The following is a 141,225-nucleotide window of genomic DNA, read 5'->3' on the forward strand; positions in this document are numbered from 1 at the left end:
CTCAATAGAAAGTCAGAGGAGCAGAATTGACCAAGTAGAAGCCAGAATTTCTGAACTCGAAGATGAATCACTTGGAACTAATGTATTTTAAGAAAAACCAGATAAAAGAATTAAAAAAAAATGAGAAACCTTAAGAATCATGTGGGACTCTATCAAGAGAAATAACCTACGAATGATTGGAGTACCAGAATAGGGAGGGATAACAGAAAATACCGAGAGAATTGTTGAAGATTTGTTGGCAGAAAACTTCCTGGATATCGTGAAAGATGAGAAGATATCTATCCAACATTCTCATCCAACTCCACATAAGGTAGATCTGAAAAGAAAGTCACCAAGACATATTATAATCAAACTTGCCAAAACCAAAGATTAGAGAGAATTTTAAGAGCAGCTAGGGATAACGGAAAAGTCACCTACAAAGGGGAGCCAATAAGAATAAGCTCGGACTACTCCGCAGAAACCATGCAGGCAAGAAGGCAATGGGATGACTTATTTTAAAAATTGAAGGAATAAAAATGCCAGCCAAGAATCATGTATCCAGCAAAACTGTTTTTTAAATATGTAGGTGAAATCAGGATATTTCCAGATAAGCAGAAGTTTAGGGAATTCATAAAAACCAAACCAAAACTACAACAAATACTAAAGGGAGTTTTTTGGTTAGAAAATCAATAATATCAGGTATTAACCCAGGACTAGAACACTGGGCAGAGCAATCAGAAGTCAACCCAGACAGGGAAATCAAAAAAAAAAAGCAAGATTAAAAACAAAAACAAAAAAAAGTCAAAACAGTGTAACAGTGATGTTATTATATAAGACAACATTAAAGCAATAAAGAGGGACTAAGAAATGTAATCATAGATCTTCCATATGGAGAGGAGGATACAGCAATACAAAGAAATAAAATTTAAGTTTAAATTTAGGAAAAATAGAGGTAAATAATAAGGTAACCACAAAGGAGACAAATTATCGTACACATCAAAATAAAATACAAGAAAAAAAATAGAGACTCAGCAGAAACAAAATCAACAGCAACGAATATGAGGAAAGGACAATATATAAAGATAATCTACTCAGCATATAAAAGTAAGTGGGAGAAAGAAACAGTCAACAGCACACACAAAAAGACATCAAGATGATAGCACTAAATTCATACCTATCCATAATTACACTGAATGTAAATGGGCTGAATGGACCAATAAAGAGACAGAGAGTGGCAGAATGGATTAAAAAACACGATCCATCTATAGGCTGCCTACAAGAGACACACAAACAAACTAAAACTCAAAGGATGGAAAAAAATATACCAAGCAAACAACAATCAAAAAAGAGCAGGAGTGGCAATATTAATTTCTGACAAAATAGACTTTAATGTTAAATCCATCATAAAGGAGAAGGAAGGACAGTATATAATGATTAAAGAGACAATATACCAAGAAGATATAACCACATTAAATATTTATGCACCCAATGACAGGGCTCAAAGATACATAAAACAAACTCTATCAGCACTTAGTATAGTAGGAGACTTCAACACACCACTTTCGGTGAAGGACAGGACATCCAGAAAGAAGCTCAATAAAGACAAGGAAGCTCTAAATGCCACAATCAACCAACTTGACCTCATAGACATATACAGAACACTCCACCCAACAGCAACCAAGTATACTTTTCTAGCGCACATGGAACATTCTCTAGAATAGACCACATCCACCAAAAAAAACCCCAATGCTGTTGAGAATAGACCACATATTAGGTCAGAAAGCAAGCCTTAGCAGGATGCAAAACATTGAAATATTACAAAGCATCTTCTTTGACCCTAAGCCCACAAAAGTGGAAATCATTAACAGAAAAAGCAGGGAAAAGAAAGCAAACACTTGGAAACTGAACAATACCTTGGTCAAAAAATGCTGCATTATAGAAGACATTAAGGATGGAATAAAGAAATTCATAGAATCCAGTGAGAATGAAAACAGTTCCTATCAATGTTTCAGCTTGAAAAGTTAGTAAAGGATCTCATAGCTTATTTGGTTGGGTCACTGAAGCATGGAATAAGCAGTGGGCTATGCTAAATCAAGTTGAAGTACCAGACTTGCCTAGGTATACTGCAAAAGAAAGTATCCAAAATCTTAGGGAAATTGGCATATTAGAATGCATTTATCAGGTTGGACCCACAGACTCACACATGGAGTGCCAGGAGGACACACCTTTCATCACATAAGTGAGGAACAAATTTGTGAAGGGAGCCCCAGCATCCTTGAAGACTGCTGTGATTGTTAGTTTATGTAAGTCAGATTTGACAGTGAGAACTGCCCTAACAGGATTAAGACACCTAATTAGGTGCCAAATGGCAGCACTCAATCAACAAAGACAAGGTGGGCATGGTTACTGTAGTAGACAGCAGAGTCAAAGCAGTAATCAGAATAGCCTGACTCGTACAGAATTATGGTGTTGCCTACTTAGTCATGGTGTCCCTAGGAGTGAAATAGATGGGAAATATACTAAATACGTACTTAATCTGTATGTGCAGAATTCTAGGTCAAATGAATGGCTGTTTAACTTGAATTGCCAGAATAGAGTGTCATGGCCCCTCAACCAATTACCAGGCTTTAACTAGCTTACAAACCCACAACCCCTTGAATGAAGAGGAGGGCAGGTCCCTTCGAGGAAGGACCCCACTAAAATGCCCGAAATTTATACTTTAGTCTTTCTCCCAGCCTTCCCCAAAGGAGGTCTGCAGCCTTTTGCAACAGTGACTGTTCTCTGCGGAAAAGGAGATAATCAGACTCTCCAGGGATTGCTGGACCCTGACTCTGAACTGACACTAATTCCAGGAGACTCAAAATGTCACTGTGGCCCACCAGTCAGAGTAGAGGTTTATAGAGGTAATAGAGTCTTAGCTCAGGTCCGTCTTACAGTGGGTCCAGTGGGTCCCCAAACAATCCTGTGGTGACTTTCCCAGTCCTAGAACACGTAATTGGAATAGACATATTCAGCAACTGACCGAACCCCCACATTGGATCTCTGACATGTGGAATAAGGACCATTATGGTAGGAAAAGCCAAGTGGAAGCCATTAGAACTGCCCCTACCTAGGAAAATAATAAACCAAAAGCAATACCGCATTCCTGGAGGGATTGCAGAGATTACTGCCACCATCAAGGACTTCAAGGATGCAGGAGTGGTGATTCCTACCACATCCCCATTCAACTTGCCTATTTGGCCTGTACGAAAAAGAGATGGATCTTGGAGAGTGACAGTGCATTGTCATAAATTTAACCAGGTGGTGACGCCAATTGCAGCTGCAGTTCCAGATGTGGTTTCATTGCTTCAGCGAATTAATACATCTCCTGGTGCTCAGTATGTAGCTATTGATCTCATTAATACCTTTTTCTCCATACTTGTTTCAAAGGACCATCAGAAGCAGTTTGCCTTCAGCTGGAAAGGCTTGCAATACACTTTCAGTTGTCTACCTCAGAGCTACATCAACTCTCCAGCCCTTTGTCATAATTTAGTCCACAGGGAGCTTATTGCCTTTCCCTTCTGCAAGACATCATATTGGTCCATTACATTGATGACATCATGCTGATTGGACCTAGTAAGGAAGAAGTATCAATGGCTCTATATTATTGGTAAGACATTTGCATGCTAGAGGGTGGGAAATTAACCCAACAAAAACTCAGGCTCCTTCTACCTCAGTGAAATTTCTAGGAGTGCAGTGGTGTGGGACATGTCAAGATATTCTTTCTAAAGTGAAGGATAAGTTGTTGCACCTGGTCCCTCCTACAACTAAAAAGGAGGCACAATGCCTGGTGTGCCTCTTTGGATTTTGGAGGCAACATATTCCTCACTTGGCTATGCTACTCTGGCTTATTTATCAAGTTACTTGAAAAGCTGCTAGTTTTGAGTAAGGCCCAGAACAAGAGAAAACTCTGTAACAGGTTCAGGCTGCCATGCAAGCAACCCTGCCATTTGGGCTATATGATCCAGCCGATCCAGTGGTGCTTGAAGTGTCCGTGGCAGAGAGAGATGTCGTTTGGAGCCTTTGGCAGGCCCCTATTGGTGAATCACGGTGTAGACCCTCAGGATTTTGGAGCAAATCCCTGTCATCCTCTGTAGATAACTACTCTCCTTTTGAGAAACAGCTTGGCTTGTTACTGAGTCTTAGTAGAGGCTGAGTGCTCAACCATGGGTCACTAAGTCACCATGTGGCCTGAGCTGCCACATGAACTGAGTGTGTGTGACCCACAGAGTTATAAAGTCAGGCATGCACAGCAGCAATCCATCATTAAATGGAAGTGGTATATACGAGATCCAGCCTGGCAAGGACCTGAAGGCAAAAGCAAGTTGCATGAGGAAGTGGCTTAAATGCCTACGTCTCCACTCCTCTCATGGGGCATTCCTTATGATCAGTTGACTGAAGAAGAGAAAACTCATGCCTGGTTTACAGATGGTTCTGCGCAATATGCAGGCACCACCCGAAAGGGAACAGTGGCAACAAACACTGTAGCCCCTCTCTGGGACCTCCCTGAAGGACAATGGTGAAAGACGTCTTCCCAAAGGGAAGAACTTTGAGAAGTGTACCTGGTTGTTCATTTTGCTTGGAAGGAGAAATGGCCAGGTGTGCAGTTGTGTACTGACTCATGGGCTGTGGCCATGGTTTGACTGGATGGTCAGGGACTTAGAAGGAACATGATTGGAAAACTGGAGACAAGGAGGCATATAAAAAAGGTATGTAGATAGACCTCTCTGAATGGGCCAAATAAGTGACAATATTTTTGTCTTATGTGAATGCTCACCAGAAGATGACCTTGGCAGAGAAGGATTTTAACAGTCAAGTGGATAAGATGACGTGTTCTGTGGAAACCAGTCATTCTCTTTCCACAGGCACTCCTCTCATTGCCCAATGAACTCATAAACAAAGTGGCCAAGGTGGCAGGGATGGAGGTATATGCCTGGATTCAACAATATGGATGTCCATTCACCAACACCGATTTGGCTACAGCCACTGCTGAGTACTCAATCTGCCAGCAGCAGAGATAGACACTGAGTCCCTGATATGGCACCATTCCCCAGGACAACCAGCCTGAAACCTGGTGGCAGGTTGATTACATTTGACTGCTTCCATCATGGAAAGGACAGCACTTTTTTCTTAGTGGGATAGACACTTACTGTGTGTCTCAGGCTGGGTTCTCTAGAGAAGCAAAGCCAGTAACGTGTATAAATATATAAAGATTTATATCAAGGAAACAGCTCACATGATTGTAGCGGTTGGAATGACCCAAGTCCTTGGATCAGGGTAGAGGTCTTTCCCAATTCACAAAGCCATAGAAGCTGGTGAACAGACCAGAGGGCAGGACTACTGCTCACAGGCTGCTAAGTCTGAGGAATCCCAAGGTTGGCAGGGAAGACATCAGGGTTTCTCCTGAGTCATGTAGCTGCAGGGGTTGGCGAACCCAAGATAGGCAGGTCAGAGAGCAGTGCTCTTCTTTGCAGGCCATGAAGATTGACGAATCCCAAGATAGACAGGTAAGCTGCTAGCTCAAGTTCCAAGAACCAGAGGTCAGACTAGAGACAGCTGCTGGATCCAGAACAAGCCAACAACATTTGCAAGGTGAGCAGGAAGGATGTAGGTGGTAGAAGGTGGACAGATGAAGGTTGAGGGGGTGGTGAGCCACCACAGGCCCCACCCCCGCCAGTACCACTCAGCAGATTCCATCATGAGGGTGATCACATATCAAATTTCAACAGGTAAGTGATCCCAACATTATACAACTGCCAAAACTTTGAGAATCATGGCCCAGCCAAATAGATACACAACCTTAACCATCACACCCTGGATATGAATTTGCCTTCCCTGCGTGCAATGCTCCTGCCAAAACTACCACCTGTGGACTTACAGAATGCCTTATCCACTGTCGTGATATCCCACACAGCATTTCCTCGGATCAAGGGACACATTTCACAGCAAATGAAATGTGGCGATGGGCCCATGCTCATGGAAATCACTGGTCTTACCATGTTTCACATCATCCTGAAGCAGCTGGCTTGAAAGAACAATGGAATGGCCTTCTAAAGACACAATTATGGCACCAGCTAGGTGGCAATACCTTGCAGGGTTGGAGCAATGTTCTCTAGGAGGCTGTATATGCTCTAGACCAGCACCCAATATATGCTGCTATTTCTCCCATAACAAGGAATCAAGGGGTGGAAAGAGGAATGGCACCGCTCACCGTTACCCCCAGTGATCCACTTGCAAAATTTTTGCTTCTTGTCCTTATGATCCCATGTTCTGTGGGTCTAGTCATCTTAGATCCAAAGGGAAGAATGTTCCCATCTAGAGAGACAACACTGATTCTATTGAACTAGAAGGCCACTTTGTGCTCCTCATGCCTTTGGATCAACAGGCAAAGAAGGGAGTTATCGTATTGGCTATTGTGATTGATCCTGATTATCAAGGCAGAACTAGATTTATATTACATAACGAAAGTAAAGAAGGCTATGTCTGGAATACAGGAAATCCTTTAGGGCATCTCTTAGTACTGCCATGCCCTGTGATTAAACTTTTTGGAAAACTACAGCAACCCAGTTCCGGTATGACTGCTAATGGCCCAAACCCTTTCTGGAATGAAGGTTTGGTTTACCCCGCCAGGCTAAGAACCATAACCAGCTGAGTTGCTTGGTGAGGTCAAAGGGAATACAGGATGGGTGGTGGAAGAAGGTAGTTCTAAATACCAGCTATAACCACGTGACTGGTTGCAGAAATGAAACCTGTAATTGTTTCGAGTATTTCTTCCTTATTTTGTTATATGTATTTTTATATGTATCCACAGGTTCTGCATCTGCAGATTCAATTGAAAACATTCGGAAAAAAAGAAAGTTTCTGAAAGCAAAACTTGCATCTGCCATGAGCTGAGCACTATGCTGAATCCACATGAATGAAATGATGTGTAGGCATACCCTGCAATAAAAAAAAAAAAAAAAAAAACTAGTGCCAATAGCCTCCACTATTTCACACATCCTCAGTCTATGTCTAGCACTAGTTGCTTTTCTCTTGTTCACCTCATGTCTTGTCATTATTCCCTAAACAATACAGTATTTCAACTATTTACATAGAATTTACATTGTATTCCTATTTCAACTATTTACATAGAATTTACATTGTATTAGGTATTATAAATAATCTAGAGATGATTTAAAGTATACAGGAAGCTATGTGTAGGTTATATATAAATACTATGCCATTTTATATAAAGGACTCGAGTATCTGCAGATTTCTGTATCTGCTGGGGACCCTGGAAAACCAGTCTCTATATATGGCAAATATTTTTGTTTTCTTCCCTCCCTTATGCCATTACTTATAAAATACCAGCTGTAAACAGGGCTGGTGTGTTTTTGGTTGTACACATGTTAGTTGTATCATATTAGGTACAAGTATGACTTTACAATTGTCTTTATTCAGAGATTATGTATAGTTTAAGGAGATGTGTGTAGGTGCCAAAGTGACAACAGGTGAACTGTGATGGTTAATGTTACGTGTCAACTTGGCTGGGCCATGCATTCCCAAAAAATATCTGTCAACTTGGCTAGGCCATGATTTCCAGTATTGTGTGACTGTTCACCATTTTGTCGTCTAATGTGATTTTCCTGTGTTGTAAATACTATCTCTGTGATGTTAATGAGATAGGATTAGTGACAGTTATGTTAATGAGGCAGGACTCAATCTACAAGATTAGGTTGCATCTTAAGCCAATCTGTTTTGAGATATAAAAGAGATAAGCAAGCAGAGAGACATGGGGGCATCATATCACCAAGAAACAAAAGCCAGGAGAATAGGGCTTCCTTTGGGGTCCCTCAGCTGAAAAGCTCCTCAACCAGGGAAGATTGATAACAAAGACCTTCCCCAACAGCTGACAGAAAAACAAAGGCTTCCCCTGGAGCTAACATCCTGAATTCAGACTTCTAGCCTCCTAGACTCTGAGACAAAAAAATTTCTCTTTGTTAAAGTCATACACTTGTGGTTATTTCTGTTGTAGCAGCACTAGATGACTAAGACAGGGGTGTAGTCTGTGTCCAACATATATGGATGTTCTGGCAAAGCTCTCTCTCTCTCTTTCTCTCAATCCTGCAACCAACTTGTCATCATCTGATCCCTGGTTCTTGGGACATGAGCCAGCAGCCTGCCACCTGACCTGCAGATTTTGGGATTCACCAGCTTCTGCAGCCCCGTGGGCCAGCATCCTGCCATCTGAATTGCCAGTTGGGGGTTTGTCAGCCACTGCAACTACATGAGCAGGAGAAGCCTGCAGCCTGACGGCTGACCCACAGATCTGGGACTTGCCAGCTTCTACAACTGCGTGAGCTATTTCCTTAAAATAAATCTCTCTCTCTCTCTCTCCATGTATATATATGTATGTATATATGAACCCAGACTAAGACATAAGGTTCTTGGGATATTTGGAATATAAGGTTCTTGGAATGAGAGAAAGATTTGTTGTGACAAGGAATGGTTTGCCCATTCTCAAAGACTTTCCTTCTAAAGTACTGAAAGTATACACAAGAGCCCTCAAATACCAGCAGAAGAGGTTTCTTCTTGAAAATTCCCCATGGTCTGCTCCGAGTGACTTGAGTTTAGATCATTATGAGAGTCCACTTTCATTTGCTGGAGTTATTTAAATCTGAAGAGTCACCATGGAAAAATTATTACTCCTCAGATTCCCCTCAGGGAGAATACCTCGGACATGGTTCACTTTTTTTGAGGGAACATTTCTTAATAAATGGATTTTTGTCCCCCCCCACCTCAAGAATCTACTGTTCCGAAATTGTTAGAGCTTTCTCAGTATTTTGTTTGAAGTCCTGTGTCAAATCCTGGAATGGAAATAAATTTTCGTGTCATGGGTAATCTATGGTCAGATGAGTGAGACATATTAGCTGCTTGGAAACAATGAGTTTTTGAAAAATATATATTTTAAAAATCACAATGTAAAATTATAAAATACATATTTTTGGTATATATGTATATATTTGCATATATATATTGTTTTTTTTTAATATATTGTTAGTTGCTGCCGAGTTGATTTTGACTCATGGCGACCCCATGCGTGCACAGTAGAACCACTCCATAGGATTTTCAAGGCTGTCACCTTTCAGAAGTTAATCAGCAGGATTATCTTTTGAGGCACCTCTGGGTGGGTTTGAACTGCCAACCTTTCAGCTAGTAGTTGAACGCTCAATTGTTCGCATCACCCAGGGATTCCGTGTGTGTGTGTGTGTGTGTGTGTGTGTGTGTGTGTAGGTATATGTACAGTAAAACCTGAAAAAGCTGGAAACTGTGTAAGGTGGAAGTCTGTCAGAGAAGGAAACCCCAAATATTTTCCTATAAAACAAGTGATAGAAAAGTGGTAAGACTGCACCCTATCAAAGGTGGAAAACTTAGGTGACCTGGAAAAACAAGACAGTCCTGCCAAGTTCCAGCTCTCACAGGTTTCACAAGTGTATATAAGTATATATGTGTGTGTGTATATATACATATAATATATATACTATACATCGATAAATTATCTGTAGCATGTACAAATATTTTTTTCAAAAAATGTCCTGTAAAGTGTTAGGGGTTTGGAGTTGCACCATCCTATTCCATCCCCAATGCTGCATACACATAAGGATTATAAGCCAAATGAGGGCTCCCTAAGGGCTAAATAACCTCCACAAGGGGAGGCCAAGATGGCAGAATAGACAGACACTTCAGCAAGCCCTCTTACAACAAAGACCCCCCCCCAAAAAAAAACCAGTGAAAAGAGTGTATTTATGACAAGGTAGGAGCCCTGAACATCAAAACCAAGCTTAGAAAACAAACTGAGGGACACGGGGAGGAAGAGACGGTTCAGAGGCGGAGAGGAATTACTGAACTTGAATCACAGAGAGCCCTCAGGCACCATTCCTGGAGCAGTGGGGGCAGCCTAGTACTAGTTTCCTCAGGGAGAAGCAGACAACCACACAGTCTACTCACACCTCCAGAACCAGAGAAGAATGGCACTCTCAGAAAAAGCTAAGTACTTGTGTATATTTTACCACGACCTCCCCCTGCAAAAAAAAAAAACAAACTTTTTTTTCCCCCTGCAACCCCGCTTCTACGCTGGCTTCAGCAGCTGAATTCTCTGGGCCTGAGATAGGCCCTATTGAACACCTAGAGCTATACTCCCAGCCTTGGAGAAGGAATAAATTTGCAACTGGGAGAAAAGATAATTTGCCAGCTCCACCAGCTGGGGGAGCTCAGAACAGAAGCAGCTCCCGACCAGGCAAAAATGGTCAGTTAACTTTCAGTACTTTTCCCCTCTGCATGGACCTGTGTGGGCCTATTTCAGGAGAATAGGCCCTTGTTGGCAGACTCCAACTGTTTCAGCTGTGTGGTGAAGTGTTTGATGTTTGACATCTCTTTGCCTATTAAACAGGGTCCTCATCTACCCATATCAGGGGCCTGAGGACTGGTGGCTCCACTAAGGTCACCCAGCCACCTGCAACAGGGGTCCATGGACAACTGGTACCTCCCAGTCCTTACAACCAAAAACATTGGGTGTTCATGGTCCATCTGCAGAACCCACCCACCTGTACGCTCTAGGAAACAGGGACACGCTTTCCTCAGAGACACATGGGGGACAATTCTCAGCCCCCTGCCTTGTTCAGAGTGGGATCCCCTGTTGCAACCAGATACTGGTTCTGACATCAATCACCCCTGCCCCTCTAAGACTGAAGGATAGAGCCTGGACCACACACTTGAAGATCAGCTACCTGAGCTGAACTCATACAAGAAAAGTGAATGGACTCCTAGACTGATACACCTGATAACAGCTCTAGTCATCTGGGGACAGGATGTCAGAGCTCCAAAGGTGAAAATAATCAAGCTAGTTCACTCAAGCAACCCATTTGTGCATACTAAAACAAAACAAACCAAGAAGCTACAACACAGTAAGCAAACGTAAAATAAACTAATACAATAACTTATAGATGGCTCGGAGACAACAGTCAATATCAGGGCACATAAAGAAACAGACCATGATCACCTCAACAAGCTCTCAAAACAAAGAATCCAGGGATCTTCTAGATGAAAGTACATTCCTGGAATTACCAGAAGCAGAATACAAAAGACTAATATACAGAACCCTTCGAGACCTCAGGAAAGAAAGGAGACAATATGCAGAACAAGCCAAGGACACACAGGTAAAGCAACTGAAGAAATCAAAAAGATTATTCAGGAACATAATGAAAAATTTAATAATCTGGAAAAACCCATAGACAGATGGAAACCAGAAATTCAGAAGATTAACAACAAAGTTATAGAAGTAGACAACTCAATAGAAAGTCAGAGGAGCAGAACTGAGCAAGTGGAAGGCAGAATTTCTGAACGTGGAGATAAAGCACTTGGCACTAGTATATTTGAAGAAAAATCAGATAAAAGAGTTTTAAACAATGAAGAAACGTTAAGAATCATGTGGGACTCTATCAAGAGAAATAACCTACAACTGATTGGAGTACCAGAACAGGGTGAACCCCCAAAAAAAACAAAAAAACAAAAACCAAACCCAGTGCCATTGAGTCAATTCCAACTCATAGTGACCCTATAGGACAGAGTAGAACTGCCCCGTAGAGTTTCCAAGGAGTGCCTGGCAGATTTGAACTGCTAGCCCTTTGGTTAGAAGCCACAGCACTTAACCACTACACCACCAGGGTTTCCAGAACAGGGAGGGATAACAGAAAATACAGAGATAATCATAGAAGATTTCTTGGCAGAAAACTTCCCTGATATCATGAAAAGATGAGAAGGTATCTATACAAGATGCTCATCAAACTCCACATAAGGTAGATTTTAAAAGAAAGTCACCAAGACATAGTATAGTCAAACTTGCCAAAACCGAAGATAAGGAGGGAGTTTTAAGAGCAGCTAGGGATAAAGGAAAAGCCACCTACAAAGGGCAGTCAATAAGAATAAGCTCGGACTACTCCGCAGAAACCATGCAGGCAAGAAGGCAATGGGATGATATATAAAAAAATGAAAGGAAAAAAATTGCCAGCCAAGAATCATATGTCCAGCAAAACTGTCTCTCAAATATGAACGTGAAATTAGGACATTTCCAGATAAACAGGGGTTTAGGGAATTTGTACAAGAAATACTAAAGTGAGTTTTTTGGTTAGAAAATCAATAATATCAGGTATCAACTCAAGACTAGAATACTGGGCAGAGCAATCAGAAGTCATTGCAGGCAGGGAAATCACAAAAATAAACCAAGGTATAAAAACACTCAAAACAGGTAAACAGCAGTGTTATTACATAAAAGAAGACAACATGAAAACAATAAAGGGGGACTAAGAAATGTCCTATATCTTCCATATGAAGAGGAAAGTACAGCAATATGAAGAAATAAAATTTAGGTTTAAATTTAGAAAAATAGGGGTAAATAATAAGGTAACCACAAAGGAGACAAACTATCCTACTCATCAAAATAAAAGAAAATAAGAGAGACCCAGCAGAAACAAAATCAACAACAACGAATATGAGGAAAGGACAATACATAAAGATAATCTACTCAACACATAAAATTAAGTGGGAAAAAGAAACAATCAACAACACACAAAAAAAGACATCAAAACGATAGCACTAAATTCATACCTATCCATAATTACACTGAATGGACTCAATGCACCAATAAAGAGACAGAGAGTGGCAGAATGGATTAAAAAACACGATCCGTCTATATGCTCCCTACAAGAGACACACCTTAGACATAGAGACACAAACAAACTAAAACTCAAAGGATGGGAAAAAAATATACCAAGCAAACAACAATCAAAAAAGAGCAGGAGTGGCAATATTAATTTCTGACAAAACAGACTTTAAAGTTAAATCCATCATAAAGAATAAGGAAGGACACTACGTAACGGTTAAAGAGACAACATACCAAGAAGATATAACCATATTAAATATTTATACTCCCAATGACAGGGCTGCAAGATACATAAAACAAAGACTGTCAGTACTGAAAAGTGAGATAGTGCCACAATAGTAGTAGGAAACTTCAACACACCACTTTCGGTGAAGGGCAGAACATCCAGAAAGAAGCTCAATAAAGACACAGAAGATCTAAATGCCACAATCAACCAACTTGACCTCATGGATACGTACAGAATACTCCACCCAGCAGCAGCAAAGTATACTTTCTTTTCTGGTGCACATGGAATATTCTCTAGAATAGACCACATATTAGGTCATAAAGCAAGCGTAGGCAGGATGCAAAACATTGAAATATTACAAAGCATCTTTTCTGACCATAAGGCCACAAAAGTGGAAATCAATAACAGAAAAAGCAGGGAAAAGAAAGCAAACACTTGGAAACTGAACAATACCCTGCTCAAAAAAGGCTGCATTATAGGAGACATAAGGATAGAATAAAGAAATTCATAGAACCCAATGAGAATGAAAACACTTCCTATCAGAACTTTTGGGACACAGCAAAAGCAGTGCTCAGAGCTCATTTTATATCAATACACATACATAAAAAGAAGAAAGGGCCAAAACCAAAGAATTAACCCTACAACTTGAACAAATAGAAAGAGAGTAACAGAAGAAACCCTCAGGCACCAGAACAAAACAAATAATAAAAATTAGAGCAGAATTAAATGAAATAGAAAACAGAAAAACAATCAAAAGAGTTAACAAGACCAAAAGCTGGTTCTTTGAAAAAAATCAACAAAATTGATAAACCATTGGCCAAACTGACAAAAGAAAAACAGGAGAGGCAGCAAATAACCCAAATAAGAAATGAGATGGGTGATATTACAACAGACTTTACTGAAATTAAAAGAATCATATCAGATTACTATGAAAAGTTGTACTCTAACAAATTAGAAAACCTAGAAGAAATGGATGAATTCCTAGAAACACACTACCTACCTAAACTAACACAAACAGAAGTAGAACAACTAAGTAGACCCATAACAAAAGAAGAGATTGAAAAGGTAATCAAAAAACTCCCCAAAACAACAAAAAAAGCCTTGGCCCAGAGGGCTTCACTGCAGAGTTTGCCAAACTTTCAGAAAAGAATTAACACCACTACTACTAAAGGTATTTCAGAGCATAGAAAAGGACAGAATATTCCCAAACTCATTCTATGAAGCCAGCATATCCCTGATACCAAAACCAGATAAAGACACCACAAAAAAAGAAATGACAGACCTATATCTCTCATGAGCTTAGTTGCTAAAATTCTCAACAAAATTCTAGCCAATAGAATTCAACAACATATCAAAAAAATAATTCACCATGACCAAGTGGGATTCATACCAGGTATGCAGGAATGGTTCAACATTAGAAAAGTAATCCATCATATAAATAAAACAAAAGACAAGAATCACATGATTTTATCAATTGATGCAGAAAAGGCATTTGACAAAGGTCAACACCCATTCATGACAAAAACTCTCAGCAAAATGGAAGTAGAAGGCACTTCCTCAGCGTAATAAAGGGCATTTATACAAAGCCAATACCCAACATCATCCTAAATGGAAAGAGTCTGAAAGCATTCCTCTTGAGATCAGGAACTAGACAAGGATGCCCTTTATCACTACTCTTATTCAACACTGCGTTGGAGGTCCTAGCCAGAGTAATTCGGCAAGATAAAGAAAAAAAGGGCATCCAGATTGGCAAGGAAGAAGTAAAAGTTTCTCTATTTGCAGACAACATAAACGTATACACAGAAAACCCCAAGGAATCCTCAAGAAAACTACTGAAACTAATAGAAGAGTTCAGCAGAGGATCAGGATACAAGATAAATATACAAAAATCAGTTGGATTCCTCTACACCAACAAAAAGAACATCGAAGGGGAAACCACCAAATTAATACCATTTACAGGAGCCCCCCAAGAAGATAAAATACTTAAGAATGAATCTTGCCAGAGATGTAAAAGACGTATACAAATAAAACTACAAAACGCTTCTGCAAGAAACCAAAAGAGACCTACATAAGTGGAAAAACATACCTGGCTCATGGACAGGAAGACTTAACATTATGAATGCCTATTCTACCAAAAGTGATCTATAGATTTAATGCAATTCTGATCCAAATTCCAATGACATTTTTTAATGAGATGGAGAAACAAATCACCAACATCACATGGAAGTGAAAGAGGCCCCGGATAAGTAAAGCATTACTGAAAAAGAACAAAGTGACAGGCCTCACTCTACCTGATTTTAGAACCTATTATGCCGCCATAGTAGTCAAAACAGCCTGTTACTGGTACAGCAACAGATACACAGACCAATGGAACAAAATTGAGAATCCACACATAAATCCATTCACGTATGAGCAGCTGATATTTGACAAAGTCCCCAAAGCAGTTAAATGGGGGTAAAGACAGCCTTTTAAACAAATGGTGCTGGCATAACTGAATATCCATCTGCAAAAAAATGAAACAAGACCCATACCTCACTCCATGCACATAAACAAACTCAAAATGGATCAAAGACCTAAATATAAAATCTAAAACGATAAAGATCATGGAAGAAAAAATAGGGACAATGCTAAGAGTCCTAATACATGACATAAACAGTATACAAAACATTACTAACAATGCAGAAGAAAAACTAGATAACCGGGAGCTCCTAAAAATCAAACTGCTATGCTTATCCAAAGATTTCACCAAAACAGTAAAAAGATTACCTACGGACTGGAAAAAAGTTTTTAGCTATGACATTTCCAATCAGCATCTGATCTCTAAAATCTACATGATACTGCAAATCTCAACGATAAAAAGACAAATAACCCAATTAAAAAATGGGCAAAAGATAGGAACAGACACTTCAGTAAAGAAGACATTCAGGTAGCTAACAGATACATGAGGAAATGCTCATGATCATTAGCCATTACAGAAATGCAAACCAAAACTACAGTGAGATTCCACCTCACTCCAACAAGGCTGCCATTAATCCAAAAAACACAAAATAATAAATGTTGGAGAGGTTGTGGAGAGACTGGAACACTTCTACACTGCTGGTGGGAATGTACAACGGTACAACCACTTTGGAAATCGATGTGGGGCTTCCTTAAAAAGCTAGAAATAGAACTACCATACGATCCAGCAATTCCATTCCCTGGAATATATCCTACAGAAATAAGAGCCTTCACACAAACAGATATATGCACACCCATGTTCATTGCAGCACTGTTTACAATAGCAAAAAGATGGAAGCAACCAAGGTGCCCATCAATAGAAGAATGGATGAATAGATTATGGTATATTCACACAATGGAATACTATGCATCAATAAAGAACAGTGATGAATCTGTGAAACATTTCATAACATGGAGGAATCTGGAAGACATTATGCTAAGTGAAATTAGTCAGTTGCAAAAGCAAAAATATTGCATAAAACCACTATTACAAGAACTTGAGAAATAGTTTAAACAGAGAAGAAAATACTCTTTGATGGTTACGAGAGGGGTGAGGGAGGGATGGTGGGAGAGGAGTATTCACTAATTAAATAGTAGATAAGAACTACTTTAGGTGATGGGAAAGAGAACACACAATATAGGAGAGGTCAGCACAATTGGACTAAGCTAAAAGGGAAGAAGTTTCCTGAATAAACTGAATGCTTCAAAGGCCAGCGTAGTAGCACTGGGGTTTTGGGGACATTGGTTTCAGGGGACATCTAAATCAATTGACATAATAAAATCTATTAAGAAAACATTCTGCATCCACTTTGGAGAGTGGCATCTGGGGTCTTAAATGCTAGCAAGCGGCCATCTAAGGTGCATCAAGTGGTTTCAACCCACCTGGACCAAGGGAGAATGAAGAACACCAAGGATACAGGGTACTTACGAGTCCAAGAGACAGAAAGGGCCACATAAACCAGAGACTACCTCAGCCTGAGACCAGACTAGATGGTGCCCAGCTACAACCAATGACAGCCCTGACAGAGAGCACAACAGAGAACTCCTGAGGGAACAAGAAAGCAGTGGGATGCAGAGCTCAAATTCTCGTAAAAAGACCAGACTTAATGGTGTGACTGAGACTAGAAGGACCGCGGCGGTCATGGCCCCCAGACCTTCTGTTGGCCCAGGACAGGAACCATTTCCGAAGCCAATTCTTCAGACAGGGATTGGACTGGACAACTGGATGGAGAGGGATGCTGGTGAGGAGTGAGCTTCTTGGGTCATGTGGACGCTTGAGACTGTGTTGGCATCTCCCACCTCGAGGGGAGATGGGAAGGTAGAAGGGTTAGGTTAGAGGCTAGTGGAGTGGACACGAAGGGAGAAAGTGGAGTGAGGGAGCGGGGTGTCTCATTGGGGGAAGAGCAATTGGGAGTATGTAGCAAGGTGTATGTGGGTTTTTATGTGAGAGACTGACTTGATTAGTGGGCTTTCACTTAGAAAAAAAAATCTAAAAAAGAAAAAAATAGTGATAGTTTCTCTCTAATTTATGGTATGGTAATTTGTGACTTCCCTCTGTTTTTCTTAATTAGCCTGTCTAGAATTTTCTCAATTTTATTGATTTTTTTTCACAGAATTAGATTTTGATTTTGTTGATCTTATCTATTGTTTTCTTGTTTTCAATTCCATTGATTTCTGCTCTGATTTTTATAATTTCTTAATTGTTTTCTTCAGGCTTAAGTTTCTCTTCTGTGTTTACTTTTCTAAGGTGGAAACTTTGGTTATTGGTTTTAGATCCTCCTTTTCTACATGTGCATCTAATGCTATAAACTTATCTCAGCATTGCTTTTGCTACATCTCAAAAAATAAGTTGTATTATCATTTTATTTTAGCTTAAAATATTTTGAAATTTTCCCTCAAGCTTCTTTGATACATGTCATTTTTAGAAGTGTGTTGTTTGATTTCCAAATATTTGAGGATTTTCAGCAATTTTTCTTTTATAGATCTCTAGTTTAATTCCATGTAATCTGAGAACATATTTTTTATGATTTCTATTCTTTTAGTTTGTTTTGGTGTGTTTAATGACCCGCAGTATACTCTCTCTTGATTAATGTCCATGTGAGCTTGAGAAGAATGTGTATCCTGCTATTGTTGGGTGGATTATTCTAAAAATACTCATTAGATCAAGTTGATTGATGGCGCTGTCCAAATCAATGTACACCTACTGACTTTCTACCTGCTTAACCTATCAGTCAATAAAAAATTGGGCGTTAAGGTCTCCAATGCAAAAAATAAATAACCCCCAAATGTGGGTTTTCTGGTAATCATGTTAGATAACGCAGCCTTAGCTTGAGCTGAAGTGCACGGGCATGACTGTCCAAGTGTGTTTTCCACTTGGGAGAAGGAAGCACAAAAGTGCTCACCATCCCTGAGAAGAGGAAAGGAAAGATGACCACAGTGGCGCCAGGAGGAGACTGCATGGTGCGTGAGCTTGCACTTTTACAGCGTGAAATGTGACACAGTGAACTGCAGACTGGCTGCTCTGACTAGTTATCCATTCACGTTTGTGCAGAGAAGACTGAAGAGATAGAGACAGATGGGGAAGCAAAAATACCCTGTTCTATGAAACTCAGAGAGGAAGGGGGAAGGCACCGTGCCCAATGCCAGGTATTTTTCTTGAAATTATCTAGTAACCTCTGGCATCAATGTAGAAGGTGAATTATTAGGGACCAACACTCGAGGTAGGAGAGAAAAAGGTATTGGAATAACCCAGGGAAGGGATGAAAAGCACTAACTACGGCAGTGACACAGAAGTAGGTTTCTGAAGAGAGAACAAACTGAGTGTAACCAAGGCAATAGACTGGCATGTGGAGGACTCTGGTGCGATTTTCACCTAGCTTCAGTGAAAACAGTTTCCCTGAACCCCTGGATAGGGATACTATGTCTGAGGAGTTCGGCGACAAAAGATAGCTGGAAGGGCTGGCTCTCCAGGGCTTTGTGATGATAGGAGAAAAATCTTTTGGGCTGTAGTAGTGGATACCTGTTCTTGTTGTTGTTATCAGTGGTGGTGGTGGTGGTGGTAGCAGAGGTGGTGGTGTGTGTGCATTTGTGTCTTGTCTGCCCAGCATCCCTTCCCCCAAGTCTTCTATTAACAACACTTCCCTATGTCCTTTGGAGAAATGCTCCTACCCCACTCTGCAGTCCATATGGTTCTCCTGCATTGGCAATCACGGTATCCTACTTCGTGGTCATAAATGGACTCCCTGGCCACAATGATTGGTCTAAAGATAGGCACATGACCCACAGGCATTCTTCAGCATTGTTCTCATGAGTAAGGCCCCTCTTCTCTCTGGTCACAGAAGCTGGAAAACTGTGACTCTCGGAGGGACAGCAGCTATGTTCCTGCCCTGTAGAGGAAGTCTGCCCCCATTGGAAAATACATAGGTGCAAAAAGACAAATAGAGATGAGTGATGAACAGAGAGAGTATCCTGACTACATCAGGACCAGAGCTCTTCTTTTGTCCTGTGAGTTACCCAGTATCCTAATAAACTACCCCATCCCCTCCTTCCCTCCCTCCCTCCTTCTCTCTTCTCCTTTTCTCTCCCTCCTTCTCTCCTTCTCTTCCTTCCTTCAGCTAGCCTTCGTTGGTTTTCTGTTGTTTTCAACCAAAAGATTTTTTACCAGTACAGCTGACAAAGGAAAGAAAATTCAGCTGAAGTGTCAATGGCTGCCTCCTTGGCCTGAAGAAATGAGAAAAGCCAGATGCCCAGAACACACCAGTAACACCAAGAGGCTATTGGAGAGGAAGTGGATGGTCATGTCCATTATAAATGAATTCTATCAGCTGAACAAAGGGTTTTCCTAAGAACAATGCTAAGCAGAAGTTGGCGTATATATCTCTCTCTGACTTTACTCTCCTAGAGACTGAATATTTGGGGGGGGGGGGGCGGGGAATGAGCCAGGAAGAATACACTGGAGTTAGGCTGCTGCACAAGCTATTTAAACCAAACTTAAGATTTCCTGAGAGCAAAGACGGTTCAAAAAAAAAAAAAAAACCAAAGTGTTTTAACATAAGAGACTGGAATTTTCCCTTCTTGATGTTTTTAGAAAGTGACTACAAGAACAAGAGGGAGAGACTGATTCATTTGTTGACAGCCACAGGCCAGGGGATGGAGCGTTTAGATCCTTGGGTCGCATGGTTCTAACGGACTTAGATCCTTTGATAGCATGGTTCTATGACGTAGTTTTTGATTGTTAATGAAAGACTGGCTTCATTTGCAATTCTGCAGAATTAGGGTTTGATCTGACTTTAGAACACACTTATAATTCAGTAACGTTAAATACTTTTAAATATAGACAGGTATATGTCTCATTTCCATTTGGTCCCAAACAAGAAACATGAGGTTTTTTCTACATGATACCCACAGAAGTGTATCCTGAAAACATAATATAGCAAGTTCTAAAGTTGCAAAACATACAGAAAAACTCACCACTTCTAAATGATGAACTCCTGAGTGCACTTAATTTGATTTGCCAAAAGTGAATTCATACACAGCTTTAAAAATGTATATATTTCTTAAGTAATGTGAGGCACACCTATACACAATATCTTGAATTCTGCGAGCGCAGTGGTTAAGAGCTCAGCTGCTAACCAAAAGGTTGGCAGTTCGAATCCACCAGCCACTCCTTGGAAATCCTATGGGGCAGTTATACTCTGTCCTATAGGGTTACCACGAGTCAGAATCAACTCAACAGGAACTAAAAAAAATAACAGACTTGGTTTTTCTGTTAGTAACGCAGTAGAGGCATTTCCTGGATATGTGCCACTAGATGGCGTCTCAAGCTAACTCACTCACCTTCTCTAAAAGACTTGATAGCTATCTCCACATCTCTTGCCGTATTTGGTGAGTCATTTCGGGCCACAGGATAATCCTTTGGGAAATGCTTAAAACCAGTTCAGCAGAAAATGTAACTTTCACCTAAATGGTGTGATAAGTATTATTAGAATGTCTCTGGCAAGACTTTAGGAGAACCTGAAATCAGTTGCTTCTTTATTTCTTAAATTGAAAGTATATAAAAAATATGATTTTCATATTTAATAAGTGGGAATTGGTAGGGTGCAAACATAAAATGATTTATCTTCCCCACAATTGCCTAATTCTAATCTGTCATATGGGTCTAGTTCTTCCTTCATCTTGGGTGAAATATCAATCCATAATTTCTTTGATCACTTTTAAATAATAAATGGTCTTCTCACTTTTAGACAAGAATAGTCTTATTTAAGTAATGAAAATATCCATTCTCTTATAATTATCAAACTCTGCACAATATGGAAAGTTAAAGCTTCCTCCCTTCCCCTAACTTAGGCTTGTTTCAGTCTAGAAGTCTGCATTAGAGAGAACAATGTGTGCCTTCTTGATTTTCCCACTCAGCACTTCCACTCCTTCATTCAATCATTCATTCCTTTTGGCTCCTCCAAGATTGGCGTGTATATGTAGAGTATTGTGGCGAGAAGAAGGACAGTTAGGTGCAGAAAAGGTCTTTCTTGACCAGCACCATTGTGATCTGGAGTTCCACCAAACATGAGTTCACAATCGAAAACTGCAAAACACATAAGAAACTAAGAAATCACAAATGAGAGTCAACATGATTAACGAACTTCAAAATTAGACCCACAAAGGCTGCAGATACTGAAATTACGAAATATAAAAAAGTATATTTTGTATTATATTTAATATTAATATAATTTAATGTTTAATACTATATTTAACATGTTCAAAGAAATAAGAAGGAATTGCATACAAGAGTAAGGAGCAAGACACTACCACTATTTGAAAAAGAACCCAATTGAATTTATAGAAATAAAAATACACTAATTAAAACTCAAAGGAAGGAGTTTTAAGAAGAAAACCAAAGAAAAAAATTAGTGAAATGGAAGATAAACTTGAAGAAATTACCCAGGATAGAGCATAGAAAGACAAAGACGTTGAAAATATGAAAGATTAAACAGTATGGGGGATGGAATGTGAAGGTCTAAAAAAAAACTAAACCAAACTCGCTGCCCTCAAGTCTTTAGTGACCCTATAGGACAGAGTAGAACTGCCCAATAGAGTTTCCAAGGAGTGCCTGGCGGATTCAAACTGCCGACCTCTTGGTTAGCAGCTGTAACATTTAACCACTACCACACCAGGGTTTCCGGTGAAGGTCTAACACACATTAATTAAACCAAAGAACCCAGAGACAAAATGAAAATCTTAAAAACAGCCAGATAGACAAGATAGGTTACTTACAAAGGAAGGACAATTAGATTGGCAACTGACTCACAAAAGCAACAATGAATGCCAGAAGAGACTGCAACAAAAATCTTCAACAAAATATCTTTAATGTGGTGAGAGAAAATAACCATTGTTACTGTTTGATGCTGTCCAGTCAGTTCCAACTCATAGCAACCCTATGTACAACAGAATGAAACATTGCCTGGTCCTGCACCATCCTAACCATCGTTGTTATACTTAAGTAGCCACTGTGTCAATCCATGTCATTTAGGGTCTTCTTTCTCAATGACCCTCTACTTTACCAAGCATGATGTTCTTCCCCAGGGACTGGTTCCTCCCGACAACATATCGAAAGTATGTGAGATGTAATCTCACCATCCTTGCTTCTAAGAAGCATTCTGGTTGTACTTTTTCCAAGACAGATTTGTTCGTTCTTCTAGCAGTCCATGGTACATTCAGTAGTCTTCACCAACACCACAATTCAAAGGTGTCAATTCTTCTTCGGTCTTCTTTATTCATTGTCCAGCTTTCACATGCATATGAGATGATTGAAAACACCATGGTCAGGTGCACTGTCAGTCCTTAAAATGACATCTTTGCTTTTTAACACTTTAAAGAGGTCTTTGCAGCAGATTTGCCCAATATCCATCTAGAATAGTATAGCCAGTGACATTACCTTTCAGAAACAAAAATGGACTTTTTGTTTTTAGATAAACAAATATTAATACAGAGTAGGCAGAGCCAAGATGGTGGCTTAGTCATACACACCATAACCTCCCCCTGAACCACCACCAAAAAAAAAAACAAACCCACTGCCGTGGAGTCAATTCCAACTCACAGCGACAGAGTAAAACTGCCCCATAGAGTTTCCAAGGAGTGTCTGGTGGATTCAAACTGCGGACCTTTGGATTATCAGCCATAGCACTTAACCACTATGACACCTGGGTTTCCCCTGTACCAAAGACCCAAAAAACAAAGCTACACAGAAGCAGATAATAATCTGGGAATCCTGAAATAAAAAATAAGGAAGTCTAAGAACTGATCCAAACACCGACTGGAAGGAAAAAGTGCGTGAATGCAGCAAATGAGGAGTACCATGAAATGGAGGAGCTCAGCCAGCTGTCCTGGCCCAATGTGGCCATCTTAGGACAAAGCCAGCAGCGACCCCAGGTGAAGAAAACAGGAAGGCAACCTCATGACTTTCCCAAAAGAGACAGAAAAACTCTATAGACACATATGGAGAGAAGCAGAAGCAAGGAGGGATCTAAGTTCCAGAACTGGAGATATACCCAGGAGCAGCAGCCCCTAGGCCTCAGGGATGAGTGACGCGCACAAGGCTGTGGACCCATGGAGTTTTCGCAAGAGGTCTCCCACCCAACCAGGCCCGAGGATGCCCCCTCCCTGACTTGAGTGGGAAGAGGTCCCACTCACTGGCTGCAGCAGATGCGAGGTGCCCTGGCATGCAGAGGGATGCACTCCCCCTCACCCTATCCTCCTGATCAGAGGCAGCAGAGGGTCCCAGACTCCTACTGCCTGGCCTAACTGGGGATTCATGAGTCTTTCCTCTTCCCCTCTATCCCACCCAACCTCGTCCACTACCTCCCCTTGCCCACATGACAAGTGGAATGAAGAGTGCCCCCATGCACGTGCCCACCAACTGCCTACACCCCAGTGGCCCAGTGGTGGGTAGCAGTGGCGAGACAGCAAGTGAGCCCACCTGTTGCTCACTCTTCCCTCCACCCAGTGAGGGGAGACGAGATGCAACTGTGCATGCACCCCTCCCCGTCACCCCTTCCTCAATCCTCCCACCCAGCATGAGGAGAAGGTGGTGCCACTGCATGCATGTCCATCTGCTGAGTGTTCCTCCCCACCGAGAGAGGCAGAGGTGTCATGACTGCACATGCATCTCCCCACTGCCGCTTCCTCCCTCTCCCCACTCGGTGTGAGGTGGAAGCAATGTGACGGGGAACACATCCACTGAGGGGCAGAGACTTGGCTGTGCATCCTTCCCTCTCCCTCACCAGGCCCTTTGCTCCCTTCCTCTGCCCAGCATGAGATGGAAGCAGGGCGAGTGCCTACGTATTTGCCCGCTGCACCTTCCTCCCTCTCCCCGCCCACAGAGAGGTGGATGCAGGAGCAACTGAAAACACATCCGCCAGCCCTTCCTTCCTACCTCCCCCCACCCAGGAATAGGCAGAAGTAGCATGACTGTGCATGAGTCCATTCACCACCCCCACACTCACACCTCCACCCCAACCATTCCTCCCTCGCCTGCCACACCCACCACACCTGCTGCTCTACTTGCAGAGAGAGCACCACTCTCCACTCCACCACCAAACCAAAGACAGATGGAGGCCAAACACAGAGCAATCCACCCTGAGCTACCCTGCAAGGCTAATAAACAGAGACCTGAGCTCCCACACCTACCCACTGCCCCACTCACCTGGAGACAGGTAGGAAGCACTCCAGCATGGCCAGTTCTGCACCACACCAGCCACTCTTGCTAAAAAACCAAACCAAACCCATTACTGTTTAGTCAATTCTGATTCATGGTGACCCTATAGGACAGAGTAGAACTGCCCCATAGGGTCTCCAAGGAGCAGCTCATGGATTCTAACTGCCAACCTTTTGATTAGCAGCTGAGTTCCTAACCACTATACCACCATGCCTGTTAGCAATCATCAAAACAAAACCAAACAATAAAACAGGACCCAGCAAACAATTATACATTTAAAAAATAAATATAATAACCCCTTAATGTCCTGGAGACAAGAAACAATATCAAACCACCTAAAGAAGCAGGCAAGGTGGCCCCAGCAAGTGACCAAAACAAAGAACCAGAAAACCTCCCTGTGATGGTTAAGATTGTGTGTCCACTTGGCTGGGCTATGATTCTCAGTGGTTTAGCAGATATAATGTAGTTTGGCAGTTGTGTAATGATGTAATCGCCTCCCTGATGAAATCTGATATAATGTAATCACCTCCATGATGAGATCTGCTATGACTAGATGATCAGTTGAAAGGGAGTTACCTTGGGGGTGTGGCCTGCATCCAATATATGTGGACTCTCTGACAAAACTTGCTGGCTCTTGCTCTGCTCTGGATCCTACATTCAGCTCATCAGCATCTGACCTCCAGTTCTTGGGACTTGGGCCAGAAGCCTGCCATTTTACCAGCTGAACTTGGATTTGTCAGCCTTTGCAGCCTTGAGCCACCAGCCTGCTATGTGACTTGTGGATCTTGGGTTCGTCACCCCCTGTAGCTATGTGAGCCAGGAGAAGCCTCCAGCCTCATGCCTGATGCCTGACTCATGGACTTGGGACTTTCCAGCCTCTACAACCATGTGAGCTATTTCCTTGAGATAAATCTCTACCTCTATTATATATATAAACATATATATATATACACCCGTACCCGTTACTGTCGAGTTGATTCCGACTCACAGCAACCCTATAGGACAGACTAGAACTCCCCGATGGGGTTTCCAAGGAGCGCCTGGTAGATTCAAACTTTGGACCTTTTGGTTAGCAGCCTCAGCTCTCAACCACTACGGCATCAGGGTTTCCATATATATATAACCAAACCATATATATCTATATATATGTATGTTGTTCTTGTTAGGTGCCGTCGAGTTGGTTCTGACTCATAGCGACCCTATGCACAACAGAACGAAGCACTGTCTGGTCCTATGCCATCCTTACAATCATTGCCATGCTTGAGCTCATTGTTGCAGCCACTGTGTCAATCCACCTCATTGAGAGTCTTCCTCTTTTCCACTGGCCCTGTACTCTGCCAAGCATGATGTCCTTCTCCAGAGAATGATCCCTGCTGACAACATGTCAAAAGTATGTAAGACGCAGTCTCGCCATCCTTGCCTCTAAGGAGCATTCTGGCCGTACTTCCTCCAAGACAGATTTGTTCCTTCTTTTGGCAGTTCATGGTATATTCAATATTCTTTGCCAACACCACAATTCAAAGGCATCAACTCTTCTTCGGTCTTCCTTATTCATTGTCCAGCTTTCACGTGCATATGATGTGATTGAAAATACCATGGTCTGGGTCAGGTGCACCTTAGTCTTCAGGGTGACATCTTTGCTCTTCAACACTTTGAAGAGATCCTTTGCAGCAGATTTGCCCAATGCAATGCGTCTTTTGATTTCTTGACTGCTGCTTCCATGGCTATTGATTGTGGATCCAAGTAAAATAAAATCCTTGACAACTTCAATCTTTTCTCTGTTTATCATGATGTTGCTCATTGGTCCAGTTGCGAGGATTTTTGTTTTCTTTATGTTGAGGTATAATCCATACTGAAGGCTGTGGTCTTTGATCTTCATTAGTAAGTGCTTCAAGTCCTCTTCACTTTCAGCAAGCAAGTTTGTGTCATCTGCATAACGCGGGTTCTTCATGAGTCTTCCTCCAATCCTGATGCCCCATTCTTCTTCATATAGTCCAGCTTCTCGTATTATTTGTTCAGCATACAGATTGAATAGGTATGGTGAAAGAATACAACCCTGACACACACCTTTCCTGACTTTAAACCAATCAGTATCTCCTTGTTCTGTCCTAACAACTGCCTCTTGATCTATGTAAAAGTTCCTCATGAGCTCAATTAAGTGTTTTGGAATTCCCATTCTTCGCAGTGTTATCCATAGTTTGTTATGATCCACACAGTCGAATGCCTTTACATATCAATGAAACACAGTCAAACATCATTCTGGTATTCTCTGCTTTCAGCCAGGATCCATCTGACATCAGCAATGATATCCCTGGTTCCACATCCTCCTCTGAAACCGGCCTGAATTTCTGGCAGTTCCCTGTCGATATACTACTGGAGCCGTTTTTGAATGATCTTCAGCAAAATTTTGCTTGCGTGCGATATTAATGATATTGTTCTATAATTTCCACATTCGGTTGGATCACCTTTCTTGGGAATAGGCATAAATATGGATCTTTTCCATTCAGTTGGCCAGGAAGCTGTCTTCCATATTTCTTGGCATAGGCGAGTGAGCACCTCCAGCGCTACATCTGTTTGTTGAAGCATCTCAATGGATATTCCATCAATTCCTGGAGCCTTGTTTTTCGCCAATGCCTTCAGAGCAGTTTGGACTTCTTCCTTCAGTACCATCAGTTCCTGACCATATGCCACCTCTGTGAAATGGTTGAATCTCGACTAATTCTTTTTGGTATAATGACTCTGTGTATTCCCTCCATCTTCTTTTGATGCTTCCTGCATCGTTTAATATATTCCCCATGGAATCCTTCACTATTGCAACTCGAGGCTTGAATTTTTTCTTCAGTTCTTTCAGCTGGAGAAACGCCGAGCGTGTACTTCCCTTTTGGTTTTCCATCTCCAGCTCTTTGCACATGTCATTATAATACTTTACTTTGTCTTCTCGAGAGGCCCTTTAGAAATCTTCAGTTCTTTTACTTCATCAATTCTTCTTTTTGCTTTAGCTGCTCGACACTCAAGAGCAAGTTTCAGAGTCTCCTCTGACATCCATCTTGGTCTTTTCTTTCTTTCCTGTCTTTTCAGTGACCTCTTGCTTTCTTCATGGATGATGTCCTTGATGTCATTCCACAACTCATCTGGTCTTTGGTTACTAGCATTCAGTGCATCAAATCTATTCTTGAGATGGTCTCTAAATTCAGGTGGGATATAGTCAAGGTCAGTGGACTTGCTCTGATTTTCTTCAGTTTCAGCTTGAACTTGCATATGAGCAATTGATGGTCTGTTCCACAGTCGGCCCCTGGGCTCGTTCTGACTGATGATATCGAGCTTTTCCATCATCTCTTTCCACAGATGTAGTCAATTTGATTTCTGTGTGTTCCATCTGGCGAGGTCCATGTGTATAGTTGCCGTTTATGTTGGTGAAAGAAGGTATTTGCAATGAAGAAGTTGTTAATCTCGCAAAATTCTATCATTCGATCTCCGGCATTGTTTCTATCACCAAGGCCATATTTTCCTACTACTGTTCCTTCTTTGTTTCCAACTTTTGCTTTCCAATCGCCAGTAATTATCAATGCATCTTGATTGCATGTTCGATCAATTTCAGACTGTAGCAGCTGATAAAAATCTTCTATTTCTTCATCTTTGGCCCTAATGGTTGGTGCATAAATTTGAATAATAGTGGTATTAACTGGTCTTCCTTGTAGGCGTATGGATATTATCCTATCACTGACAGCATTGTACTTCAGGATAGATCTTGAAACATTCTTTTTGATGATGAATGCAACACCATTTCTCTTCAAGTTGTCATTCTCAGCATAGTAGACTATATGATTGTCCAATTCAAAATGGCTGATACCCGTCCGTTTCAGCTCACTAATGCCTAGGTTATCGATGTTTATGCATTCCATTTCATTTTTGATGGTTTCCAATTTTCCTAGATTCATACTTTGTACATTCCAGGTTCCGATTATTAATGGATGTTTGCAGCTGTTTCTTCTCATTTTGAGTCGTGCCACATCAGCAAATGAAGGTCCCGAAAGCTTTACTCCATCCACATTATTGAGGTTGACTCTACTTTGAGGAGGCAGCTCTTCCCCAGTCATCTTTTGAGTGCCTTCCAACCTGGGGGGGCTCATCTTCCAGCACTATATCAGACAACATTCCACTGCTATTCATAAGGATTTCACTGGCTAATGCTTTTCAGAAGTAAACTGCCGGGTCCTTCTTCCTAGTCTGTCTTAGTCTGGAAGCTCAGCTAAAACCTGTCCTTTATGGGTGACCCTGGTGGTATCTGAATACCGGTGGCATAGCTTCCAGCATCACAGCAACACACAAGCCCCCACAGTATGACAAACTGACAAACACGTACATATATGTATGTATATATAAAACCAAACCCATTGCCATTAATTCGATTCAGACTCATAGTGACCCAATAGGATACAGTAAAACTGCCCCATAGGGTTTCCAAGGAATGGTTGGTGGATTTGAACTGCCAGCTTTTTGATTAGCAGATGTAGCTCTTAACTACTGCGTCACCAGGGCCCATACATATGTATATATGTGTGTGTATGTATGTATGTGTATATATATATATATACACACGCTTATATATACACACACACACACGCTTCACTGATTTTGCTCCCTTTGAGAACCCAGCCTAAGACACTCCCTGGGGAAAAAAAAGGTAGTGGAGTTACCTGATAAGGAATTCAGAACACTTATGTGTAGGGTCCTCAAAGGAATCAAGGAAAACACAGACAAAGCCAAGGAAATCACAGACAAAATGCTAGGAGAATTCAGGAAAACAATACAAGAGCAAAATAAATAGACCACTGGAAACCATACAAAAACAGCAACTAGAAATCCAGAAGCTTAACAATAAAATTTCAGAAATAGACAAATCAATGGAAAGTTACAGGAGTAGAATCAAAACAATGGAAGACAGGATCAGTGGAATAGAAGACAAATCCCTTGATTATTATGTGGGACACTATCAAGAGGGATAATTTATGCGTGATCAGAATCCCAGAATGGGGGGAGACAACAAAAAGCACAGACAGAATGGTTGAAGATTTGCTGACTGAAAACTTCTCTAATTTCACAAAAGACAAGAAGATAACCATCCAAGAGGCACGACAAACTCCATACAGGATAGATCCCAAAAGAAGAACACTAAAACATATCATAATCAAACTTTCCAAAACCATAGGCAAAGAAACAATTCTGAAGGCAGCTCAGGAGAAATGAAAGATCACCTACAGAAGGGCACTGATAAGGTTAAGCTCTGATTACTCAGCAGAAACCACACAGGAAAGAAGGCAATGGGATGACATATATAAAACCTAGAAAGAAAAAAGAAAAAAAAACTGCCAACAAAGAATTATACATCCAGCAAAATTATCCCTCAAATATGGTGGTGAAATTAGGACATTTCCAGATAAACAGACATTAAGAGAATTTGTAAAAGCCAGACCAAACTTACAAGAAATGCTACAGGGAGTCCTCTGGACAGAAAACACCAGACAACAATCTGGGATTAAAACACGTGAAAACATCAGCCAGATATCAACCCAGATAAAGAACTCTGAAAAATAAAGCTAAAAAAGGAAAACAGGGAACGAAAGACATCAGTCTATAACTGATGATCACTGCAAAACATAAAGGGGGAATAAAGTGTATAGGTTTAAAACTTCTATATGGAGAGGAACTCAAGGCAACATCAAGAAATAGATGATTGCTTTAAACTTAGGAAGATAAAGGTAAATTTCAGGGTAATCACAAAGAAAGCTAACAAATTTACTCATCAAACGATAAAAGAAGAAAATCATAAAGACTCCATACACACAAAACCAACAATGAAGGAAATGAAAATAAAACCCATAATCAAAAATAGTTCAGCACAGAAAATTAAGTGAAATGAAGAAATCAACACCTCAAAAGAAATCATAACAAAATTATGTCAAAAAACTCATATCTATCGATAATCACACTGAATGTAAATGGCCTAAATGCACTAGTAAAGACTAAGAGTGGCAGAATGGATTAAAAAAAAAATGACCCATAGATAGATACGCTGTCTACTAGAGACATACCTTAGGTACAAAGACATGTTTGTTTTTTTTTTTTAATTTTTATTGTGCTTTAGGTGAAAGTTTACAAATCAAGTCAGTCTCTCATACAAAAATTTATATACACCTTGCTATATATTCCCAGTTGCTCTCTGCCTAATCAGACAGCACAATCCTTCTCTCTACCCTCTATTTCCATGTCCATTTGGCCAGCTTCTGACCCCCTCTGTCTTCTCATCTACCCTCCATACAGGAGCTGCCCACATAGTCTCATGTGTCTACTTGAACCAAGAAGCCCACTCCTCACCAGTATCACTCTCTGTCCAATAGTCCAGTCCAATCCCTGTCTGAGGAGTTGGCTTTGGGAATGGTTCCTATCTTGGGCTGACAGAAGGTCTGGGGACCATGACCTATGGGTCCTTCTAGTCTCAGACCATTAAGTCTGGTCTTTTTACGAGAATTTGAGCTCTGCATCCCACTGCTCTCCTGCTTCCTCAGGGGTTCTCTGTTGTGTTCCCTGTCAGGGCAGTCATCAGTTGTAGCCAGGCACCATCTAGTTCTTTTGGTCTCAGACTGATGTAGTCTCTGGTTAATGTGGCCTTTTCTGTCTCTTGGGCTCGGAATTACCTTGTTTCCTTGGTGTTCTTCATTCTCCTTTGCTCCGGGTGGGTTGAGACCAAATGATGCATCTTACATAGCCACTTGCTAGTGTTTAAGATCCCAGACACCACTCTCCAAAGTGGGATGAGGAATGTTTTCTTAATAGATTTTATTATGCGAATTGTCCCCTGAAACCATGGCCCCCAAACCCCCACCTTGCTACTCTGGCCTTCAAAGCATTTGGTTTATTCAGGAAACTGCTTTTGGTCTAGTCCAGTTGGGCTGACCTCTCCTGTATTGTGTGTTGTCTTTCCCTTCACATAAAATAGTTCTTGTTTACTATCTAATTAGTGAGTACCCCGTCTCTTCTTCCCTCCCTCACCACTCTTGTAACCATCAAAGAATATTTTCTTCTGTTTAAACTATTTCTCGAGTTCTTATAATAATGGTCCCATACAACATTTGTCCTTTTGCAACTGACTAATTTCACTCAACATAATGCCTTCCAGATTCCTCCATGTTACAAAATGTTTCAGGGATTCATCATGGTTCTTTATCGATGCATAGTATTCCATTGTGTGACTATACCACAATTTACTTATCCATTCACCCGTTGATGGACACATTGGTTGCTTCCATCTTTTTGCTGTTATTAACAGTCCTGCAACGAACATGGGTGTGCATATATCTGTTTGTGTAAAGGCTCTTATTTCTCTAGGATATATTCCAAAGAGTGGATTGTATGGTAGTTCTATTTCTAGCTTTTTAAGGAAGTGCCAAATCAATTTCCAAAGGGGTTGTACCATTTTACATTCCCACTAGCAGTATAGAAATATTCCAGTCTTTCCACAACCTCTCCAACATTTATTATTTTGTGTTTTTTGGATTCATGGCATTCTTGTTGGAGTGAGATGGAATCTCATCGTAGTTTTTATTTGCATTTCTCTAATGGCTAATGATCATGAGCATTTCCTCATGTATCTGTTAGCTCCCTGAATGTCTTCTTTAGAGAAGTGTCTGTTCATATCTTTTGCCCATGTTTTAATTGGGTTATTTGTCTTTTCTTAGCTGAGTTTTTGCAGTATCATGTAGATTTTAGAGATTGGATGCTGATTGGAAATGTCATAGCTAAAAACTTCTTCCCAGTCTGTAGGTAATCTGTTTACTCTTTTGGTAAAGTCTTTGGATGAGGATACGTGTTTGATTTTTAGGAGCTCTCAGTTATCTAGCTTCTCTTCTGGTGTTTGTGCATTATTAGTAATGTTTTGTATACTGTTTATGCCATATATTAGGGCTTCTAGTGTTGTCTCTGTTTTTTCTTCCATGATCGTCACCATTTTAGATTTTATACTTAGGTCTTTGATCCATTTTGAGTTCGTTTTTGTGCATGGTGTGAGGTATGGGTCTTGTTTCATTTTTTTGCAGATGGATATCCAGTTATGCCAATACCATCTGTTAAAGAGACTGTCTTTTCCCCATTTAAATGACTTTGGGCCTTTGTCAAATATTGGCTGCTCATAGGTGGATGGATTTATGTGTGGATTCTCAATTCTGTTCCATTGGGCTATGTATCTGTTGTTGTACCAGTACCAGGTTGTTTTGACTACTGTGATGGCATAATACGTTCTAAAATCAGGCAGTGTGAGGCCTCCTACTTTCTTCTTTTTCAGTAATGCTTTGGTTATCTGGGGCCACTTTGCCTTCCATATGAAGTTGGTGATTTGTTTATCCATCTCCTTAAAAAAAAGACGTTGGAATTTGGATTGGAATTGCATTGTATCTATATGGATCACTTTTGGTAGAACAGACATTTTTACAATGTTAAGTCTTCCTATCCATGAGCAAGATATGTTTTCCACTTATGTAGGTCTCTTTTGGTTTCTTGCAGTAGTGTCTTATAGTTTTCTTTGTATAGGTCTTTTACGTCTCTGGTAAGATTTATTCCTAAGTATTTTATCTTCTTGGGGGCTACTGTAAATGGTATTGATTTTGTGATTTCCTCTTCCATGTTCTTTTTGTTAGTGTAGAGGAATCCAACTGATTTTTGTATGAATAAACTAAAATTTAAAGGATGGAAAAAGATATATCAAGCAAACAACCAAAAACAGCAGGAGTGGCAATCGTAATCTCCAGTAAAATAGACTTTAAGGCAAAATCCAGCATAAAAGACAAGGAAGGACATTATATAATGACTAAAGTGTCAATCCACCAAGAGGACATAACCATAATAAATATATACACACCCAGTGACAGAGCTTCAAAATACATAAAACAAACTCTAACAGGGCTGAAAAGTTAAACAGACACTTTCTCAGTGGAGGACAGAACAACTAGGAAGAAACTCAACAAAGACACAGAAAATCTAAATACCACAGTCAATGCACTCAACCTCATAGACATATACAGAACACTTCACCCAACAGTGGCAAAGCACACATTCTTCTCCAACGATCACGGACCATTCTGTAGAACAGACCATATTTTAGGCCACAAAGCAAGCCTCAACAAACTCAAAAACATCAAAATAACACAAAGTATCTTCTCTAATCACAGTGCTATTAAAGCAGAAACCAATAACAGGAAGAACAAAGGGAAAAAAAATCCAATACATGGAAATTGAGTAACACCTGCTTAAAAACCACTAGATAATAGAAGAAATCAAAGATGAAATTAAAAAAAAAAATCCCTAGAATGAAAACACAACTTACCAAAACTTTTGAGACTCAATGAAAGCAGTGCTTAGAGGTCAATTTATAGCAATAAACACCAAAAAAAGGGCAAAAATCTAAACATTAACCCTAAAACTTGAACAACTAGATTAGAAAGAGAGCTCAAAAGAAGACCACAGTTGTCAGAAGAAACAAAATAATAAAAATTAGAGCAGAAATAAACGAAACAGAGAACAGAAAAACAATAGAATCAACACGACTAAAAGCTGGTTCTTTGAAAGGATCAATAAAATTGAAAACCACTATTCAAACTGACAAAAGCAAAGCAGAAGATGCAAATAACTGGAATAAGAAATGAGATAGGTGACATTACAACAGAACTAACTGAAATAAAAAGGGTCATAACAGAATATGATGAAAAATTGTACTCCAACGAATTTGAAAACTTAGTAGAAGTGGACAAATTTCTAGAAACATAGTACCTACCTAAATTAACACAAACTGAGGTAGAAAAATTAAACAGACCCAAAAGAAAAGAGAAAATCGAAGAGGTCATAAAAAACAAAACAAAAAAACTTCCAACAAAAAAAGCCCCAGCCCGAAGAGCTTCACTGAAGAATTCTACCAAACATTCAGAGAAAAGTTGACACCAATTCTACTCAAACTATTCCAGAACATAAGAAGACTCCCAGATTCATTCTATGAAGACAGCATAACCCTGATACCAAAACAGACAAATAAATCACTAAAAAAGGAAAACTACAGACCAATATCCTTCATAAATATAGCCATAAAAAATCTCAACAAAATCCTTGGCAATAGAATTCAATAGCATATCAACAAAATAATACATCCTGATCAAGTGGGATTCAAATCAGACATGCAAAGATGGTTCAACATTAGAAAATCAACCAACATAATCCACAGCATAAATAAAACAAAGGAAAAGAATCACATGATCATTTCAGTCAACTTAGAAAAGGCATCTGATAAGGTCTGACACCCATTCCTGATAAAAAGTCTCAGCAAAATAGGAATAGAAAGGAAATTCCTCCACATAATAAAAGGTATTTATACAAAACCAACAGCCAATATTATCTTCAATGGAGAGAGAAAAGAATACCCATTATCACCACTCTTATTCAACATTGTAAGTCCTAGTTAGAGCAATAAGACAAGAAAAGGAAATAAAGGGCATTCCAAGTGGTAAGGGAGAAGTAAAACTATTCCTATTCACAGATGATATAATCCTGTGCATAGATAATCCCAAAGATGCCACAAGAAAGCTACTGTAACTAATAGCAGGATTCAGCAACGTAGCAGGATACAAGATCAACTTACAAAAATCAGTTGAATTCCTCTACATCAACAAAGAAAACTTTGAAAAGGAAATAGGAAAACAATACCATTTACAATAGCCCCCCCAAAGATAAAATATTTAGGAATAAATCTAACCAAGGACATAAAAGACTTACACAAAGAAAACTGCAAAACACTACTGCAAGAAACAAAAAGAGACCTATATAAATGAAAAAACATACCATGCTCTTGGATAGGAAAACTTAACACTGAAAATGTCAGTCCTACCCAAAGCAATATACAGGTATAATGCAATCCTGATCCAAATACCAACAGCATTCTTCAACAAGATGGAAAAACTAATCACTAACTTTATATGGAACAGAAAGAGGCCCCAAATAAGTAAAGCATTATTAAAAAAGAGCGAAGTAGGAGGCCTCACACCACCTGATCTCAGAACCTACTATACAGCCACAGTAGTCAAAATAGCCTGGTACTGGTACAACGACAGACACATAGACCAATGGAACAGATTTGAGAACCCAGCTGATCTGATGGACAGCTGATCTTCGACAAAGGACCAAAGTCCGTTAAATGGGGAAGAGTCAGCCTCTTCAACAAATGGTGCTGGCAAAATTGGATATCTACCTGTAGAAAAATGAAACAGGACCCACGCCTCACACCATACACAAACACTAACTCAAAATGTATCAAAGACCTAAATATAAACCTAAAACTATAAAGATCATGGATGAAAAAACAGGGACAACACTAGGCACCCTATGGCATAAATAGGATACCAAATATAATTAAAAATGCACATATGGCAGAAAATGAACCAGATAAATGAGACTGCCAAAAAATCACTTATGCTCAACAAAAGACTTCTCCAAGAGAGTAAAAAGAAAACCTAGAGACTGGGAAAAAATTTTGGCCTCAACATACCTAACAAGAGTCTAATCTCTAAAATATATAGAAAACTTCATCACCTCAACAATGAAAAGTCAAATAACCCAATTAAAAAATGGGCAAAGGATATGAACAGACACTTTGCCAAAGAAGACATTCAGGGAGCTAATAATCATATGAAGAAATATATACTCATGATCATTAGCAACTAGAGAAATGCAAATCAAAACTACAATGACATACCATCTCGTCCCAACATTACTGGCACTAATAAAAAAAACAGAAAATAAATGTTGGCGAGGTTGTTGAGAGATTGGAACACTTGTACACTGTTGGTGGGAATGTAAAATGGCACAACCACTATGGAAAACGATACGGCACTTCCTCAAAAAGCTAGAAATAGGAATGCCATAAAAAAAAAAAGACAAAAAACCAAACCCGTTGCTGTCGAGTCAATTCCAACTCATAGTGACCCTATAGAACAAAGTAGAACTGCCCCATAGAGTTTCCAAGGATCACCTGGCAGATCTGAACTGCCAACCTTTTAGTTAGCAGCTGTAGCACTTAATCACTACCCCACCAGCGTTTCCAGAAATGCCATATGATCCAGCCTTCCCACTCCTAGGTATATACCCTAAAGAAATAAGAGCCATGACACAAATAGACATATGCAGACCCATGCTCTTTGCAGTGTTATTCACAACAGCAAAAAGATGGAACCCACCTGAGTGCCCATCAACAGATGAATGGATTAACAAACTGTGTTACATACACACAATGGAATACTATGCAAGGATAATGAATAATGACAGATCTGCCAAGCATCTCATGACATGGTTGAATTTGGAGCACATTACGCTGAGTGAAACAAGTCAATCACAAAACGACAAATTGTGTGAGATCACTATTATAAGGTAACAACAAAAGGTTTACACACAGAAAAACATATTCTTTGATGGTTACTACAGATGGGAACAGGAGGGAGAGAAAATTACCAAACAGGAAAAAAAAAAAAAAAAACGTTAATATTGGTGAAGGGAAAGGCAATACACAATATGGGAGAAGTCAGCACAACATGACCAAGGCAAGAGAGGACCCTGAGAGGAACACAAGAATAAAGAGAAACTCTGATGGCATAGTGGTTAAGAGCTACAGCTGCTAACCAAAAGGTCAGCAGTTTGAATCCACCAGCCGCTCTGTGGAAACCCTGTGGGGCAGTTCTACCCTGTCCTATAGGGTCACTATGAGTCAGAATCCACTTGAAGGCAGTGGGTTTGGTTTTTGGTTTTTCACAGTAACTACTATAGCATAGACAATCCTGCAACAATAGTATTAACAAAGAATAACTTATGAATGGATGCATAGGTAGATAGGTATGCCAAGGGGTGTGGAAGGGTGTAAGAGAAGACACCCACCTGCAGATACAGGCTTGGTGATGGATATTTCTAAATACATGACTGTAGGTGGTTCTCATAGATTAATATAGACAATAGAGCACATAAGGGGCACAGTCAGGGAAACCTCTTAGACATAACCAAATACTCCTGGAATGAAGTTCCTAGGCTTGAAGACAAAAGACCATAGACTTGGGGGACATCTACATCAATTGGTACAACAAAATTCATAAAGACAATGTTCTGCATCCTACTTTAGTGAATAGCATATAGGGTCTTAAAAGTTTTCAAGTGGCCATCTAAGACACAACTATTGCTCTCTTACCATCTGGAGGGAAGGAGAGTAAAGATAACCAAAGACTCAAGGAAGAAATTAGTCCAGAGGACTAATGGCCCACATGAACCACAGCCTACATGACCTCGAGACCAGAAGAATCAGATGGTGCCCAGCTGTCACTACCGACTGCTCTGACTGGGATCACAACAGAGGGTCCTGGACAGAGAGGGAGAAAAATTGTAGAACAAAAAATCAAATTCACAAAAAAAGGCCAGGCTTACTGGTCTGACAGAGACTGGGGGAACCCCCGAGACTATGGCCCTAAGACACCCTTCTGACCTGGTACTGAAGCCATTCCCGGAGACCACCTTCCAGCCAAATAACACAAGCCCATAAAATAAAAAATAGCACCCAAGAGGAACGTGTTCCTTAGAACAATTATATGATATCAAAAGGGCAATGTTTGCCCAAAAGCAGAGATGAGAAGGCAAAAAGGGATAGAAAATCAGAGGAAAGGAAATGGGGAACCCAGGGTGGAAAGGGGGAGAATGCTGACACACTCCGGAGAATGAAACCAAGGCCATGAAATTATGTATAAACTACCAAATACGAATCTAATTTGCTCTGTAAACTTTCACCTAGTGCACAATTGGAGTCCTGGTGGCACAGTGGTTAAGTGCTGGGTTTACTAAGTGAAAGATCAGTGGTTCAAACCTACCAGCTGCTCCTCAGGTGAAGGATATGGCAGTCTGCTACCGTGAAGATACAGCCTTGGAAACCCTATAGAGCAGTTCTACTCTGTCCTACACGGTTGCTGTGAGTCGGGATTGAATTGACGGCAATGGGAATGCAGTTGAAAAAAAGAACAAAGCTTGAAAAACGAACCAAAAAACTAATTAAGAATCCTACCAAAGACAGTCAAAAGAAAACTTAATTCAGAAAGCAGGAAAAAAATATTTCAAAAGGAAGATATGAGATGTAGAAAGAAAAGAGATGAAGAAAAACGTGGGTGATTCTAAAAATCACTTCATAAAAAAATATCTATTTTATAGAGCTGCAAACCAAGATATAACTAAAACAATGGGCAAAAGAGTGGAAAGTCCAGAGGCGGTAATCAGTGAAAATGTTTTGGGGTCTTTCTATCTTTAAATCTACACGGTAACATTTTGAAGTTAACTACCAGAAAAAAAAAAAAAAAAAGACATTCAGCCCAGTACCTTCAAGCAAAGATGTTCATCAGCAGATTTTCCATTCATCCAGAACCCCAAAATCTGACAGTCCCCCAAAGAGGGCCTAGTCATCAAGAGAAGATTAATAGTTCCCTGAAGTACTTACCACTTCTTTGGCTAACAAAGGTTTTAAGTTGCCTTCTCTTAACTATGGTGCTATGGAATTTCTCCAGAACTTAAAATGTACTCCCATGAATAGCCTCCTTCCTTGCTTCTCCAAGTGTAATGCCTAGCAGGCAAATGTTTGTGGCCTTCTTGAAAATGAGCTAGGTACCACCACATCACCCAGCCATCCTTCCTACTCCTCATCTCCTCCTGAATGTGGACAGCAGTGCGGATGGGAACAACATTTATCCAGGCTGAGGCTTATTAAAGCCTGTAGAAACATACACTATGCTGTCAGTACCTGCCTCCCGTATAACCCCACAGCATTTTATTCCTCCATCATAGTACTTAGAACAACCTGAGCAGTGTATGATTCTTTTTCCCACTGAGTTAATGTCAGATCACGATTAGCCACAATTGTATTAAATGAGTTCCTGATAACCAACATAAGTGAAAATGCTTTATTTAGAGAGTTTAAAATATTACAATTCACTTTGTACATCCGACACACACACACAAAAGGCCAAGAATGATACAAAAATTTTAGTTTTGATGCCACAGACAAGGCACAGAAACAACTGGGCAGGTGACTAGCATGAAGCAGACATGTGACACCCTCTTTGTCCCACTGTTTCTTCTATTCTCTTGTTCTTTATTCTCACAAGGAAAATTCTCAAGGTGCAGTGTCTAATACCTGTGTTAATAAAGCAGCTTTTCTGTAAAGCCAAGGTAAGGGAAAAGTTCTTTGTCCCTTTTAACTTTCCCAGAAGAAATGGGTCAGACCACACTTACCTTGTGTCCAGACCCACCAAGAAACTCTAACAAGACTTTTAAACTTCTGAGTTTTTCTCCTTCTCACCCTCCTTGCTCGTCTCTGCCTATATCTGGCCTCTCTTAGTTCTCCCCAACATTCCAAAATGTAGTAAAGATGCCAGGTATTTCACTTCTAAGTAGCTCCTCCCCCTCCCCCCACAAAAAAACGAAGCCCCAATGAATTTGTAATTTAGCTCAAAATTTTCTGTTCAAAAGGAATTCCAAATCTGAAGCATATTTTTTTCAAAGACTTTTTCCTTCACAGTGTTGTCGTTGTGTGCCATCGAGCAGATTCTGACTCACAGCGACCCTACAGGACAGAGTAGGACTGCCCCATAGGGTTTCCAAGGCTGTCATCTTTACGGAAGCAGACTGTCACATCTTTCTCCTTCACGTACAGCTAATGAAAATGAAATTCTCCTTGAGCAAAGCTGACTCCCTCTTGGCATTTGGTGCTCGGATGCGTGAACCAGCAAGAGCATCTGTCTTCTTAGCCTCCTTCCACTGACGAGATATCAGTGAGCATCAAGTCCTAGACAGTTCCCACCAGATCCTGACCTCTGAAGAGAATCACCCAGATCCCAGGCCCATCAATACTGTAGGAATTGGAAAGAACCCTAACAGACACTAAGAAGACCTGGCTCTGTAATTTTAAAAGTCATTTGATTATAGGCAAATCACTCAGTCTTTTTCAACCTCAGTTTTATGTTCTGTATAATGGGACCACAACATCCACCCTATCTATATCACAGTGGTTGTTACGAGGATGAGACAATACATGTGAAAGAGATCTGTAAACAGAAATACATTATAGAAATAATACAAATATTATTATTAACCTTCTTATCACTCTCAGGTAGTGCTAAAATTCAGGCTGCTGTCAAAGTAGCTCAACGTAATCCTTGCTCCACTCCGATGTTAAAAAACCCTTACCCTGAGCTTCATTGATCAGCTTCCCAGGTGGCTAGGAGGTAGGATCCTGGCAGAAAAAAAAAAACAAAACTAGGCACTTTTTTCTCCTAGGATTTTAAATACTTGGACCCCTGTCTTAGTGACTTTGAATTTCTATATATAAACCAATTCCAAACTCCTGAAAGATTCTGGGAGCATTCAAATCTGATTTTGGAAGAATATGTAGTGTAGATTTTGTTATTTTATTACAGATTTTATTATTATGGCCCACCCCACTTTTGGTTTTAAGGTGGAAGTGGGTGTTGAGTAGCCTGGCTGATAATTTGAATGCTTTAAAAAAAAATCATTTATTTTGCCATTTCCCTAAGGGTTTCTTTTCTTTCTATTCATGATCTAAGTTCAGAACCGCATCAAAGGAATGAGAAAATTACCTGTAATTCTTGTTTTCTAATCTGACTGTCGCAACAGATCACTAATGTAGGAATGGAAACATCTAGAACAGGCTCGTGGGGGGTGCTCCTAAATCTCCTTTTTTTCTTACATAGTTCTACCACTGGACCCTGGTGAGCCAGTCACCAGTGTCACAGCCAGGCTTCTGGGTGCCTCACCACTGCCAGCCCCAAGGGAGTGAGACAGGCCTTACCAGGACATCTGAAGAAAAACATTCCAAAGTCCAGGATCAGCTCTTTGGGACACACCAGAGGTATAGTCGGTGCAGCATTTCCCAAATGCATTTGATCACGGGACTTCCCTGAAATGCATATTAAAAGTACAAATCCTGGTCCAGACCCACCCAACCAATCTCCAAGGTAGGTCCCAACAAGACATTGTTAAGAACGGCAGTCAAGCAATTGTTTTGGTTAGGCAAGTCTGCGCATCAACTGATCCAGCAGAAAAGATCTATAGGTTAGGAGTCTAAGACCTAATTAGGCAGTGACTTCACAAATGGCAGTGATGGGTTTCCATCTGTAAAAAAGAGGGGGAGGGGGTTACAATAATAGCTTACTTCAGCCTCTCTCCAAGGCTGCCTAAGGTCTAAGCAGATGACCTATATGAAGTTGTTGCGGACTTTATATAGAAATATTTACAGTTGTTGCTAGGTGTGCTCAGCACGGACTGACTCAGGCTTGAGTGGCAGCACCTTCCAATCCCCAGTGGGCACAGTTCTGCTGCTGGCGCAGAGGGAGGCTCGTGAGAAAGGAGATAAAAGAGAGGCCCACCATCTCCATCATCATCCCCTCACTACCCTAGGTCAGTGAAGGTGGGCAGCAACGCTCAAACTGAAGAATGGAGGCCCTGGAGAAGCAAACACAGAGCTCCCTGGTGAGCATCCTTGGGCAGAACAGCTGACACATACCACCAGGTTCACGGACAACGCCCCCAGCTTTCTAATGAGTCCACTCACAGCCTAAAGAAACAGCTCATCTACCAGGGGACACCTCCTGCCCACATCCAGCCTCCCTCCTCCAGCACGTCCTTGACTCAGCTGTGACTCACAGGCAAACACAGCAGCTCATGCGTCATCCTTTGGGGCCCTCTGCCTCTCAACCCTGCACATCCTAATTCATCTCTTTTAAGTTTAGATTTTCAACTATCGACTTTTCAAATCACTGAGCACCTCTCCAAATGTGATGGATGGACACACACACACACAACACTTAGGTATCAAAATACCGCCATTTAAATTAAAAAACCCTTAGTTCTCTGGGTTTAGTGTACCTTATCTGTAGCACTATTTCATATTATATGAATAAAATCTCCTAATTCTTTCTTGGGCATGTCTTATTTCCCCTATTAAACTACAGGATCCCAGTGGGCAGTGACCATGCCTTATACGAGACTCACTTTATACCCCAATAAAACCTAGGAAAGAAGCTAACATACGTAAACGCTTCCTGTGCAGGACATGTAGGAAAAAGGTAGGGGTGCCAATGATGGCCAGCTTTGCCTTTACTTTTCTGCTTAGCCTGTCTCCTGTCCACTTACCCAGAAATGACTGTTTTCTTTCTCAGTGGTAGGGCTGGAATTCTGAGTGATTTATGCAGCCAGCCCTACAGAGGCCAACCTGGCCAACCCCAGGTTATTCCAGTAGCCTGTATGGTCTTTGTATTTTTTGTTGTCTGTAGTTTTGCTGTCTCTGGAATTGTAGGTTACCAGTTATAGCAACTCTTTCCCATTGCTCCCCTCAACCTTCACCAAAATCATACATGCTCCCTGCTAATAAGAGCAATATTTTTGGTCTCTGCAGCTGGTGCTATGGGGCTCTTTGGTGGTGAGAAGCCTGACACAGTGCTCAATTTAAAGATAATAGCTACTGCAGCTACCCAACATTCTCCAAAATTGCCTGAGCAAGTGGAAATCCAAAGCTGGTGACTAAGAAATGGTGTTTTTTATCATCTTTCCCATCTGAATTGGGGCCCAAACAAACAGACTAGACCTAGGCTTTCAGGAGCCAAAGAGACAATTAAAACTCAGCACCAGGATTATGGCTTGTGTCTTCCAGCCCTTGGGAGTGCCAGCACTGGACTTAACTCTCTTCCTGGTCCCTCTGGGACAGGCCAAAGCCACTGCTAAGTCCTTTGATAGGCCACTCTCCCAGCAATGATACCAACTCATCCCTTCTGATCCTCACCCAGCCTCTTCTTTATTTCACTGCACATGTAGGACCTTTTTGGAAATGCCATGAAGTATAATGTATACTAGTGGAATAGTACTCTGAGAATAGGGCCTATATCCAATCAGGTGGTTCAGGAGAAGACCAAGTATATGCTGAAGAAGAAACTTGCTCCAGAGCTTGTCCATGGATCCACAGATTTGGAATGGACCAATGCTGAGTAGGGGAAAACAAGGTCAAGAATCATTGTCTTCCAGTGATTTAACCCAACCATGTGTCCGTCAAAATAGCGCGGGCAGAAAACTTTAACAAAAGTCTGTTGAAGAAAGTGGAGGCTGTGAGACACCCAGGATTGGATGGAGTCAGGGATTCAGGGCTGACCACTGAGACAAGAAGGGAAAGTCAGTTTTGCCTAGAAGGGAAATGAATACATGAGTGCACCAACTTCTCACGCCTCGAACAGGAGTCAACAAATTGGGCTGGGCTCAGCTAGGCAGTTCTTCTGTTGGTCTTGGCTAAGCTTACTGTGATCATCTGAATTGATAGGCTATCAGTTAGGGTGAAGAGCGTAACTGGGCTTTTTTCTCAAATTATACAGTAGGATAGGCCAGGATTGTTCACCTGGTGGTATGTGCAATGTTCCCAAGAGCAGCAAGACAGGACAAGCCCCATGGCAAGAGCTTTTCACATCTCTGCATATGTGGTATTTGCCATAGTTCCTTTGACCAAATCAAGTCACATGGCCAACCCCACATTCAAAGGGTAGAGAAAAAGACTATCTCTTGACGAGAAGTTCTGGAAGAGTTTGTATAGATTACCATTTTTGCAATCTATACAAATTACAAAGTCCAGAGAGATCTAGCTTGGGGATTTAGGAAAAATCTATTATTTAGGCAAGGGTAGGGGTGGAGAGTGCTCCTTCCTGAGATAGTATCTCTCATGTCTCAAAAGTAGCTAGAGCAGCAACCTGGTCAGACCAAGAGATATAAGCTCCATAACTTTGGTGTCCTGGAGTGGCAGAACTGGAATGGCTGAAACAACCCATGGTAAGTGAAGCACAAAACCAGAGAAGACTGAGTGGTGCTTGTGGGAAAAATGGCCCACATTCAAAATATAATAAGACCATATGTTATTTTCCTCTTAAATTTTCTTTCTTCTCTATCTTGCATTACTGCTTTCTTCTTTTTTTTTTCTCTCCCTCTTCTCTTTCATGTGTATAATTTAGGAATTTATCAAAAGGCACCTGACAACATTCTAATCAGAGTGCAGTGGGAGAGTGGCACCAACCGTAGCAAGTCCAGGAGAGTGGACGAAGAAGAGGAGAGCCCTTAATGGCCAAGACTCGGATGTTGACGTCTACAGCAGAAAGAGAAAAATCAGTTTAGGTTTTCAGAATGAAAAAATAAATACCACTTAGATGGCTTTTCGAAAACTTATGCTTTCTCATTTTGTCCCAGCCACTCTAGAACTGTCATTCAGAACAACAAATCAACGTCATTTCTGTGATTGTCCAGCAGGTCACTGTCACTGAGCTCAACAAAGGTCTTCTGAGTATAGTATAACAAGTCACTGACTGGGAAGTTATGGGTATAAAAGGTATATTTTCCCTTGACATTGTCTTCCATTATCAGCAGAAGGTCTTCCATTATCAGCAGAAGGTCTTCTTCTAATAGTAGTAATAAATTCTTCTGTCTCTGAGCACAGCACAGGAGGTATGGAAAAACATAGTGTAGGCATAAGCAGTCTAATTAGAGGTCCAGATCTAACTCCCTTTTGGAATAGAAAAAAGAATTCTGGTTCAGCTAAGGACAGAGATTGGGCAGGATAAACTCTGTGGGTGAGAAACTGTATGTGGGAATATTCTCACACTTAGGTTGTTTTCTTGATAGATTTCCCAAACTAGTCTGACGGACACTGAGGTTTGGAATCAGCCTCCCTTAAAGGCTGCCTCCCACCCCTTGCCAAAGCAGATGATCAGCAAATCTTCCAGTAGTGGCCAGAGATGGTCCTGGGTCTGCTGGCTCCTGGATTTATGTCTTGTCCTTGTAGTTTTCTTCTGATCTCTAGTCATCCAGAGACATGTCTTGAAAGCAAACATCAGACCACAAGGGACATCCTGGTTGGGAAGTCACTCTGAAGAAGAGCAGAAAGAGCCCAACATTAAACCACACGTCAGTTAAATAAAGCAACCTACACAATAGATGGTTCATTGGACAGAGTCTATAACCTCTTCAGAGCCTACCACATCCCAACACTTAGGAAATCTCATTAGGCTTTTGGTTATTATCAAATGAGCCTCAGTTGGTGCTGAAGCCAACATAAATCTGATAGAACTTGGTTCCATGGCTGGAGAATAACTCCCTGCTTTCTTAGGGATAACAACAACTTTGCAATTCCACAGACAGCAAGTGTGGCTGGCACTCCATAAATCTATTCTCACTCAAATCACCTGAAAATTCCTTTCCTGCTCATAGCACCCTAGTCATGTCAATTTTCTATTTAAGGAACAATGAAAAGCTCTTAATTGCTTTGGAGAAATTAATGATAACAGCAAAACCTTTTTTCTATTCATGTTCCTTCCCTCATATTACACTGAGGAAAATGTCTACCTTGGAATCATGGGAGAAAAAAAAAAGCAGGGGAGGCTGGGTAATTGAGGAGGAGGCAGATGCAGTTGTGATTGGAGAGCAGGCTCCGACACACAGGGGTCAGAGACACTCTGTGGGCAGATGTGACCGTCCCGCAACATTTCTCTGGGGTCCAGAGTTCACATTTGGGGGCAGAGGGATAGAGTGGGCTGCCTTTGGCATTTGGAGAGAAAGCAGTGAAGTTTATATAAGGAGCTTACAAAACAGACAATTAACTGGGCAGGGATCAAAAGGTTTCCTTTACATAAGCAGGGTACAGTACACAGTTCACCTCAATACCAGCATTAAAGGAGGAAAGACGTGAGTAGTCCGTAAGTAGCCGTGGCTCCTAACCTCTGGGTTCTGGACTCCTGGGAATCTGATGCAACTTACAAACTCGCACCCCAGGGGGAAATACACTACAACACACATAGAATATTTTGCACAGACCTCAGAAGCCCAGCTAAAGGCCTTTGGTGGTGACAATACCTAGAATCCCTGATGCCAGGAATCATAAATGCTTTTAAAAGCTGGCCTTTATCTAATACTCTCTGTAAAACCATCTACGCACCTTCCATCTACTTTCTGCCCCCCTTTCAACCCTGCAGGGTCCCATGCTTGCTTACTTCACCTAGCCCTGGATATACCCAGGTTGCAAACAACCTCCACAGGCAAATTCTCCCAAAGCACGCCGCCCAGCCCCCCGAACCTAGCATCTCAGCCCCCACCCCACTCTGCTCTCTGTCCTCACTGCCTCCCCGGCCCCCTGCCCTGCCCGGGGTCCCTAGACCCTGGGTGGCGACCCTGCCTGGCCGTCCCCTCAGCCCACTTGAAGGAGCAGCGCCAGGCAGGGCCTCACAGTTTTCTTGGCGGGCTCCTTTTTCCTCCTCTTCTCCGAGTTGCTGTGGTAGGGGAGGTCGCGGCTCCGGTAGGACGGGCCCCGGCTCAGCTCGCGCTCGCTGTAGGGAGGCAGCGGGTCCTCGGGCGCGTCGTCCTCGTCGTCGGCCTGCGGCGCCCCCACCGCCTCGTAGGTGGCCGGCGGCGACCAGGCGTAGTAGGAGGCGCTGCGCTGGCTGAGCTGTGTGCTCCGCTTGGATGGCGTCTCCAGGCTGCCCCCGCGGCTGGGGCGCTCCAGCACGCTGCTCAGGTACGAGTGGTCGTACTTGGGCGCCACGCTGGGCGTGCGGCTCACCAGGCGCGGCAGGTGCGCGTCGTCGGCCGGCCGCCGGCGCGGGGGGCTGGGGGCCCAGGCGCGCTCGGCGTCCGTCAGGGGCTCGCGGCTGCGGCTCCTCGGCCTGTAGTACTCCTCCAGGGAGCCGTCCTGGTAGAAGGCGCCGCGAGCCCGGGCCTCGGCGCGGTCCAGGCGGCTCCCGCCCCGGGCCTCGTGGCTGTTGCCGTCGGGCCTGCGGGGCCGCTGGCCGTAGGAGTCGGCGAAGGCCGCCAGCTCGTCCATGGACACGGCCGGCACCCCCGTGGCGAAGTTCTTCCGGGACAGCATCTCGGATTTGGAGCGCTGCTGGCTGCGGGCAGAGGAGTCACGGTCAGCCCACCAGTTAGTAGTGGTGTAGGGAACGCGTGCCAGGTGCCAGGCCGGGGGCTGAGGCTGGGGCGTAAGGGGACCCACTGTGTTCTGGGCCTGGGTCGGAAGACCTCGGCTGGAGCCACAGCGCTGCTCCTTGCTGCATGAATAATCTTGGGCAAGTCACCATCTCGCAGGCCCCATAATCTCAGTACAGTGAGGGCAAGTGACTACCTTTTGAGTTTGTGCTAAGGATCAAAATCAGGTTGTGTGGATAAAAACACTTTGTGGTCTATCGCGTGCTGAAACACACCTGGGGCCTTCTGATTATTACTATGTGACCTCCAACTGACAGCGACATGTCTCACTCCACCCTCCCTCAAAGTCAGCATAGGCAGTGTGGCTTGCAATACAAACATGGCCCAAGGAGTCCCTGTAATATTTGCTGACACACAGAGACCTTTTCCTCCCCAAGAGTGAGGGCCAGCTTATCTCTGAGGGCAGCAGGCCAGAAGGCCCCCTGCAGTTTGTAAACTCCAGAGGAGGGATGTCTGCTGTGCTTGCAGATAGGACAGGTGAGCGGGGAAGGTGCCATTCGGTGGGGAAGTGGTCACACAAAACTGGGTGCAAATCTTGGCCTCCCACATTCATTGGCTGTGTGACCCTGGGTGACTTCCTCAGCACCTGTAAGTTCCAGTTCCTTCGACTTAAAATTGAGACGTTAATGGTGCCTTGCTGTCAGCAGCCTTGGCATGATGCTGAACAGGTTTCAGCAGGGTTGACACACTAGGAAGGAAGTCCTGCTGACCTGTTTCAGAAAATCGCCAGTGAGAACCCTATGGATCGCAACAGTCTGATCCTGTTGTGCACACGGGGCTGCCGTGGGTAGGGGGCCACCTTGATTGGCAACTTACAACGCCGACAATAGTGCCTACCTTTTAGAGTTGCTGTAGAATTAAATGCAACAGCATAGAGTGTTTGGCATTTCATCTTTCACATCATAAACGATCAAAAATGTTGGAGATGATGAGTGGCATTTTTTAGAGCCTATCGGATAAACTACGTGGAAAGGGGAGGGAAATGTTAACGAGGTTCTTTAAGGAGTCAGGGGCACTCATTGCCAAGGGCCTTGGATGATTCCTTCTATACACAATGTCACAAGTGTACCCTTGCTTAATAAATGTGAGAAGAGGGTATCAATAGCCCACAGAGAGATGTGGTAGGGTAACCCAGAATGGGAGAGATGCTATCAGATAACAGCTGGTTGAGCCCTGGGGAAACAGCCTCAGATCTGCCCTGCTTTCCCGTTCCTGCCCCACTACTTCCCTGCCACACTCAGCACCAGAGCTGCCCCTCCACGGCCATCTTCACCTGTGCCTGAAGCTCTCCCGCTCCTCCATGGCTGAGGGCCCCCGGCTTGGCCCACTGCTGCCTCCCATGACACCTGACCAGTAGTCAGGATTGCTCTCCAAGTCCCCAGATACAGGGAGCTGCTTGCTTCGCATCTGATGGTAAGACTGGCGGAAATTGCTGTCGTCCTCATGCAGGGAGCTGAGTTCCGAGATGGTGTTGTTATCTGCGGGGACAAAACCAGGCATGACAGAGCTTTCGGCGTGTTAGACAGGAGATGCACTCTGTTAAGGGCTGATCAGAGGCTCTAGGACACTCCTTCCTGAGGGCTTTAACCCTGTCCAGGGTGGGTTGCGTACTTAACTAGCACTGTTTGTGTTGTTAGCTCGGCAGGAACTGGCTCTAGCTAGAGGCCCACATGTCTACAGACAGGGAGGCTTCCTATATGCCCTGTTCTTGGAATGGGAGAGTAATTGATATTGTTGCAGCAAAGGCAGGCTTCCCAGAACCCAGGCTTTCTGCAGCTGGCCTCCTCCTAGGACATCATCATCCTTTTTCAAGTGTTTTTCTTCTTCCTGTCAAATGAGCCATGCTGATCCCAGGCATTTGAGCCAGAAAGGGCAAAAAGAGAAGACACAGATTACAGCATCTTCCCTACCACTCACCCAGTCCCAAGATGGAGGCTTCATAGCCAGTAGCGCCCACGTTTCAGAGGTGCCTCATTCTGGCCTCCTTCAGCTGTGCCCCTCTCCACAGAGCAGGGGTCCATCGGGCCAAAGGGATGTGCTCACCTGGTGCCCGTGCCCTCCACCCTTCTAAACCATGCTCACCCAGGAGTCTGGAATATCCTGCCCAAATGGCACCAAGTCTACTTCCAGGGCCTGGGTAGTCTTCTTCCTCTCCCCAAAGAGTACCCCAGGAGTATGTGGCCTTGGGGGCTCACAGCTGTTTGGGGGGGTGGGATGAAAAGAGGGATGGCCTGCACCTATGGCCTGTGGGTTTCCACTTGTACTCTTGCGCCAGCCCCGACATGTAAGAATGAGGCGTGGTCACAGCTGTCTGATTTCCTAAGGTGGCCTGAGTAGCTTTTTGCAAAAGCAGTTGTGAATAAGGACCAGAATCAAAATCTGGAAAGGAAAAAAAGCTACTTATTTGCAGAACTGTGAAATGGATTAAACTGAATTTTACTTAAAAAACAAATCTAGTAAATCTATTTGCAATGTAACGGAATCCACTTGTTTTCTAAAATCCTTTAGTTAGAACTTCAAAATATTATCAGAAGCAATATTTATGAGGCTTAAGGCCTGGCTGTTGAGTGCAAGGTAAGCAAAAATAAGATGTGGGAAGCACAGATGTGTGTCTCAGGTTTCCTGCTTTTCCCCTCCCTCTCCCCAACAATTCTTGGAGGAGCAGAGAATTTCTCTTGGTTCCTCCCCACAAAGGAGAGGGAACCCCCCCCACCCCCATGGTACAAACACAGGCTTTTAGTCCTGTTTCACCAGGGTGCTGGGTGTACCTTGCGTGTCATTCAGTTTAATCATTGTGATCAGCGGGTTTTGAGTTATAAAACTATATATTTTTGAAGATGCACCTTTTCTTCCTCTTAAGGAGAATGGGCTTTTTATGCTTGCTCTAAAGGAATATAACCCAGATCCACTGATTAATAAAATCTACAACCTTCCCTTTCTCGTGATTCCAGTGAATTCCAATTTCCTAGGAACCATAGAGAGAATTTAAATATGCACAAAGTGAAATGATTGAAAAATAATGTTGTCCGCTCAGAACTTTCCTTGACCTTCAGGAACATGACTTTTCGTTTCTGCAGCCAGTGAGGGCTGTCTCTGTGTCACCATGCGTAATGATGGATTGTCCAGGCTGTACGCTGCACTAAAATTTCCACCAGGCTGAACACAAACAACAGCATCTCCCGCTTCACACATACACCCAACAATGTAGCTCTATGACAAGGGCAAGCAAACTTTTTCTGTAAAGGGCCAGGTGGTAAATATTTAAGGCTTTGCCAACTGTACTGCCACAGCTACTCATAGTATGACAGCAGCCAGAGACAATAAGTGAATGGCCTGGCTATGTTCCCATAAACAGCCATGTTTACATGGCTTCTATTCCCTAATTATTACACTGCAAAGGGTGACTTAGACCATCTCTAAGATACCCTCCAACTGTAAGATTCTATTACCTTATGACCAGCCAGTCCCTGGTGACCATTTTAATCAAGGTAGATAGGCTACATCACCTAAACCCTTTTACAAACAGGAGGTGGGCCAGATTTGGCCAGGGAGTCATAGTTTGTTGACCCCTACTCTAGGACTCCCCAGATTAAAAATATCCCAAGAACAACCCCTTACTCATTTGCAAGGCAAATAAGGATCATAAACCCATTGCTGAAGAGACGCTTCTGACTCATTGTGACCCTATAAAACAGAGGAAAACTGCCCCATAGAATTTCCAAGCTGTAATCTTTACAGAGGCAGACTACCACATCTTGCTCCCACAGAATAGCTAGTGGGTTCAAACCGCCAACCTTTCGGTTAGCAGCTGAGCACTTAACCACTGCACCACCAGGGCTCCTAATGAGGATCATACCCAAACCCAGTGCCGTCTCATACTAGCTAGCAAATTCTTGAGCCTTGGCCCAAGATTCCAAATTTTTGCAGAATCTATTACTCCCCTGCTCAAAGCTGAAGGTGTGAAATCCACTTTATAACGAGACTTTTAAGACTAGCCCACTTCCATGATTCCACCAGAGTTTACTTTGCTCTCTAGGAACAGACTCTGTCAAAGTAAAGTGAACTCTATTCCTACTTCATTCTATCCAGTGACTGTAATGTCACCCTGGAGGTTACAGGAGATTGGGGTTCCCAGTTCTGGTACTGCACTGAGTATTTGTACTGGTTACTTTCCCTCTCTGCCTCAGTTTCCTCCTCTTCAACATAAGGGAAGTGGCTTCAGTGATCTCAGAGTCCCTTGGCTAATATTCTAAAGTTCTACAAGCTCAAAGGTTGTGGTCTCTGAACGGAATTGCTTTGCCAGCCACGGAGCCCTCCACGGTTTGTGTAAAGAGCACAGGACTGAGAGTCAGAAGAGTTGGGCTGTAGTCTTGATTCTGCCACTTCATCTCTCTGGGCATCTGTTCCCTAATTATTACACTGCAAAGGTTGACTGAGACCATCTCTGAGGTCTCCTTCGACTCTAAGATTCCATTACCTTATGACCAGCCAGCCCCTGGTGACCATTTTAATCAAGGTAGACAGGCTACATCATATAAACCAGAATTCATCCTTTAGCTTCAACCCTAGTTTTTAACTTCTCCTCTAAGCCGTGAGACTCTAAGAGTCCCTCTGCATGCCCCTTCCCCCGATCGTTCTCTCTATCCCTGGCCTGTACAGGGATCCATGACAACAGTGTTAAAATTCGCTTGTCAAGTGCAGTGACATCTGCATTCCTGACATTCCAATCTGGAGATGGGCTTTTTATAGTCAGTGCGGTGGGAGGATACCGCAATGGATACAACTCAGACAGGACGGATTTAGAATTGCAAACTGGGTGGAATATGTTGTCCTTAATCTGAATAAAGCTCCTCTAGACTGGAACTGTTTCCCCAACAATTCCATCAAGTCTCTCAGTGGTTCCAAGGCGAGGAGTGTTCAGACAGACACAGAGTGACCTCACTCCCATGCCTGCCAACACCCTCTCATAATTAGCCCTTCCATGTCAGACCTGCCTTGTGCTGCCTCTCGTGATAGATGGTAATTTGGAATCCACCCAGAAGAATCAGCTGTGTCAGCTGCAGTCTCCAAGGGCTATGGGGGACTTAAGGTTTGGGGCCCTGCCACCTACAGACTTAGCCATTGAACGGGTCTTTTGAGAAGAGAGGCAGCCCTCTTGCTTTCCCCTCAGTCTCTGCTACGGGGCAGCTCTGAAGAATAATGTAGGCTTCTTCTGCACCAGATTCATTTGGCAGACTTGATCTTTCACTTTCATCGAGGTCTCCGTGCAACAAATTGACAGGTGAATTGTTCAATGCTAAGGGCCTCCACACTGGAAAGAACTGATAATTAAGCATCCACATATTAATTCAATGGTTTGAATATACTTTAAAGGAGGTAGTAGGGAAGACGATTTTAATAAAATATTTCAAACCCTGGAATTGTATAACCCCAGCAATACTGACTGCCCATGGAGAGACAGAACATAAACCAAGAGAGTGCCTGATTGTTCTTACTTTCAGACCAGAAAATCTTTCTCTTCCCTCTTGCATACTCAGAGCCACCAGCTTCTCCTGCTAATTCTGACTCTGCAAATTCCATCCTGCCCAAGTTTGGTAACCCCAAAATTCCCTGCAGCTTCTAACTACTGCATGATGCACAGATCCCATAAAATGAACAGATGCTCACATCTGCCTCTCAGCCTTCTGGCTGGATCAAACTGAGCCAGCTCCTTCTCGACGTAGTACAGGACCTTCATGGAATCTCTCTCTTTGTCTGCTTGGATCCGGTAGCCTTTGCGAACTGTTGAGAAAAGAACAAGAAGGTGAGCTGAGAAAGGCAAATATCAGGAGAAGAATGCCTCCATTCATTTTATAACATAGGAAACGTGGCTCCCAATTATAACAACTTTTTTTTTTAAATCACCCTGGCATAATACTTTATATATATGACACCATATCTGAGACCCTTTTAGCAGATGGCGCCATTGGAATGGAGGACTAGCAGCAGGTCAACAACAAAATCCCATTACAGTATATTTCTAGTCATTTGTTAACTTCTGCTTCCTTTCGATTTTGTTAACTTCTGCTTCCTATCCTATGACTCCATTTAAAGCTCATCTTCTCAAAGCTTTTCAGTTCCACTGGGGGCGTATACTCACAATGACAAAAAGACCATTTTCTAGATCGAAGACACATGCCACTGTATAGTCTGTGAGGATCACACCTTCACTTGGTGGGAGAATATTTGATTGTGACTTTTAAACAGATGCCCAAACATTAGGCACCTTGACAAAAGTGGCCTGAAAGGCTACATTTGCCTGGGAGATGGTGCAACAAATCCTTAAACTGGGTGATGTATAAGAGCTAATGTCAGATTACAGACCATACACACAGTAGTTCAAAGCAAGATGCAAAACAGGTGATTTCCAATCGTGATTCCATTTTCTTTCATTAGCATTTTTCTTTTAGAAAAGGGAATACCATATTTAGGTCATGATTAATTCAGCCTGCCGTTATGTGGTCACAAGCAGGTGTTTCCAGGGTTTAAAACAGTTAAACTAAAGCACGGAGATAATACCATTTCCTACATCCTCACCCCCCATATTGTCAAGGACAAAGGGGCTCTTTAAGTGCCATAGCAATTAAGTATCAGCTGAATTCAATCCCAGCCCTCAGGGTGATCAGACACAGGCAGGCCCAATGCACAGATAAGAGAGAAAGAAGGAAATGAAGGAGAAGGGGACAGAATATTAATGGTAATAGACAAGATTTACTGAACATGGAAAATGTGCAAGGTCAGGCTAAATGCTTAACATGGACATTTGCTCTTCACACCTAAGGAAGCTACTGTTATCAGCCACATTTTATGGCTGAGAAAACTTTGGCTCAGAGGGGCTTAAGATCTTGTCTAACTTGCCCAGGAATAACTAGCAGTGCTGGGCTGGAACCAGATAGTCTAACTGAAGCTTAATTGCATTGGCCCATCTTGCCCCTTTGGAGTCTAGGATGAGAGGCAGTAAAGAGAGGTAGAAGGGGAAGATGAGAAAGCCAGTTCCAGAGTATGAAATACTCTTATCTATTTTGGGTATCCCATGGGTTGTATGGTCTGCTGTGGAGTCCCTGGGTGGTACACTCAACTTGGCTGTAACCGAAGGGTTGGAGGTTAGAGTTCATCCAGTGGTACCTCAAAAGACAAGCCTGGAACTCTACTTCTAAAAAACAGCCCTTGGAAACCTTGTGGAGCAGTTTTACCCTGACACACATGGGGTTGCCATGAGCTGGAGTCAATTTGACGGCAACTGGTGTGGTCTGCTGCATGGTCCTCTCCTGGTCTGTCAGCACGGTACAGTGAGATGGAAGCAAGCGGTCCAAGCCCAACACTCCCTGTTCCCAAAGTGAGGCACATTCCATAAAGAAACCTTCATGGCTTGGAAAAAACCATGCATTCTACTCTCTGGTCATGTTGCCCACACACACAAACTACACTGAAGATTAAAATATAAAATTCCACAGCACTGTAATCACAGCATAGGCACTGAAGACAGAGAAGGACGCCCACACACCCATTTGCAGGTGCACTGAATTTCTACATGAGAACAGGCCGGGCAGCTCAGATTCATCTCAACTGTGGAATTACTTAAATTAATGAATCTAAGCACAAGATTTTTAGTGGCACCTTCACCAGAGGTTAGATCCATAATCCTTGTGTGGAAGCAATTATTAGCAGAAATGATTTTATTTATCAAGCTACACACTATTCCGTCTCTGCAGAGGCGTTTACAGAGTGGTACAGACAGTTCAATTAAAATGCAATTATCCCACGGAACTGCTATGTCGGTTGTGAGGCAGTTATGTCTGATGGATGGGACACAGAGCTGGGAAATGAGGAAGTGGGTATCTTTTGGCATGCTGCTGCTGGCTTTTTGAGGGACTTCCATTAAGTAATGACCTATCTACAACTCAGTTTTTATGACTATAAAATGCAGCAAATACTATCCACCCATTAAGGAAAAGAGGAAAATGAAGACCAAATCAGTGAGCACTAAGCGTTCTTTGCTAATTATTTGGTGCAGTTCAAATGCCACCTCACCCATAAGGCTTTGTTTGATTCTCATAGCTAGAAAAGTTCTCTCTCTCTCTTTCCCTCCTTCCTTTCTCCTCTAATTTACAAATCATTTACTTTGTACTTTTATTGTGGCTTTTAATACATTCTAGTTTGTTTCAAGTTATTTCTATAAGGGTCTAAACTTCCCTATTAAACACCTAGGAAAAAAACACGCTTAATCAATCTGGATCCCCCATGTGCCTAGCTGAAGAAAAACCCATTGCTGTCAAGTGGATTCCAACTCAGTAGAACTGCCCCACAGGGTTTCCAAGGAGCTCCTGGTGGATTTGAACTTCCAACCTTTTGGTTAGCAGCCAAGCTCTTAACTACTGCACCACCAGGGCTCCCCCATGTGCCTAGGGTGGTGATTTACAGAGTTGGCACTTTCTAAATGTTCACTGAATTGAATTTCTGCCAGCCTGGGGATAGGGGTGGGGCCAGCAGTTTCTTTGGGAAGAATATTTTCAGTAGAGTTTCCCTCTCTAGACCATAAACTTCCTGGGGACCTTCTCTGTTCACCTCTGTGTCCCTAGTACCTAGTATCGTGCCTGGCACATTGCAGACATCAATACATGTGTGTTTGCATGAATGAATGAATGAATGAGGAGAAACCATGAATAGAAACTATATTACAACGGATTACAGAGTATGGCAGATGAGGCCATGTGGGTGGTTTGTTGGAGAATTTTGGCCAGGAAGAGCAGCAAGGTATAGATTAGTTTTTCAGTTATTATTATTGATAATGATTTTTTAAGTTAAGAAAACAAACATGTTTGTAGGAAGTAGGGAGGGGATCTATTCCATCTGCACCTGTGGCTTTATCTAGATGTTCTTACTACTTGAAGCACTGTTCTGGTAATAAACATTCAGTAATACTGAGATGGAGAAACTCATTATCATCAGTCAGGACAAGGCCAGGGGCTGACTGTGGAATAGACTATCAATTGCTCCTATGTAAGTTCAAGCTGAAACTGAAGAAAATTAAAACAAGTCCACAAGAGCCAAAGTACAACCCTGAGTATATCCCACCTGAATTTAGAGACCACCTCACTCATCTATGCCAAGAAATATGGCACACAGCTACCTGGTCAATCAACTAACTGGAAGAGATCCATATTTGTGCTTATTCCAAAGAAAGGTAATCAAACATAATGTGGAAATTATCAAACGATATCATATCTGGTGCAGTAAAATTTTGCTAAAAATAATTCAAAAAAGGTTACAGCAGTACATTGACAGGAAACTTCCAGAAATTCAAACCAGATTCAGAAGAGGATGTGGAACGAGAGATGTCATTGCTAATATCAGATGGATCTTGGCTAAAAGCAGAGAATACCAGAAAGATGTTTACCTGTGTCTTATTGACTATGCAAAGGCATTCAACTATGTGGAACATAACAAATTATGGATAACATTGCAAAGACTAGGAATTCCAGAACACTTAATTGTGTTCATGAATAAACCTGTATATAGACCAAGAGGCAGTCGTTGATACAGAACAAGGAGATACTGAGTGGTTTATTTAAAATTAGGAAAGGTGTATGTCAAGGTTGTATCCTTTATTCAATCTGTATGCTGAGCAAATAATCCAAGAAGCTGGGCTATATGAAGAAAAATGCAGCATCAGGATTGGAGCAAGACTAATTAACAACCTCCAACATGCAAGTAACACAGCCTTGCTTGCTGAAGGTGAAGAGGACTTGAAGCACTTACTGATGAAGATCAAAGACTACAGCCTTCAGTATGGATTACACCTCAATATAAAGAAAACAAAAATCCTCACAACTGGACCAATGAACAACATCATAATAAACGCCGAAAAGATTGAAGTTGTCAAGGATTTCATTTTACTTGGGTCCACAATCAACACCCATGGAAGCAGCAGTCAGGACATCAAACAACATATTGCATTGGGCAAATCTGCTGCAAAAGATTTCTTTAAAGGGTTAAAAAGCAAAGATGTCACCTTGAGGACTAAGGTGCGCCTGACCCAAGCCATGGTGTTTTCAATTGCCTCGTATACACGTGAAAGCTAGACAATGAATAAGACTGAAGAAGAATCGATGCCTTTGAATTAATGGTGTTAGTGAAGAGTATTAAATATACCATGGACTGCCAGAGGAATGAACAAATCTGTCTCGGAAGAAGTACAACGAGAATGCTCCTTAGAAGCAAGGATGGCAAGACTTCATCTCACATACTTTGGATATGTTATGAGGAGGGACCAGTTCCTGGAGAAGGACATCATGCTTGGTAAAGTGGAGGGTCAGCAAGAGGACGACCCTCAATGAGATGGGCTGACACAGTGGCTGCAACAATGTGCTCAAACATAGCAACAATTGTGAGGATGGGGCAGGACCGGACAGCATTTCGTTCTGTTGTACATTGGGTCATGTTAGAACAGAATTGACAGCACCTAATAAGAAAAAAAAAAAAAAAAATTTTTTTTTTTTTTTTTTTTAATAAGAACAACGATATTGAGATAAAGGTCATGAGGGTAGGAAACCGGTTGCTATATGGAACGATGCATCAGCTGTCCCCTGGTGGTTAGAGATGGCAGATATTGGGGGCAACAGCTGGAGGCCCCTTGATTAATTGCAACTCGGACTGGAGCTTAGATTGCTTTCTGTGTCATTGTAACAAATTACACCCCTCATTATGACACAGATTTGATTATATATGTGTATGTTATCATGTCCTCAAAAAGTTACAGTAACGCTTTACAGCCTAGATGAAGATGGTAGTTTTCTTTCAATACTGGCGTTATAAAGAGACTCCACTCTACCGCTTTCAGGTGTGACTTCTCTGTCACACCATACCATGACTTCAGAGACTTAAATTCCTCTTATTTGTTAGACAACAAGAGACAAAGTATTCATCTTTAGACTTTAGAGGTAGCATCCATTTGGTTTCAGTAGCTCAAAAGCTAGGCAATTCTCTTTTTAAAAAGGTGTTGGGTTTTTTTTTTTTCATTGTTATAAGTTGTGGCAACTAAACTAGTTCTCTCATTCTGGTAGAATCTGGTCCTGGGTCACATATGTGCTCAGGAGCATATAGAACACCAGAAAACTGTTCTTGGTTCCTCCAAGCAGATAAGACCTTTCCTTCTCTAATCCTGCATCATTGGATGGTTCTTATCATAAAACTGTTGCTGTCAAGTTTATTCCAACTCATAGAGACCCTATAGGACAGAGTAGAACTGCCCCATGTGGTTTCCAAGGCTGTAAGGAAGCAGACTGCCACATCTTTCTCCTACAGAGCAGCTGGTGGGTTTGAACCGCTGACCTTTTAGTTAGCAGCCGAATTCTTAACCACTGCGCCACCAGGGCTCCTTTCTTACCATATACTGCCTTATATTTCTTACTCATTTTATTTCATTAGCCCTCATTCCCTACTCTGCTAGACTGTAAATTCCTTGAAGACAGGGAACATTTGTAGGCAATCGTAATATTTTTTTTCTTGATTTGAAAACACATAGAATGGTGTCAGATTGATTTTTACCTGTAATTTTTTGAAGATCAGATAACTCTCTGATGCGTGGTGATATTTTAATAAGAAATGTCCTAGACTGTTGGCTAAAGTCCAGCATATTTGAAAAATGACTCTTTTTCCTGGCGATGTTTCAGTTTAGGGTCGATGGATGATTTATTTCTCTTTTCAAGTTCAGTCTGGTCCAAGTCCTTTGGTTCATGTGGCTCTTCATACCTCACCAACTTTAATTGATCAGCCCTGCCAGCTTTGATTTTAGTGGAGAGGAGATACTGGGATATTCACTTTGATGCCAAAGTATAATTTCAAAAAATTCATATTTTAATGGATTTGAGCGGATATTTTTGACCCAGGTAAGGCTCAACAATTTTTTAGCTCATTTCTCTTTTACAGCCCAAATCCAACTTATAAAACTTGCTAAAGAAGTCTGTAAGGCAGATATCCATGGATATAGCCTTGTTCTTTCTGTCCTATCTTAATGAGCTAAGGCTGTTTATGGATGATAGAACAGCTGCCAAATTCCACCCCCAGGGTGACAGCAGCTCCATTGTGGGAGAAGCGATGGTTAAAATTTGCATAATCTCTGTATACATACAGCAGGCATATATACAGACACACATCCTTATTAGCTTTGAAAATGACATTTCAAAAATCTACTTGCTGACTCAATTCTTTTGCAAGAAAATAAAATAGAGCAAGGCAAGAGTACATGTGGAAGACATGGCAGAGATAACGGCATTAACTGAGATGGGAGATGAAGGCAGCTAGGACTAGGATAATTGAAGTGGAGATGGAGGAAAGTAAACTGATTCGAGATTATCTTGAGGTAAATTTAAAGGGCTTGGTGATGGCTTGGATGAGGGAAATAAGGGAAAAGGAAGAAATAAGGATGAAGTCCCTCCTTCTGGTTTGGACAACTAGGTGGATGATGGTGCCATCCACTAAGAAATGTAGAATATATGGGACTGAGGTGCAGAAGAAAGGATGATGATAAAGACTGGAGGTCATTAGCATATAGATGTGACTGAAGTCATAGTAATAGTTAAGATTCCTAGGAAGAGAACCTCAGACCAAATAGGAAAATGGAGGATATGCAGAGAAAGGACAACCAGCATATACAGAGAGAGAAGGAAAAATTACAAAGCACTAGGTTGAAAAAAGCCAAGAAAGATGAGTGGGTCAAGGGTGGCAAATACTTTTGAGATATCAAGGGAGGTAAGGATTGAAAACATCCATTAGATTTAGCAATAAGATGATCTTGGAAAGAGCTGGTTTCTGGAGTGGTGAAGACAATGGCAAGATGGAAGTAAGTTGAGGAGTTAGAGCAGAGGAAGTGGATCCATTAAATATTCAAAACTCTTTCAAGGACTTTGGCTGCAAAGAGGAGAAAAGGGATAAGGAAGTAACATCAGGGTTTTACACACTGTTGTGTTTTAATGGGAGAGATTTGAAGGTGTTTTCAATGCTGATAGGACAGAAAAGGAAAGGTTGGAGATGTAAGGTGGGAATGTGGATAGTCAATAGAGAACCTTGATAAGGCTGATGGGGATGGGATCCAGAGGCAGACAGGAAGAGGAAGGGGGAATCTTCTTTCACTGTGACAGGAGAAAAGATGAAAACACTCTGTGTGGGAGCAGGTAACTGTGTAGGTTGCGTAGAGGAAACCTTATGGTTTCTATTTTCTCTGAGAAGCAAGAATGAAGTCATCTGCTGAGAATGACAGGGCTGATAGCAGGATTTAGGTTTTAGGAAAGGACAGAAGGTCTCAAATAGCTGCTACAAAGAATGGGAGAAGGAATCAGGATGCCTCCAAACTTTCTCCCACTCAATAACCAACTGGGTATATTATTCATAGCTCATCAGAGATGCCTTTTCAACTTCACAGAGTGTTCAAAAGAGTATTGTGTGTAAATGTAATCTGAGAAATTACCATTGCTAGATGATTATCCTAAAATTGAAGTAGAATATAAAAAATAGGCTAAATTTACATTTTATAAATCAACTTTTTTTTTTTAAAAACATTCTTTAAAGAATAATCTACATGAAATGTTGGCCTAAGCTACCTCTCAAAGAAGGAACAGCCCAACTCCATTGCTAACTCTACTCATGACACTGTGAATACAGAAATGTGCCTGGTGGGCATTATGAAGAATTTTGTCCTGATTCAATGAGCCAGATAATAATAAAATGAGCCAGACTAGCTGTGGTCAACACTGGTGGTATCTTCCCCTTTTTTTCTTTGCTAGTAGAACCTAGATTTGTTCACATACAGGTGAAGAAGTTTAGGCCTAGGAGATGCGTCTTGATAAGTTCAAGCCAATAATGGTAACTCCATTCCCTTTGTCAGCAACTGGGTTAGGAATGGGCACAGGACACAGTTTTTGTCAATGAAACTGCAAGGGGAAGTCCTCTGGGTGGTGGACGGGCTTATGGAAAAGTCTGCCTCGCTCTTGAGAACAGCGGCATAAGGAAGAGGCATACCTTTTTTCACCTCTGAATATACTTAATACCTGGAACTATGGCTGTCATCATGGAACCATGAGGGGAGCCAGCCCAAGAGGATGAGAGGGTGAGCTCAGTGTGACAGAAGAAAAATGGAAAGAACTAGGTCCTTCAGTGATACCACCTGAACTGTTCAGTTAACCAACCCTGAAGCTGCCTTACCTTGGGATTTACTGCTATGTGAAATAATGTCTTTTTTATTTTTAAAGCCACTTCTCTTACCTGTATCCAAAAGAATCCTAACAGACCCAGTAGCACCCCCAGATGGCTTTGAGAAAGTTGGATAGTGTGGCAGAAAAGGGCCAAGTGATTGAACTGGAATGAGTAGGGAACTAGAAAAAGGCTGAAAATAGGAAAGAAATGTTGGCCATTCTAGGAATAAGAGTCATTTTATTGTGAGAATCCATTAAATAAAAAGGAAAGGGGCAAGGATTCTGGTGGGAAGGAAAGAGAAAGAAGATTAGAAAATGGGGACACAGCACCCAAATAGTATGAGACAGCTTCCATTCGTGTCCCTTCTGCCCACTCTATCCTTCTGGGAAATGGACTGTTATCTTTATTTCTCTAATTCCCTGTGTGTCCTTGATCATTAAGTTCTTCTTTTCAGTCTGTGACTCATTCCCGGTCTCAGACGTCAGAATTCTACTAATAGTTCCAGGGAGAGAAAAACACAAACACCAATTACTCACTGAGGATATACACTCCATCGACAGACAGGCAGTGGCAGTTCATTAAGTGGGCTGAACACACTTCGCTGCTGGACTGTCCACCACTGAGGGCAGTCCAGACACTTCGGGGGAAAAATGTCTGCTTTACCAACCTAAGTGGTTCACCTGCCCCTAGGGATTTAAAAATCACCTCCTAAATCTACTACACAAACAATCTTAACCTTTACTACCCTGTTTTTGTTGTTGTTGGGAGCCATCGAGTCAATTCCGACTCATAGCGACCCCGTGTGTTACCGAATACAACTGCCCCATACCGTTTTCTTGGCTATAACCTTTACGAAGCAGATCACCAGGTCTTTGTCCTGTGGAGCCACTGAGTGGGTTCGAACCACCAACCTCTTGGTTAACTCTGTAATCCTGTTAACCCCCAGGAAAGGTATATTTTAATGCCTCCTCCCAATAACCACAAATTAATCATGCCCAAGTGGGGCTTATCTTGACCCAAATCTGCTCTCCTTATCAATGATAGGCTAGAAAAACCTGGAGTCATCATGAAGCCTCACTTTTCTTCATTCCCTAGAGTCTCATTGCTTCTTCTTTCAAGGTATCTGTCTGATTGACCTACTCGTTTCAATCCCCGTAGTCTCCCCCATAGCCCAGATGCTCACATTTCACGCCTGAACCACTTCAGTGGCATCTTAGTCCGTGGTCTCTGACTCCACCTTCTCCCACTTACCACTCACCTGGTACACTGATGCCAGATCATAGCTCCTAAATGCAGCTGTCATCGATGTTACCTCTCCACTCGGGAACCTGGCTGCAGTGGCTCTCAGTTGCTCACTACACCAAGCCCAGCTCTCCTGGAGGGGTTGCAGGGCCCTCCCTAATCTGCCTTCACCATCTCCTTCTACCTTCTTTAGTCAGATCGCAGACTAGACCCTGGCAAACACGTGTACCACGTTCTCCCAGCTCTGGGCTGCCGCCATTTGAGCACCTCCCACTCTGCTTTCCTAAATCTTATTGATTCCCCCAGGCCCAGCTCGAATCTCACCTCTTCCCTGAAGACTCTGTAATCACTCCAGCTCCTTCTTTGAACTCCCAGTACTGCACTCTAGCATTTGTCTCCACAAATGCCCATTTCTCCCTCTGACTAGGCCAGGCTCCTGCTTGGAGAAACCAGGTCCTACGCTTCTTGATATCCCTCACAGTGCCTACTATGTTGTTGTTAGGTGCCATCGAGTCGATTCTGATTAATAGCCACCTCCTGTGACAGAGCAGAACTGCCCCATAGTGTTTCCCAGGCTGTATTAATCTTTATAGACGAAGTCTCGCCATCCTGGCTTCTAAGGAGCATTCTAGCTCTACTTCCTCCAAGGAAGATTTGTTTGTTCTTCTGGCAGTCCATGGTATTTTCAGTATTCTTTGCCAATAAGACTTTGTCTCACATACGCTGGGACATGTTATCAGCAGCGACCAGTCCCTGGAGGAGGATATCATGCTTGGTATAGCAGAGGTTCAGCAAAAGAGAGGAAGACCCTCAATGAGATGGACTGACACAGTAGCTGGGGGCTCAAGGATAGCAATGATTGTGAGGTTGGTGCAGGAGTGGGCAGCGTTTCATTCTGTTATACATTGGGTCACTGTGAGTCAGAATTGACTACATGGCACCTAACAACGACAATGATCTTTACAGAAGCACATCACTAGGTCTTTCTCCCGTGATGCCCCTGAGTAGGTTCAAACCACGAGTCTTTCAGTTAGCAGCCAAGCACTTAACCATTGTGCCTTGAGGGCTCCCTCTGCCTACTATAGCCCCACACTAAACAGGGATGAGATAAGTACTTAACGAATGACCAGCATGAGGTATAAAAGGTACTTTTTCTGAAATAAGTCATCACAAAAGGACAAATGTTGTATGAAACCACTACTAAAAACTCATGGAAAGGTTTACACAAAAAAAGAAACAATCTTTGATGGTTAGGAGGGAGGGAAGAGTTGGGGATGGAAAAACACTAAATAGACAATAGTTAAGTGGCAACTTCGGTAAAGGGTAAGACAGTACACAATACTGGGGAAGCCAGCACAACTTGCCCAAGGCAAGGTCATGGAAGCTCCACAAACACATCCAAACTCTCTGAGGGACTGAATTACTGGGCTGAGGGCTGTGGGGACCATGGTCTCAGGGAACATCTAGCTCAATTGGCACAACAGAGTTTATAAAGAAAATGTTCTACAGTCTACTTTGGTGAGTAGCGTCTGGGGTCTTAAAAGCTCGTGAGTGGCCGTCTAAGATACTACCAGTCTCACTCCATCAGGCGCAAGGGCGAATGAAGAAAACCAAAGACACAAACAAAAGATTAGTCCACAGAGCTAATGGACCACAACTACCACAGCCTCCACTACACTGAGTCCAGCACAACTAGATGGTGCCCAGCTACCACCACTTACTGCTCTGACAGGGGTCACAACAGAGGGCCCTGGACAGAGCTGGAGAAAAATGTAGAACAAAATTCTAACTCACAAAAAAGACCAGACTTACTAGCGTGGCAGAGACTGGAGAAACCCCGAGAATATGGCCTCCAGACACCTTTTTAGCTCAGTAATAAAGTCACTCCTGAGGTCCACCCTTCAGCCAAAGATTAGACAGGTGCATAAAACAAAATGAGACTAAATGGGCACACCAGCCCAGGGGCGAGAACTAGAAGGCAGGAGGGGACAGAAAAGCTGGTGATTGGGAACACAAGGTCAAGAAGGGAGACTGTTGACATGTTGTGGACTTGGTAACCAATGTCACAAAAAAAATGTGTGGTTAATTGTTTAATAAGAAGCTAGTTTGCTTTGTAAACCTTCATCTAAAGTATAATACTTTCCTCATACTTTTAATTTTTGAGGAGCCTGGGAAGAAAGCAGGGGCAGCAGTGCCACCCTGCAACCCTTGGAAAGCCTGACGCGCACTCTGGAAGACAGCAGACACAGCTGGAAGAATCCCATTTCTGGAGTCAGGGTAATCATTTTCCAAAGAAGCACGACTGAGCTGATCATATTTAGCAGCAAGGAACCAGAAGTGGGAGCCCGGGAGGAGGATGGGGCAGGGCAGTCTGGAACTACATTTACCACTGTGGCTTCCTCCAGTGGAGTCACTTGGTGCCAGGGGAGGTGGATGCAGCTTGTCCATCAGCATGCCAGATGAGGGGCCTCCTCCCAAAGGGACAGAGGGGATGGAGTAAGGGCCAGGGACACCGGAGACAGAGGGAGGATACCCGGCCTTTGCTGCTTTCCCTGCTTCATACACTGTGGAGGGAGATGAAGAGCAAGAGAAATTACATTGGCCCACCCTCCACAACCCTCACACCAAAATTCCTGAGGATGCACTAAGGAGGTTCCCGGCTTTAAAGCCCTGTGTGTGTCTGTGTCTGTCTGTGTCTCTGTGTGTGTGTGTCTTTGTGTGTGTCTCTCTCTGTGTCTGTGTGTGTGTGCGTTCTCCTAGGCCTGAATTAATTCATCAGAACTACTCTCTCCCAGTCCTTGGATTCCTCCAGCTCCTTGGATTCCTCCAGCTCTGCTGAAAGGAAGTGACATAAAGAATTACAGTGTTTAGTACCTGGCAACTGAGTAAGTAAGTGGTACTGGGAGCTGTCACAGCAGCTTCCCCGGTGACAGCAGCAGCCCCCTCTTAACCACACTGTCTGGAGGCTGCCTCAGCCCCTTTGGAGGAGGCCTAGCACAGGGGCTGCCCAGGCCCACTTCCAGGAGGGTGCTGAACCTCACTCAGAGGAGCAAAGCAAGCAGTGGGCTGGCACGTGGGCCCTGCTCCACGATCTCAAAAGCAGAGCAAATAACCTGATTCCCCCTAGAACCTGCTCTACTCCTAAAGATACTAAAGATACGGTGTCACTCCTTCAAGATATGTTTGGTTTATGGCAGGGCTGCCAGCCTTCATGCCTACATGGGCCTGGCCAGTAAAGTAAAATTGTGAATCTCTGAATGAGGACTGGCAGCCCCCACCGTGGCCCATTTCATTATGTGGCTGATGGTACTCAAGGCTGCCCGTCTGCACACTCTGCTTATAGAGGAGGGGAACAAGCAGAAGTCTAGTATGAATGCCCTGGGGAGGGGGGAAAAGCTTCACTTCCAACCTTCCCACCCTGGACCTGCCCTTCTTTTCATCAATAGCGTCAAGGAGAATCCAAACACAAGGATGACAGGTGTGCATGAAAAGCATGGACAGGTGCATGTAGGTGAGAAGGAAAACAAGGATGGCCGACTCTGAAAGCCAGGGGCTCCCAGCACAGGTGAGAGCCTGGAATGACCAACTTTTCTGGGTGGAAGGAAAGGCGGTTCAGAAGGACCCCAGGGCACACAGCTGTCAGGTGAGGAGGGGACATTTCTTTGGATTGCTCCCCACTGTCTCCCACTGGTGGCTTTACTCACAGGCCTGAGGGCAGCAGCAGGTGTCCGGGCAACATGGGCAGCGGACATAGCAGCAGCAGCTGTGAGGGCAGCACTGGCACCAGCAGATCCCCACCAGGACGAAGAAGAGGACGCCGCCCAGGATCACCAAGCCGACAAACACCCATTCTGGAAGGACGCACAAAGAAGTCCACACTGGCGGCAGCCCGCCTTCAGAGCAGGGCACACTCTAATCTGGGTCTCCCTGTGAAAGGAGGCAAACGGGAGGGACCTGGGAAAGAGAGCATCTTACAAAAGGGGCCAGGGCCTGGAGACTCACAAGGAACTCTGAGAGCGGGAAGTGCAGGCCCTCCCAAGGCAGGGACACGGAGACAAAGCAGGAAGGTTACCTATCCACAGTGGGTACAACATAATGATCAGTACCCAGTGGTGGAGGACTTCAGGGTCACCTACTGGGGAAAGGGTTTAACAAACTGATGGTACTGTCAGAACAAGTAAAGGACAAGAGCAGAAAGACTCCTCCTGGTTGGGGGTCTTATTGGGCTAAGAAGTAGTAGGTTTTGTTGTTGTTTTAATTGTGATTATACATATATACGTACATATATATGTATATATTTTGGTGGTGCAGTGGTTAAGCACTTGATTGCTAACCAAAAGGTCGGCAGTTTGAACCCACTAGCAGCTCTGTGGGAGAAAAGACCTGGCGATCTGCTCCCATAAAAATTACAGCCTAGGAAACCCTATGGGGCAGTTCTACTCTGTCCTATAGGGTCACTACGAGTTGGAATTGACTCAAAGGGACACAACAACAACAAAAATATACATAAAACATTTACCAATTCAACAATGTTACATGTACAATTCAGTGACATTATGTTTATCATGTTATGCAACTATTACCACTATCCTTTTCCAAATGATTCCACCACCATTTATAGAAACTCAGTGCCCACTAAGCAGACTCCCCCTCTCCTCCTCCCTCCCACCCCTGGTAACCACTAATAAGCTTTGGTTTCTATAGATTTAATACACATTTCTTGTAGTCAAGCTAATCTTGTCTATAAAAGTATAAGTCTTAAGAAACAAGTCCTCCATGTCTAAATAGTCTATGTAGAGAAGACGTTTAGGTGGTCCACGTCCCTGATGTATTCATCAGCTTCCCCTAATGACTGCCCCTGTAACACCTCTCCGGTGCTCAGCATCAGAACTGAGGTCAGTGCTTATACCTTCAAACAAACCATGGCCAGGGAAAACTGGAGACACAGTGTGGGACAGGAAAGACACTGACCCCATGCCAGAGAGCGTGGGACAGGAAAGACACTGACCCCATCACCAGCACAGCCAACGGCTAAAGTGGCTTAGAGCTCTGATGGGTGGCAAGGCTGACATGGATATATCCAGGTATATTTGTTCATTTCTGCTATTTTAGCAGCTCTGCCAGAGGCCGAACACGAATTCTACTCCATTTGCTCATTCAAAAGATCTAAAGCCCTGAGACCCAAGAAAAAGGAAACAGATTTTATTTTGACTTAGATAAAAAGGACTATGGCCCTCAGGGAACTAGTCTGAACATCATGCTTTTGGGACTTGGCTGTAGGACCTGACTGGAGACCTGGGACAGACTGGGGTGAGGCATGCTTTCCTTAAAATTTAGAAGATTAAATCAACTCATCTTTGGTTGAAGGCCATCTACCAAAAGTCCCTTTACAATGAGCCCCATGTATATGTTTTTCTCGAATTTTGATTATGACTCTTCCTCTAATTAAATGGACATTCAGGTGGAGCTTGAGAATATGATGTTTATTATATAAAAGGTTTTGTTATAATGGCAAAATTTTTGACCTTTTTGACATAATTTCCTCAGACAGAAAACAACTTAATGTTTCTCCAATGTTCCCCTCACTCATTCACCTGGAATGCATTCATTTTACCGAGGCCAACCTCTCTTCAGTGAGGGAATAAGAAGGCCTTGTCCCTGGCTAGAACAGTCTGGGAGAGCATTCATGCTGAGGGCAGTAGATAGTCAAGGGCATTGGCCTGGACCTTGGCAATAACATAATAATACAATGTGTATGTTGCCTGAGCTAGATATGAGTCCTGAGGATTAGATGAGCTGTGTCTATTGGTGGCTACAATTTGAGTCTGGCAGTCAAGGATAAAATACTTGCAAATTACCTTTGAGAAACAAAACAATGTTATCTGTGAAAGGATTCTTGGAAGCAAGCAGGGAGGGGATTCAGACCTCCAGAAGCATATACAAAAAATACAGTAACGCCTTCTCAGGACTGGGGAATACAGAATCTAGCTTGAAGCAATGCCTGTAACGTTGTGTTTGGTGATGAACAAATGCTTACAAATTGAAGGAAGTCTGGATAAACAGGATCACTAATAGACATCCGTTTGTGTTTGGGTCAATATCAATATGACGAATGTCTATATTTGGGTTGGCCAGATAATGGAAAAGGACTAGAAGAATTCAGGGGAGAATAACAGGTGAAGCTGAACTGTGAAAACTTTGGAGGTTTCTTATAACTTGAATCAAGTCAAAACCAATGGTTAGGAATATTTTCTAGCTCTCTGCTACTCTAAACTATTAGGCGGCTCTTAAACCTTTAGCAGAAACTCTCCAAAGCAAGAACTGAGTCATACCCATTCCTTGGGTAAGCCGTCTCCCATGGTTCATTCTTGTTTCTCTCTGAGCCGCCTTTCATTGTGGACTATAGTGCTACACCAGACTGAGCTTGGCTTGCCTAAGCGGGTGTGTTCAAATAAAGTTACACGAAAAGAGATGTGCGTTTGGGGGAGATGTCCTTGACATATGGTCCATGGACCCCTAGGGATTTAGCAGTCCAAGAAGCCCCTGAAATTGTACAAAGTAACATAGGTCTGTAAATATGTGCTTTTCAAGGGAGGAGGGGTGCGTAGCTTTCATAATGTTTGGGAAAAAATGTTTTGATAAAGTTATAAATGGCAATTCAGAGTAATAGGGTTGTATAGTAATCCAACCAAACCAAACCCGTTGCCGTCAAGTTGATTCTGACTCATAGTGACCCTACAGGACGGAGTAGAACTGCCCCATAGGGTTTCCAAGGAGGGCCTGGTGGATTCGAGTATGGGTACATATATACTTATATATATATAAGTTACATATATAACTTAGGGAATATAGATAAGTGGCTATCTGAAGGGTACTTATAGCTATCTGGGTGTAGCTGAGATGCTGGGAAGGGTGTGGAGATTGCAGAAAAGGCTGCATGCCTGACACTGAAGGACTGGTCCCCATCTCAGCCTATTTTTAATTCTTATTATCCTTTTAGGGCCTAGTTACCAAAGGAATGACATTTAAAGGTTTTTTCCAGTAGTTTTAGCTCATCCTGGAAAAGATCACACACATATACAGACAAATGTGCAGATAAATTAAAAGAGCAATTAGTGACTAAGCAGAGGCAGGACAGATGGTGCGAAAGCAAATTAAGCAAACAAAGAGTTAAACGACCGAATACCTGGCATAATCTCCACAGCAAAACTGGGTAAGAGATCAGCAAGCAGCCCTGTCCTGCCTAGAAGAGGTGGAAGGAAAAGAAGGAAAGAGGTTACTCCAAAGGGAAATACAGCCTGAAGCCTGGCTGCACCTGGCACCACCCCTACACAGGGCCACTGGCCCATGTTGTTTGCAGTCTGCGGCACATCACCAGCGCTGGGCTCAGTCAGGAGACTGACCTTCCCCGTCAATCTCTGGCAGCATCTCAGTGAACCCTGCACCTAAACTAGATGGAGGCAGAAACCGAGTCTTTTCTCCAACTATTTGTAGGAGGAGGAAGTCCCTGCTTCAGTAGAGAAAGCCCTGCTTGAGCAGACTGACAGACACCACCTCTAATTTATACATTCTTCCCCACACACTTGACACCCGTTTGTGTCCAGACGTTCAGTCTCTATTTTCATACGTTCATACACTTACATACACAGTCCCATGTCCGTACAAAAATTAATATTTGGTGTTAACTCAGGATCATCTCACTTCATGATTCTATCATGTCGTAAAGATATTTCACTGACTGAAATGTTCAAACGCAAGGAAAAGATAACGTTAGATCCTCACACTCTTCCCTACACTCTTTCTGGCTTCAGAAATACTCTGTACGCATGTATGCGGATGGCTTTTCCATATGGTGCTCACAGCTGGTGTCGCATACACCCAGATGCCTTCTGCATGGCATGGCATAAAAGCTTAAAGGTCGATATCAGAACAGGTGCCCCTCAGGGGCTCTGGGAGGTAGAGCTGTTAAGGAAACAAGACACAAAAAGATGGGGGGAAGACATTAGTCCTTTTTAAAAATAGTCTGATTTCCAGACAGAAATGCTAAATGCTTTGACTATATTCTCACATCAAGGTTAATACCTGCTGTTGTTAGATGCCATCAGGTCAACTCCAACTCATGGCGACCTCATGTACAACAGAATGAAACGCTGCCCAGTCCTGCACCATCCTCACAGTCACCAGCATGTTTGGGTCCATTATTGCAGCTATGGTGCCAATCCATCTCACAGAGTGTCTCCCACACCCTTACTGGCCCTCTACTTCACCAGACATGATGTCCTCCGGTAGAGATTGATCCTTCTTGATGATGTGTCCAAAGCAAGCAAGTTGGACAATATTCTGTTGTGACCCATAGGCTTTCATTGGGTAATTTTCAGAAGTAGATTGCCAGGCCCTTCTTCTTAGTCTGTCTTAATCTAGAAGCTCTGCTGAAACCTGTTCATAATGCAGGACCATGCTGGTATTGGAACCCCTGGTGGTGTAGTGGTTAAGAACTGTGGCTGCTAACCGAAAGGTCAGCAGTTCGAATCCACCAGGCGCTCCTTGGAAACTCTGTCCTATAGGGTCGCTATGAGTCAGAATTGACTCGAAGGCAACAGGCATTGTTGTTTTTTTTTTTGTTGTTTTTTTTTTTTGGCTGATATTGGAAATACCAGTGGCATAGTTTCTAGCATCGTAGCTATACGCAGCCACTGTAGTATGCTAACCTGATAGACAGGTGGTAGAAGGCCCTTATACTACTTCTGCCCCTGGACCAGATATCTCTACCACACTGAAGCTTTGCTAAAAAACTAGTAAGTTGTACTAGGGAACAACTAGCAAACTGCCCTCCTTTTCAGATTTGTGATGGCAAAAGGTCCCTGTGGTATGTAAGAACCTAAGCACAACCAAATCCTACTTCATTTATGCACCTGGCACAGTGCTAGCTGACAGAAATATACTGCAAGCCACATGAGTAATTTTAGATCTTCTAGTAGTCACATTAAAAAAGTAAAAAGAGACAGGTGAAATTAATATTTTTTCTTTATCCCAATATAACCAAAACATCATTATTTCAATATGTTGCAGTAGCCACATTTCAGGGGCCACATGTTGCTACTGGACCACAGAGCTCTGGAGGCCTGTGTCATTCACGTGATTTGGCTCATTCAGAAAACAGCTTTTTCCTGTTAAAGTTTGTTCAGGTGCTTTAGAGAAAAAGTAACTTGTGTGTGGTTTGTATTTTGCGCCTAAAGGTCATGGTTGGTAACCAGTCCCCTCCTCTACCAAGCTACTGCACAGAGAAGAAGCTCAGAGGGAGGTGAAAGAATAAGGGCTCCTCCAGGACCCTAGGGGAGAATCTGTAGCCAGGGCAAGATGGTAGGGAGAGGTGGAAAGGGGTCATTTCTCACTTCACTCTTCTTGGTTCTCCTCAACTGTATGAAGCCAGTGTAGTAAAATCTGTTCTGGTCACGTCTCCTGCATGAGTGATAGTCCTCTATTTGGAAGACTAACTGGGACCAGAGTGTATTCCCAGGAAAAGGAAGCATGGAGTGGGTAACACAGGCCAGCTCTGTTTTAGGCCTTGGAAAGGGCTTCCTTCTGTCTGTCTTCCACCTTGTGAAACTGATGTGGTCAGATGAGTCTGCTGCTTGGAGGTCCTAGGAAGGACAAGTGGGAGCTAGATGGAGTATTGGAGAAAAGGGTCCTGAAGGAGGGAGTCACCCTCTGGCCTGAGCTTTCACAAAAGGCTAAGAGGTGCCCTTCAGGCTCACACATGGTCTAGTCCAGTTTCCCAGGGTAAGAGAACAGACAAGGATTTGGGGCCAAAGTCTGAGCAAGTGAATAAGAACATAGATTGGCTTCACCTGACTGCGCTCTGTAGCCCCCATATCTTGGGAACTCAACAAGGCAATAAACAGCTGGTTGAAGATTTGAGAATACGGAATCATGACCATCTCTTAAAGGCATAATATTCACTACCAGTCAAGATCCAGTCATCAAGAAATCAATACACAGTGTTTTTTGGCAAGCCAGTTATACAATACTTACTTAATGATTTCCTCCCCGCCAATCTGGACAATTAGCACTTCTAAATACATCTCTTGGTGTATCTAGCAAAATGAGAAGCTTTGCTTGTGTTTACTTTCTAGTTCTCAAGCCTAACCAGTTTTAAACATCCCTACATGTGCTATAGCTCACATCGTTAATTAGATTCGCAAAACATCACCAGTGATGTAAGCTACCAATCTGTAGACTCTTACAGAAAATTATCTATGTGATAATTATTAACTATAAAAATCCATGCATTCAAAGGAAGATGTGGTACTCATACTATTCGAGATAGCATGTTATCTTCAAAAAAGACTGAGAGTCAGGGTACTTGGAGCAGCTCTGCCATTAGTTCACTTGGTAACTACCACCAGAAAATGATTTACCATTTCTGGGTCTCAATTTTCTCATCAGCAGAGGGGTTGAATGAAATGGCCCATAATTAGGGTGACCATATATCTTGGTTTCTTTGGGACAGTCCTGGCTTATGACTGTTTTGCTGGTGTTATTATAATTACCACCCATTTTTCCTCTCAGAAGTGTCCTAGTTTGGACAGTTCCCTATGTAGTTACCCTATCTATAACATTTCTAATTATCAAATCCTGATACTCAGTGATTGAAGTTGCAAACTCAAATGCCTATGAGACCAGCAGTTCATACAAATGAGTGAAGCTGGCCAGATGTAATACAACAGGGAATAGTGTGGGTGTGACAAAGTGTAGGCTAAGCATCTTCAGGAGATGACTACTACTCACCTTTACCCAATTGTTGCCCACAGGAATGTGTCCTCAGGGTTGCAAGTCATTCTATTGTTCAAGATTACCCAGAGCCCCAGATTTTTATATGGAATATGCTAATTTTCAAATGTTGGCAACTAATTCAAATATATACATACATATATATATATACAAATTATATATATATACACAAATACAAAAAATAAAAAACTGTTGCCGTCGAGTTGATTCTGACTCCTAGCGACCCCACAGGACACAGCAGAACTGCCCCATAGAGTTTCCAAGGAGCACCTGGTGGATTTGAACTGCCGACCTTTTGGTTAGCAGCCATAGCTCTTAACCACTACACCACCAGGGTTTCCTATATATATATATTGTTGTTGTTGAGAATGTATATAACAAAACATACACCAATTCAGCAGTTTCTACATGTACTATTTAGTGACACTGATTACATTCTTCAAGTTGGGCACCCATTCTCACCCTCCTTTTCTGAGTTGTTCCTCGCCCATTAACATAAATCCACTGCCACCTAATGTTCCTATCTAATCTTTCAAGTTGCTGTTGTCAGTTTGATCCCATATAAATTGTTCTTAAAAGAGCATTAATTCTCAGAGCAGACATTTTTACTAGTTAAGCTAAACCATTGTTTGATTTTAAGGAGATTTCAGAAGATATTTTTGGTTTAAGTCAATATTTCAGGGGTTCATCCAACCTTCATGGCTCCGCAAAGTCTGGAATCCATAAGAGCTTGAAATTCTGTTCAACATTTACCTCCTTTTGATCTGGATTCTTCTACAGTATCTTTTATCAAAACATTCAGTAATGGTAGCTGGGCACCATCCAGTTCTTCTGGTCTCATGGCAAAGGATACCATTGTTGATGGAGGTAAATTAGCCACACATTCCATATCCTCCCCTATTCCTGACTCTCCTTCTTCCTCTGTTGCTCCAGGCAAACAGACACCAAACGTGCCTTGGATGGCTGCTTGCAAGCTTTGAAGACCCCAGACACTACGTAACAAACTAGGACATAGAACGGAAGCACTAAACACGTTATTAGATCCATTATCTGGAATGTCCATGAAACCATGATCCTAAACCTCCAAACCAAGAAACCAAATCCCATGAGGTTTTTGGTTGTACGTAAGCAGCCTGAGCACCCTTTTTTTGGGGTCATTATTGTAAATATATCTGTTACACAACTTTTGTCAATTCCACTTTTTACAGGTGTATAACTTATTAACAGCAATTACAATAATCAGCAGTGCAACCCTACCCTTAATCGATGTGATATTTCCATCAGCATTAACCCCTCCCATTTTCCCCTTCCTCCTGTTCCCAGTAACCACTAATAAACTTTGTTCACTATTCATTTTCCTTTTCTTGTCTTTTTATATGAGTTCATAAAACATTCGTCCTTTTGTGATTGACTTATTTCACTCAGCATAATGTCTTCCAGTTCCATCCATGTCGCAGCATGTTTCAAGACTTCATTTCTCCTACTAGCTGTGTAGTATTCCACTGTATGTATGTACCAAAACCAAAACCCACTGCCATGGAGTCGATTCCGACCTATAGCAAGCCACATTTTGTTAATCCATTCATCTGTTGAGCATTTAGGTTGTTTCCACCTTCTGGCTATTGTGAATAGTGCTGCAATGAACATTGCTGTACGAGTCTCTGATTGAGTCTCTGCTTTCAAGTCTTTTGAGTATATACCTAGGAGCAGAATTGCTGGGTCATATAGTAGTTCTATTTCAGTTTTCTGAGGAACTGCCACACTATTCCCTGTAATGGCTGCAACATTTTTCAAATTCACCAGCAGTGGGTAAGGGTTCTAATCTCCCCACATCCTCACCAACATTTGTTATTTTCTGGGTTTTGTTTTGTTTTGGGTCTTCTTTTATTTTTCATCTTGGCCATCTTAGTCCGAGTGAAATGGTGTTTCACTGGGGTTCTGATGGCTAAGCATCTTTCCATGTGTTTGGTGGCCATCTAAATGCCCTCTTTGGTGCAATGACTATTCAAGTCTTTTGCCCATTTTATGATTGGGTTGTTGTTCTGCTGTTAAGTTGTCAAAGTTTTATATATACTTGGGTTATTAGATTCTTGTTGAATATATGGTTTCAGAAGATAATTCTCCCTGTCAGTAGCTTGTCTTTTCACTTTTTTGGTAAACTCTTTTGATAAACAAAAGTTTTAAACTTTTAGGAGGTCCTGTTTATTTATTTTGTCTTTTGCTGTTTGTGCTTTTGTTATTAGACAGATAATCCACTGTTAAAAGTTAGGCCTGACAGTGTTGCCCCTGCTTTTTATTCTAACAATTTGTGGTTTTAATTTGTACATTTAGTTCCTTAATCAATTTTGAATATATTTCTGTGTATGGTGTGAGGTATGGATGCTGTTTCATTTTTCTACATGTGGAAATCCAATTTTTCCAGCACCACTTATTGAAGAGGCTCTTCTTTCTCCATTGAATGGACTTAGCACCCTTGTCAAAAATCAGCTGACCATAGATGTATGGGTTTATTTCTGGACTCTCAATTCTATTCCATTGGTCTATGCGTCTATTGTTATACTGGTACCAGGCTGTTTTGATTACTGTAGCTGTATAGTATGTTTTAAAATCTGGAAGAGTGATTCCTCCTACTTTGTTCTTTTTTAATACTCCTTTAGCTATTTAGGGCCTATTGCCATTCCATATAAAGTTGAGGATTGGTTTTTCTATTTCTGTAAAAAAGGCTCTTGGAATTTTGATCAGGACTGCATTGAATTATAGACCACTTTTTTTTTGTTGGGTAGTACTGACATCTTAACAATATTAAGTCTTCCGATTCATGAACATGGAGCATCTTTCCATTTATTTAAGTCTTCTTTAATCTCTTTCAGCACTGTTTTATAGTTTTTATTGTATAAGTCCTTCGCATTCCTGGTTAAATTTATTCCTAGGTATTTTATTCTCTTTAAATTTTTTTTTTTTCTCTTAGCTGTTTTGTAAATGGAATTGTTTCCCTATTTTCCCTTTCATATTTCTCATTGCTGGTGTATAGAAACCCAACTTATTTTTGTTTGTTGACGTCGTACCCTGAAACTTTGCTAACTTCCTCTATTAGCTCTAGAATTTTTCTTGTGGACTCTTTGAGATTTTCTATATACAGGATCATATCCATGAACAGAGATAATTTTATTTCTTCTTTGCCAGTCTAGATACCTCTTATTTCTTTTTCTTGTCTTATCGCTCTGGCTAGGACTTTTAATACAATATTGAATAGAAGTGGTGAGAGTGGGCATCTTTATCTTGTTCCTGATATCAAGGGAAAGCTCTCAGTCTCTCTCCATTAAGTATAATGTTGGCTGTTGGTTTTTCATATATGCCGTGAACCATATTGAGCAGTTTCCCTTTTATTTTAATCTTTTTTAGGGTTTTCATCAAGAAAGGGTGTTGCATTTTATCAAATGCTTTTTCTGTATCAATAGAGATGATCAAGTAGTTTTTTTTCTTTACTGATGTGCTGTATTACTCTGATTGATTTTCTAATGTTGAACCATCCTTGCATTCCTGGAATAAATCCCACTTGGTCATGATGTATGACTCTTTCACTATGTGGTTGGATTCTATTTGATAGTATTTTGTTGAGGATTATTGCATCTATACTCATAAGAGATAGTGGCCTGTAGTTTTCTTTTCTTGTGGTGTCTTTGACTGCTTTGGTATCAGGGTTATGTTTGCTTCATAGAATGAAAGAGTGTAAACAGTACTGGTGTCAATTCTTCTCTAAATGTTTGGTAGAGTTCCCCAGTGAAGCCATTTGGTCCATGAGGTTGTTTTTTTGTTTGTTTTGTTTTTTTGTGGAAGGTTTTTGGTCATGGGTTTGAACTCTTCACTTGTTATGGGTCTGTTAAAACTTCCTGTTTCCTCTTGAATCAGTCTGGGTAAGCTGTTTGCTTCTGAGACTTTGTACATTTCATCTAGGTTATCCAGTTTGTTGCTGTACAGTTGTTCATGATAACCAACCAAACCAAACCCACTGCCATTGAGTCGGTTCCAACTCATAGCAACCCTATAGGACAGAGCAGAACTGCCCTGTAGAGTTTCCAAGGAGTACCTGGTAGATTCGAACTGCAGACCTTTTGGTTAGCGGCCATAGCACTTAACCACTACACCACCAGGGTTTCCATTCATGATATTCTGTCATAATTCTCTTTATTTCTATTGGGTCAGTTGTAATGTCCCCTCTTTCATTTTTTATTTTGGTTATTTGCATCTTTTCTCTTTTTTCTTTGTCAGTCTAGCTAAAAGTTTGTCAATTTTATTGATATTTTCAAAGAACCAACTTCTGGTTTTATTGATTCAATTGTTTTTCTGTTGTTTATTTTATTTATTTCTGCTCTGATCTTTGTTATTTCCTTTCTTTTGGTAGGTTTAGGCTTAATTTTCTCTTCTCTTCTAGTTCCTGGAGTTGTTCAGTTAGGCTGTTAATCTGAGATCTTTCTTCTCTTTTCATGTAGGCATTTAATGTTATAAGTTTTCCTCTGATTACTGCCTTTACTGCATCCCCTAAATTTTGGTATGTTGTGTTTTCATTTTTATTTGACTCTAAGAAATTTGTGAGTTCTCTTTTGATTTCTTCTTTGAGCCATTGGTAGTTTAATAGTGTGTTGTTTAATATCTGGTTAGGTGTTTAATATCCATATGTTTGTGTATTTTCCAGGTTTTTTTGTTATTGATTTCTAACTTCATTGTGGTCAGAGAAAATACTTTGTATGATTTCAGTCTTGTTAAATTTATTAAGACTTGCCTTGTGACCTAACATGTGGTCTATCCTGGAGAGTGACCCATGAGCACTGGAGTAGAATTTGTATTACACTGTTTTGGGGTGAAGTGTTCTACATATGTCTGTTAAGTCTAATTGGTTTATAGTGTCATTCAGGTCCTCTTTTTCCTTGCTGATCTTCTTTCTAGATGTTCTGTCCAATATTGAAAGTGGTATATCAAAGTCTCCCACTATTATCATGGTATTATCTATTTCTCCTTTCAATTCTATCAGTGTTTACTTTATATATCTGGATGGCCTGATGTTGGATGCATATATTTATGATTGTTAAATCTTCTTGATTGATTGACCCTTTTATCACTGTATACCATATTTTTATGCAAATAATGTGTGCTTTCTACGTTTGTTTGCCAACTGTGCCCTCCCCACATGGGATATTTTCATAAGTGCACTATATTAATTTTTTTACAGCAGCATGTAAAAAGGAAACCCTGGTGGCATAATGGTTAAGAGTAATGGCTGCTAACCAAAAGGTCAGCAGTTTGAATCCCCCAGGCACTCCCTGGAAACCCTATAAGGCAGTTCTACTCTCTCCTATAGGGTTGCTATGAGTCAGAATGGACTCAACGGCAGTGAGTAGTGGTATGGTAACTTGTAAAAAAACTGGCACAGCAGCAATTATAAAAATACCTAACAGGGGCAGGGTGTGCAGTTGGCAAACAAATGTAGAAGGCACGTGTTATTTGCATAATAATATGGTAATGTCCATCTTTATCTCTTCTAACAGATTTTGTCTTAAAGTCTACTTTGTCTGATACTAAGATTGGCACCCCAGTAGTACAAATATATTTTAAAAACACTAGATAAGCTATATAAAATATGTCTTCGGTCATGCACTTGCAAACTCTGCAGGGTATATGCGTACACACACATCTATTTATGGACTGATATAATACAAAAGTTGGATTTCCCCACAGGCTGTTTAGGTTACTTGATGGTGTTCTGACATTCATTGCTTCCACACACAGAATTATAGTGAAAATTAGCTCTAGGCACCTACATTCCAATTAAAATTTGAAAGCCACAGTATTATACACTAAATTGTTGGCTATTCTTATTTCTGGGGAGCTGGAATGAGCATCATGGAAAAATAATGAAAGAGCTTTCATTTTTTACTTTATGCTGTTTTATTTTTGTAACTGAAAAAAATTAAAATAAGGACGTTGCTGTTGTGCCAACAAGTCTATTCTGGCTCATAGCAAGTAAAATAAAGATAGGGTGGTCAAAAATATTGATGGGAGATTCACAAAACTTGTCACTTCAACTGAAAGACATACATCAAACTTCTCATTCTCCCTGAAGCAACAGCCAATAGCTGATGCTTCAGAAGAAGGCAAAGCCTTCCCATAATGCACCTGGGTAGCGCTAGCCCTAGGGCAGCGTGGGTGACAGACTCTTGCAGTAAATCTCTTCAGAATTCAGAACATAGTAGGAGTTTTGGGATAGCAGATAATAACACTATATCATGTCAACAGCAGAGAGAGTACAAAGCTCTCTGGCTTTTATGCCTTGACTTTCATTCTATTATTTACTTGAATGCTAAAGACATTCCAGAAAGGAGTTATGCTGGAATCCTGTATTTCTGAAAATAATTTTGCTTCCAGCTTCTTGCCTAACGATTCCTAAGAAATGTTGTTGTCAATTAGAAATGCTCTATCCCTTCTTTCTTGTTCTGTTCTGTCACTTCCAATGAAGGTCTTATCTTAGAGAGTCTAAACAATTGCAGTAAATACATTACAGATTTCAGCAGCACTTCACCAACACTTGTGAATCACTGTCATTCTTCCAGGATTCCATTTAAGAGCAGTAATTACAAGTCACCTTAATGTCTGAGAAAAGGATGGAAAGCAGACCCTGAAATAGAAGCCCGTATTACTCCTTTCAAAGAACAGCTCAAACTATCAGTAGAAAATACAGTTTTCATGTAAACGCTCAACAGTTTTCCCCAAACCTTGCAGAATCCATTACTTTTAAGAAATTTCCATGAGAATAAGCCAAACGAATCAGCCATACTAACAGTATATAGTAGATGCACACACATAAACGCCAGTTTCACACCATACTGTCTCAAACTCCATTTCCAAACACATTCACATACTTTAGGGTGCATGCATTGTGAATAAAACAATTTATACATCTTACCTATATGATTCCCTATATCAGCTGTTTCCTGCCACTGCCACCTTGAAGTTATCCCCAGTTGAACTCTTTGTACATATTCCTGGGAACCAACTCCCTTCCAGAATATTACCAGTTTGTTCATCCGTCCATCCATCCATCCATCCATGCATCCATCCAACCAATTAACAAAGAAATGTATATTGTGCCAGGTGCTGGTGATACGGAGAGAAACAAGACATGATCCCTATGCTTAAGGGGCTAACCCAGGCAGCTTGCCCACCAGCGTAAGTAAGGTCGGAAGGACTTTCTTCCTGCCCAATCTAACATCCTCATCAACTTTTTTTGCAGTTTTTGACGCCAGGTTCTACCAGGCCATGGACGTTTCCAGGGAAAGAGTCCTTACCTGGTTTCTTACCTCTCTTCTACTTGTAGCACCATCTTTGTACATTCCACAACAAACTGTGTCCTGGTGACATTTCTCCAAGGGTCTAATATTCTTTTCTTGGTAGCCCAGTCCCCTTAAGGCAGGATTTACTTACCTTCTTTACTAAGACAACCAGCTAAACCACTTCTGTCTCCTGCTTACCACATGAAGTCTCTACGAGACTAATGAAATACGTTCTGACATAGTCCTGTAAGAAAGCTCCATGCGCCCTGGGACCACTGTACATGCCTTCATATGAGCACTTATCTCGTGGCTGCAATGATTCCTTTACATCAACCTCCACTATTAGGCTTGAAACCCCTCCAGGGCAGAGACTGGGCTGTATCTTTAGCACTCCCAGCAGCCTAGTGTGAGGAGGCACCTCACCCTTCAGACCCTGAAGTGTTTCCATTGTTTGGCATGTGCGGCTTCTGGTTGGACTTCTGATCCCCTGCTCATTACAGTGCCTTCTGTCCATCTCAGGTGGAAGTAGGCTCTTAATACAAACGCAAAGGAGCAAACCATCCACCCATCCACCCGTTCATTCATGTACCACTATTCTGTACATTAAAGTCCTTAGTGGCACAAGCGGTTTGCACTCAATTACTAACTTAAAGGTTGGCAGTTGGAACCCACCCAGCAGCTACACAAAAGAAAGGCCTAGTGATCTGCTTCCATAAAGATGACAACCAAGAAAACTCTATGCAGCAGTTCTCTGCAACATATGGGGTTGTCAGGAGTCGGAACGGACTTAAGGGCAACGAGTGTGGTTTGTTTTCATTCTTCATATGGCAGAAGGCTTAGCACCCCTGGACTCAGTGCTCAATGCCAGGAGCATCTTCCAGTCATTGGAACACCCCAAAATGCCATCTTGCCATCCAAGGGAACAGAAGCACCCTCTTCCAAGATGAGAACCACTAGGTTAGGGTATTTGCAAGGCAGCCATTACAGAGAGATAGCATGCATACAAATTTTAGCCAAAAGAGTTGTTTCTGTCTCTACTCTCACAACTTAAATCCAAGCCTTCAATCCCGAGAGAGGTTAAAGTGCAATGGAAGGTACAGAAGTTCTGGATTTAGGACAGACTTGTTTTCGGATCCCAGATCTGTTGCTGAATGACTCAGCAACAAGAGACATGTTGTTTAATGAATTGCAACTTACGAAAGTGGGGATAATAATGCTTCAGCAGTAGTTATGTCACCACTGCTAACAGCATAGTTGTCTCCATTCATTTCTTTAAACTTATTAACTTGGAGTCCTGCTGAAGTTTGCCAATATACTGTACAAATGAACCCTCTGTTCAGAATAATCAGGGATGCCTTTCTTCCCAGTTCCTTGTGTGCCCTTCTTCTCTCTTCTGTTTAATGCCCATGCGGGCTTCACCCCACTTCCAGACTTTCCTCAGATGCCCTAGATCCATTTTCAGGATGTACCATATCCACCCCCTGTTCTCTAGGCTCCTAATTCTCCAAAATGCTTCTATCCTATGTCTTTGAGGACAGCAGATGCCTTTCTCTGGCCCTTCAAAGTGTTAAGCTGTTTGTATGACTATACTTTCAAGTGTTAAGATGTTTCTGTAGCTATTTGGAAACCCAAATAGATTGGAAATTTCCCAAAGGCACACATGTCTCTGTTTTTATTATCTTTTCCCATGGCAACGATGCATTCAATAAATTTAGTTTACCACTATCTATCACAGATCCCGATATAGCCTCCCTTTCTTTTATGTGTCCTTGTAAATTATGTATTTAAGCATTCCTTGTGTTCAATTTTTCTGTGTCTTCTATATTTTAGTTCTCTTTAAATTATAAAGTCCTAGAGGAGAATAATTATGACAGTGAATTCTCCCTATAAAATCACTAATACTTGTTGTTGTTGTTAGGTGCTGCAGAGCTAGCTTCAACTTATAGGGACTCTGCGTACAATGGAATGAACCACCACCCAGTCCTGCACTGTCCCCAACATAGCTTTATGCTTCAGCCCGTTGCAGCCACTGTGTCAATCCATCTCATTGAGCGTCTTCTCTTTTTCACTGACCCTCTACTTTACCAAGGTTGATGTCTTTCTCCAGGGACTGTTCCCTCCTGATAACATGTCCAAAGAATGTGAGATGAAGTCTTGCCGTCCTTGCTTCTAAGGAACAATCTGGCTGTACTTCTTCCGAGACAGATTTGTTCATCCTTCTGGCAGTCCATGGTATATTCAATATTCTTTGCAAACGCCATAATTGAAAGGCATCAATTCTTCTTCAGTCTTCTTCATTCACTGTCCAGCTTTCACATGCATATGAGGCAACTGAAAACACCATGGCTTGGGTCAGGTGAACCTTAGTCCTTAAAGCCACATATTCGCTTTTTAACACTTTAAAGAGGTCTTTTGCAGCAGATTTGCCCAATGCAATGCATCACTTGATTTCTTGACTGCTGCTTCCATGGGTGTTGATTGTGGATCCAAGTAAAATGAAATCCTTGACAACTTCAATCTTTTCTGCATTTATCATGATGTTGTTTATGGGTCCAGTTGTGAGGATTTCTTTTTATTTTTTCTTTATGTTGAGGTGTAATCCATACTGAAGGCTGTAGTCGTTGATCTTCATCAGTTAAGTGCTTCAAGTCCCCTTGGTTTTCAGTAAACACAGCTGTGTCATCTGCATATTGCAGGTTGTTAACAAGTCTTCCTCTAATCCTGATGCCCCATTCTTCTTCATATAGTTCAGCTTCTCGGATTATTTGCTCAGCATACAGATTGAATAGGTATGGTGACAGGATATAAGCCCAGCACACATCTTTCCTGATTTTAAATCACACAGTATCTCCTTGTTCTGTTCCAACAACTGCCTCTTGATCTATGTACAGGTTCCTCATGAGCACAATTAAGTGTTCTGGGAATTCTCAATGTTATCCATAATTTGTTATGATCCACACAGTCAAATGCCTTTGCATAGTCAATAAAACACAGGTAAACATCTTTCTGGTATTCTCTGCTTTCAGCCAAGATCCATCTGACATCAGCAATGATATCTCTGGTTCCATGCCCTCTTCTGAATCCTGCCTGAACTTTTGGCAGTTCCCTGTTGGTGTACTGTTGCAACTGCTTTTGAACAATCTTTACCAAAATTTTACTTGTGTGTGATATTAATGATATTGCCTGATAATTTCCACATTCTGTTGGTTCACCTTTCTTTGGAATGGGCTCAAAATGGATCTCTTCCAGTCAGTTGGCTAGGTAGCTGTCTTCCAAATTTCTTGGCACAGATGAGTGAGCACCTCTAGCGCTGCATCTGTTTGTTGAAACATCTCAATTGGTATTCCATCAATTCCTGGAGCCTTGTTTTTCACCAATGCCTTCAGTGCAACTTGGACCTCTTCCTTCAGTGCCATCAGCTCTTGATCATATGCTACCACCTGAAATGGTTGTATGTTGACCAATTCTTTTAGATACAGTGACTCTGTATATTCCTTCCATCTTCTTTTGATGCTTCCTATGTCATTCAATGTTTTACCTATAGAATTAATAGTGAATTTCAGATGATCCAATTAATACTGAACCATCTGAAATTAATGGTTAATAAGTACTTTGGGCTTTTTCACAGTTACTGTAAGCTTGGCCAAAAGTACTGACTTCTTCTGTTTCCAAAATCAGATTTTATAGCTAGAAAAAAAAATCTGATGTCATCTAGTCCATGTTCCATTCCACATTTTCAGGATCCTGCAGCTCAGAGAGGTTAAGAATCTTTCCCAAGGTCACACAGCTAGCTAATGAGTGAGTCAGGAGTAGAAGCTGGGTCTCCTCACCCCTATTCTAGTATTTTTCCCACTATCTCACTGCCCTTCAACATTTGTTCATCCTTAATTTAGGAATGTGCAGCAATTGTTTTCAGTCTAATAGTATTACAGTGAGCTACCCTTAAAAAAAAAAAGTTTTTTTTTTACCCTTAAATTTGTTTGTGCTTGTGGCAGTATTACTCTACTTATATAATTAAAGTATAATTTCTGGATGTAGGAAATGTTGAAAATCATGGAAAATCTCAGTACCTTTTTAAAGTTGCAAGTAGAAAATGATGACTGAATACATCATAACACCAAAAAACCAAAAACCAAACCCGTTGCTGTCGAGTCAATTCCAACTCATAGTGACCGTATAGGACAGAGAAGAACTGTCCCGTAGAGTTTCCAAGGAGCGCCCAGCAGATTCAAACTGCCGACCCTTTGTTTAGCAGCCACAGCACTTAACCACTACACCACCAGGGTTTCCCATCATAACACAGTATGATCTAATTAAAAAGCATTCACCATGCTGCTACAAACTAATAAACAATAATAAAAATGATGGCAAAGTACTCTGTATTTGCAAAGTGCCATATTGGGTCACTAGGGAGCCCTGGTAGCACAGTGGTTAAGGGTTCTCCTAAACCCTATGGGGCAGTTCTACTGTGTCCTGTAGGGTCGCTATGAGTCAGGATTGCCTAGATTGCAAAGGGTTTGGGATTTTTTGGTTACATTGGGTGGCTATGAGTCAGAATCCATGGCAGTTCTTCTTTTTTTTTTTTTGGTGTAGTAATCCAACTTCCTCCTTGCCTCCTGAGAGGGAATAGATGCAAAATAGTCTTAGTAATATAACATGCTTAACTTGGCCTGTGATAAAATGCAGAAGGCAGCTAGATTTGACTCAGAAATGATGTGGAGGAGGGTGGGATTTAATGGAAGGAGAAAACTGAGTTTCTTGGTGCCCAGTGTGATTTCCTAAATTCACTGTGCTCCATCCATCCAGCAGCCTGGCACAGGCACCTTAGATAGAGATATCACGAATGACTACCTAACCAGGAAAAGCTCAGGGGTCTCAGGCAGCCATGGAGGGGCACACAGCTTGTACATCTTGGATCGTCCGAGTTCCTGCCTGGCCTTCGTGGCCAGCCCCCTCTCTATGTGAGGGGCCTAGACTATGGAGGATTTCCCAGAGCCCTCTCATGAGAAGCCAATTCAGCAAAATCGGAGGCCCAGCTCCGTGTGAACGCAAACCTGCACACTTGAATAGCTGCAGCTGGCTTTGGAGAAAAACTCAATGACAGGCCCCTGACCGGCTTTCAAGGTCTGCCATTCTTTCTTCCCAGGGGCTGAGCCGATTTCTCGGTAACACCCACTCTCCTGCTTGCCTCCACTTTTCTCCCCCTTCGCAGACCCCAGCGCCCCCTGCCCCGCCACAGGCTTCTCCTTTTCACCCGGCCGCCTCAGGTTGGCAGACCACAATGAAGCTCGGCTGACCCAGCCGCTCAGGCTCACGCTCTGCGTAACCACGGCAACTGTGGCGGGGGCAGCGGGCCGTCAGGAATGCGCACTAATTGAAGGCCCAGCTTCCTCCCACAGTGATGAGCAACAAGTGAAGCAAAAAGTGAGGCGAAGGGAGGCTGCGAGGAGGGGGGAGGTGCAGGCACAGCGCAGGGCTCGGTGGCTGAGGGGACATACCACCTTCAGGACCTCATTTGTGCTCATAAAAGCCCAGGACGGCAAAGAGCCGCAGCTGTGTCCTTTATGCTTCAGAAATCTTAGGGCGCCGTTTTCAGTGAACAACTATTACCTCAAACCACCATCCCTTTGGGAGCCCCCTTTGCTTCGTTTAGAGCCCTGGTGGCGCAGTGGTTAAGAGCTATGGCTGCTAACCAAAATTCTGGCAGTTCAAATCCACTAGCCACTCCTTGGAAAACCTATGGGGCAGTTCTACTCTGTCCTATAGAGTCTGTATGAGTCGGAATGAGATGGTAATGGGTTTTGGTTTTGCTTCCTTCAGATGATGAATGGAGATGTTCACACCCATAAACCAAACCAGTTGCCATGGAGTTGATGCCAAGTCATGGCCACCCCATGTGTTACAGAGTAGAACTGGTCCATATGGTTTTCTCTGCTGTAATCTTTACAGAAGCAGGTTGCCAGGGCTTTCTTTCATGGCACTATTGGCTGGGTTTGAACTGCCAACCTTTAGTTTAGTAGCTGAGGGCACCATTGGCTGGGTTTGAACTGCCAACCTTTAGGTTAGTAGTTGGCTGCAAACGATTTGCACAACTCAGGGACCTCATGTACACCAACAGACCCCCATGAATAAAATGTCACCTAGCAGCAAAGGTTCAACTGGTGAAGGTGACCTGATACTATTTTGCCTTGACCTCCCAAATTCCTCTGGATCTCCTGTTCTCTTCAATCAAAAGGGGAATCTTTAATGTGGCCATCATCTAAAAATGGGGAGACCATTCATATCAGTTTACCCAGACAGTCCCAGTTTATGTCCACTGGTTTGGCATAATTTTTAAGAGCCCCCTTTTCACAAAAGTATCCTAGTTTGGACCATAAATTACAAAGTCACTCCACCTAAAGTCTTCCCAGGCCCACTCAGATCCTAATCCAAGTCTTAGGTGTTCTCCAAACCTCGCCAGACTTCACTGAATGGTCTGTGGGCCTAATCCTTGTATTTAGGTTAGACAGTAAGCACCCTGTATTAACTAAGAGCCATCCCCTGAGAAATAGGGGCTTCCAGCAGCAACCAAAATACAGCATGCTGGGACAGAATGCCATGAAATCCACTAGTGGGAAGATTCCCACAGGGCTGATTAGGGTCACCACTGGCAAGGCATAGCACAGATGTCATTGAGAAAACATGGATCTATTAGTAATAGGATTGCCAATTCACAGATGGCCCATTAAAGCCTCAGCCTATAAAATGGACCCGGCTAAAATAAAGTCTGCTTTCTAGCAGGAGTCCCCAAAAGCAGAATTCCTCAAGGAGGGTTCCCTCAGATTAGGGCAGAACACGCTAGCAATGAAATGGGGGTGGGAAGAGAAGTGGGAGAAGGAAACTATTTAATTCTTATTATGTGTCACGTAATCCTCACAATAGGTCTTCCATGTAACTATTACAGCCCTCCCCCATTTTTACAAATAAGGAAACCAAGTTTCATAGACATTAATTTGTCTAAGGTTGTATTATTATACTTGATCCAGGGCTGTCTGACCCCAAAGCCCATGCTATTCACAGTGACATCGACCACTATCCAGATTGCCTTTTGGTCAGGATCAGGGTTTCTAAGCCTTGGCACTACTGATACTTAAAAAAAAAAACTTAGGGCCAGATAATTTTTTGTTGGGCATAGGAGTGAGAGGCAGGGGGCAGTCCTCTGCACTGTGAGATGTTTAGCAACATCCCTGGCCTCTACTCACCAAATGCCATCCAGTTGCCCTTGAGTCCATCCCGACTCATAGTAACCCTATAGGACAGAGCAGAACTACCCCATATGGTTTCCAAGAAGCGCCCAGTAGATTCGAACTACCACCCTTTTAGTTAGCAGCCATAGCTCTTAACCACTACAGCATCAGGGTTTCCAAATGCTACAGTATTGCTCAAAGTTTTGACAACCAAAAATGTCTCCTGGGGGCAAAATTACTCCATCCTGAGAACCAGTAATCTAGATATTTAATATCCAAGTATAGTATTATTCTCCTCTTGTATTGTTCTGTATTTGCTTCAAGTATGTAATTTTTATAAAGACAAGACCAAATCCAAACCTGTTGCCGTCAAGTCAACCCCGACTCATAGCGACCCCACAGGACAGAGTAGAACTGCCCCATAGGGTTTCCGAGGAGTGCCTGGTGGATCCAAACTGCAGACCTTTTGGTTAGCAGCTGAACTCTTAACCACTACACCACCAGGGTTTCCAAGGGTAAGACAGTGTCGATTATTTATTTTGTATCCTCACTGTGCTAGGGACATAGTAAGCAAAAATACTAGTTAAATTTAAGTCATACTTTAAACATAAAGCATACTTGAAACAAAACTGACTTCACTCCATGGAGCCTATCAAAGAGCAAGGTTGAGGTAATACAGTAGAGAGTTCTGAAGGCCATAGGAAGCTTCTTGCAAAGACTAAAAGGCATAGTCACTGGTCTACAATTCCATGTCTCTAGGGCAGCCACACCCCTCACTCCGCTCCTCATACAGCTGTGCTGAGCTACTGCCAAATCGGCCCCCACCTCAGGGTGACACCATGCATAGGGAAACAAAACGCTGCCCAGTCCTGCGCCAGCCCCATCACCGGATGCTGATTCCTCCCACGGTGATGAGAACAACTAAAGCAAAAATGGTGAAGTGGCAGAGAAGCTTCGAGGAGGGAGGAGGGAGGAGGCAGGAAGATGCCGGGTTTTCATTGTCTGGTTTTTGGAAGTAGATTGCCAGGCCTTTCTTCCTAGTTTGTCTTATTCTGGAAGCTCCACTGAAACCTGTTCAGCATCACAGCAACACGCAAATCTCCCCTGACCAATGAGTGGTAGCTATGCTTGAGGTTCATTGGCCAGGAATCAAACCCAGGCCTCCAGCATGGAAGGAGTGAATTCTACCTCTGAACCACTAACACCTCATACTGACCGTCATTAACCAAAACCAGATTCCAGTTGACGCCTGCGTAACTTTCCTGGCACGAAATCCTTTCCTCTTCCTTCCCCTCTTTCGTTTCAACACATTTTTCTGGGTTTTTGAAAACAAGACCAACAGACTATCTAGGTAAGCTCGGGACAGCATAGACCAGGAGTAAGAGAAAGGGCTGGGAAAAAAGGGGCAGAGGCTGGAAAGTGCACTCTTCATCTGTCTTCTGTCTTTCCTTCCAGGAGAATCTGTGGGGTTATCTCAGCTCTTCTGGAAACTGAAGGTACAGGTGTCTACCGAAGATATAAACGCTACTTCCCACCCTCCTTGGGAATAAACCCCACACTGTCCTATAGGGCCAGGACATCTGAAGCATAACTGAGGCCACAAATGAAAATGTGGGCACAGCCCAAGTGAGAAGATGTTCCGAAGGCGTGACCTCCAGATTTATGGCTAGAGTGTGGCTCTGTAATTAACTCCTTCTCTGTCTTCTGCCAGGAGTGAACTTTTTCTTTCTTTTCCCCCAATTCTTTTTCCCTTTTCCTCTGTTTGTAAATCTTGGAGAGAAACAGCAGCAGCCACTCTCAGAGATCAAAGTTTTAGCAGGCAACAAAGACCTCCAAGGAGGCTGTTGCCATGGGAACTCTGGAGCTGAGGCCCTTTTAATCGGCAAATCTCCTTGGTTAGCAGCACTGGGGCTGGGGCTGGCAAATAGGAAGAGAAGGGGGAAGGGAGTCTTGGCAACAAGTAGCCTTTCTAAACAGCAGGAACTAAAGTCAAGGGGGTGGCAGGTGGGAAAGGATTCAAATAGACGCAGCGGCGACACATGGGTGGGTATCTCTGCACGGCCTTAGGAAACACGCTCCTGTCAAAAAATTCCTAAAGTCAGGTGTAAGTTCTGCACGTCCCCTCCCAAGAATTCACCAATTTCTTATGTTCTTAATGGCTTTTTTATACTAATGGGCAGAAAGATTTATTTTAGACCAGAATAGCAATTTCAGGCACAGTATTGTGAATAGCTTCATTAAAAAAAAAAAAAAAATCCATGCATGACTCCAGTATTATTTCCCAGCTTGTTCTTCGCCCCTTGTCTAGGTTATATACTCTCCACTTCTGGGTAAGTCACAGCAGGAGATGGAAGGAAAAATAGAAGCATGACAGAAAAACAGAGGTAATTCTGTGCCATTACATTTATGGGGAAGACTCAATCCCAAGTGGTCACAGTACACAACCAGCCTACGCATAGTAGTCTGGATGCACACCTATTTCTGGCCTCTTGGAATAGCATTTGGCTATAAAGCCACAGAAACTGATGTCTGTAAGAAATTCTACAAAATGTTCACAGTGTTTGTTTTTTGCCCGCCTGGTATTCATTTCTTCTTCATTTGGAAACAACTGGCCGATTTTCCTTTAGGAAGCTACCCCCTTTCCCTTCAGTTCAGATGGTTCAGTTGAGGCTGGCTGTATTCTTTGTTCCTCTTCACACACACAGCCACAAGGCTTTTGCTGAAAGTATGGGGAAAGAGGCACTTTATCCTCCTGAGGTGGAAGGTGCTGAAGACTACTAGGTAAGCCTGGGCCTGCTGGCGGCCATCTATGGCCCATGTGGACAAAGTGCGTGAGAAGGAAGCTAACAGAGCAGAGCAGAGCCAAGAGAGAAGACAGAAATTCTTAGAAACGTAATTTGAACACCTGGATTTGGCCATGCTTGAAGCTAGGAATAGCCCTGGACTTAGCTAGCTGAACCAAAAACTTCTCCCTAAGCCAGTTTGAGTGTTTATCCTTACAGCCAAGAAAAGTTCTGAAGAATACAGCAGTTATCTCTGGGTAGTGAGATGTGAGGAGATACTTTCTTCTTTTGTACTTTTCTGTTTTACTGGAAATTTTTACAACAAACATGTATCATTTAAGAAAAAAAAAAACAGAAATTTTAAATAAAGCAAAACAACACTTGAGCCATCACCCTATATAGAGAATTTATTTTGTAATCCATGGATCATTTAAATAAAGTCAAGACCATGGAAAGGGCTCTGAAAAGCCATCCTGTTTATCCTAATATCCTAAGCAAGAGAACCAGTTCCATGTTGGAAGCTCATTAGAGAGGAACTATTTATAATTTCCTCCAACTACCAACAATTTCCAAAAACAGTTATTTACCATTAGGAAAGTCTTCCTTAGCTTTAACCTAAACACTCCTTGGCTCGCATCCTCTCTTTCTACTCTCAGTCCAGAGCAGGAGGAGTGTTCACCCGGCCCTATTTCCACAGGGGCCCTTTTCCCCTTTTTTCTCCTTGAAGGCCCTTAAAAAACAAGCTACCAAATGAGACATCAGAAAGGAGGGTCAGGCCTTCACACTGTGCATAGAAAGGATGAAGAATGAGGCAAGCTGCTTTAAGATTTTAAAATAATAACTTCCCTGCTTGAGCCTTCCTGAGATGGTGAAGTCCTTTTCCTGCCAGCGGGAGCTGCTCCAGGGAACTTTATTCCTGTCCAAATAGTGGCATGGTTCCAGGTTATAAACAGCCTGGCCTGGCCACTGAGCCTAGACCAATGTCTAATCTCAGGGGGCAGATTTCTGGGCACCACCACCCTCTAGGATTACCCACTGATATGGCCCTATGATCCTGCATGTCTGTCTAAATATTTCCAAGGTACCTGTCACTGTCATTTCAAAGCACCCAAAACACTGTGTGTATTTCCAACCTCAGAATAAATGATTTTTATCTTCTGAATCATCAAAGAGATTAAAGGGTAGTTCAATATAGTTTTTGTGTTTAATGTTGAATCAGTGGTTTTCCTCTCGTATCTGTGAATCACATGTCTTTGGATATTTCTGAAACTTCTGAGAGAAGCATCCATGGTGATTTTTAGATGTTTCAGTAAGTACAGAGTGGAAGGAAGGTGGGTCACACTCAGTGGGGAGATACGTAATGGAGAAGGAGCCATGTCTTTGAAGTAAGGGCCTAGGTCAATGCATGTAGGCAGTTTCACCAAGAAATGAAGTCAACTACTCAGGCAAACTTGGGCCAAATAAAAATCATGACCCATGGCCTCAAGCAGCAGCCAGAGTCTTTCAGCATGCGTTACGCAGGGCAGCATTCTATAGTTTCTTAGTATAGATAGGTAGTATGGTGTCATAGAGGGAAGATGAGACTAGGAATCAAAACACCTGGGTTTCAGCATCAACATTATTCTTTTCTAGAATCAGGGTTAAAGGTAAAAGTGGAAGAGAGAGTGAAAGAAAATGAAAAAGGCAACAGAGACATTCAAGGCAATGCTAAAAGGGGGCCACAGCCTCCAAGAAAAAGAGTATGTGCTAAAATGGGTATGCCTGTGCACAAGAGATAAAGGCTGTGTGTGGGCCTGCTGACACACACAAGGAGGAGTGAGAAGGGCGCAATGCAAACAGTCTAAGAGGAATATGCTACAAATGGTCTTACACTTACCCAACACCAGCAGTTCCACTGAGTCCTCATTTTTGCCCTCCAGGTCATCAGGGGTGGTGATAATACAGTAATAAAGCCCACTGTCTCCCCACAGGAGTTTTCCAATTTGAAGATCCGCATCTGTAATCACAAAAAGAAGGGCCCAGTCCTAAAACTCTGCCCTCTGAAAGGAAAACAGTGAACACTAGGTGGGGGCGGGTTGGGGGAGAGTTGGGAGGAGAACAGGGAGTCCTTTTGTAGTGTTTGCAACGTTCTATTTCTTTACCTAGATGGCGGCTGAAAAGGTGTTTGTGTTATTTAAATTAAACAAACAAAATTGTTATTAACTGTTAGCACCCCTAGGGCTAAAGAATTAAAGCACAACCAGATACTGGTCTAGTTCTAGTTTTAGGAGTCGGAGTTGGCTTTGAACCAGGCCTGCAGAGGCACCTAAGAGCCAAATAGATTCTAGACTAACTCTGGAGTACTGGAAATGAGCTGATTTCACAGGAGTGCTTCAAAATTCACATGATACAATAGATCATGTCGGCCTCTTGGGACCTTTTCTGGTCCAAAGCTTTGGAGCAGGAGAAAGGGTGGAACTGATGCAAAGCCATCTGGGTCTTGGTGATGCAACTACCTGGCTCTACAACTTGTACACACATCCCTTCTCCCAGAGGAGGAACTCCTTGGGGAAGTCTGCTTTCTGGGCCTGGGGAACAGCCATAGAGGCTGAAGTCAAGGCAAAGGATGTCTGACTGAAGAAGTACTTTCACTTCTCACATTTCAATTCATTTCTGAAAACAAGCACGTGAAACTCAAGGCTAGGCTCTGAAAGACCAATTCCAAAGCTTATCTCTATGTCTTCTCCAGATACACACCTTCCACCCTCACCATCCCATCTAAGCAATTTGCTAGGTGTCTTGATGCTCCTGTCTCCCATAAAATCAAAGTCTTGAGGGGTTGGGAGGTGAGAGGCTGACATCCCCTTGTCTCTGGGGAAATGGAACCAATCTCCCCCCATTACCTAGATTCGAAACAGGAGGTATTATTACCATGAACAATAGTGATCTCTCTGCCCCTGTAGAAGTCTCCCAGGGTGACGGTAGAGCCCTGTTTTGAAGCTACCACTCGAACAGTTCTCCTGCTGTCTAAACAATCCAAGTAGGGATCCCATTCCAGGTTTCTCTTGCTCAGAGACTGGGCCCTGGGAGAGGACATGCCCAGGGACTCTCCCATTCGATCCTGGCAATAGGACTTGAACTTCCACTGCACGACTGCAGGCTGATGGGAGGATGTGGAGAAGTGGCAGCGAAGCACGGTGGGCTGGAAGAGCATGGCCACCTTCTTCTTTTCAGGCACTGTGACCTGAAGGCCTTCAGCCATGGCTGCAAAACAAAATCAACATGTCCAAATGGTATCCGTATCCTTGACCTCACCTCATGTCATGAGGTCATTCTTCCACCTCATCTCCTAACCTCTTCTTCCTTCTACTTTCTCCTTCACAATTAATGGCATCAATATCCATCTCGTTACCATGTCCAGGAACCTCCCTCACCCCACATATCCAATCAGTCACTAAGTCATATCAACATGATCTCTTAACACCTTTAATATTTTTCCCCTCGTCTTCAAACTCACTACCACCGCTTTTGTTTAGGCCCTCCATATTTTCTTACTTAAAATATTATGATAATCTCTTGTCTGGTCTCCCTGCCACAGTCTACTTCCATCTCATACACTCTCCTTGCTATATAGTTCAGGTGATCTTTCTAAATTTGACTACTATGGCTGTCCTTCTTAAGCCCTTCATTTATACCCCATGGCCTCTGGGATGAAATCCAAGGCCCTTGGCAATGCATCCAAGGGCTCCATCATCCAGCTCTTATCTTCATAGCCTCACCTCTTGCAGCATCTCTATTTGAACCCCAAGCTCCAGGAATACCAAACAATTAACAGTTTCCCCAGTGGACCACGCTATTTCACACCTCTGGGTCTTTGCACATGATGATCCCTATTTCTGGAATGCTTTTCCCTCACTTCTTTCCCTGGGAAACTGTTCCATTTTCAAAACCCAGCTCAGAGACTTCTTGTAAAGCCAGAGCTCATCACTTCCTGCTTTGTGCTGTCAGCATACAGAGCATTGTCTTCTAGACATTTATTTCAATAATTTTTGAAAAATATTTATTTCCATGCCTGTCACCCCTACCAGACTTGTCAGGCAAGGTCTGTGTCTCATCCATCTTATCATCCTGGCTTGTGAAGCATATAGGTGCTCAACAAGTATTTGATAAATAATAACAACGAAGCCAGGAAGTGTAACTTCAGGAAGAAGTGACTTCCCTTCCAGCTGGTGACCAATCAAAGCGAACAGAGATGAAGGGGAAAAGGAGGCTTTGAGAAAAATGGAAAATTCCAGATCAGAAGCAGCTGACTATGTTCAAAAGCTCTGAAGGGTAATCAAAAAAGAAAGAAAGAAAAAAAGGACTATAGAGCAGAATAGTTTAAGTGGTAAAAGGAGCCAAACCTAGGCTTGATGTCCAAGAAACAGAGAGAAATTTCAGTGAATGGAAGACAAGGGCATGTCTGAGAGGCCCAGGGCCTATAGGAACTCAATGGTAAGATCTAGAAATTCCAAGCGAAGAGGACATAACTTCCTCCATGAATGGGAGAGTCAAGAGTTTCTAGCCTGATCTGAGGTTAGAAGCAGAAATAGAATTCAGATAAGAGGCAGAAAAAATGAATCTGAATAGAAAGAAATGATAAAGAGGTTCTGAACTGAGTCCCAGAGCCTGCCAAATTAGGTAGCCTGAGATAGAGAGTTCCCCTAGAGTCACAGGGCAGACTTGGGGCATGGAAGAAAGGCCTACTTTCCTTGGGGTAGCTCCTGTCCTTCACTGGGGCCAATGCTCACAGTGACATCCTGCAGAGCAAACTCGCTCTCACAGCTCTGTTATTCTTTGGTGTGGTCAAGTCAATTTTCGACTCACAGCAACCCCATGTGACAGAGTAGAACTTCTAGGCTGCAATCTTTATGGGAGCTGATGGCCAGGTCTTTCTCCCACTGAGCCGCTGGTGGGGGGGGGGGGGTTGAACTGTCAACTTTTCAGTTAGCAGCTGAGTGCTTAGCTATTGTGCCACCAGAGCTCCTTCTGACAGGTCTAACATATTTATGAATCTGCCTTTTTGCTAAAGAACCTATGACAAGGGCCAAAACATACCCATTGCCATCGAGTCGATTACAACTCATAGCGACTGTATAGGACAGAGTAGAACTGTCCCATAGGGTTTCCAAGGAGCGGCTGGTGGATTAGAACTACCGACCTTTTGGTTAGTAGCTACAGCTCTTAACCACTGTGCGAGCAGTGCAAGGCGCCACATCCATCCTCAGGTCTTCTGATTTTCAGACCAGTGCCTCTCTTCAATGAGACCTTTCCTATGAAAAACTAGGTTCTAATTCCTGTTTGGAGGAAAAGGTTTCTGCGTTCTGTGGAATTTAGAGGTGAATGCAACAGTATCTGAGATTTATTAGCAGAGTGTTTTGGGCCTATCTTGTGCTCAATAGCTATCTATGGGATAAATGAAGGAATTGGTGAGCAAATGAATGATGATTAATATGGGAATTTCTAGGACTTTGCACAGGAAACTGGTTGAAATCATAGATAGCATGGGATAATAAAATAGCTTTGGCCTCAGACAGGCAGGGCTTTGAATCGTATCTGGTCACATACTAGCTGTGAAGCCTTAATGAAGTCTCTAGGCTCTCTGAGACTCATTTTCCTCACCGATAAAACGAGCGTCATAGTCCTTACTCACAAGGCAGTTAACAAACATCTCACTAGGCACCTACAGGAAGGAGACTAGAGTAGACATAGCCACTGGTAGAGAGTAGAGCCTCAAATGTTAATCTTCCCTCACCTTTTCTGCCTTTCCCCTTACCTCCCATGCTGAGGCTCCTGAATCTTAAGACCATCACCATCTACAGCCAGATGACCTAGATCAATCCCATCATCAAGGGGAAGTAACGCCCATCCGGAAGTTCACTGAAAAACACTTAGTTCCCAGGCACCACTGGTTCTGGCCAGGCCCCTTCAGCTCCCCCAAATGTTGATGTGGCTAACCCCATTCTCCCTGACTCACATAGCTGGATTAGGAAAATAAATTTCTTCTTTGCTGCTTCTCCTTAAATTCTATTGCATTAATTTTTTTAATTAATTGTGATTCTTCTTCAAATCCTTGTTTGCACTCCTATTTTCTAGGTAACAAAAATGGAACAGAGAGGAGAAGTGAATTCAGTCAGCAGTAGCCGAGGTTGGGTAGGTACAGGCATTGTTCCTAACATAATGCCGTATTCTTGACCACACCACCTTTTCTGCTCAGCTACCTATTCAGGGTCTGCTTGGGAAATCACATTTCCTAGCCTTCCTAGGATAAATAAAACCAGCAAAGAAGGTAGGTACTACACAAAAGTGTTGTTTTTCTTTCTGTTTTTGAAACTAAAGTATGGGGTTTTGTTCATTAGATGATTACTAAGAATAATCTCCTTCCCAGCTCTGTTCCTTGTTAAAATGAGATTAGCCACTTGGGCAAGCCACTGGACTCCATTAGTCAATTATTAATAGAGGTTAGTCAGTTCTCCGCTTCTTCCACGACATACATACAAACTTACGCTCCAAGGAATAAGGAATGCATTCTCAGAAATATCTGCCTTTTTAAAGGAGAATAGTTAAATGCATAGATTTTGGAGTCAGTCCTAAATAAGAAAACTAAACTCTACCATATCTTTGCTGCATGACCTCAAGAAAATTACTCAGCTCTTAGGAGTTTCAGTTTTCTCACTGGTAAAACCAGAATAATAGTAAATACCTTATGGAGTTGTTTGAGGGATAAATGAGACTTCCTTCTAAGTACTTAGGATAACACCTTGTATATAGTAAGCACTCAACAAATGTAGCTCTTGTTGCTGCCAAGAACAGTCTGTTGACTTCTGTGAAGCTACGAACATAGAGCTAGGTGAGCACAGGTATGAGGGTGTGAGACACTGAGTGTGTATAGGGAGGAATAGATAGAAACTGCCCAGGAATGCTGCAATATGTAATTAGTAGTTCAACAGTGACAGTGCTTGGTGTGCTCATCATTGCACAATCACAATTGAACCTCCTGGAAGTCAGAAAGAGAGAGTACGTGTGTGCACGCACATGTACACACACGTTTGCACAAGCACAGGCACGGGCACATATATGGGCATGATGAGAACCCCAGGAATCTAAGCTAAGGATAGATCTAGATAGATGGAGAAGAACAGACTAGAAATTTCAAGGAAATGTCACTTTGTTGGATTTTGAAGACCACGAGAATGAAAAGTTAGAGATAAATTTGAAAATGTCAATCCCTGCTTCAAGGCTTCAAACTGTAGGATGAATACCACCCAATTCCTGAGTCTACCCTGACCCAGCATATAAGGAACTCATTCCTACTAGAAGGTGGGGTCTAGAACTGCTCTTCTGGCTAAACCCTGGATCCCAGGTGCCTTGTGCCAGAGACTGGCTTTCCATCTTTGTGTCCTGATTTACAATCTAGTTGCCGTGCTGGGACTGAAGCTTTATCCTGAACTCCACTCTACTTGCCCAGGACCTTAACACCAGCCCCTTCTCCTGTGGATTGAGTATTGCTTTTTATGCCCCTCATGCATGGCTGATTCAGATCTGATCCAAATCTACTCCTACCTACCAACTTCAAATAATACCTCTCACAGGAGCCACCCCCCAGATCAGGCCCCTCAGAAATGGTAGCTGAATGAGCTGGGAACCAGGATTGCCATTCTCCAGGGACACTAAAATTTGACCTGGGAATACTCTCCCTTTGGCTCCTTATGTCTTGTTGTTAGGTCCCATCAAGTCAGCTCTGACTCACAGCAACCATATATACAACAGAATGAAACACCGCCCAGTCCTGTGCCATCCTCACAATCACTATGCTTGAGCCCACTGTTGCAGCCACTGTGTCAATCCATATCATTGAGGGTCTTCCTCTTTTCCGATGACTGTCTACTTTACCAAGCATGATGTCCTTCTCCAGAAATTGGTCCCTCCTGATAACATGTCCAAAGTATGTGAGACGAAGTCTCACCATCTTCGCTTAAAATAAGCATTCTGACTATACTTCTTCCAAGACAATTTGTTTGTCCTTCTGGCAGTTCATGGTATATTCAATACTCCTCACCAACCTCATAATTCAAAGGCATCAATACTTCTTTGGTCTTCCTTATTCATTGTCCAGCTTTCACGTGCATAGGAAGCGACTGAAAACACCATGGCTTGGGTCAGGTTGTACCTTTGTCCTTAAAGTGACATCTGTGCTTTTTAACACTTTAAAGAGGTCTTTTGCAGCAGATTTGCCCAATGCAATATGTTGTTTGATGTCCTGACTGCTGCTTCCATGGGTGTTGATTGTGGATCCAAGTAAAATGAAATCCTTGACAACTTCAATCTTTTCTGCGTTTATCATGATGTTGCTTATCGGTCTAGTTTTGAGGATTTTTGTTTTCTTTATCTTGAGGTGTAATCCATACTGAAGGCTATAGTTTCCAGTCTTTATCAGTAAGTGCTTCAAGTCCTCTTCACTTTCAGCAAGCAAGGCTGTGTCATCTACATATTGTAGGTTGTTAATTAGTCTTCCTCCAATCCTGATGCCAAATTCTTCTTCATATAGTCCAGCTTCTCAGATTATTTGCTCAGCATACAGATTAAATAAGTATGGTGAAAGGATACAACCCTGACATATACCTTTCCTGACTTTAAACCATGCAGTATCCCCTTGTTTTGTTCAAATGACTGCCTGTTGTCTACATATAGGTTCCTCAGGAGCACTTAAATTAAGTGTTCTGGAATTCCCGTTCTCTGCAATGTTATCCATAATTTGTTATGATCCACACAGTCAAATGCCTTTGCAGAGTCAATAAAACACAGGCAAACATCTTTCTGGTATTCTCTGCTTTCAGCCAAGATCCATCTGACATCAGCAATGATATCCCTCATTCCACATCCTCTTCTGAATCCAGCTTGAATTTCCGGCTTGAAGTTTCCTGTCAAAATACTGCTGCAACCACTTTGGAATGATCTTTGGCAAAAATTTACTTGTGTGTGATATTAACGATATGGTTCGAAAATTTCCACATTCTGTTGGATCACCTTGCTTTGGCATGGGTACAAATATGGATCTCTTCTGAAAGCTTGACTCCAATCACATCATAAAGGTCAACTCTACTTTCAAGAGGCAGCTCTTTCCTAGTCATATTTGGAGTGCCTTCCAGCCTGAGGGGCTCATCTTCCAGTACTATATCAAACAGTGTTCCACTGCTATTCACATTCTTTTTAAAGCACGTAGCCATTCATGTCAGTTCCCTGCTTTAAGGCTTCCATTGATTCCCTATTCCTTCCAGGATAAAATTCCTTGGATTTTATGGCATGTAAAGCCTTACCTATTATTGGCTGCAAGCACACTCCAGCCACACTGAAGTACTTTCCATCTCTGGGTTATAAACGCAATTCTCCCCACCTGGAGAAATACCATGGAGAATACCTGAAGGAGCTCCTGGAAGTAGACAGAGAGAAGCACCAAGTGTGGGCTATGCACACACATGAACACCTGGCACTGCGGGAAGGCTGGGCTTCTGAGCCCAGGCACTGGTGACATCATAGGGGACTTGAGTTTCAAAACCCTTATAAAGTACAGAGGTGCAGAAAGTGTGTGTGCAAGTTCATCCTACAAACTAAAGCAGCTGTTCCAGAAACCTGGAGAGAGGCAGCTTAGGGAAGAGAGCAAAAGAACTGAAGCAAGGTAAGGGATTCTACCACATAGAACACACCTGTGAAAATCAGAACTCCTAAATGAAAAGGGGGTCCTTACTGAAAGAAGCACTAGATGGCATGTTGAAGATCACAGGGGGGGTCTCTACATTTGTAGAAGAGGGAGTCATCATTCTAGACCACCAGACCATTCTTTCAGTTTTTACTGTGCCCGACCCCCAGGAAAACGGCCCTTGACTATCTAATTCAAACTGAGTCAAAAGCATATTTTAAAACACTATGCTAAGTGCTGGGAAAACAACTAGTCTCTGATCTTGAGCAATTCAATATAAACTGGTTTCTAACTACAAGGCCCCGGGGCAGGGACCAGGAATTAGTTGACTTTGTATCCTTAGAACACTGCAAAGCCACAGAATAGAGTTGGAGCTTGAAAAATGTCTGTGGAATGAATAGAGAGATGGATGAATGATTGAACAAACAAACAAACAAGTGAGTCTGAGGGGATTTTTTATTATTATTATGGTGCTTTAGGTGAAGCTTTACAGAGCAAATTAGTTTCTCATACAACAGTGTATACATAAATTGTTTCAGGACATTGGTTAAAATCCCTGTAATATGTCAACACTCTCCCCTTCCACACCCCAGTTCCCCATTTCCATCCATCCATTTTTCCTGTCCCTTCCTGCCTTCTCCTCACTGCTTTTGTACAGGTGTTGCCCTTTTTGTCTCGTATACATGATTGAACTAAGAAGCACATTCCTCACGTGTGTTATTATTTGTTTCATAGATCCGTCTAATATTTGGCTGAAGGGTGAACTTCGGGAGTGGCTTCAGTTCTCAGTGAGAAGGATGTTTGGGGGCCACAGTCTTGGGGGGTTCTTCCAGTCTCTGTCAGACCAGTAAGTCTGGTCTTTCTTGTGTGTATAAACTTGAATTTTGTTCTACATTTTTCTCCCGCTTTGTCCAGGACCCTCTATTGTGATCCCTGTTAGAGTGGTTGGTGGTGGTAGCCAGGCACCATCTAGCTCTTCTGGGCTCAGGCTGGTGGTGGCTGTGGTACTTGTGGTCCATAAGTCCTTTAGAGTAACATTTCCCTTGTGTCTTTGGTTTTCTTCATTCTTCTTTGCTCTGGACGGAATGGGACCAATAGATGTATCTTAGATGGCCACTTGCAAGCTTTTAAGACCTAAGAGGACTTTCTTAGCAGGCAGTACCCTGTGCTGAGAATGCATTCTGCCCAAAAAATAGGAAAAGACACCTGAAGGGAGAGTGCTGAGTGGCAGCTCGGAGCAGCAGCCCCCACATCAGCTGTGGGATAACTACTGGCAGTCACTGAGCCAGGGAAGATTAGATCCATGCAGAAGATGCTTCTCTGCGTGTGGCAAAACAAGGCCCTGCCCCAATTCTCATGTAAAGAAAAGGATTCTATATATGACGAATTGTGTTCTTGCAAGAATAACAAAAGCAGTATCTAAAAAAAATGCTGTTCTTATTTTAGCACTTTCATTTTTTTCAAAGCAAGTTCCTGTTCCCCACTAGTTGCAAGCTATGCCAGCTAGCATCTTTGAGAGGCAGACCTACAAGTACAGCCCCATTTTAGAGAAATGGAGATTGCTGCAAAAGGTCATGGAAAATTATCATCCTTAGAAACAAGCATCCCTTAATGCTTTAAATCCCGGAAGCAAGGTTAGACCTCAGAACTCTCCGGCACATCTTGGTCTTCTGATTCCTAAGGGTTTTCTTCCACTCGGTATGCCAACACAAATCTTTTTCTGCCTTCAGTTTAGAGCTTTTTAAAGAAATTTATCTTTTGTCTCCACATTTTTGGCATGCTTTCCCAATTTTTAGGGACAAGTGATAGTCAGGTTTTCTAAGTGTAGGAAATGAAAAGGGGGTATTCTTGGGCCTCTAGGTTTGGTACACAGGAAAGAAAGCTTGTCCATCCCTTAACAGCATTGTCGAGATGGGAGCAAAGCATTTTGGGACATGTCTACCTACAAGCTCAAGGTATAAAGCCAAAGAAACGTGTCTTGATCCCTTTTTTTTCCTCCCCAGAAATAGGAACCATTCATCTTCCTGATAGACTTAAGAAAAAAATACCAAACATAGTAGACTTTCCCTTGGCATCTGCCTGTTTTCTGAGCCTGGTTCTCCATTGATTCTGTGAGTTAATCAACTTCCTTCCAATAAATTCCTTTCCTGATTAAATTGGCCAGAATCAGTTTCTCTTGTTTGCTACCATGGTACTTGATAGCTCAATCCACTTTAGGGTTAGGATGACCAATGTACCATTTTGAGAATAAACAACACGACCGTACTCTTGTATGTTTTCCCCCAAAGTCCCAAAGGCAGCAAATATGTCCCCCTTTTCCACATGGCTATGGTAAATGCCAATGCTGCCATTGCCCAGGTAGTCTTTGCTCATGGCTCAATTATTATTAGCTGCAAAAAACATCTGGTCCTCATGCACACAGCGTTTGTCGTTCATTAAGCATATGTTCCGTGTGTCCAACTGAGCCATGCTTTCCCATCCTCTGCCACCACTGTGCAGATGAGAGCCAGAAGCATACCTCATTTCTGTCTGATTTACCTGGTCCACCAGAGATCTGAAATGAGCTTGTGGGTGATGTCTAGCTGGCTCACATCCTGTTCCAAAGGGACCAAAGCAGTTCTAAAAGAGATCAGTTTCTACTCTGCAGGGCAGAGGCACTTTAGAAACTGTCCTGGTTCAAATGGGTCAGACTTCTGGGATGGACTTGCCATTTGGATAGAGAAAACTCCTGTAAGAAGGCTCTTATCAACATTTTTCTATTTGTTATCTGTATTTCCAGTCTAGACCTCTCTTCTGGGCTCTGGACCCAAATACACAACTTCACTGTCCAGCTGGATGTTCCACAGGTACCTCAGACCCCTCACTCTGGAGATGAAGATGCTTACCATCCTCTTCTTCCTTTTAGGAATAGAATTTCCTGGGCTTTAAGTTGGCCAGCCAAGGGCTACATTCATTTCATAGCTTCTCTTGCAGCTAACTGTGGCCATGGAACTAAGTTCAGGACAGGGGGATGTGAGGAGAAATGATGTGTGCCAACTTCTGGGTCATTGCTCTGTAGACAAAATGCTTTCCCTGGACCTCTGCTTTCCTTTCTCCTACTGGCTAAGAAATGGCTAGGACTGGGGCAGTCTTGGGAGCCACATGTTAGCAATGGCAGACTTACCCTCACTAGAGCCTGCATGTTCACAAATGGACTGTTATAGGAGAGAGAAACTATTTCGTGCGAGTTACCATATTTTTGGGTCTCTTTGTTACAGCAGCTTAGCCTATACTTTAATATAATGCCAAAAACTAATTTTTTTTTTTTAAACATTGTCTCTCCCTTACGTATTTCTCCTCCTGCATTAGTCCATGTCCATGAAATACATCCTCACCAACCCAAGTCAGGAACCTGCATCTTTGACCATCCTTCCCCTTCAATCCCATGTCCAAGGGAGTCAGTCCTGCTTTCTCCATCTCTGGTTGCTCTGTCCACATCTCCCACCCCTACTACACCAGGTGTGTACAGGCTCTCATCATGTCTAGCCTGTCTTTTGGCAAGGGTGTCTTAGCGGGATTCTGCTGCAAGTTTTGCCCATGTCTAATCCATTCTCTATATTGACGTCCAAAGTTCTTTCTAAAATGCACATCTGATCATGGCACTACCTTGCTCTCACCCTTTAAAGACTCCCCCTAGCCTTCAAGAAGGAGCCCTAGTGGTGCAATAGGTAAAGCACTTGCCTGCTACTGTACAGGTTGGCGGTTCGAACCCACCAGCAGCTCCGTGGAAGAAAAGACCTGGCCATCTGCTCTCATAAAGATTACAGCCTAGGAAACCCTACAAAGTACTTCTACTCTGTCCTATAGGGTTGTTATGAGTTGGAATCTACTCAGTAGCACACAACAGCAATAAGCCCTCAAGAGCACAAAGGGCCTTTTGAGATTGGGCCACTCCCCTCTCTTCCGCCAGCATCACTAAATGCTCCACCCATACTAAAGTATTTAGTTGCCAGAAAACATGTCTTCCGTTCATTCTTGCCTCTGCACATGCTATTCCCTCCGCAAACTTCCCTCCCCTCCGTCAGCACTTTCCCTGGTACCTCCTACTTACACTTCAGGACTCAGCGCGGCTACCACTGCCTCCAGAAGCTTCTTCCTGCTCTGACCACAGTCACAGCACCCGGGGGAACCACACTGCATTATCTGAGAGCACCCAGGGGAACCACACTGCATTATCTGAGAGCACCCGGGGGAACCACACTGCATTATCTGAGAGCACCCGGGGGAACCACACTGCATTATCTGAGAGCACCCGGGGGAACCACACTGCATTATCTGAGAGCACCCGGGGGAACCACACTGCATTATCTGAGAGCACCCGGGGGAACCACACTGCATTATCTGAGAGCACCCGGGGGAACCACACTGCATTATCTGAGAGCACCCGGGGGAACCACACTGCATTATCTGAGAGCACCCGGGGGAATCACACTGCATTATCTGAGAGCACCCGGGGGAATCACACTGCATTATCTGAGAGCACCCGGGGGAACCACACTGCATTATCTGAGAGCACCCGGGGGAACCACACTGCATTATCTGAGAGCACCCGGGGGAACCACACTGCATTATCTGAGAGCACCCGGGGGAACCACACTGCATTATCTGAGAGCACCCGGGGGAACCACACTGCATTATCTGAGAGCACCCGGGGGAACCACACTGCATTATCTGAGAGCACCCGGGGGAACCACACTGCATTATCTGAGAGCACCCGGGGGAACCACACTGCATTATCTGAGAGCACCCGGGGGAACCACACTGCATTATCTGAGAGCACCCGGGGGAACCACACTGCATTATCTGAGAGCACCCGGGGGAACCACACTGCATTATCTGAGAGCACCCGGGGGAACCACACTGCATTATCTGAGAGCACCCGGGGGAACCACACTGCATTATCTGAGAGCACCCGGGGGAACCACACTGCATTATCTGAGAGCACCCGGGGGAACCACACTGCATTATCTGAGAGCACCCGGGGGAACCACACTGCATTATCTGAGAGCACCCGGGGGAACCACACTGCATTATCTGAGAGCACCCGGGGGAACCACACTGCATTATCTGAGAGCACCCAGGGGAACCACACTGCATTATCTGAGAGCACCCAGGGGAATCACACTGCATTATCTGAGAATTTCCTATTTAGTCTCTTCCACTAACATAAAGCCCCCTCCTACAGACTCCTAGTGACCCCTGGTGGCACAGTGGTTAAGAGTTTGGCTGTTAACCAAAAGGTCACCAGGTTAAATCCACTAGCCGCTCCTTGAAACCCTATGGAGCAGTTCTATCCTGTCCTGTAGGGTCACTATGAGTGGGAATCGATGCAACAGTAACAGATCTGCAGACTCCTAAAAACCCTGTAATTTGATACATTTGTTCAACGATTTAACCCAGTTAATAGACTGTATTATTTGTTCCAAGGAGCCTTGGTGGTGCAACAGTTAAGTGCTCGGCTGCTAACCAAAAGGCTGATGGTTTGAACCCACTCAGAGACTCCATGGGAAAAAGACCTGGCAATCTGCTTCTGTAAAGATTACAGCCAAGAAAACCCTGCGGGGCAGTTCTACTCTGTCACATGGGGTTGCTATGAGTCAGAATCAACTCGACACCACTACCAGCAACAATTTATTTGTTCCCTCCCACCTTGGATTGTTCCCGGTAGGCAGAATATACTTTCCTCCCATTGGCTGTGGGCATAGCCATGTGACTTTTTTGTCCAATAGAATGTGAGCAGATGTAGCATAAGCCATGTCCAAACACACCTTAAAGGCACTTGTGTGATGTGGCTTTACATCCCCTCTCCTCCCACCTCGAGCGCTTGCCCTCCATCATGAGTATATCAAGCCCCAGTCAGTGGCTGCTCCTTCATCCTGGGTCTTGGGATGAGAAGACACTTGGAACTGATCCAAGTCCACCAAACCCGACAATCCACAATGTGCCAAACATTGTGCTTGGAGCTCTACATAGTTTTATTTTAATTATCACAATAACCCCATAAGGTAGATAAGCTTCCATGTTAAAGCCAAAGAAAATAAATCAAGAGATATTAAACTAGCATTCAAATCCAGAATCCAGGTCAGTCTGAGTCTCATGCCCCCACATTCCACCTCTGAGCCTGGCTCCTGATGAGCCAAGAGCAGGAAAGAAGTAATGATGCAGGATCCCAGCTGAAGGTGAGAGTCCTGCCCCTAACTCAGGGCACTGCTTCCTGCAGGGCTCCAGGCTCTGAAGGAGAACAGAAGCAGCAGCATGTCCTTCCGAGTCTGTCCTTGTTTCTTGGCCCATAAAGAACTCTAGTCATCCAAAATGCCTCCTTTCATTTGCACAGAGTCAAAAACTGTCTGAAGACCAAGATTTTAAGCACACATATGCCACAGCTTCATCCTGGGTGGTGCTGGGTAAACAGCCCCAGTGCCTAGGCTCAGATGGGCCCTGACATCCCCGCAGCATCTGCTTCATCACTGGGTCACATCCTCTGATCTTCTGTGCCTTGCTGGACCACTCCTCATTCACTTTTCCCATGTATCTCAGGATTTAATCAGAAATACTGACTGCCATTCTTTCTTGCTTTTTCCCTGCAATGTTTACCTGCATCCTATGAACTCTGAGCCTCAGAACCCAACGTCCCTTAGCAGATACCATGTATGCTCATTTAAATCAGGAGTTATAGTAACATCCACCTTAACCAGAAAAGAATGTTTCCCTTGGATACAGGCATTTGAAACAACCAGGTCATATTAAGTCAGCAACAATATTTCTTACTCTTTTAATTAATAAGATACCATGGACTTGGACAAGTCACATTCCCTTTGAGACTTGGTCTTCTTACGTGTCGGAAAGTAATACCAGCCTTACTTAGAAGGATCAAATGGGACAATGCATATGAAAACCATTTAACACAGAGAAAAGCACCCTAGCATGGAAATTAACAAGGACAACAACCATCATGTTATACCTTTCTTTATATTTCTCAATAAGGTAAAGGAGGTATACCTGTTGCTGTCAAGTTGATTCTGATTCATAGTGACCCTACATAACAGAGTGGAATTGCCCCATACAGCTTCTAAGGAGTGGCTGGTGGATTTGACTGCTGACCTGTTACTTAGCAGCCAAGCTCTTAACCACTGCACCACCACGGCTCCAAAGGAGATATAGGAGCTAAAATAGTTAGAAGGAGTGAAGTGTGAATAGTGGAACAAAAGTTGAGACTGGAAGGGACATTCTTGGGCCATGTTGGCTGGAATAGGATTCATCCCATCGGACGTGAGTCCTTGCCTCGCTCTACAAGGCCCCAGTATGAACACATTTAATTGCTCATAGTGGACCCTATTCTGTCCACCAAGTGCTGGACACAACTACATTTGTTCCTATGAAAATGCTAACAAGAATTCCCTCTTCCCAACTGGTGTTTTTCATTCCAGTCATTAATGGTTTGGGAAAGACTGAAGGAAACTGGAGCTGCTAATGGCTCTTCCCCAAGAGAATTATAAAAGGAAGTTTAGATCTGTCACTCTTTAGTTTGTATTTCCAACTCCTAGGTTATCATCAAGAGAAAACTTCAGAACTCTAAAATCTTACAGATGAAAATGACCTAATTAGAAGTCACCTCATTCAACAGATTATAGGACCAAGACTTCCAGCTGCCCATTGTTACATGCTTACTTTATGAAGAAGAGTACCGTAACCCACCGCTCAACTCCCAAGTCAGGGCTCTTTCCACTAACCAAGTACTGGTACTAATACTACCAACATAATACTAGCTTGCTTGAGATTACTAATACTAATTCACAAGTCTATATAAACTAGCAATCTAATAGAAATCATGTGAGTCTAAAATCTAAAGAGTAATGGAGATACTGAAAACAACCCTCTCTCCTAGTCCAGAGAGAAGCATTAAGGCTTGAAGTGAAGTTGAGTAGGGAGACCTGTGATAAAGTGTTGAAAGAAGATTCTCTGGTATGACCAAGGTCTGCTCTGTGGGGGAAGTGGAACAGAGGAGGGAGAGAAATTGGCAAGTATAGAGGACAAAAGGGGATAATGGAAATTGAGGCATTAGCAATCTCTAAGGGACTCTTCATTCTCCAGGTCTAATAACATTTTAATTCTCCATACCTAAGCCCTGGTGGCGTAGCGGTTAAGAGTCTGGCTGTTAACCAAAAGGGCAGCAGATCAAATCCACCAGGTGCTCCTTGAAAACCCTATGGGACAGTTCTACTCTGTCTTGTAGGGTCGCTATGAGTGGGAATCGACTTGACGGCAACGGGTTTGGCTTTGGTTATATCTAAGCTTGTCCTCACACAGTCACCAGGCATCTACCTGAACGCGAACTGGACCAGGTAACAACCATCCCCAGGTACCTCCATACCTTCTGTAAGTTGGGTTAGGACCCCTTCCGGGGCACCCCACAATACTTGGAGCTGATAGCTATTATTGCTTTTTCACAATGTTACCCCATAACAGTGTGTCCACAGGCCTGGCTCCACCACCAACCAGACTGTGAGCTCCTTGAAGCCAATGGTTGTGTCTTATCCATCTTATTAACCCTAGAGCAATGCCTGGGACATGGTAGTAACTCGGTAACCAACCATGCATGAATAAATGCCTTAGCCATCGGCCATCGCCTCTTCTGGGCGTTGGTCTCTGAGCTGCTCCACCCCCACCTGGTTTGGGCTGGGTATGCCTCCTGCATGTTGTCATAGCACCTGTCCAGTTCTCACCATGGGACCTTTCACACCGTATCAAAATTACCTGAACACTTGTTAGAGTCACAGGCTAGACTGACAACTCTTTAAGGGCAAAGACTGTGTCTTGTATCTCTTTATGCTCAGCACCTATCATAGTACTTAGAAATAACAGGAATTTACCACATGCTTGTAGAATGAATGAGTGAAACCAAATGGTTACCAAAAGAAGTGCTAATAGAAAAAGCAATCTTCATCAGAGAGACCCAGAAGAGTCTCCAAGAAAACACATTGCCTGCTCTGGAGTGTGTTCCCAGAATATCGACACAGCCCCAGCATTTCTCGCAGCCTCTGCTGCCAGGAAGGCTGAAACACCACCCATAATCAGGGACAAAGACAGTGCGAACCCTCCTTCAAGTCTTATTGCTGGATGGTACCTGTTGCTAAAACAGCAGTCGATTAGCATTTTGTTTTATTCAAAGCAACAACAAAAAACCATCAATTACAGGAAGCAGCATCACAATGACAATCAGAAATCATGAGGCTAAATATACAGCAGAAAGAAATAGGAAATTTTAGCAATGAAAGACAAGGAAGGAGCTGCTATAGAGCCTGAGGAAAAAAACTGAAGTGTTGATTAGAAATTGCTCAGCCTGCACTAAAAGAGAGAAACGGGGTGGGGTGGCGGGAGGGGGGGAAGAAATGGAGAAAGAGGCAGGAGGGAGAAAAAGAGAGGAAGGAAGGGGGAGAATGGATGTAGTCCCCCTCCCCCCACCTGGCTCTCTGTCTCATTTTTATTCGGTCCTTTCCTTTCTCCCTCCCCTTCTACCACACCCTCCAGAAGGAATTCTTTGATTGGGCTACACTAAAATTTCTTACCTTTCCTCCCAAGGTTTCTCCATGAAGAATGAGTCCGAGCCATCTCATCCTCCACTGCTCCTCTCTCCTCCCGCCCCTCCCCAGCCGCCATTGTTAGCTCCTCCACTTTTGCTCAAATGGAGAGGCAGCTTGTCCACCGTCACCTCCCACAACCATGACAGGATGGGGGGCAAGCAGAAGCTGGGATCAGGGGACGCTGCTGGGAGATCCGTAGGGTGTCAGGAGCCAGCTGCACCTGCAGAACACAGGAGCTGGGGCCACCTGACAGCTGAGATGGCCCTGATAACTAACCTGTTGCCTGCTGCCAGGCAGAAGTGGCCTCTGCAGGTGCAGATGGCAGAAGTCACACAAAGCATCACCCTCTCAAAGCTAGGGCTTCCAGCCCATTCGTTCCACTTCGAACCCCTGCTCAAAATTTACATTTCTCACAAGTTCCCAGGCGATGCTAACCTGCTGGTTAGGGATCAATTCAGAGAACCACTAGCGGTTCTCAAAATTTATTATACCTAAGAATCACCTGGGTATCTTGTTAAAATGTAGACTCTGATCCAGTATATCTGGGGTGGAAACGCAAACTGGAAACAATCAGTTTGAAGCCTTGCTCAAAACAAAAATCCCAACAACAGAACAACCAGAGAGGCAGCTTAGCAGAGTGCCTTAGGAGACTGGCCCGGAGTTTGAAAGAACTGGGTTCTGGTCACTACTCTACCACGAACTGGCCATCTGCATACTGCTTCTTTGGGCCTCTGTTTCCTCGTCTATTAGAGAAGGTTGGACCGGATTTCCTGTGATCCCTTCCAGGAAAGATTCTATTGCATAAAAAGCTATTAACACTCTAGCAAGGTTTACAGGGTCCCCTTCTACCCCAGAAAGCTTCTCTTAGGCAGACCGCACCACCTTCTGCAAGACCATCTTCTGGCCCAGGGACCCCCCTCCCCAGATGCCTGGCTGGCACGATACAGGCTTAAGGGCTAAGTTTCCCTCAAATATGATAACTGAGTAAAGGCAAATAAGGACGTGCAGAATCAGTGAGAGTGGGAGTGGAGGGCACTAGGAGGCCAGGGGAGGGGGAGGCATGGATCAGCCAAACCCTGAAATTAGAGATGATTCATATTTGAATAATGTGGAAGGGATGGACTCAGAGCAGCCAAAAGAAGAGGCTAATCCTGCTCAGTGCCCCCCAAACTAAACCCAGCGGGGGCAAGGCCGAGTGTTAGGGGCCCTACATTTGGAATAAGAAAATGTTAAACAACCAGTAATCTTATTCTGAAGCTAAGAGATAGGAAGTTTTTCTTTCTTTTTTTTTTTTTTGCCTTTCTTTCTTTGTAAATGTATTTTCCCCTCTCTCGGGGATTTGCTTTGGATATTTAAACTTCTTTGCCTTTTCCCACTAACTGGATTTTTCCAAATCATAAAAAAAAAAAATTTTTTTTTTTTTTTTTTTTTACAAATTTCTTCACTTTTTGGTGCTATTTTGTTTTCTCTCCTGCCCTTCGCTGCCCCCACCCTTCTGGCCCCTTGCCTCTGTTGCCTCCATTTCCACCTTCCGTTGAACTTTCTCTCACCCAGTCCAAGCCACCAAACCTTCCTCACCCTCCTCAGCAGGGCTGGCCACCCTCCTCCACCAACTGTCCCTTAACCGTACTGAATCATCATGTGGGACAATCTGTGGGGGACAAAAGCCTTTTCTGACCCCTCAAGCCCCTGAAAGTTCACAAAAAGGGAGGGGAAGCCAGAGGACCCGGCTGGACAAAGTGACTCTGGTGCCGGGGAGAAGCCCAGCTCCTCTCCCAGACACCATTAGTGCGACTCTGAATCTCTGAGTCTCTGCAAATTGTCTTTATGAGGTGGGGGGTGCATCTCTTAGGAAGGCTATTCTCCTCCATGGGACTGTTGCCCAAATGATACCAAGTGAGAGAGAGCCTGGCCCTAAAACTCCACAAGGAGTCAAGCCTCTGTGCCCATCTTCCTTCCCACTGCCGCTCCCAGCAGCCCACAAGGGAGCCATAGAGAGAATGCCTTGGGTCTCCCTACTTTTCTAGGGAAGGAATTAAGGAGGTCCACCTCCCAACCTCCCCAGGAAACCAGTTCTCTCATTTAATCAGTCTCCTCCGAGCTTTCATTTTTCCTGGACTCCACAACATTACAAACTCAGAAGACTGAGGGACCGTTATATGGGGGAAAATGCACATCTCCTATAGTCAAACACCTGCGTTTCCCTCTTCACCCACTCTAACACACACACACACACACACACCCCACACTCTGTCCCCCTCCCCCAATTGACACCAGCCTGCTAAGCAGCTTTAAACGCAGTCAATCAGGTAGAAGACGGGGGGTGGGGTGAGCACAGTACCACAGGGTGATATATACAAAGTTATCCGTCTCTGTAGAAAACGACCTTTACCTGTTAGCCAGAAGAGAGCAATCCACCCCAACACGACCCTGTCCATCTTCCCCAACTTCCCATCCAGCTCCAGGAGCGCGGCGAGTGGGAAGCCGCCGGAATCCCGGGCTCGCTGTGACCGCGCGGCAGGAGGCAGCTGCGGAGCAGCGACGGCGGGCCGGAGAGGGCACCGGGCGTCCCTGGGCGCCGCCGTCCGCCGGGCCGAGCAGGCAGGGCCCCCGGCTGGACCGCGCCGCGGGGGGAAGGCGCGCAGCCGCGGGCTCCCGGGGACCGCGCGGCGCTCGGGCGGTGCATCCCCCCGCGCCGGCCGCGCCGACGCCGCCGCCACCGCCGCCACCGCGGAGCAGCCGCACGCCCAGGCAGCGCGGCGCGGGCCGAGCGCCTCCCCGCCGCCGAGCCCGCCCGCCCGCGCGCGCCGCCCTCTCCTCTCCCCCGCCCGCCCCTGCGCCCGCGGCCTGGGCTGCCAAAGTTTCGCCGTCACGTGCGCGCCCCCGGCAGCCGGGAGGTCACCGTGGAGTAACAAAGTCCTCCGGGGAGAGGGGGCAGAGGGGCGGCGGGCAGGGAGAGGCCCCGGGGAGGCAGCGCAGGGAGCCAGCGCGGCGCTGCGCCCGGGGACGCCGGTGTTTCGGAACGCTGAGCGATCGGACCCCAGCCAGTCCCGGAACGTGTGTGCCAGATTGGGGACTCGAGGACGGGGGTCTGTGTATGCCTGTGACTACAGCCAGAGAGGGACAGAGCGGCAAACGTGGAGGACCCGCATGCAGGGAGTTGGCCTGACTTACGGGACTTCGCCTAGCAGGTTCTTTAGGCAAGGGCGTTTGATTGTGTGCACCCCCTCTCCCTCCAGCCTGGTTCCGCTTTTGACAGTGCCGGGAATCAGAAGCCTCGGCAGAACTGAAAAAGGTAGGCGGGAATCCCACATCAGAACTTTTTCCCGTTACAACATTGTTAGGTAAAATAAGAGCCTACAGCTCCTTGACTGAAAATATGTAAAACTAGATAAAATGAACCATTGTAACGGCTTACACTTGTCCAGCACTTTATAATCTGCAGCGCCTATCCCATGGATTATTTCGGGGGGTTTTAGACAAATTTGTTTCGTGTATGTAGGAAAGGAGTTAAAATGTAGATGTTGAGAGAGAACTGAGAGATGTATGCTTTGCTTACATATTAGGTATATATATTAAGCACCTAATAGATACCAAGAGGAATCCCTGGGTGATGCAAAGGGTTAACACGTTTGGCTGCTAATGCCTAAAGGCTGGAGTACACTCAGAGGTGCCTCGAAAGAAAGGTCTGGTTATCCAGAAAAATCAGCCGTTGAAAACCCTGTGGAGCACAGTTCTGCCCTGACACACGTGAGATCTCCGTGAGTCAGAAGTGGCTCCATGGCGCTGGTTTAGGTACCAAGAACCAAGACTACACAAACGAGTAAGACAGATTTCCTGCCCTAAGGAGCGGCATCTTAGGTCCAGAGGAAGGAGGAAGGTCAGACGCTTAAACATATATATTCATAGCAAAACGGGCTAAGTGTGACTATGGAGATACAGAGAAAGTTCCGTGGGAACCTAGGGGAAGGAGCGATTTATTCTGGGGGTGGCGGGGAGAAGGCACTGCAATAAAGAAGGTACCGTCTGAATGGGCACCCGCCGAACGAGCAAGATTTGCGCTGTTTAAGGATGGGTGCTGGAAAGGGAGCAGGGCAGGGGGCATTCCAAGCAGAAGAAAAAGGAGGAGACAAAGCAGAAAGGTATAAAATTGTCTCTGAAATCAGAGTGCTTCCAGGCTTGCGGGGACTTTCTGAAGCAGAAAGACCGCACAGTTGAGAATGAATATGCCTGTGAAACAGCGAAGGTAAGTAAACACAGGAGAAAAGCTAAGAACGGACCCTGGATGATGGTCTTTTATGGCTGCCTGACATCTGAATTCCATTCTTGTTGTTGATGAATTCCAGCTACGGAAGCCAAAAAGTCTAGATGCACACTCTGCACCCCCATTCCCCACTCCAGCCAGAGTGCACGTCTGGACACCAGGCTGATCTCACTCAGAGCCTTTTGAATCTGAAGAAAGTGACGCCAGAAGCAGAGACAGTGGAGGATCGGTTTTGCCGTTGGGGCAGTAGCAGCATCCAGAGTGAGTCCAGTGTCAGTGGTGGCAGAGGCAAGGCCACCATGCTGCCCTGAGGTGTGACGTTGCCTGTGGTCATGGCTGTGTAGCCTATCTTCTGACCCTGGCCTTCCCAGCAATTCTGTGAGCCATACAGTATCCTTCTATATTCCCTCTTTACTTATTTTAGCCAGAAATTGTTTCCGTTTGCAGTTCAGAACCCTGACTGCTACATGATGTGAGAGAAATTTGGAGGACTGTTTCTTTTCATGCACAAAAAAATAAGAATAGAATATAAAAATAAAGGAGGTAACTATCATTTGTGGTGTTCCTCTTAGATTCTAGGCAAAGTTCTACACATTTAATAAGCTTTCTCCTTTAATTCTAAAGAGGAAGCTCAGACTCAGAGATTTACTGAAACTCTCTGTCCTAGAGGGTCACTGTGAGTTAGAATCTACAATAAATTGTAGGTTTGGCTTTTTTTTTTTTTTTTCCTCTAAGATCAGGTAGCTAGTAAACAGCAGAGCTAGGGTTTGAATCAGTTTTTCTGACTCCAAAGCCTGTACCTTTTGCACCATACAGTAGGGACACCTAGACCAGAGGTTCGAAGTGATATATTATGCTCTGTCATTTTGTGTATGTGTGTGTGTGTGGCAGAAAGAGATCAAAGTCTTCTACATCCAAGCACACGTAACTATGATATTTTCTGCAAAATTTGGACATAAGGGCAAGTTCATGCTTGGGAAGTGGGCTGGGTAAGGAGAACCTGGATGTGCATGTGAAGCAGAAAGCAGAAGCCCACAGAAGGGAGCTCTGAATGTGTGCTCACAGTATGTGCCTATGTGTACTTCAGTAAGAAATCAAAAGACTTGGAGAAGAGCTTGTGCCAGAGTGAATCGTAGAATGCAAGGTGCCTTGCTTGCCTTCCTGGGAATTTGTTTTCTGTACATCTGCCTGGTGCCTAGAGGGGTCCAGCTGGTCTATCCTGGATCTTCAAGGTGAGTGGGGCCCCCGGCCATCCCTAAAGGGATGCTAAACTGGAATAAGCCACAACGTGTGCTCCTCCAAAATACACCCGTTACTACCACAGTGATCAGAGGTAACATAAAAATGTTGACCTAATGATTCAAAACACGCAGCCTGAGGGATGGAGGTGGAAGGAGACTGGCCCAATAGTATTATTTTGCCTTATTGGTGGTAGTAGTAGGACAGGTCACCCAGTTGTCTTCCAAGTGTGGTTTTTGAATTTCTAGCATCAGATTCACATTAAGGTGTTTGCTTAAGATAGAAACTCCCAGGCACTACAAAAAACGGTGGGATCAGAGTTGGGGGCGGGGGCTGGGAATCTGCATTTTAACCATCTTCCTCACGTACTTCTAATGCACATTCATGTTTAAGAAACACTGCGTGATCATCTTTTTGTTCTGGGAGCTGCTGAGTTCATATTCGCAAAGGAACCTGGGGTTTCTTTCAAGCTCCTGTTGTCCATTTATCCTGGCCAAATAGGACAGGACCCCCAGGTAGAGATTAATTCATCATAGACAAGGGAGAGTCTGGACCTCCAGCACTTCAGATTTTCAGCTGAAACCAAGGACATGCATGACGTAACATGGTCCTATGTGGGACCCCCGCAGAATTCTCAGGAAGCCACAGCTGAGAGGGGGGAGTGAGCTAACAAGCTGCTTTATCAGATCTGCACACTTCAGAGTGGAATTAGGACATGGGGAAGTGAACCACAGCAAGGAGACATGCTGGTAGCTGGTAGCAACCACACGGTTATAAATATAATGCAGCCAAATCCTCTTCAAAACATAATTTCATTGCAGACACACAGGCATGCGCACACATGAATCCTGCTTAATGGAGGTCTTTCTCAAGCAACCAGATAACATCCTATTTCTCCTTCTCTCTTGAGTTCCAGGAGGAACATATGAGGTCTGCCTTAAAAACAGATATCAGGCTTCTTATCTGAGTTCTGTTCATCTCTCCTTCCCGGGTGCTACCTTTTGGGTTTGCTATCTTCCCTACCCTCCATATCTTCAAAACTACCCTGAATGAACCACAAGTTTAAAAATCCAAATTAAACCAAGGATTTTAAAAAAATGGAGAAAAGACGATATGTACCGTATACTGGAAACTGGGACATATTTGCCGTCTGGAAGCCCTTTCGTATTGAGGAATAAATTCTTGCATTCAGAAAGTAGTTTAAAGAAATGCAAACATAAAGTGCATGATGCCAAAAAAGAGCTGAAATGCCAAGAACAGCGGTAAGTATTATAATAAGTAAAAGATTGGGAGATGTGCTGAAAATTCCACTTACTTCGGGCAGATTTAACCAAAGAGCCTGCTGTCTCAGGCTTCAGTGGTGCTGGGTGCAGAACTAGGTGATGCCGGCTGTGCCACCTCCTGGAGCCTGATCCCACTGGAGAGCAGGGCAGCCTCCACCTGAGCTGGCTCTCTGGCAGTGCTTTCCTTAGGAAGGTCCATCCAAGGAGAAGGTGAGGGAGAAAAGCAAAACATGAAATTATGTTTATAGGATGGCCTCAAGTATGGGAAACTGCTGTTCCAGGTTGAATTGTGTCCTCCAAAAAGATATGTTGAAGTCCTAATCTCTGGTACCTGTGAATGTGACCTTGTTTGGATATAGTCTTTGAAAATTTTATCAGTTAATATGAGGTCATACTGAAATAGAATGGGTCATACATAGGTGGCTGGTGTCCTTACAAAAAGGAGAAGGTACACAGAGACAGGGAGACAGAGGAAGAACAGCCAAAGGAAGCAGATGCAGCTGCAAGCCAAGGACTGCTGGGAGCCACCAAAAGCTGGGAGAAGGCATGGAACAGCTTCTCTCTCAGAGCCCTCATAAAGAATCAACATGGCAGATACCCTGATTTATTCTTCTAGCCTCCAGAACCATGAGACAATAGATTTTTATTCTTATAAGCCACCCAATTTGTAGGAAACAAAGACAAATGCATTAAAAAGAGACAAAGGAAACAGCCAAAGAGTAATAGTTTCTCTGGGTAGGACAGTCATTCATTCATAGTTTCTTCTTTATACTTTTGTATACTCTCCAATATTTCCACAATGTAGAGAAAATTGCTGGACAAAAGGTACACCGTGCCAAATATGACTCAGTCTCTGCAACATCCCTGGGGAAAGGAGAGAAGCAGGAAGAAGGGTGACAGGTGTTTGTCAAGCTTATATCCTTTTTAGCTCTTACTGACTGATAGTTCAACCTATAATTTCACTGTAAGTTACAGAACCAAAGATGAAGGAAAGCTATTTCTCCTTTATGAGCTCTGCCCGGGGTTTTGCTTTCGTTTGTTGTTTCACTGTTAATATCTTTTACACACCAGAAGAGCATTGACATTCCCTAAAATGAGCACTGGAGTAGATTCTGATTCCAGTGGCCAAGCAATTCCCTTCAGCCAAAGGAGAAAGAAGAAACGGCTCCTGGCTTGCGGGTATTTCACCAAAGCCTTGGGCACTAGGTCTTGGTGATCAAGCCAGCAATTGGCTTCACAGAGCCCTAAGCATTCTCCTAGAGGCCATCTCCTCTGGCACAGGTCAAAGACACAACCTAATGGACGGAAGCGAGCCAGAATACCTCACCCTTAGAAAACAGGCAGGGAAGGGAACTGGAATGAGGAGGCGAGAATGCTGAGCATCACGAAAGGAAGCAGCTCAAAAAAGAGGGGGTCATTTGTGGGCTTTCAGTGTTAAAGGATAGTGTTAAAGGACAGTGGCCTTGACCTTTGTCTTAGAGTTTTGGGGTATGAATTGTGTGTGTGTGTGTGTGTGTGTGTATGTATTTTTTAATTTTATTTTCCTTAAATGAAGGTTTACAGAACAAACTAGTTTCTCATTAAACAGTACGCATATTGTTTTATGATGTTGGTTACCAAACCCATGACATGTCAACACTCTCCCTTCTAGACCTTGGGTTCCCTATTATCAGCTTTCCTGTCTCCTCCTGCCTTCTAGTCCTTGCCCCTGGGCTGTTGTACCCTTTTAATCTCATATCGTTTTCTGGGCTTTGTCATGGATTGAATTATGTCCTGCCAAAAATGTGTGTATCAACTCGATTAGGCCATGATTCCCAGTATTCTGTGGTTGTCCTCCATTTTGTGATTGTAATTTTATGTTAAAAAGGACTAGGGTGGGATTGTAACACCACCCTTACAGAGTTCACATCCCTGATCCTGATGTAAAGGGAGTTTTCCTGGGATGTGGCCTGTACCGCCTTTCATCCCTCAAGAGATAAAAGGGAAAGGGAAGCAAACAGAGAGTTGGGGACCTCATACCACCAAGAAAGCAGCACCAGGAGCAGAGCACGTCCTTGGACACGGGGTCCCTGCGCCTGGGAATCTCCTCAACCAGGGGAAGATTAAGGACAAGGACCTTCCTCCAGAACCAACAGAGAGAGAAAGCCTTCCCTTGGAGCCCACGCCCTGAATTTGGACTTGTAACCTACTAGACTGTGAGAAAATAAATTTCTCTTTGTTAAAGCAATCCACTTGTGGTATTTCTGTTATTGTTACCAATTGCCAGTCTGACACAAAGGGTCCTTGTCTTTTCCCGAGTAAGAATACACGTGAAAGACAAACTTTATCTTCAGCAAGCTTTATTTTGCTAGAGTCAGCGAGGATCTAAGCCTCCCCAAAAGACTGACTTGAAAAGGGAAGCAAGGCTAGGGCTTATATGGGTTCGGTGGAGACAATAGAGTAATGAATATTTAGTGGGCTTCTTTCAAGGGGCGGGTACTTCTCAGAATGGCGGTGCATGTTAATTAGGTTGCCTGAGCATCTGGAATCCAAGATGGAACCTGCTGATATTCAAGATGGACTCCTCTCAGCAGCCCTTGGCATCACTTATTACGGGATATAGTGCAAGCACACTGATATTTGGCACTACATCACCATCTTCAGAGGACTAAGGAAGGTTAAACAGTGGTCACACTTTGTTCTTCTATGAATGCAGGAGCCTGTAAAGGGGGAAGGGACTAGAAAAACACTAAGAAGGAGATAGTAATTCATGGGTTGTTTCAGCCTTATCTCATGTTGACAGGGTGTGGTTCCTGTTTACCCAACTTCTAGATGGCAATCTTTTAACAGCTCTATTGTTCCACCAGCACAGTTAACCCTATCTGTCTCATTACGGCAGCACTAGATGACTAAAACAGGCCTGTCTAATCTTTGGCTGAAGGGTGAACCTCAGGAATGACTTCATTACTGAGCTAAAAGGGTGTTGGGGGGCCTTACTCTCAGGGTTTCTCCAGTCTCTGTCAGGCCAGCAAGTCTGGTCTTTCTTTTTGAGTTAGAATTTTGTTCTATCTTCTTCTCCGGCTCTGTCCAGGATCCTCTATTGTGATCCCAATTAGAAAAGTCCGTGGTGGTAGCCGGGCACCATCTAGTTGTACTGGATGGACTCAGTCTGGTGGAGGCCATGGTAGATGTGGTACATTAGTCCTTTGGACTAATTTTTCCCTTGTATCTTTAGTTTTCTTCATTCTTTCTTGCTCCCAAAGGGGTGAGGCCAGTGAAGTATCCTAGATGGCCGCTCACAGGCTTTTAAGACCCTAGATACTACTCATCAAAGTAGAATGTAGAACATTTTCTTTATAAACTATGTTATGCCAATTGAGCTAGATGTGTTTGGGGTGTGAATTTTTAATAGAAGTGTTAACTCTGTACCCCTACCCCAGTTCTGAGTGGGTGCCTTACACATAAAAATGATCAATATATATTGGCCTTATGAATTATAAACTGCTCCAGGGTATTCATCTTACCCTTTCCTTGCTGACTCCCCTTTTTCCTTCCCTGGATTCATTCATTTAGTTCACACACATTTATTGAGTGTCTGTGGAGTTGCCATGAGTTGGAATCAACTTGACAGCAACTAACAACAACAACAACTGTATTCTAGGCATTATGCTGTCTAGAAAATCAAGATGTATGAGAATACAAGATGCATCATCAAAGATGAATTAGTCACAGCCCCTTATGTCAAAGAGTTTACAGCTGAATTGTAGCCTTGGTTGGGAAGAGGCAGACATGTGGTCTTTAAGTGTGAGAGTGTGGCAGGGCCTATGTTAGAGGCCTGTAGCAGGAAAGGTGGGGCACAAGGGAGGAGAGGTCAATTATCCATGAGGGGTGCTGGTCAGAGATGCTGTTATAGATTCAATTGTGTCCCCCCCAAAATATGTTGTAAATCCTAAACCCCATACCTATAGATGTATTCCCATTTAGGAATAGGGCTTCTTTGTTATGTTAATGAGACCATATCAGTGCAGGTTGTGTCAAGTCACTCACCTTTGAGATTTAAAAAAAAGAGCAGATTAGGCACAAGGGAGGAAGCACAAATGGAGTGGAAGACACATGCCACATGAAGACTGCCAAGGAACTGTGAGAACATCAATTTCTGTCTGTTAAAAGCCACCCACTTGTATTTCTATTATAGCAGCACTAGACAACTAAGACAGATGCCTTCATGGAAAAGGTGACTGCCGAGCTAAGTCTTAAACATGATCTAGACAGAATTCCAAAGGGCAGAGAAAGAGCAGGTACACAAGCAACAGGCAGTGATGAGAATGGAGCCTGCTGGCTGGAACACACTGGGTTCACAAAGTGCAGAGCCAGCAATAGGGCAAAAAGAAAGGCTAAAGTCAGACCAAGGAAAGCCAGGCTTCCAGGTCTGGACTTAATTCCACAGTCAGTGAATCACCCATAAGGATTTCTAAGCAGAAGAACAAGATCAAACCTGTGTTTCAGCAGGTAGGTAGAGAGAGAAACAACAGGCAGAGGCATCTTCCATACAAGAGTTTATTACAACAGCCCAAAACCCAGCAACAAGAACAAAACTAGGCTTCAAGGCAGAGGAATGGGAAGCAAACAGCAAGCAAGGTAAACATTACAAGGAGCCACAAGAGAGAGAATCCACACAATCTGACATGAGGTTAGATGCTGTCTTAGTTCCCTAGTGCTGCGGTAACCCAGATGCCACAAGTGGGTGGCTTTAAAGAACAGAAATTGATTTTCTCACAGTTCTGGAGGCAAGAAATCTGAATTCAGGGCACTGGCTACAGGGGAACCCTCTCTGTATGTCAGTTCTTTCTGGTTCCTTAGTTTTATGGATTGAATTGTGTCCCCCAAAAATGTGTGTCAGCCTGGGCGGGCCATGATTCCCAGTATTGTTTGGTTGTCCGCCATTTTGTGATCTGATGTAATTTCCTATGTGTTGCAAATTCTAACACGTATGATGTTAATGAGGCAGGATTAGAGGCAGTTTTGTTAATGATGCAGGATGCAATCTACAGGATTAGGTTGTATCTCTAGTCAATCTCTTTTGAGATTTAAAAGAGAGAAATGAGGAGAGAGGAGAGGGAACTCATTACCGCCAAGTAAGGAGAACCAGGAGCAGAGCAATCTTTTGGTCCCAGGGTCCCTGTGCGGAGAAGCTCCTAGACCAGGGGAATATTGATGACAAGGACCTTCCCTCAGAGTCGATAAAGAAGGATTTCCCTTGGAGCTGGTGCCCTGAATTCGGACTTCTAGCAGTCAAAAAATCAAAAGATACATTGCATTGGGCAAATGTACTGCTAAAGACCTCTTTAAAGTGTTGAAAAGCAAAGATGTCACCTTGAAGACCAAGGTGCACCTGACCCAAGCCATGGTGTTTTCAATCGCTTCATATGCATGTGAAAGCTGGACGATGAATAGGTAAGACTGAAGAAGAATTGGCACCTTTGAATTGTGGTGTTGGTGAAGAATATTGAATTTACCATGAACTGTCAAAGGAATGAACAAATCTGTCTTGGAAGAAGTACAGCCAGAATGCTCCTCAGAAGCAAAGATGGCAAGACTATGTCTCACATACTTTGGACATGTTATCAGGAGGGATCAGTCCCTGGAGAAGGACATTATGCTAGGTAAAGTAGAGGGTCAGCAAAAAAGAGGAAAACCCTCAAAGAGGTGGACTGACACAGTGGCTGCAACAATGGGCTCAAGCATAAAAAAGATTGTGAGGATGGTGCAGGACCAGGCAGAGTATCATTCTATTTTACATAGGGTCTCTATGAGTCAGAATCAACTCAATGGCACGTAACAAGAACAACAGCCTCCTAAACTGTGAGAGAATACCTTTCTATTTGTTAAAACCGTCCACCTGTGGTATTTCTGTTATAGCAGCACTAGATGACTCAGGCACTTGGCGATCCTCGTGTGGCACCTGTCTTACCCCTGTTTGTGCTCCCTTGTCTCTGTGTCTGTGCTGCTCCTTATAACTCAGAAGTGGTTAGGTTTAGGAACACCACTACACTGATATTAAGATAACAAAGAAAACTCTATTCCCAAACAGGATTATAGCTATAGGGATTAGGATTCTAACGCATATTTTTGGGGACACAATTCAATCTGTAATAGATGTATGCAGACTGAGCAATCAGAATCAATCAGACTTCAAGTTGAATTACTCAAGAATGTGTCATTCCAATTAGGAGATGTCTAGCAGGTACTTGGAAATTCTCATTTTTCCTTTGGCAAAGCATCATATGATAAACATCCCTGATCATCTAAATCAACAGTTTCAAATAAGAGTGGTAAAGAACTAGAGTTCAGGGCCATTTGCAGGCTCTGTGGCCTGGGGAAGTCACTTTACCACTCTAAGTCTCAATTATGCTCTTCTGCAAAATGGGCACAATCTCATAGAATCTATTAAGAGGGCAAATAGGAGGAGATAAGCTAGCCCTGTGGTATGTTTAGCAAAAAGTCTTACACAGTATCTTTCAAAGAATGTTAGTTATCATTATTATCATTAGCACAGGTGGAAGGATGCACCCTGAACAATGTCAGGACATTAACTTAAACTATCATCACAGAAAGAATGCAACTATTTTCCTAAAATGCTGACGTATTCTTGGGTGGTTTTCATAACATTCACTCTGCTGAAAATCACACCACATAATTTATATTTCCAAAGGCTCCTCACCACCTTAGACTAAAATCCAAAGTCCTTTCTATGGCTGTGTAAGCCCAATATGATTTGGCCCTAGCTACCTCTCCAACAGCCTCTCTACTTCACCCCTCACTCACTTCACTCCAGCCACAAGACTTGCCTTGCTGTTCTACAAATGTTCCAGGTATGCTCCAACCTCAGGGCCTTTGCACTCGCCGTCATCTCTGCCTGGACTGCTCTTCCCATCCTCACTTCCTTTCCAGTCTTCAAAAAATTTTATTTCCTAAAACAGGGCTTTTTCTGATCACCATAAAATTGCGCTCTCCATCAGTTCCTTGAACCTTATCCTGCTTTATTTTTCTTCATTGCACTTGTTGTTACCCAACATTTTGTATATAGTGTTTCCTTATTACCTATGTCCTTCAGTATATTCCAAGCTTCATGAAGACAGGAACTTTGCTTTGTTCAACCCTATTCCAACGCCATTCACTAGGCCCATAATAAGTATGTATTGAATGAATGAACTACTGTCTTCTCGAAACACTCTCCTCTCTTGCTTTCCTTTTTTTCTTCCTGCTTCTTCTGATGCTCCTTCTTGGTCACTTTTACTGGTTCTTCCTTCTCTAGATGACTTCTAAAGGCTGGTGTTCCTCAGGACTCCATCATGGGTCCTTTTTCTCTCTCTTCACTCCCTAGGTGATCTCATCCATTTCCACTAATTTAAATACCATCTTTATGTGTCTTGCTTTCAAATTCTGCCTCCAGCCCAGAACTCCAGACTTTGTGGTCAATTGCCCCCTTGACCTCTCCACCTGAATGTGTAATAGGCATCGCAAAAGTAACATGTCCGTAACTGAACCCATGACCCACCCTCCAACACAGAAACTCCAATCAAAACTTGCCACCCTCCAGGATTTCTGAATGGGAAGTGCAATCACGTTGGAAAGGAAAGAAAACTGTTCACTTTATATGGGATTTGCTTAAGTAAGATTGAAAAAAAGTCAATTACATAAAGAAGGGGAGGAGCAGATAGTGGAAATTATGGTGGTACTTTGAACCCCCCTTGGCATTAGCACTGGCCTCCCCTCAGTTCTTCCTTTTGTAGTAAAAGTCACCATTTTCCACTGAGTTACTCAAGCCCAAACCCTAGGATTCCTCTCTTTCTCTCACTTCCACGTTCAATCCATTAGTTAATTCTATTTTTCTCCTACTATACAGTTGGACACCTGACCTTTTGGTTATACAGTTGGACACCTGACCTTTTGGTTAGCAGCCATAGCACTTAACCACTACACCACCAGGGTTTCCTTTTTTTTTAATACAGCTGGAACCCATCCTCTCCATCTCTGCTGCTTCTTCTCTGTTCCAGGTAACCATTATCTCTCACATGGACTCCAGAAGACGCCTCTTAACTGGTCTTCCCATACCCATTCTTGCTGCTTTGAACCCATTCTCCAAAGAGCATCGAGACTTATCTTCTTAAACTGTAAACCATATCATGATAGTTTTGTTTTAAACCCTTAAATGACCACTCACTGTACTGAGAGTAACATTTGAACTCTTTTCAATGGCTTTAAGTGCCATGCCCAAATCTCTGCACCCCATGCATCTGTCAGTTCGTCTTACTGTGGGGACTTGCGTGATGCTGTGATGCTGGAAGCTATGCTATCAGTATTCAAATACCAGCAGAGTCACCTACGGGGGACAGGTTTCAGCTGAACTTCCAGACTAAAACTAGGAAGAAGGACCTGGCAGTCTACTTCTAAAAAGAATTAGCTAGTGAAAACCTTACGAATACCAGCAGAACATTGTCTGATATAGTGCCAGAAGATGAACCCCTCAGATTGGAAGACACTCAAAAGATGACTGGGGAGGAGCTGTCTCCTCAAAGTAGAGTTGACCTTAATGGCATGGATGAAGTCAAGCTTTTGGGACCTTCATTTGCTGATGTGGCTTGACTCTAAATGAGAAGATACAGCTGCAAACATCCATTAATAACTAGAAGGTGGAATGTATGAAGTATGAATCTGGTAAAACTGGAAATCATCCAAAATAAAATGGAATGCATAAGCATCAATATACTAGGCATTAGTGAGCTAAAATGGACTAGTATTGGCATTTTGAATCAGCCAATCATATGGCCAACTATGCTAGGAATGACAAACTCAAAAGGAATGGAGTTGCTTTCATCATAAGAAAGAACATTGCAAGATCTATTCTGAAGTACAATGCTGTCAGTGATAGGATAATATCCATACTCCTACAAGGAAGACCAGTTAATATGACTGTTATTCATATTTATTCATATTTACAAACCAACTAGTAAGGCCAAAGATGAAGAAATTGAAGATTTTTACCAACTTCTTCAGTCTGAAATTGATCAAATATGCAATCAGGATGCATTGATAATTACTGGTGATTGAAATGTGAAAGTTAGAAACAGTGAAGAAGGCTTGGTATTTGGAAAATATGGCCTTAGTGATAGAAATGATGCCAGAGATCACATGATAGAAGTTTGTAAGACCAACGACTCCTTCATTGCAAATACCTTTTTTCAACAATATACACAGTGACTATACATGTGGACCTCGCCAGATGGAATACATAGAAACCAAATTGACTACATTTGTGGAAAGAGGTGATGGAAATGCTCAGTATCACCAGTCAGAACAAGGCTAGGGGCTGACTGTGGAACAGACCATTAAATGCTTATATGCAAGTTCAAGTTAAAGCTAAAGAAAATTAGAACAAGTTCATGAGAGCCAAAGTATGACCTTGAGCATATCCCACCTGAATTAAGAGACTATCTCAAGAGTAGATTTGACTCATTGAACTCTGATGTCCAAAGACCAGATGAGTTGTGGGATGACATCAAGGACATCATACGTGAAGAAAGCAAGAAGTCATTAAAAAGAGAGGAAAGTGGGCGGAGCCAACATGGTGCTATAGACAGATGCACCACACCATCCCACCACAGCAAAGACCTGAAAAACTAAGCAAAATAGAGACAAACGTCAATCCTGAAACCCTGTCAAATGAAGAGATAAAGAACTCAGCCAAGCACTGAATGGAATAAGAAACTGGCAGAGAACAGAGAGTGAGGGGAGATAAGTGCGGTGTTCTTCTCTAACACAGCACAAATTCACCATCTTGGGCTCCTGTCGGAGATCAGTGGACAGGGAGGATGGGAAGGCAGCTTCACGGAGCACCCAGGAGAAGACAGAGCACCCAGTAACCAGCAAAATATGCTTTACCACCCCCCACCCTTCTCCCTGACCCTGGCTCAGCCTCCTCTGATTCCCGCAGCTGCAGTCTTTTGGCCAGGAGGCACTGGCTTTGGCCCAGTGTCACTTGGATTTGCCCTACCCACACTGACTTGCTCCCTGAGACCCATTTGTTTTTTGCTGATGTTGCTGTTTTCCACTTCTTCTGTGCCTCTCACTACCTCCGCCTCCTTTCTCTCAAACACCTGGCTCCATATGCCATCTTTGCTTCTTCTTGAAAGGCTATGAAGCACCACTTGACTAGGGAACTGATTCCCGGCCTATGCTGCCATGCTAGTGGGATTCCCAGGGCTTTTTTGCTATTATTGTTTTGTTTTGTTCTGTTTTATTTTGTTTGTTTGTTTTCTTTTTCTTTTCACAGCTTGAGAGCCCCTTCTAGCTGAGCTGTACTGTGTGACTTGGGAGCCACTTCCCCAATCTGCACAGCCACATCAGTGGAACCCCTGGGGGCTTTCTTTTTCTTTTTCCCCCTTTTTGTCTTTCTTCATTTTGAAGTTTCTCATCTCTTTATATTTAACTTCTTTTCCTGACTCCTGAATACCTGGTGCTGTGTGACATGTCTACCCCTTCTAGCCAGGCTGTACTGCTCAGCCTTGGAGCCACTTCTGCAGTCTCCAAAGCTGCACCAGTGGGATCCCTGGGGGCTTTTCTTTTCTTTTTTCCTCTAATTTTTATTTATTTATTTCTTTTCCCTTTTTCTTTCCTTCTTTTTTTTCCCCCTTTTTGTTTTTCTCCATTTCTTGGTTTCTCATCTCTCCACTCCAATGGCAAGCTCCCTAAGCACTTTTTTGTTGTTGTTCGTTTGTTTATTTTTGGCTCCTATTTTTCTCTTCTCTCTCTCCTCTTTCCCATAACCATTTTAGCTCCACACATCACAATGTCCTCCCTCCTTCCTGCCTACCTGTACTATGTGCTGAACATCACAACCCGGAGCAGCACAGGCACAGCCTATCAGAACCTGCCCTGCACTGATATCCAGCCCACCCTGTCAGCCCTAGTACGTGCCACAAACAACCCATCTCAGTCCTTCCCCTTCATTGGACCTGCCCCGCTGCACCATAGCTGAGCAACTGACCCTGCCCATTGGACAAGGAGGTAGAAAGTATCATGCCCACAGACAAGCAAACAACAAATAATGCACAGCCTGCCTGTTCAGACATAACCAAATAAAACAAAAAATCAGGATGAAACAAACAAATCTATAACCAATAAATGAAGAAAATAACTACTGAATACCCCGAAGACAGCAGACAATATCAAAGCATAAAAAAAAAAAGGACAGGATGGTTCCAGTAGGCGTCCAAAATAAAACACCAGATGACTTTCCAGTAGAAGAAAAAGCACTAGAACTACCTGATAGGGAATTCAAGTCTCTAATAATCAGAGCTATCCAAGAGTTGAAGCAAAAAGCAGACAAGATGAGGAAAGAAAAGACAAATTCATGGAAAATACATACCAAAAAAAGTGGAAGAATTCAGGAAAATAATACAGGAACAAAATACCAAAATAAATTCATAACTAGAAATCATACAAAAATGACAATTAGAAATCCAAAATATAAACAACAATATTTCAAAAATTGATGGTGTCATGGAAAGGCTGAGGAGCAGGTTTGAAATTAAGGAAGGCAGGACCAGTGAAATTGAACACAAACCCTTGGATATAACTCTGTTTGAGGAAAAAAGAACCAAGAAAAATGAAGAAACTCCGAGAATTATGTAGGGTACAATCAAAAGCAAAAATCTGCCAGTGATTGGAGTTCCAGAATAGGGAAAGAAAAAGGAAAACACAGAGAGGTTTGTTGAAGAATTACTGACAGAATACTTCACTAATATCCTGAAAGATGAAAAGGTGACCATCCAAGAAGCTCAATGAAGCCCATATAGGATAGGCCTCAAAAGAAAATCACCAATGCCTATTATATTCACACTTGCTAAAACCAAAGACAAAGAAAGAGTCAAGAGAGCAGCTCAAGAAAAGCGAAAACTCACATATAGAGGAGAAATAATACAACTAAGTTCTGATTATTTGGCAGAAACCATGTAGGCAGAAGGCAATGGGGGGACATATATAAAACCTCGAAAGAAAAAAATTACCAACCAAAAATAATATATCCTGCAAAACTCTCATTGAAATATGAAAGTGAAACTAGGAAATTTCCAGATAGACAAAAATTAAGGGGATATGTAAAAACCAAACCAAACGTACAAGAATTTTAAAGGGAGTCCTTCATTCTGAGAACAAACATCAGACCACAGCCTGAATCCAGGATGCAAGATTGTACCAGCCAGATACCAACCTAGGAAATGAACTCTCAAGGACTATCCAAAACCAAAAGAATTACAACACGGACTCAGAGAGGTTAATCTGTAAATGACAAGAATGTCAGAACAATTAAAGAAAGAATAAACGGTGTAGGTATAGAGCTTTCTAATGGAGATGAAGGCTAGGCAATACCAAGTAATAACAGGTTCAAACCTGGGAAGATAAGGGTAAATTTCAAGATAACCACAAAGAAAGTTAACAAACCTATTTATCAAAATAAAGAAGAGAAACACAAATTCTCTGCAAAAACAAAAGAAATGAAAAAAAATCCACAAACAAAAGGAACTCAGCACAAGAGAGTAAGAGGAACAAAGGAAACGTCAGCATCACACACACGTGCGCACACACACACACAAAACACTACAAAACGACAGCAATAAACTCACACCTATCAATAATTACACTGAATATAAACAGCCTAAGTTTTTTTTTTTTTTTTAAGTTTACCCATAAAGAGACAGAGAGTGACAGAGTGGATAAAAGAATAGGATCCATCAATATGGTGTCTACAATAGACATACTTTAGAAACAAAGACGTAAATATATTAAAAAATCAAAGGATGAAAAACAATATACCAAGAAAATAGCTACCAAAAAAGAGCAGAAGTGGCAATATTAATCTCAGATAAAATAGATTTTAAAACAAAATCCACCATAAAAGACAGAGAAGGGCACTATATAATGATTAAAGGGACGATCTGTCATGAAGACATAACGGTAATAAACATCTACACGCCCAGTGACAGGCCTCCAAAATACATAAAACAAACTGTAACAGGACTGAAAAGAGAAATTGACAGTTCCACAATAATAGTAGGCGGCTTCAACACACCCCTCTAGGTAAAAGACAGAACATCTAGAAACAAACTCAACAAAGATACAGAAAAGCTAAAGGGCACCATCAGCCAACTTGACCTCATAGACATACATAGAACACTCCACCCAACAGCTGCAAAGCTCACATTCTTTTCTAATGCACTTGGAAAGTTCTCCAGAATAGACCACATCTTAGGCCACAGAGCAACCCTCGACAAAATCCAAAACATCGAGATAATACAAAGTATCTTCACTAATCACAATGCCATCCACACAGAAATTAACGACGGGAAGAGTAAGGAAAAAAAAATGATAACATGGAAACTGAATAACACCCTGCTTAAAAACCACTGGGTAATAGAAGAAATCAGAGATGGGATCAAAAAATTCCTAGAATCAAATGAGAATGAAAACACATCATACCAAAACCTTTGGGACACAGCAAAGGCAGTCCTCGCTGTTCAATTTATAGCAATAGACGCACGCATCAAAAAAGAAGGGACAAAATCAAAACATTAGCTACCCAACTCAAACAAATAGAAAGAGAATAGCAAAAAAAAAAAAAAAAAAAAAAAAACCCACAGGCATCAGAAGAAAGGAAATAATAAACATCAGAGCAGAAATAAATGAAATACAGAATTGATAGACAATAAAAAGAATCAACAAAACCAAAAGCTGGTTCTTTGAAAGGGTCAACAAAATCAACAAACCACTGGTCAAACTGACAAAAGAAAAACAGAAGAGGAAGCAAATAAGTCAAATAAGAAATAAAATGGGGGACATTACAACAGACCCAAATGAAATAAAAAGGATCATAACAGAGTATTATGAAAAACTATATTTCAACAAATTTGAAAACCTAGAGGAAAAGTGCAAATTTCTAGACACACACTACCTACCCAAACTAACATAAAGTGATGTTGAAAATCTGAACAGACCCATAAGAAGAGAAGAGATTGAAAAGTTAATTAAAAAAAAAAAACTTCCAACAAAAAAAAGTCCTAGCCCAGATGGCTTCACTGGAGAATTCTACCAAGCATTCAGAGAATAGCTTACACCAGTACTACTCAAACTATTTTAGAACACAGAAAAGGAAGTGACACTTCCGAATTCATTCTATGAAGCCAGCATAACCCTGATACCAAAACCAGGCAAAGACACCACACAAAAAGAAAATTACAGACCGGTATCTCTCATGAATATAGATGCAAAAATTCTCAACAAAATTCTAGCCAATAGAACTCCTCATCATATCAAAAAAATAGTACAGCATGACCAAGTAGGATTCATACCAAGTATGCAAGCATGGTTCAATATTAGAGAATCACTCAACGTAATCCACCACATAAATAAAAAAGAAAGAAATGAATCACATGATCATCTCAGTTGACACAGAAAAGGCATTCGACAAAGTTTGATACCCATTCCTGATAAAAACTCTCAATGAGATAGGTATAGAAGGGAAATTTCTCAAATTAATAAAGGGCATCTATGTTAAACCAACAGCCAGCATCATTCTTAACTGAGAGAGACTGAAACCTTCCTCTTGAGGACAGGAACAAGACAAGAATGCCCTTTATCACCACTCCTATTTAACATTGTGCTGGAAGTCCTAGCTAGAGTAATAAGGCAAGGAAAAGAAATAAAGGGCATCAAAACTGGTAATGAAGATGTTAAATGGTCCCTATTTATGGTATGATACTATACTTAAAAACCCAAAAGACTCCACAGGAAAACTACTGGAACTAATAGAAAGATTCAGCAGAGGAGCAGGATACAAGGTAAACATACAAAAATTAGTTGGATTCCTACACACCAATAAAGAGAATGATGAAAAGGGAATCGGGAAAACAATACCATTATAACAGCCCCTAAAAAAATAAGATACTTGGGAATAAATCTAATCAGTGATGTAAAAGACCTACAAAACACTACTGCAAGGAACCAAAAGAGATCTACATAAATGGAAAAACATACCATACTCACGGATGTGTAGACTCAACATTGTGAAAATGACAATTCTACCCAAAGTGATTTACAAATACAATGCGATGTCCATCCAAATACCAACAACATTCTTTAAAGAGATGGAAAAACTAATCATTAACTTTATATGGAAAGGGGAGAAGCCCTGGATAAGTAAAGCACTTTTGAAGAAGAAGAATAAAGTAGGAGGAATTGCACTACTTCAGAACCTACTACACAGCTACCATAGTCAAAACAGCCTGGTACTGGTACAACAACAGACACATTGACCAACGGAACAGAATTGAGAATCCAGGTGTAAATCCATCCACCTACGGTCACCTGATCTTTGACAAGGGCCCAAAGTCCATCAAATGGGGAAAAGATAGTCTTTTTAACAAATGGTGCTGGCAAAACTGGATGTCCCTCAGCAAAAAAATGAAACAGGACCCATACCACACACCATATACAAAAACTAATTCAATATGGATCAAAGACCTAAATATAAAGCACAAAATTATAAAATTCATAGAAGAAAAAATAGGATCAATGCTAGAGGCCGTAATACATGGCATTCACAGGATACAAACCATAACCAACAACACAAAAACTCCAGAAGATAGGCTAGGTAACTGGGATCTTCTAAAAATAAACACGCTCGTCAAAAGTGTTCACCAAAAAAGTGAAAAGAGAACCTACAGACTGGGAAAAAAAATTGGCTATTTCAAATCTGACAAAGGTCTAATCATTAAAATCTACAGGAAAATCCAACACCTCTACAACAAGAAGTCAGATAATCCAATAAAAAAATAGACAAAGGAAATGAACAGACACTTAACCAAACAGAACATTCAAGCAGCCAACAGACACATGAGGAAATGCTAGCAATCATTAGGCATTAGATGAATGAGATATCATCTCACCCCAAGGTTATTGGCACAAATCATTAAAAAAAAAAAAAAAAACAGAAAGTAACAAATTTTGGAGAGGCTACAAAGAGATCTTATGCACTGCTGGTGGGAATGCAAAATGATACAACATGGAAACAATATGGCTCTTCCTTAAAAAGCTTGAAATAGGAATACCATATGATCCAAAAATCCCACTCCTAGGAATATATCCTAGAGAAATAAGAGTCGTCACATGAATAGACATATGCACACCCATGTTAATTGCAACATTGTTCACAATAGCAAAAAGATGGAAATAACCTAGATGCCCATCTACAGATGAGTGGATAAACAAAATATGATACATACACACGGTGGAGTATTACGTGACGATAAAGAACAATGATGAATCTGTGAAGCCTCTCACAACATGGATGAATCTGGAGGGCATTATGCTGAGTGAAATAAGTCAGTCATGAAAGGACAAATATTGTATGAAACCACTACTGTAAAAACTCATGAAAAGGTTTACACACGAAAAGAAGGTCTTTGACGGTTACGAGGGAGGAGAGATGTGGGGAAGGAAAAACACTAAATAGACAAGTGGAAACTTTGGTGAAGGGTAAGACAGTACACAATACCGGGGAAGCCAGCACAACTTGTACAAGGCAAGGTTATAGAAGCTCCATAGACACATCCAAACTAAACTCCCTGAGGGACCAAATTGCTGGGCTGAGGGCTGTGGGGACCATGGTCTCAGGGAACATCTAGCTCAATTGGCATAACATAGTTTATAAAGAAAATGTTCTACATTCTACTTTGGTGAGTAGTGTCTGGGGTCTTAAAATCCTCTAAGCAGCCATCTAAGATACTGCACCAGTCTCACCGCTTTGGGAGCAAGGGAAAATGAAGAAAACTAAAGATACAAGGGAAAGATTAGTCCAAATGACTAACGGACCACATCTGCCATGGCATCTTCCAGACTGAGTCCAGTATGACTATATGGTGCTGGGCTACCATCACTGACTGCCCTGAGAGGGATCACAATAGAGGGTCCTAGACAGAGTTGGAGAAAAATGTAGAACAAAATTCTAACTCACAAAAAAAGACCAGACTTACTGTCCTGACAGAGATGGGAGAAACCCCAAGAGTATGGTCCCCAGATACCCGTTTAGCTCAGTAATGAAGTCACTCCTGAGGTTCACTGTTCAACCAAAGAGTAGACAGGCCTGTAAAATAAAATGAGACTAAAGGGACACACCAGAGGCAAGGTCTAGAAGGCAGGAGGGACAGGAAAGCTGGTAATACGGAACCCAAGGTCTAGAAGGGAGAGTGTTGACATGTCGTGGTGTTGGTAACCAGTGTCACAAAACAATATGTGTACTAATAAAAAAATAGCTTGTTTTGTTACCTTCAAGTACAATAAAAAAGAGAGGGAGTGAGAAAGAGAGGAAAGAAAAGATGAAAATGGACATTAGAATAGACTGAAACTTGTTCTTGAAAGTCAAGTAGCCAAAGCAAATGGAAGAAATGATGAAGTAAAAGAGCTGAACAGAAGATTTCAAAGGGTGGCTTGAGAAGACAAAGTAAATTATTATAATGATATATGCAAAGACCTGGAGTTAGAAAACCAAAAGGGAATAACATGCTCAGCATTTCTCAAGGTGAAAGAACTGAAGAAAAAATTCAAGCCTCAAGTTACAATATCGAAGGATTCTACAGGGGAAAATATTAAATGATGCAGGAAGCATCAAAAGAAGATGGAAGGAATACACCAAGTCACTATATCACAAAGAATTGGTTGATGTTCAACCATTTCAGGAGGTAGCATATGATCAGGAATCGATGGTAATGAAGGAAGAGATCCAAGATACCCTGAAGACATTGGTGAAAACAAAGCTCCAGGAATTAACAGAATACCAATTGTGATGTTTCAACAAACGGATGCAGTGCTGGAAGTGCACACTTGCCTATCTCAAGAAATCTGGAAGACAGCTTACCTGGCCACTGGACTGGAAGAGATCATATTGATGCCTATTCCAAAGAAAGGTGATCCCACCAAATGTGGAAATTATCAAACAATGTCATTAATATCACACACAAGTAAAATTTTGCTGAAGAGCATTCAAAAGCAGCCACAGCAGTACATTGACGGGAAACTACCAGAAATTTAAGCTGGATTCAAAAGAGGGTGTGGAATGAGGGATATCATTGCTGATGTCAGATGGATCTTGGCTGAAAGCAGAGAATATCAGAAAGATGTTTACCTGCATTTTATCGACTATGTAAAAGCATTTGACTGTGTGGATCATAGCAAATTAAGGATAACATACGAAGTATGGGAATCCCAGAACACTTAATTGTGCTCATAAGGAACCTGTACGTAGATCAAGACGCCATCCTTGGAACAGAACAAGGGGATACTGCATGATTTAAAGTCAGGAAAGATGTGCATCAGGGTTGTATCCTTTCACCATACTTATTCAATCTGTATGCTGAGAAAATAATCTGAGAAGCTGGACTACATGAAGAAAAACAGAGCATCGGAGTGAAGGAAGACTCATTAACAACCTGCGTTATGCAGATGACACAACCTTGCTTGCTGAAAGTGAAGAGGACTTGAAGCACTTACTGATGAAGATCAAAGAGTACAGCCTTCAGTATGAATTACACCTCAAAATGAAGAAAACAGAAATCTTCACAACTGGACCAATAAGCAGCATCATGATAAACACAGAAAAGATCAAAGTTGTCAAGGATTTCATTTTACTTGGATCCACAATCAACACCCATGGAAGCAGCAGTCAAGAAACCAAGCGACACATTGCACTGGGCAAATCTGGTCCAAAAACACCTCTTTAAAGTGTTAAAAGGCAAAGATGTCACCTTGAAGACTAAGGCATGCCTGACCTAAGCCATGATGTTCCAATCACCTCAAATGCATGTAAAAGCTGGACAATGAATAAGGAAAACTGAAGAATTGATGCCTTCGAATTACGGTGTTGGTGACAAATATTGAATATATCATGGACTGTCAAAAGAACAAACCAATCTGTCTTGGCAGAAATAAAGCCAGAATGCTGCTTAGAAGCAAGGATGGCGAGACTATATCAGGAGGGATCAGTCCATAGAGAAGGACATCATGTTTCGTCAGAGAAAAAGAGGAAGGCCCTCAAGGAGAATGATTGACACAGTTGCTGCAACGATGGGCTCAAGCATAACAAAGATTGTGAGGATGGCACAGGGCCAGGCAGTACTTTGTTCTGGTGTACATAGGGTCGCTATGAGTTGGAACCAACTTGACGGCCGCTGATAACAACAAATCTCTGCTGATTGCTCCGACCTCAGCATATACCATGTTGGATAACCCACAGCAACACCAGCCCGTCTTCCGTCTATTCTGATGATAAGCTCAGCACTTTATTGTCTGAGGCCTTCACATATGCTGTTCCCTCCGTCTGGAACACTCTTCTTTTAATTCTTCACATAACTAGCTCCATTTCTTTCTACTCTTTCTCATTTTAAATGTCATCTGTTTCTTAAAGAGTTTTCCCAGATCACCTACCTAAAACTTTAGCTGTCAAATCTAAGTATTGTTTAAAAATGTTAAGAAAAAGCAATCTTAGACAAGATGAAATAATAGGGAACACGTTTATCCCACAGCCTGAAATAACTTAGAAGAAAAGCTAACAACAAATATACGAAAGTGTTTTTAGACAGTGGGCATCAGGGAATTTTTGGTAATCCCTGGGAGGCAGAGGGCAGGGAGGGGACAAGCAAGGAAAGCCCCAGCAGAAGTTTCCAGAATATAACATCAAGACAGGTAAACTAGGCAAACGTGGTCTCCTGGAATTGAGGAGATGGAGTTCAGTGTTCAGGCAAGCGATGGTGCCTAGCGTTTGTAAGGTGGAGTACCATAAAAGAGAGCATAGCACAAAAAAAGAGCTCTGGAAATCTGTTTAGGATCTCCCTTGAAGCTTCAGCTGAATACTGATGAGTGCATATGTGGGAGGAAACTGCATGGGACCAGGGAATGAACAACCTGAAAGGATTGAAAGGAACAATCTTTGGAACCCACACTGGGCCGGAAATAAATTGTGTTTCCATCAGCCAAAGTAGAAAATCCTCCAAATTCATGAAATACTGGGTAAAGTACTCAGAAAGTTATGCCTACAGAGAGTAAAATTAGTCCTAAAGGTTGCTCTGATCCCAAATAACAAAACAGAAAAGCCAGCCTTAAAAGGAGCAAAAAGCAAGCCTAACCTGTTTCCAAGTAATGTTACTGTGTCTTAGAGGAAAACACAAGAATATTTATAAGAATACAAAAATATCCAGCATTCAATAGGCTAAAATTCACAATATCTAGCATCCGGTCAACTATTACCAGGCAGGCAAAGAAGCAGGGCAAGAAGTAGAAACAGACCCAGAAGTGACACAGGTAATACAGTAGTAAATAATAAGGACATTTAATAGTTATTATAACTATGTTCCACATGTTAAAGAAGGTAGAGGAAAGACAGCATGTTACGTTGCGGTGCATTAATTACTTTTGTATGTGGCCTTTCTACCCATGGTCTTGTAACTCCCGCCCAGGTAATTGTGTGATATGGTAACTGTGGCCTACCAAAGGGGTTGGAAACCCTGGTGGAGTAGTGATTAAGAGCTATAGCTGCTAATCAAAAGGTCAGCTGTTTGAATCCATCAGCCACTCCTTGGAAAGTCTATGTTGTTGATGCTGTTAGGTGTCGTCAAGTCGGTTCCGACTCATAGCGACCCTATGCACAACAGAATGAAACACTGCTGGATCCTGAGCCATCCTTAAAATCGTTGTTATGCTTGAGCTCACTGTTGCAGCCACAGTGTCAATCCACCTCATTGAGGGTCTTCCTCTTTTCCCCTGACCCTGTACTCTGCCAAGCGTGATGTCCTTCTCCAGGGACTGATCCCTCCTGACATGTCCAAAGTATGTAAGTCGCAGTCTCGCCATCCTTGCTCCTAAGGAGCATTCTGGTTGTACTTCCTCTAAGACAGATTTGTTCGTTCTTTTGGCAGTCCATGGTATATTCGATATTCTTTGCCAACACCACAATTCAAAGGCGTCAATTCTTCTTTGGTCTTCCTTATTTATTGTCCAGCTTTCACATGCATATGATGTGATTGAAAATACCATGGCTTGGGTCAGGCACACCTTAGTGTTCAAGGTGACATCTTCAACACTTTAAAGAGGTCCTTTGCAGCAGATTTACCCAATGCAATGCGTCTTTTGATTTCTTGACTGCTGCTTCCATGGTTATTGATTGTGGATCCAAGTAAAATAAAATCCTTGACAACTTCAATATTTTCTGCATTTATCATGATGTTGCTCATTGGTCCAGTTGTGAGGATTTTTGTTTTCTTTATGTTGAGGTGCAATCCGTACTGAAGGCTGTGGTCTTTGATCTTCATTAGTAAGTGCTTCAAGTCCTCTTCACTTTCAGCAAGCAAGTTTGTGTCATCTGCGTAACGCAGGTTGTTAATGAGTCTTCCTCCAATCCTGATGCCCTGTTCTTCTTCATATAGTCCAGCTTCTCAGATTATTTGCTCAGTATACAGATTGAACAGGTATGGTGAAAGAATACAACCCTGATGCACACATTTCCTGACTTTAAACCAATCAGAATCCCCTTGTTCTGTCTGAACAACTGCCTCTTGATCTATGTAAACATTCCTCATGAGCACAATTAAGTGTTCTGGAATTCCCGTTCTTTGCAATGTTATCCATAGTTTGTTAAGATCCACACAGTCGAATGCCTTTACATAGTCAATAAAACACAGGTAAACATCCTTCTGGTATTCTCTGCTTTCAGCCAGGATCCATCTGACATCAGCAATGATATCCCTGGTTCCACACCCTCTTCTGAAACTGGCCTGAATTTCTGGCAGTTCCCTGTCAATACACTGCTGCAGACGTTTTTGAATGATCTTCAGCAAAATTTTGCTTGCGTGCGATATTAATGATATTGTTCTATAATTTCCACATTCGGTTGGATCACCTTTCTTGGGAATAGGCATAAATATGGATCTCTTCCAGTCAGTTGGCCAGGAAGCTGTCTTCCATATTTCTTGGCATAGATGAGTGAGCACCTCCAGCGCTACATCTGCTTGTTAAAACATCTCAATTGATATTCCATCAATTCCTGGAGCCTTGTTTTTCGCCAATGCCTTCAGAGCAGCTTGGACTTCTTCCTTCAGTACCATAGGTTCCTGATTATATGCCACCTCTTGAAATGGTTGAACATCGACTAACTCTTTTTGGTTTTATGACTCTGTGTCTACTTCTGAAAAGCATTAGCCAGTGAAAACCTTATGAATAGCAGTGGAAAGTGTATAGTGCAGTTTTACTCTGTCGTATAGTGCTGCTATGAGTCGGAATTGACTTAACAGCATAAGGTTTTTTTTTTTTTTTTTAAGGGGAATTGTCAGTTTTGCCTTAAAAGAGAGGTAATTCCAGAGCAGAGAGGAGCCCACCGCAACCAAGGACGGGGAGACCCAGCAGCAGAGACCTGGCAGAGGGAGATGGCGCAGTGGGCTTCCTGGTCCAGAGAGAAAGCTGAGTGCCTTTGGGCAGAGACTGAGGACCAGGGAGAGCATGGCTCAGGAGAGGCTATCCTGAAAAAAGAGCTGTATCCTGAGTGTTCTTGAGCCTCGATTGTAACTGTTACTTCCCTAATAAACCTCGTAATTATGAGTATGGTATGAGAGTTCTGTGTGGCCATTGCAATGAATTATCAAATCCAGCAGAGGAGTAGAGAGTGCTGTGGGAGGGACAGTTGGTGTCAGAATTGATAGATATGGCAGAGAGAGGAGGCTTGTCTTGCCTCCATCCCATGGGAATCAGCCTTGCGCTGTTGATCTTGGTTCTCCTTCCCCTTTTTGGGGTTGGAGGAGGTCTGACACTGCTCCCAAGCCATTGTTACATAAGTAGAGATATGGAAGATATAAAAAAAAAAAAAATTCTAGAGATGAAAACTAAATTATCCGAGATGAAAATTACCCTGGATAGGATTAATAGTAGATTAGACACCACAGAAGATTAGTGAACATGAGGACATAACAATAGAAAGTATGCAAAATGAAAAAGACTGGAAACAAATGCAGAGAGCATCTATTAATCACGGAGCACTTCAAGCAGCCTAAAGGGGTAGTCAGGAAGCTTTTGCAGGTGATGGATATGTTCATTACCCTGATGGAGGTGATGGTTTCAGAGGAGTACACAAAACTCAATCAGATCGTGTGCTTTAAAAACATGAAGTTTATTAGACATTAATTAAGTCTCAACATTGGTATTAATAAAAGCAATCTGGAGCCAAAATTCCAGATGATATTAACAAAGGACATGGGAGTGGAATGGAGGAGGGGTGGGATGGGATGTAAGTGGGAAAACAGTAATTTTCTAAGCTTCTTGTTCGAGAAGAGAGGATACGGATACCTCTTAATTGTAGAAGTTGTTAGAGAAATGTAAGTTTTAAAACAAGTATCTTAAAATTTTATAGGTAACCCCTGAATGAAAAAAAAAACTGAATATATAACTTTGAAACCAGTGGAAGAGAAAGAACGAAAAATACCGATGAAAGAACTAAAGCTGAAAAGAGGAAAATAAGAAACCTACAAACATAGTATATGGAAACTGAAAAGAATTGAATTCAACTCTTTATTCAAGAAACTAGAAAAAAAAAATACCACAAACTATCCTAAAGTAGTAGAAAAAAGGAATAAACGTAAAGCAGAAATGAGAGAAAAA

General features: G+C 42.7%; 1 protein-coding gene across 1 annotated transcript; it reads right to left on the reverse strand.

Annotated features, from left to right (window-relative positions):
• Window positions 1-39,671: 39,671 nt before the first annotated feature.
• Window positions 39,672-113,372, reverse strand: ILDR2 (immunoglobulin like domain containing receptor 2; the record flags this gene model as incomplete). Its single annotated transcript, XM_049875720.1, has 10 exons — window positions 39,672-45,670; window positions 47,024-47,684; window positions 49,055-49,259; window positions 53,449-53,562; window positions 65,640-65,816; window positions 66,957-67,103; window positions 70,439-70,495; window positions 93,254-93,373; window positions 94,288-94,620; window positions 113,105-113,372. Coding segments are annotated over 10 exons (2,118 nt in total), but the record flags the coding sequence as incomplete, so codon positions are not given.
• Between the last annotated feature and the right edge of the window lie 27,853 nt (window positions 113,373-141,225).

Source organism: Elephas maximus, chromosome 3 (genome assembly GCF_024166365.1).
Source record: "Elephas maximus indicus isolate mEleMax1 chromosome 3, mEleMax1 primary haplotype, whole genome shotgun sequence".
In the NCBI taxonomy this organism is placed as follows: Eukaryota; Metazoa; Chordata; class Mammalia; order Proboscidea; family Elephantidae; genus Elephas; species Elephas maximus.